Source organism: Oncorhynchus gorbuscha, linkage group LG07 (genome assembly GCF_021184085.1).
Source record: "Oncorhynchus gorbuscha isolate QuinsamMale2020 ecotype Even-year linkage group LG07, OgorEven_v1.0, whole genome shotgun sequence".
Taxonomy (NCBI): Eukaryota; Metazoa; Chordata; class Actinopteri; order Salmoniformes; family Salmonidae; genus Oncorhynchus; species Oncorhynchus gorbuscha.
The window spans coordinates 17,822,288-17,966,466 of record NC_060179.1 but is presented as its reverse complement, the minus strand read 5'-3'; the positions used below and the strand labels follow the sequence as shown (position 1 = coordinate 17,966,466).

General features: G+C 44.2%; 6 protein-coding genes across 14 annotated transcripts; 3 read left to right on the top strand and 3 right to left on the bottom strand.

The window, feature by feature from the left end:
* Positions 1–27,986: 27,986 nt before the first annotated feature.
* Positions 27,987–31,052, bottom strand: LOC124039140 (forkhead box protein H1-like). The gene is given in 5 exon segments (XM_046355025.1): positions 27,987–28,746; positions 28,748–28,901; positions 28,957–29,164; positions 29,798–29,902; positions 30,550–31,052. Coding segments are annotated over 5 exon segments (1,260 nt in total). The 5' UTR covers positions 30,775–31,052; the 3' UTR covers positions 27,987–28,178.
* Positions 31,053–48,655: 17,603 nt separating this feature from the next.
* On the top strand, positions 48,656–65,937 carry LOC124039581 (protein phosphatase 1 regulatory subunit 16A-like). Its single transcript, XM_046355701.1, has 10 exons — positions 48,656–49,745; positions 50,695–50,765; positions 52,305–52,450; positions 56,275–56,378; positions 56,597–56,721; positions 62,968–63,093; positions 63,407–63,482; positions 63,686–63,815; positions 63,974–64,136; positions 64,274–65,937. Exons 1-10 carry the CDS (start codon positions 49,493–49,495, stop codon positions 64,754–64,756), a joined length of 1,677 nt encoding a protein of 558 aa, XP_046211657.1. The 5' UTR covers positions 48,656–49,492; the 3' UTR covers positions 64,757–65,937.
* A 2,557-nt stretch (positions 65,938–68,494) lies between these two features.
* Positions 68,495–96,829, top strand: LOC124039577 (alanine aminotransferase 2-like). Of its 7 annotated transcripts, none has more exons than XM_046355693.1 (12): positions 83,369–83,578; positions 84,156–84,345; positions 93,650–93,739; positions 93,845–93,953; positions 94,050–94,183; positions 94,305–94,548; positions 94,652–94,731; positions 94,860–94,996; positions 95,167–95,341; positions 95,482–95,637; positions 95,780–95,892; positions 96,101–96,829. In XM_046355693.1, the coding sequence occupies exons 1-12, from the start codon at positions 83,556–83,558 to the stop codon at positions 96,147–96,149; spliced, it is 1,500 nt and encodes a 499-aa protein (XP_046211649.1). In that variant the 5' UTR covers positions 83,369–83,555; the 3' UTR covers positions 96,150–96,829. The 7 variants fall into 7 exon arrangements, with proteins under 7 accessions (XP_046211652.1, XP_046211645.1, XP_046211646.1 ...); XM_046355692.1 differs by having other exon boundaries at positions 83,375–83,578; positions 95,991–96,242; XM_046355696.1 differs by lacking the exon at positions 83,369–83,578 and adding an exon at positions 68,495–68,549 and having other exon boundaries at positions 95,482–95,892.
* Positions 96,830–96,977: 148 nt separating this feature from the next.
* LOC124039579 (ER membrane protein complex subunit 9-like) lies at positions 96,978–100,500 on the top strand. 2 transcript variants are annotated; one of them, XM_046355699.1, is made up of 6 exons: positions 96,978–97,355; positions 97,768–97,964; positions 98,134–98,210; positions 98,414–98,483; positions 98,584–98,678; positions 99,918–100,500. In XM_046355699.1, exons 2-6 carry the CDS (start codon positions 97,770–97,772, stop codon positions 100,096–100,098), a joined length of 618 nt encoding a protein of 205 aa, XP_046211655.1. In that variant the 5' UTR covers positions 96,978–97,355; positions 97,768–97,769; the 3' UTR covers positions 100,099–100,500. The 2 variants fall into 2 exon arrangements, with proteins under 2 accessions (XP_046211655.1, XP_046211656.1); XM_046355700.1 differs by having other exon boundaries at positions 97,724–97,964.
* On the bottom strand, positions 100,226–105,396 carry LOC124039578 (interferon regulatory factor 4-like). Of its 2 annotated transcripts, none has more exons than XM_046355697.1 (10): positions 105,295–105,396; positions 104,296–104,354; positions 103,993–104,115; positions 103,678–103,858; positions 103,173–103,315; positions 102,993–103,077; positions 102,779–102,832; positions 102,283–102,672; positions 102,063–102,166; positions 100,226–101,693 (listed from the first exon to the last, which is right to left on the bottom strand). In XM_046355697.1, exons 2-10 carry the CDS (start codon positions 104,350–104,352, stop codon positions 101,535–101,537), a joined length of 1,296 nt encoding a protein of 431 aa, XP_046211653.1. In that variant the 5' UTR covers positions 104,353–104,354; positions 105,295–105,396; the 3' UTR covers positions 100,226–101,534. The 2 variants fall into 2 exon arrangements, with proteins under 2 accessions (XP_046211653.1, XP_046211654.1); XM_046355698.1 differs by having other exon boundaries at positions 102,779–102,829.
* Positions 105,397–114,051: 8,655 nt separating this feature from the next.
* Positions 114,052–128,750, bottom strand: LOC124039576 (E3 ubiquitin-protein ligase RNF31-like). The gene is made up of 24 exons (XM_046355688.1): positions 128,555–128,750; positions 126,792–126,999; positions 126,547–126,693; positions 126,121–126,276; positions 125,942–126,010; positions 125,688–125,832; positions 125,401–125,538; positions 125,160–125,313; positions 124,912–125,057; positions 124,521–124,699; positions 124,145–124,390; positions 123,707–124,054; positions 123,338–123,523; positions 123,016–123,222; positions 122,694–122,867; positions 118,766–118,864; positions 118,583–118,672; positions 118,297–118,411; positions 117,969–118,081; positions 117,536–117,649; positions 117,272–117,320; positions 115,072–115,168; positions 114,704–114,869; positions 114,052–114,568 (listed from the first exon to the last, which is right to left on the bottom strand). Exons 2-24 carry the CDS (start codon positions 126,990–126,992, stop codon positions 114,521–114,523), a joined length of 3,387 nt encoding a protein of 1,128 aa, XP_046211644.1. The 5' UTR covers positions 126,993–126,999; positions 128,555–128,750; the 3' UTR covers positions 114,052–114,520.
* Positions 128,751–144,179: the final 15,429 nt, after the last annotated feature.

The window sequence follows — 144,179 nt, the reverse complement described above, 5'->3', positions numbered from 1 at the left end:
GTCTGCTCCTCTCTCTGTCCTGTGTTCTCCTCTCTCTGTCCTGTCTGCTCCTCTCTCTGTCTTGTGCTCTCCTCTCTCTGTCCTGTCTGCTCCTCTCTCTGTCCTGTGTTCTCCTCTCTCTGTCCTGTCTGCTCCTCTCTCTGTCCTGTGGTCTCCTCTCTCTGTCCTGTGTTCTCCTCTCTCTGTCCTGTCTGCTCCTCTCTCTGTCCTGTGCTCTCCTCTCTCTGTCCTGTCTGCTCCTCTCTCTGTCTTGTGCTCTCCTCTCTCTGTCTTGTGCTCTCCTCTCTCTGTCTTGTGCTCTCCTCTCTCTGTCTTGTGCTCTCCTCTCTCTGTCCTGTGCTCTCCTCTCTCTGTCCTGTCTGCTCCTCTCTCTGTCTTGTGCTCTCCTCTCTCTGTTCTGTCTGCTCCTCTCTCTGTCTTGTGCTCTCCTCTCTCTGTCTTGTGCTCTCCTCTCTCTGTCTTGTGCTCTCCTCTCTCTGTCCTGTCTGCTCCTCTCTCTGTCCTGTGTTCTCCTCTCTCTGTCCTGTCTGCTCCTCTCTCTGTCTTGTGCTCTCCTCTCTCTGTCCTGTCTGCTCCTCTCTCTGTCCTGTGTTCTCCCTCTCTGTCCTGTCTGCTCCTCTCTCTGTCCTGTGCTCTCCTCTCTCTGTCCTGTGTTCTCCTCTCTCTGTCCTGTCTGCTCCTCTCTCTGTCCTGTGCTCTCCTCTCTCTGTCCTGTCTGCTCCTCTCTCTGTCTTGTGCTCTCCTCTCTCTGTCTTGTGCTCTCCTCTCTCTGTCTTGTGCTCTCCTCTCTCTGTTCTGTCTGCTCCTCTCTCTGTCCTGTCTGCTCCTCTCTCTGTCTTGTGCTCTCCTCTCTCTGTTCTGTCTGCTCCTCTCTCTGTCTTGTGCTCTGCTCTCTCTGTCCTGTCTGCTCCTCTCTCTGTCCTGTGTTCTCCTCTCTCTGTCCTGTCTGCTCCTCTCTCTGTCTTGTGCTCTCCTCTCTCTGTTCTGTCTGCTCCTCTCTCTGTTCTGTCTGCTCCTCTCTCTGTTCTGTCTGCTCCTCTCTCTGTTCTGTCTGCTCCTCTCTCTGTTCTGTCTGCTCCTCTCTCTGTTCTGTCTGCTCCTCTCTCTGTTCTGTCTGCTCCTCTCTCTGTTCTGTCTGCTCCTCTCTCTGTCTTGTGCTCTCCTCTCTCTGTTCTGTCTGCTCCTCTCTCTGTCCTGTGCTCTCCTCTCTCTGTCCTGTCTGCTCCTCTCTCTCTGTTCTGTGCTCTCCTCTCTCTGTCTTGTGCTCTCCTCTCTCTGTCCTGTGCTCTCCTCTCTCTGTCCTGTTCTCTCCTCTCTCTGTCCTGTTCTCTCCTCTCTCTGTCCTGTGCTCTCCTCTCTCTGTCCTGTCTGCTCCTCTCTCTGTCCTGTGTTCTCCTCTCTCTGTCCTGTTCTCTCCTCTCTCTGTCCTGTGCTCTCCTCTCTCTGTCATGTGCTCTCCTCTCTCTGTCCTGTGCTCTCCTCTCTCTGTCCTGTTCGCTCCTCTCTCTGTCCTGTGTTCTCCTCTCTCTGTCCTGTTCTCTCCTCTCTCTGTCCTGTGCTCTCCTCTCTCTGTCCTGTGCTCTCCTCTCTCTGTCCTGTGTTCTCCTCTCTCTGTCCTGTGCTCTCCTCTCTCTGTCCTGTGTTCTCCTCTCTCTGTCCTGTTCTCTCCTCTCTCTGTCTTGTGCTCTCTCTCTCTGTCCTGTGCTCTCCTCTCTCTGTCCTGTGCTCTCCTTTCTCTGTCCTGTGCTCTCCTCTCTCTGTCCTGTTCTCTCCTCTCTCTGTCCTGTGCTCTCCTCTCTGTCCTGTGCTCTCCTCTCTGTCCTGTGCTCTCCTCTCTCTGTCCTGTCTGCTCCTCTCTCTGTCTTGTGCTCTCCTCTCTCTGTTCTGTCTGCTCCTTTCTCTGTCTTGTGCTCTCCTCTCTCTGTCTTGTGCTCTCCTCTCTCTGTCTTGTGCTCTCCTCTCTGTCCTGTCTGTTCCTCTCTCTGTCCTGTGTTCTCCTCTCTCTGTCCTGTCTGCTCCTCTCTCTGTCTTGTGCTCTCCTCTCTCTGTCCTGTCTGCTCCTCTCTCTGTCCTGTGTTCTCCTCTCTCTGTCCTGTCTGCTCCTCTCTGTCCTGTGGTCTCCTCTCTGTCCTGTGTTCTCCTCTCTCTGTCCTGTCTGCTCCTCTCTCTGTCCTGTGCTCTCCTCTCTCTGTCCTGTCTGCTCCTCTCTCTGTCTTGTGCTCTCCTCTCTGTCTTGTGCTCTCCTCTCTCTGTCTTGTGCTCTCCTCTCTCTGTCTTGTGCTCTCCTCTCTCTGTCCTGTGCTCTCCTCTCTCTGTCCTGTCTGCTCCTCTCTCTGTCTTGTGCTCTCCTCTCTCTGTTCTGTCTGCTCCTCTCTCTGTCTTGTGCTCTCCTCTCTCTGTCTTGTGCTCTCCTCTCTCTGTCCTGTCTGCTCCTCTCTCTGTCCTGTGTTCTCCTCTCTCTGTCCTGTCTGCTCCTCTCTCTGTCTTGTGCTCTCCTCTCTCTGTCCTGTCTGCTCCTCTCTCTGTCCTGTGTTCTCCTCTCTCTGTCCTGTCTGCTCCTCTCTCTGTCCTGTGCTCTCCTCTCTCTGTCCTGTGTTCTCCTCTCTCTGTCCTGTCTGCTCCTCTCTCTGTCCTGTGCTCTCCTCTCTCTGTCCTGTCCTCTCTGTCCTGTTCTCCTCTCTCTGTCCTGTGTTCTCTCCTCTGTCCTGTCTCTGTCTCTCCTGTGCTCTCTCTGTCCTGTGCTCTCCTCTCTCTGTCCTGTCTTGTTCTGTCTGCTCCTCTCTCTGTCCTGTGCTCTCCTCTCTCTGTCTTGTGCTCTCCTCTCTCTGTCTTGTGCTCTCCTCTCTCTGTCTTGTGCTCTCCTCTCTCTGTCCTGTGCTCTCTCTCTGTCCTGTCTGCTCCTCTCTCTGTCTTGTGCTCTCCTCTCTGTTCTGTCTGCTCCTCTCTCTGTCTTGTGCTCTCCTCTCTCTGTCTTGTGCTCTGTCTGTCCTGTCTGCTCCTCTGTCCTGTGTTCTCCTCTCTCTGTCCTGTCTGCTCCTCTCTCTGTCTTGTGCTCTCCTCTCTCTGTCCTGTCTGCTCCTCTCTGTCCTGTGTTCTCCTCTCTCTGTCCTGTCTGCTCCTCTCTCTGTCCTGTGCTCTCCTCTCTCTGTCCTGTGTTCTCCTCTCTGTCCTGTCTGCTCCTCTCTCTGTCCTGTGCTCTCCTCTCTCTGTCCTGTCTGCTCCTCTCTGTCTTGTGCTCTCCTCTCTCTGTCTTGTGCTCTCCTCTCTCTGTCTTGTGCTCTCCTCTCTCTGTTCTGTCTGCTCCTCTCTCTGTCCTGTCTGCTCCTCTCTCTGTCTTGTGCTCTCCTCTCTCTGTTCTGTCTGCTCCTCTCTCTGTCTTGTGCTCTGCTCTCTCTGTCCTGTCTGCTCCTCTCTCTGTCCTGTGTTCTCCTCTCTCTGTCCTGTCTGCTCCTCTCTCTGTCTTGTGCTCTCCTCTCTCTGTTCTGTCTGCTCCTCTCTCTGTTCTGTCTGCTCCTCTCTCTGTTCTGTCTGCTCCTCTCTCTGTTCTGTCTGCTCCTCTCTCTGTTCTGTCTGCTCCTCTCTCTGTTCTGTCTGCTCCTCTCTCTGTTCTGTCTGCTCCTCTCTCTGTTCTGTCTGCTCCTCTCTCTGTCTTGTGCTCTCCTCTCTCTGTTCTGTCTGCTCCTCTCTCTGTCCTGTGCTCTCCTCTCTCTGTCCTGTCTGCTCCTCTCTCTCTGTTCTGTGCTCTCCTCTCTCTGTCTTGTGCTCTCCTCTCTCTGTCCTGTGTTCTCCTCTCTCTGTCCTGTGCTCTCCTCTCTCTATCTTATGCTCTCCTCTCTCTGTCCTGTCTGCTCCTCTCTCTGTCTTGTGCTCTCCCCTCTCTGTCCTGTCTGCTCCTCTGTCCTGTTCTCTCCTCTCTCTGTCTTGTGCTCTCCTCTCTCTGTCTTGTGCTCTCCTCTCTCTGTTCTGTCTGCTCCTCTCTCTGTCCTGTTCTCTCCTCTCTCTGTCTTGTGCTCTCCTCTCTCTGTCCTGTCTGCTCCTCTCTCTGTCTTGTGCCCTCCTCTCTCTGTCCTGTCTGCTCCTCTCTCTGTTCTGTCTGCTCCTCTCTCTGTCCTGTCTGCTCCTCTCTCTGTTCTGTCTGCTCCTCTCTCTGTTCTGTCTGCTCCTCTCTCTGTCCTGTCTGCTCCTCTCTCTGTCCCGTCTGCTCCTCTCTCTCTGTCTGCTCCTCTCTCTGTTCTGTCTGCTCCTCTCTCTGTCCTGTCTGCTCCTCTCTCTGTCTTGTGCTCTCCTCTCTCTGTCCTGTCTGCTCCTCTCTCTGTTCTGTCTGCTCCTCTCTCTGTCCTGTGCTCTCCTCTCTCTGTCCTGTGCTCTCCTCTCTCTGTCCTGTACTCCCCTCCTCTCTCTGTCCTGTACTCCCCTCCTCTCTCTGTCCTGTACTCCCCTCCTCTCTCTGTCCTGTACTCCCCTCCTCTCTCTGTCCTGTACTCCCCTCCTCTCTCTGTTCTGTCTGCTCCTCTCTCTGTCCTGTACTCCCCTCCTCTCTCTGTTCTGTCTGCTCCTCTCTCTGTCCTGTACTCCCCTCCTCTCTCTGTCCTGTACTCCCCTCCTCTCTCTGTCCTGTACTCCCCTCCTCTCTCTGTTCTGTCTGCTCCTCTCTCTCTGTCCTGTACTCCCCTCCTCTCTCTGTCCTGTACTCCCCTCCTCTCTCTGTTCTGTCTGCTCCTCTCTCTGTCCTGTACTCCCCTCCTCTCTCTGTCCTGTACTCCCCTCCTCTCTCTGTCCTGTACTCCCTCCTCTCTCTGTTCTGTCTGCTCCTCTCTCTGTCCTGTACTCCCTCCTCTCTCTGTCCTGTACTCCCTCCTCTCTCTGTCCTGTACTCCCCTCCTCTCTCTGTTCTGTCTGCTCCTCTCTCTGTCCTGTACTCCCCTCCTCTCTCTGTCCTGTACTCCCCTCCTCTCTCTGTTCTGTCTGCTCCTCTCTCTGTCCTGTACTCCCCTCCTCTCTCTGTTCTGTCTGCTCCTCTCTCTGTCCTGTACTCCCCTCCTCTCTCTGTCCTGTACTCCCCTCCTCTCTCTGTTCTGTCTGCTCCTCTCTCTGTCCTGTACTCCCCTCTTCTCTCTCCTGTCGGATGTGTGTTCTCTTCATGTAGTCTGATAGAGGTCTCACTCCCATGGAGCGGTTCTGTGGGTCCCGGGCAGTGATGCCTGGTCCTGCCGCTGGCGTGATGGACTACGCCATCACCTCCTACAGCCAGACAGATAAGAAGCCTGTCATCGGGTTCGACATTGGGGGTTGAGGAGGAGATCAGCCACAATAGAGAGGAAGGAAACAGAAACAATTACAATTAAAGAGGAGCAGGGGGGAGGGGGCCAAATGTGGTCGATATAGCTTGGGGACAGGGAAAGGGATTAAGGGGTTGTTGACACGGAGAGAGAATTGTGAAGTAAAGGGGTCAAAAGGATCATAGGAGGCTACACACATCATAGCAGGAAGCATGCCCTTGATGACAAAAATACAAAGCATTTCACTAATACTGGGCTGATGGAGGAACTTGTGCTCTTTTAAACTCTTCGTGCCCCTAACAGATATGCTGTGCCCCATCTAGGCACCTCTACGGATGTGAGTTGCTACGCAGGGCAGTATGAGCACGTGTTTGAGGCCACCACACACCCTGCAGGCCCCTCAGCTAGACATCAACACAGTAGTGGCAGGCGGCAACTCTTCCTCAGGTCAGTCAGGACATCTGGGTCACACAGAGTATGGTTCAAACACTGCATAAATATGGACTTTCAACATATCTGTACAGTACCAGTCAAAAGATAGGAGTTTTCTCTATTTTTACTATTTTCTACATTGTAGAATAATAGTGAAGACATCAAAAGGATGGAAAAATACATATGGAATCATGTAGTAACCAAAAAAAGTGTTAAATAAATCCAAATATATTTTAGATTCTAGATCCTTCAAAGTAGCCACCCTTTGCCTTGATGACGTCTTTGCACACTTTTGGCATTCTCTCAACCAGCTTCACCTGGAATGCTTTCCAACATTCTTGAAGGAGTTCCCACATATGCTAAGCACTCTGCGGTCCAACTCATCCCAAACCATCTTAATTGGGTTGAGGTTGGGTGATTGTGTAGGCCAGGTCATCTGATGCCGAAATCCATTACTCTCCTTCTTGGTCAAATAGGCCTTACACAGCCTGCAGGTGTGTTGGGTCATTATCCTGTTGAAAAACAAATTATAGTCCCACTAAGCGCAAACCAGATGGGATGGTGATCGCTGCAGAATGCTGTGGTAGCCATGCTGGTTAAGTGTGCCTTGAATTCTAAATAAATCACTGACAGTGTCACCAGCAAAGCACCATCACACCTCCTCCTCCATGCTTCATGGTGGGTACCACACATGCGGAGATCATCCGTTCACCTACACTGCTTCTCACAAAGACACGGCGGTTGGAACCAAAAATCTCCAATTTGTACTCATCAGACCAAGGACAGATTTCCAAATCAAATCAAATTTATTTATATAGCCCTTCGTACATCAGCGGATATCTCAAAGTGCTGTACAGAAACCCAGCCTAAAACCCCAAACAGCAAGCAATGCAGGTGTAGAAGCACGGTGGCTAGGAAAAACTCCCTAAAAAGGCCAAAACCTAGGAAGAAACCGAGAGAGGAACCAGGCTATGTGGGGTGACCAGTCCTCTTCTGGCTGTGCCGGGTGGAGGTTATAACAGAACATGGCCAAGATGTTCAAATGTTCATAAATGACCAGCATGGTCAAATAATAATCATCACAGTAGTTGTCGAGGGTGCAGCAAGTCAGCACCTCAGGAGTAAATGTCAGTTGGCTTTTCATAGCTGATCATTAAGAGTATCTCTCCCACTCCTGCTGTCTCTAGAGAGTTGAAAACAGCAGGTCTGGGACAGGTAGCACGTCTGGTGAACAGGTCAGGATTCCACAGCCGCAGGCAGAACATTTGAGACACTGAAGAGATGAGGCTTCAGTAAAGACTTAAAGGTTGAGACCGAGTCTGCGTCTTTCATATGGGTAGGCAGACCATTCCATAAAAATGGAGCTCTATAGGGAGAAAGCCCTGCCTCCAGCTGTTTGCTTAGAAATTCTAGGGACAATTAGGAGGCCTGCGTCTTGTGACCGTAGCGTACGTGTAGGTATGTATGGCAGGACCCAATAAGAAAGATAGGTAGGAGCAAGCCCATGTAATGCTTTGTAGGTTTGCAGTAAAACCTTGAAATCAGCCCTTGCCTTAACAGGAAGCCAGTGTAGGGAGGCTAACACTGGAGTAATATGATCAAATGTTTTGGTTCTAGTCAGATTCTAGCATCCGTATTTAGCATTAACTGAAGTTTATTTAGTGCTTTATCCAGGTAGCCGGAAAGTAGAGCATTGCAGTAGTCTAACCTAGAAGTAACAAAAACATGGCTAAATTTTTCTGCATCATTTTTGGATAGAAAGTTTCTGATTTTTGCAATGTTACGTAGATAGAAAAAAGCTGCCCTTGAAACAGTCTTGATATGTTCATCAAAAGAGAGATCAGGGTCCAGAGTAACGCCGAAGTCCTTCACAGTTTTATTTGGGACGACTGTACAACCATTAAGATTAATTGTCAGATTCAGCAGAAGATCTCTATGTTTCTTGGGTCCTAGAACAAGCATCTCTGTTTTGTCCGAGTTTAAAAGTCGAAAGTTTGCAGCCATCCACTTCCTTATGTATGAAAAACAGGCTTCAAACGAGGGCAATTTTGTGGCTTCACCACGTTTCATTGAAATATACAGCTGTGTGTCATCCGCATAGCAGTGAAAGTTAACATTATGTTTTCGAATGACATCCCCAAGAGGTAAAATATATAGTGAAAACAATAGTGGTCCTAAAATGGAACCTTGAGGAACACCGAGGACAAACCATTCACAGAGACAAACGGATATCTTACTGACAGATAAGATCTAAACCAGGCCAGAACTTATCCGTGTAGACCAATTTGGGTTTCCAATCTCTCCAAAAGAATGTGGTGATTGATGGTATCAAAAGCAGCACTAAGGTCTAGGAGCACGAGGACAGATGCAGAGCCTAGGTCTGATGCCATTAAAATGTAATTTACCACCTTCACAAGTGCCGTCTCAGTGCTATGATTGAGTCTAAAACCAGACTGAAGCATTTTGTATACATTGTTTGTCTTCAGGAAGGCAGTGAGTTGCTGCGCAACAGCTTTTTCTTACATTTTTGAGAGGAATGGAAGATTCGATATAGGCCAATATTTTCTGGGTCAAGGTTTGGCTTTTTCAATAGATGTTTTATTACTGCCACGTTTAGTGAGTTTGGTACACATCCGGTGGATAGAGAGCCGTTTATTATGTCCAACATAGAAGAGCCAAGCACAGGAAGCAGCTCTTTCAGTAGTTTAGTTGGAATCGGATCCAGTATGCAGCTTGAAGGTTTAGAGGCCATGATTATTTTCATCATTGTGTCAAGAGATATAGTACTAAAACACTTGAGTCTCTCTCTTGATCCTAGGTCCTGGCAGAGTTGTGCAGACTCAGGACAACTGAGCTTTGGAGGAATATGCAGATTTAAAGAGGAGTCCGTAATTTGCTTTCTAATGATCATGATCTTTTCCTCAAAGATGTTCATGAATTTATTACTGCTGAAGTGAAAGCCATCCTCTCTTGGGGAATGCTGCTTTTTAGTTAGCTTTGCGACAGTATCAAAAATAAATTTTGAATTGTTCTTATTTTCCTCAATTAAATTTGAAAAATAGGATGATCGAGCAGCAGTGAGGGCTCTTCGATACTGCACGAAACGGCCTTTCCAAGCTAGATGGAAGACTTCCAGTTTGGTGTGGCGCCATTTCCGTTCCAATTTTCTGGAAGCTTGCTTCAGAGCTCAGGTATTTTCTGTATACCAGGGAGCTAGCTTCTTATGACAAATGTTTTTAGTTTTTAGGTCTAATATCCATTGTTTCTTGGCCCAAGCAAGTCTCTTCTTATTATAGGTGTTCTTAAATAGTGGTTTCTTTGCAGTAATACAACCATGAAGGCCTGATTCATGCAGTCTCCTCTGAACAGTTGATGTTGAGATGTGTCTGTCACTTGAAGATGGACTGTTGTTTCTCTTTGGTTATTTGAGCTGTTCTTGACGTAATATGGACTTGGTCTTTTACCAAATAGGGCTATCTTCTGTATTTATTACATTTTTTATTTAACTAGGCAAGTCAGTTAAGAATGATAGCCTACCCCGGCCAATCCCAGATCACACTGGGCCAATTGTGCACCGCCCAATCACGGCTGCATGTGATACAGCCTGGATTCAAACCAGGGACTGTAGTGACGCCTCTGGCACTGAGATGCAGTGCCTTAGACCGTTGCGCCACTCAGAAGCCCGTAAAAGTGTGTTCCCTGACCGGGAATTGAACCTGGGCCGGGGGGTGAGAGCACAGAATCCTAACCACTAGACCACCCCTACCTTGTCACAACACAACTGATTGGCTCAAACGCATTAAGAAGAAAATACATTCCACAAATGAACTTTTAAGAAGGCACACCTGTTATTGAAATTCATTCCAGGTGACTACCTCAGGAAGCTGGTTGAGAGAATGCTAAGAGTGTGCAAAGCTATCACCAAGGCAAAGGGTGCTACTACTACTAAGAATCTCAAATATAAAATATATTTTTATTTGTTTAACACTTTTTTGGTTACTACATGATTCCATATGTGTTGTTTCATAGTTTGGATGTCTTCACTATTATTCTACAATGTAGATAATAGTAAAAATAGAGAAAAATGAGAAGGTGTGTCCCAACTATTGACTGGTACTGTATGTTTACATAGACCGTACACAGTCTGTTGCTTTATTTATTTTTCTTTATTTAACTAGGCAAGTCAGTTAAGAACAAATTCTTATTTTCAATGACGGCCTAGGAAGAGTGGGTTTAACTGCCTGTTCAGGGGAAGAACGACAGATTTGTACCTTGTCAGCTCTGGGATTTGAACTTGCAACCTTCCGGTTATTATTCCAACGCTCTAACCGCTAGGCTACCCAGCCACTTGAAGGTCTTGGAAGTACAATGATTCAAATATATTTTCTTTCCTTTTGTAATTTATGCTCAGACTGTTCTTCTGTCGCTAAACCATTGACACACGGTTACTACCTATGACTCTAGTAGATAAACATTAGATGGCAATACATAACTGCCCCAGGCATGACTGTCTATGTGGTGGAAGTCACTCTAGTCCATCTACAGGGAGATGTGACATTATAGTCGTGACCCCACATACCTCCCCTCTCTGATCCCAGGTCTCTCTCTCTCTCTCTCTCTCTCTCTCTCTCTCTCTCTCTCTCTCTCTCTCTCTCTCTCTCTCTCTCTCTCATGCTCCCTTTCTTTCCACTCCTTTTCTCTGTGGAATAGAGCTGTTAGATAATTTCCCCCAATCCATTTCTTCTGCTCTCCTTCCCACTTCCTCACACACTCTTCCCCTTTAAACCCAGTGTTTTGTTTTCCTGTTATCATACACCCCATCACCCCCAGCTTTTACCCTTTGACTCTATCTACCCCTTTGTCCAGGATACAGATTTGTCTTTAATCCGTTCCGCTCAGTTAAATAAAAGTGTACGGACATTTACCATCTATACGGAACATGTTTTCCCCTACCCCATCTTTAGGTTGATTGGGTGGCGGAGGGGGAACTTTACATACGGCTCTGGTGGAGTAGTAACCTACAAAACCATTTTATGTTCTCCTGTATGGTATGACTCCTGCTACGGTTGGTATGGTATGACTCCTGCTACTGTTGGTATTGTATGACTCCTGCTACGGTTGGTATGGTATGACTCCTGCTACTGTTGGTATGGTATGACTCCTGCTACGGTTGGTATGGTATGACTCCTGCTACTGTTGGTATGGTATGACTCCTGCTACGGTTGGTATGGTATGACTCCTGTTACGGTTGGTATGGTATGACTCCTGTTACGGTTGGTATGGTATGACTCCTGCTACTGTTGGTATTGTATGACTCCTGCTACGGTTGGTATGGTATGACTCCTGCTACGGTTGGTATGGTATGACTCCTGCTACGGTTGGTATGGTATGACTCCTGCTACTGTTGGTATTGTATGACTCCTGCTACGGTTGGTATGGTATGACTCCTGCTACTGTTGGTATGGTATGACTCCTGCTACAGGTGGTATGGTATGACTCCTGCTATGGTTGGTATGGTATGACTCCTGCTACGGTTGGTATGGTATGACTCCTGCTACGGTTGGTATGGTATGACTCCTGCTACTGGTGGTATTGTATGACTCCTGCTACGGTTGGTATGGTATGACTCCTGCTACTGTTGGTATGGTATGACTCCTGCTACGGTTGGTATGGTATGACTCCTGCTACTGTTGGTATTGTATGACTCCTGCTACAGGTGGTATGGTATGACTCCTGTTACGGTTGGTATGGTATGACTCCTGTTACGGTTGGTATGGTATGACTCCTGCTACGGTTGGTATGGTATGACTCCTGCTACGGTTGGTATGGTATGACTCCTGCTACTGTTGGTATGGTATGACTCCTGTTACGGTTGGTATGGTATGACTCCTGCTACGGTTGGTATGGTATGACTCCTGCTACTGTTGGTATGGTATGACTCCTGCTACGGTTGGTATGGTATGACTCCTGCTACTGTTGGTATGGTATGACTCCTGTTACGGTTGGTATGGTATGACTCCTGCTACTGTTGGTATTGTATGACTCCTGCTACGGTTGGTATGGTATGACTCCTGCTACTGTTGGTATGGTATGACTCCTGCTATGATTGGTATGGTATGACTCCTGTTACGGTTGGTATGGTATGACTCCTGCTACTGTTGGTATGGTATGACTCCTGCTATGGTTGGTATGGTATGACTCCTGTTACGGTTGGTATGGTATGACTCCTGTTACGGTTGGTATGGTATGACTCCTGCTACTGTTGGTATGGTATGACTCCTGCTATGGTTGGTATGGTATGACTCCTGTTACGGTTGGTATGGTATGACTCCTGTTACGGTTGGTATGGTATGACTCCTGCTATGGTTGGTATGGTATGACTCCTGCTACTGTTGGTATAGTATGACTCCTGCTACGGTTGGTATGGTATGACTCCTGCTATGGTTGGTATGGTATGACTCCTGCTATGGTTGGTATGGTATGACTCCTGCTATGGTTGGTATGGTATGACTCCTGCTACGGTTGGTATGGTATGACTCCTGCTACGGTTGGTATGGTATGACTCCTGCTACGGTTGGTATGGTATGACTCCTGCTACGGTTGGTATAGTATGACTCCTGCTATGGTTGGTATGGTATGACTCCTGCTACGGGTGTATGGAAGTGTGTTCTTTATAGTGTTGCCTATATTATGAACCAGCCCTACACTTTTGCTTTGGTAGTACCACACAGAAGACATAAATATTTGAGTTGTAGACTGTGGTCTAAGGCCTGGTCTAATATACAGGTATTCTTGTCTGATGTCCATAGGTTGTTCTCTGACGCAACGGATGGCAACCTGGTTCTGGGCCGCCTGCTCCCTTCCTTCTTCCCCAGGATCTTTCATCCGGGAAAGGACGAGCCTCTGTCCAGCGATGACACCATGAAGCACTTCCACCAGCTCACCCACGAGATCAACCTTTTCCTTTCCACCAACCAATCCCAGAGCAGTGATAACGGGAGCGCCTATTCACACAACAGCAGGGTCATGGATGACAAATCAGAGATGAGCGTTGAGGAAGTTGCCATGGGTTTCGTCAGAGGGGCCAACGAGGCCATGTCGTCCAATCAGAGCATTGACACAGGTATTGAGGGGAGGGATTATTATCATGACACACAGCAAGACCCAGGAGGCAGATGGTTGGAGTTTAAGATGCTTAATAATCCAAAAAGGGTAGGTAAGAGAGTGGTCGTGGACAGGAAAAAGGTCAAAACCAGTTCAGACTCCACCCAGTCCAGGAGGTACAAAGTGGCAGACAGGCTCGAGGTCAAAACCAGTTCAGACTCCACCCAGTCCAGGAGGTACAGAGTGGCAGACAGGCTCGAGGTCAAAACCAGTTCAGACTCCACCCAGTCCAGGAGGTACAGAGTGGCAGACAGGCTCGAGGTCAAAACCAGTTCAGACTCCACCCAGTCCAGGAGGTACAGAGTGGCAGACAGGCTCGAGGTCAAAACCAGTTCAGACTCCACCCAGTCCAGGAGGTACAGAGTGGCAGACAGGCTCGAGGTCAAAACCAGTTCAGAAACCACCCAGTCCAGGAGATACAGAGTGGCAGACAGGCTCGAGGTCAAAACCAGTTCAGACTCCACCCAGTCCAGGAGGTACAGAGTGGCAGACAGGCTCGAGGTCAAAACCAGTTCAGACTCCACCCAGTCCAGGAGGTACAGAGTGACAGGCAGGCTCGAGGTCAAAACCAGTTCAGACTCCACCCAGTCCAGGAGGTACAGAGTGGCAGACAGGCTCGAGGTCAAGGCAGGCAGAATGGTCAGGCAGGCGGGTACAGAGTCCAGAAACAGGCAAGGGTCAAAACCGGGAGGATGAGAAAAAGGAGAATATCAAAGGCAGGAGTACGGGAAAAAACACTGGTTGACTTGGAACATACAAGATGAACTGGCACAGAGAGACAGGAAACACAGGGATAAATACACTGGGGAAAACAAGACAAACTGGTACAGAGAGACAGGAAACACAGGGATAAATACACTGGCACAGAGAGACAGGAAACACAGGGATAAATACACTGGCACAGAGAGACAGGAAACACAGGGATAAATACACTGGCACAGAGAGACAGGAAACACAGGGATAAATACACTGGCACAGAGAGACAGGAAACACAGGGATAAATACACTGGCACAGAGAGACAGGAAACACAGGGATAAATACACTGGCACAGAGAGACAGGAAACACAGGGATAAATACACTGGCACAGAGAGACAGGAAACACAGGGATAAATACACTGGCACAGAGAGACAGGAAACACAGGGATAAATACACTGGCAGAGAGACTGGAAACACAGGGATAAATACACTGGCACAGAGAGACAGGAAACACAGGAATAAATATACTGGCACAGAGACTGGAAATACGGGTATAAATACACTGGCAGAGAGACTGGAAATACGGGTATAAATACACTGGCAGAGAGACTGGAAATACGGGTATAAATACACTGGCACAGAGAGACAGGAAACACAGGGATAAATATACTGGCACAGAGAGACAGGAAACACAGGGATAAATACACTGGTACAGAGAGACAGGAAACACAGGGATAAATACACTGGCACAGAGAGACAGGAAACACAGGGATAAATACACTGGGGAAAACAAGAGACACCTGGAGGGAGTGTAGACGATAACAAGGACAGGTGAAACTGATCAGGGTGTGACACCAATTTCATTAGTCTTTTGAGGAAAATTCCCAGACGCTGCCCAAATGCTCTGTCTAAACGCAAATACCCCTCACATTTATATAAGCAAGAAAAAAGAATACTTTTTTTAAAGCATGTGTTGGCATGTTTTGGCAGACCAGGTGGGCAACACGCATGTGCCATCGCACAAGCTTTAGGAATGAGGACTGTCTTCATACACAAGTTAATCCTGTTGCCTGTGCACACATTTGTATGTCTGAGTACATGTGTGAGTTGAGTACACATGTGTTTGCAGGGGTGCAACTTCGGTTTTAGAAGTGGGGGGGATATAAAATATAAATGTTTTCATCCGGTTGGATAAACACTCCAAACATCCTACCCGACCTCTCGGGGTGGTCCACATGGTCCTAAAGCACACCGTTGCCTCGTTTTGTATTACATTCCAATGATACAACTGGGGGGGACAAAAATGCAATTTCAGAATGTGTGGGGGGGGGTAACAGTGAACGTTGTGCCCCTGTGTGTTTGTGTATCCCAGAGAGGGACATGTGGAGAAGGAGAAAGTAGGGGTGAGAGAAAGAGGGGCAAGGAGCTTGCGAGGCTGGCATGAAAATAGTAGGCTTGTGTTTGAACGCTGGTGACATTTGATTTGAGTCCAACCAGTCGTTGCTCATGTCCCATGAATTATACCAGTGGCCACTGGCCAAGATGAAAAGGTGCCTAGGATGTTGCTGCCGCCTTTCACTATATCATTTATGACAGTATCAACCGTTACTTTCTTCAGAAACACTAGTGCCTTAGTTTCATGTTGTGTGTCCATGTCAAATCAAATCAAATCAAATTGTATTTGTCACATACACATGGTTAGCAGATGTTAATGCGAGTGTAGCGAAATGCTTGTGCTTCTAGTTCCGACAACGCAGTAATAACCAACAAGTAATCTAGCTAACAATTCTAAAACTACTACCTTATAGACACAAGTGTAAGGGGATAAAGAATATGTACATAAAGATATATGAATGAGTGATGGTACAGAGCAGCATAGGCAAGATACAGTAGATGGTATTGAGTGCAGTATATGCATATGAGATGAGTATGTAAACAAAGTGGCACAGTTAAAGTGGCTAGTGATACATGTATTACATAAAGATGCAGTAGATGATATAGAGTACAGTATATACGTATACATATGAGATGAATAATGTAGGGTATGTAAACATTATATTAGGTAGCATTGTGTAAAGTGGCTAGTGATATATTTTACATCATTTCCCATCAATTCCCATTATTAAAGTGGCTGGAGTTGAGGCAGTGTGTTGGCAGCAGCCACTCAATGTTAGTGGTGGCTGTTTAACAGTCTGATGGCCTTGAGATAGAAGCTGTTTTTCAGTCTCTCGGTCCCAGCTTTGATGCACCTGTACTGACCTCGCCTTCTGGATGATAGCGGGGTGAACAGGCAGTGGCTCGGGTGGTTGTTGTCCTTGATGATTTTTATGGCCTTCCTGTGACATCGGGTGGTGTAGGTGTCCTGGAGGGCAGGTAGTTTGCCCCCGGTGATGCGTTGTGCAGACCTCACTACCGTCTGGAGAGCCTTACGGTTGTGGACAGAGCAGTTGCCGTACCAGGCGGTGATACAGCCCGACAGGATGCTCTCGATTGTGCATCTGTAGAAGTTTGTGAGTGCTTCTGGTGACAAGCCGAATTTCTTCAGCCTCCTGAGGTTGAAGAGGCACTGCTGCGCCTTCTTCACGATGCTGTCTGTGTGGGTGGACCAATTCAGTTTGTCTGTGATGTGTACGCTGAGGAACTTAAAACTTACTACCCTCTCCACTACTGTGTTGTGTGTGTTTAAGGGTTCTAAGTTGTGTATGTAAGGGTTCATCAGTATGCTGTGTGTAAGGGTTCTGGGTAATACTTCACTTGAAACCCAGTATCATAACACATTATTATTTACACCTGTTGTGACATACAGTATATTGCATTATCTTATGGCTGGTTATGACACCTACATAAGAGTGTCAAAACCCACATTTATTCAAATGTGTTTTTTCCTTGCCAAGAAGCTTCCTTTCATTTCAAAGTTTGTTTCTTAAGTTCTGTTGTAAGAAATTCTTAACATACATATTTTAAATAACTTGTAGAAAATGCACTTCATGACACTGTTATGAAGCATTATGACCAACCTCTGTCACTTTACTTGGACTAAGAAAATACACTTTATAATACTGTCAAGAAGCATTATGACCATCATCATAAGCCAGATAGGCCTGTCACGTACATGTCCTTATGTCAGTCATCAAAGAGGGTGTCCTGATCCTGAAATCTGCTCCTGCATTCATCCCAGTCATCAGACACAGAGCATTGGGGTAGGTGCATGTCTGACATCAATGTGTGCTCAATTACAATGATCATTTACAATTGGCTCATTCATACCCCTCCTCTCCCTTGTAACTATTCCCCAGGTTGTTGCTGCAAATGAGATTGTGTTCTCAGTCAACTTACCTGGTGAAATAACGGATAAATAAATAAATAAATATGGTACATTTCTGAAAATGTTATATAACAAATACATACTGTTGACAAGTAGGCTGTGGTGTAATGGAAGGTTTTGCCTTGTGTGTTTTTTGTGGGTTTTGACACTCTTATGTAGGTGTCATAACCAGCCTTCCGATGACATTGAGGAAGGCACCACATCAGTCACTGGATTTATCAACAAGTGTATTGAGGACGTCGTCCCCACAGTGACTGTACGTACATACCCCAACCAGAAGCCATGGATTACAGGCAACATTCACACTGAATTAAAGGGTAGAGCTGCCGCTTTCAAGGTGCAGGACTCTAACCCCGAAGCTTACAAGAAATCCCGCTATGCCCTGCGACGAACCATCAAACAGGCAAAGAGTCAGTACAGGGCTAAGATTGAATCGTACTACACCGGCTCCGACGCTCGTCGGATGTGGCAGGGCTTGCAAACTATTACAGACTACAAATGGAAGCACAGCCGCGAACTGCCCAGTGACACGAGCCTACAGACAAGCTACATCACTTCTATGCTCGCTTCGAGGCAAGCAACACTGAGGCATGCATGAGAGCATCAGCTGTTCCGGACGACTGTGTGATCACGCTCTCCATAGCCGACGTGAGTAAGACCTTTAAACAGGTCAACATACACAAGGCTGCGGGGCCAGACGGATTACCAGGACGTGTGCTCCGGGCATGTGCTGACCAACTGGCAGGTGTCTGCACTGACATTTTCAACATGTCCCTGATTGAGTCTGTAATACCAACAAGTTTCAAGCAGACCACCATAGTCCCTGTGCCCAAGAACACAAAGGCAACCTGCCTAAATGACTACAGACCCATAGCACTCACGTCTGTAGCCATGAAGTGCTTTGAAAGGCTGGTAATGGCTCACATCAACACCATTATCCCAGAAATCCTAGACCCACTCCAATTTGCATACTGCCCAAACAGGTCCACAGATGATGCAATCTCTATTGCACTCCACACTGCCCTTTCCCATCTGAACAAAAGGAAAACCTATGTGAGAATGCTATTCATTGACTACAGCTCAGCATTCAACACCATAGTACCCTCAAAGCTCATCACTAAGCTAAGAAACCTGGGACTAAACACCTCCCTCTGCAACTGGATCCTGGACTTCCTGATGGGCCGCCCCCAGGTGGTGAGGGTAGGTAGCAACACATCCGCCACGCTGATCCTCAACACTGGAGCTCCCCAGGGGTGCATGCTCAGTCCCCCCCTGTACTCCCTGTTCACCCACGACTGCATGGCCAGGCACAACTCCAACATCATCATTACGTTTGCTGACGACACAACAGCCTGATCACCGACAACGACGAGACAGCCTATAGGGAGGAAGTCAGAGACCTGGCTGGGTGGTACCAGAATAACAACCTATCCCTCAACGTAACCAAGAATAAGGAGATGATTGTGGACTACAGGAAAAGGAGCACCGAGCACGCCCCCATTCTCATCGACGGGGCTGTAGCGGAGCAGGTTGAGAGCTTCAAGTTCCTTGGTGTCCCCATCAACAACAAAGTAGAATGGTCCAAACACACCAAGACAGTCGTGAAGAGGGCACGACAAAGCCTATCCCCCCTCGGGAAACTAAAAAGATTTGGCATGGGTCCTGAGATCCTCAAAAGGTTCGACAGCTGCAACATCGAGAGCATCCTGACCGGTTGCATCACTGCCTGGTACGGCAATTGCTCGGCCTCTTTCCGCAAGGCACTTCAGAGGATAGTGCGTACGGCCCAGTACATCACTGGGGCAAAGCTGTCTGCCATCCAGGACCTCCACACCAGGCGGTGCCAGAGGAAGGCCCTAAAAATTGTCAAAGACCCCAGCCACCCCAGTCATAGACTGTTCTCTCTACTATCGCATGGCAAGGGGTACTGGAGTGCCAAGTCTAGGACAAAAAGGCTTCTCAACAGTTTTTTTACCCCCAAGCCATAAGACACCTGAACAGGTAACCAAATGGTTACCTGGACTATTTGCATTGTGTTACCAGTGCTCCAACACATTGGCTAACCGGGCTATCTGCATTATGTCCCACCATCCACCAATCCCTCTTTTTACACTACTGCTACTCTTTGTTCATCATATATGCATAGTCACTTTAACCAAACCAACATCTACATACTACCTCAACCGGTCTCTGTATATTCATCTAGTTTGCTACTCTTATTTTCAAATGTCTTTTTACTGTTGTTTTATTTCTTTACTTACCTACACAGAAACACACACACACACATACCTTTTTATCGCCCTATTGGTTAGAGCCTGTAAGCAAGCATTTCACTGTAAGGTCTACACCTGTTGTATTGGGCGCAAGTGACAAACTTTGATAAATGGATAAAGTATGGGACTGTTGGTGTGGTGTACGTGTTGTCCATCTGTATTCATCTAGTTTAACACACTGTCTGTGTTGTCCATCTCTATTCATCTAGTATAACACACTGTGTTGTCCATCTCTATTCATCTAGTTTAACACACTGTGTTGTCCATCTCTATTCATCTAGTTTAACACACTGTCTGTGTTGTCCATCTCTATTCATCTAGTTTAACACACTGTCTGTGTTGTCTATCTCTATTCATCTAGTTTAACACACTGTCTGTGTTGTCCATCTCTATTCATCTAGTGTAACACACTGTCTGTGTTGTCCATCTCTATTCATCTAGTTTAACACACTGTCTGTGTTGTCCATCTCTATTCATCTAGTTTAACACACTGTGTTGTCCATCTCTATTCATCTAGTTTAACACACTGTCTGTGTTGTCCATCTCTATTCATCTAGTGTAACACACTGTCTGTGTTGTCCATCTCTATTCATCTAGTGTAACACACTGTCTGTGTTGTACATCTCTATTCATCTAGTTTAACACACTGTCTGTGTTGTCCATCTCTATTCATCTAGTGTAACACACTGTCTGTGTTGTCCATCTCTATTCATCTAGTGTAACACACTGTCTGTGTTGTCCATCTCTATTCATCTAGTGTAATACACTGTCTGTGTTGTCCATCTCTATTCATCTAGTGTAACACACTGTCTGTGTTGTCCATCTCTATTCATCTAGTGTAACACACTGTCTGTGTTGTCCATCTCTATTCATCTAGTGTAACACACTGTCTGTGTTGTCCATCTCTATTCATCTAGTGTAATACACTGTCTGTGTTGTCCATCTCTATTCATCTAGTGTAACACACTGTCTGTGTTGTCCATCTCTATTCATCTAGTGTAACACACTGTCTGTGTTGTCCATCTCTATTCATCTAGTGTAACACACTGTCTGTGTTGTCCATCTCTATTCATCTAGTGTAACACACTGTCTGTGTTGTCCATCTCTATTCATCTAGTGTAATACACTGTCTGTGTTGTCCATCTCTATTCATCTAGTGTAATACACTGTCTGTGTTGTCCATCTCTATTCATCTAGTGTAACACACTGTCTGTGTTGTCCATCTCTATTCATCTAGTGTAATACACTGTCTGTGTTGTCCATCTCTATTCATCTAGTGTAACACACTGTCTGTGTTGTCCATCTCTATTCATCTAGTTTAACACACTGTCTGTGTTGTCCATCTCTATTCATCTAGTGTAACACACTGTCTGTGTTGTCCATCTCTATTCATCTAGTTTAACACACTGTGTTGTCCATCTCTATTCATCTAGTTTAACACACTGTCTGTGTTGTCCATCTCTATTCATCTAGTGTAACACACTGTCTGTGTTGTCCATCTCTATTCATCTAGTGTAACACACTGTCTGTGTTGTCCATCTCTATTCGTCTAGTTTAACACACTGTCTGTGTTGTCCATCTCTATTCATCTAGTGTAACACACTGTCTGTGTTGTCCATCTCTATTCATCTAGTGTAACACACTGTCTGTGTTGTCCATCTCTATTCATCTAGTTTAACACACTGTCTGTGTTGTCCATCTCTATTCATCTAGTGTAACACACTGTCTGTGTTGTCCATCTCTATTCATCTAGTGTAACACACTGTCTGTGTTGTCCATCTCTGTGGTCCTTCTGTAGCTCAGTTGGTAGAGCATGGCACTTGTAACGCCAGGGTAGTGGGTTCGATCCCCGGGACCACCCATACATAGAATGTATGCACACATGACTGTAAGTCGCTTTGGATAAAAGCGTCTGCTAAATGGCATATATTATTATTATTATATATTATTATTCATCTAGTTTAACACACTGTCTGTGTTGTCCATCTCTATTCATCTAGTTTAACACACTGTCTGTGTTGTCCATCTCTATTCATCTAGTGTAACACACTGTCTGTGTTGTCCATCTCTATTCATCTAGTGTAACACACTGTCTGTGTTGTCCATCTCTATTCATCTAGTTTAACAACACCAACCTCTGAGGCGTCTACCTCCACCACAAACGGTTCATCCGTAGTCGGTAGTATCAGGATGGGAGCAGAGAGGACGCGCTGCTTGAGTCCTTGGAAGGCCGTCTCAGCTTCTCTTCCCCACAAAAACCTTACATTGCCACCCTTGGTTAAAGCTGAGAGAGGGGCTGCCACCAAGCTGAAGTTCTTGATGAACTTGCGGTAAAAGTTAGTGAAGCACAGGAAACGCTGAATTTCCTTAACGGATTTGGGGGTGGGCCAATCCGCTACCGCCCCTACCTTCCTGGGGTCCATTTGGACTTGACCGGGTTCCACTACAAATCCCAGGAATTGTACTCGGGATGAATGGAATTCACATTTTTCCGGCTTAACGTACAGATGGCTGTCTAGGAGGCGTTTGAGTACTTGTCTGACATGCTTAGTGTGTTCTTGAAGAGAGCTCGAAAAGATGAGGATGTCATCCAAGTAAACAAACACAAATATGTTAAGCATATCCCTAAGCACATCGTTTATGAGCGCTTGGAACACCGCTGGGGCGTTGGTCAGGCCGAAGGGCATCACCAAGTATTCATAGTGACCAGTAGGCGTGTTGAAAGCGGTCTTCCACTCGTCACCAGGTCTGATCCGCACAAGATGGTATGCGTTCCGCAGGTCAAGCTTAGTGAAAACAACTGCTTCCTGGAGCAGCTCGAAGGCTGTGGCCATAAGGGGTAGCGGGTAACGGTTACGGACGGTTATGGCATTGAGTCCCCGGTAGTCGATGCAAGGAGTAATCCACCGTCTTTCTTGGCCACAAAGAAAAACCCTGCTCCCGCCGGGGAGGTGGATGGACGCATGAGGCCTGCTTCCAGAGCGTCCTTGATGTAGGTATCGATAGCAGCTCGTTCGGGTGGAGATAGGGAAAAGATCCGACCCCTGGGAGGGCAAGTGCCCGGAAACAGTTCGATGGGGCAATCATAAGGTCTATGGGGTGGTAGCATGGTGGCCCTCTGTTTGCTAAATACCAGTTTGAGGTCATGGTAACACTCGGGAACTCGGGTCAGGTCGATGGATTCTAAAGACTCGGGAGTAGAACTCGGGGAATTCGGGAAAATACAAGTAGCTTGGCACGTAGGACCCCACTGCTTGATAGTGCCCACAGACCAGTCGATGTGAGGGTTATGGCTGTAAAGCCAGGGGTATCCAAGGACGAGAGGGAACTCGGAACAGGAGATCAAATTAAAGTTCATCAATTCCTGGTGTTGTGAAACTGAAAGTCGCAAGGAGGTAGTGACATGAGTGACAAGTCCAGATCCCAAAGGGCTTCCATCCAATGTAGTAACCCTCATGGGGTCACTTAGAGGTTCAGAGGGAACGCCATTCTCCTTCGCCTAGACACCATCCATGAAGTTACCTGCGGCTCCAGAGTCTACCAAGGCTTGAAGGTGAAGCTTGTGGTTGTCCCTGGAAAGGGTGACTGGAATGAGCAGACGGGAGTTGGACGGATGGGAGGAGGTTATGTTTCCCGTTACAGTTCCCCCCGGTCTGTACGGGACAGAGCGTTTCCCTGGAGCCCGGGACACGTGGAACGGAAATGGCCCGGTTTGCCGCAATATAGACAGCGTCGCTCCCTCATCCGGCGGTCTCTCTCAGCCTGGGAGATGCGTCCAATCTGCATGGGTTCCGGTGGAGCCAGCGAGGATAAAGGTGGGGACTCGGAGCTGGGACTGATAGGGGCTAGAGGTCTACGGTTGAGTTCTCTCTCTCTCAGTCGCTGGTCAATGCGTGAGGCCAACTTGATCAGGGACTCGAGATTGTCCATCATGATTTTAACCCTGATGTAAAAGCAACAATATATGAAACAGATGTATGTGTCTACACGGGTGCTAAGTAAGAAGACTTGAAACATTACTCTCACTTCAGTTGTACCTTCTTCAAATCTGTCCAAGTCGAGGTGTATCCGACTTCGGATCTATGCAGTCAATAACTGACTTGGATTTGTTCTTGTGTATGTGTGTAACCTTAAGACCCCTCAAACTCAACTCTGGACCCTGAAGCCAGTTCCACTGTGTTTTTTCATTGTTCCCCTCTAATCAAGGACTGGTTGAGACCTAGGACACCAGGTGGTTGCAATTAATGATCAGGTAAAACAGAAAGCCAGCAGGCTCCGGACCTCGTAGTGTCAGAGTTGAATACCCCCGCATTATTATACAACTGTAGAATTGGAGAATACATTTATTCAATCTTCCAGTGAAAGCATTCTGTTCATTTATATACAGTACCAGTCAGAAGTTTGGACACACCTACTCATTCCAGGGTTTTTCTCTATTTTTTTACTATTTTCTACATTGTTGAATAATAGTGAAGACATCAAAACTATGAAATAACACAAATGGAATAATCATGTAGTAACCAAAAAAGTGTTAAACAAATCTAAATATATTTCAGATTCTTCAAAGTAGCCAACCCTTGCTATGATGACAGCTTTGCACACGCTTAGCCCTTGAATGAGGTGTGTCCAAACTTTTGACCGGTACTGTATATTAAAAAAAAAAAAACTATTTAAAACAGTAATATATTCCAGGGTTTCCCAAACTCGGTCCTGGGGCCTCCCCCTGGGTGCACATCTTTGTTTTTTGCCCGAGCACTACACAGCTGATTCAAATCATAAAAGCTTGATGAGGTAGTTATTTGAATCAAACGTGTAGTGCTAGGGCAAAAAACAAAATGTGCACCCAGGGGACAGACGCAGGACCGAGCTGAATAATTCAAGAGGTTTTACAGTTGAAGTCGGACATTTACATATCCCTTAGCCAAATACATTTAAACTCAGTTTTTCACCATTCCTGACATTTAATCCTAGTAATAATTCCCTGTCTTAGGTCAGTTAGGATCACCACTTCATTTTAAGAATGTGAAATGTCAGAATGATAGTAGAGAGAATGATTTATTTCAGCTTTTATTTATTTTATCACATTCCCAGTGGGCCAGAAGTTTACATACACTCAATTAGTATTTGGTAGCATTGCCTTTAAATTGTTTAACTTGGGTCAAACATTTTGGGTAGCCTTCCACAAGCTTCCCACAATACGTTGGGTGATTTTTGGCCCAGTCCTCCTGACAGAGCTGGTGTAACTGAGTCAGGTTTGTAGCCCTCCTTGCTCGCACACATGTTTTCAGTTCTGGCCAAAAATTCTCTATAGGATTGAGGTCAGGGCTTTGTGATGGCCACTCCAATACATTGACTTTGTTTTCCTTAAGCCATTTTGCCAAAACTTTGGAAGTATGCTTGGGGTCATTGTCCATTTGGAAGACCCATTTGCGACCAAGCTTTAACTTCCTGACTGATGTCTTGAGAAGTTGCTTCAATATAGCCACATCATTTTCCTCCCTCATGATGCCATCTATTTTGTGAAGTGCACCAGTCCCTCCTGCACCAAAGCACCCCCACAACATGAAGCCGACACCCCCCGTGCTTCAGGGTTGGGATGGTGTTCTTCAGCTTGCAAGCCTCCCCCCTTTCTCCTCCAAACATAACGATGGTCATTATGGCCAAACAGTTCTATTTTTGTTTCATCAGACCAGAGGACATTTCTCCAAAAAGTACGATCTTTGTCCCCATGTGCAGTTGCAAACCGTAGTCTGGCTTTTTTATGGTGGTTTTGGAGCAGTGGCTTCTTCCTTGCTGAGCGGCCTTTCAGGTTATATCAATATAGGACTCTTTTTTACTGTGGATATCGACACTTTTGTACCTGTTTCCTCCAGCATCTTCACAAGGTCATTTGCTGTTGTTCTGGGATTGATTTGCACTTTTCGCACCAAAGTACGTTCATCTCTAGGAGACAGAACGCGTCTCCTTCCTGAGTTGTATGACGGCTGCCTGGTCCCATGGTGTTTATACTTGCATACTATTGTTTGTACAGATGAACGTGGTCCCTTCAGGCATTTGGAAATTGCTCCCAAGGATGAACCAGACTTGTGGAGGTCTACAATTTTTTTCTGAGGTCTTTCCCATTTTCCCATGATGTCAAGCAAAGTTTGAGTTTGAAGGCGGGCCTTGAAATACATCCACAGGTACGCCTCCAATTGACTCAAATGTTGTCAATTGGCCTATCAGAAGCTTATAAAGCCATGACATCATTTTCTGGAATTTTCCATCATTTTCCTGTTTAAAGGTCACAGTCAATTTAGTGTATGAAAACATCTGACCCACTGGAAACAATTTTTGGAAAAATTATGACTTCAACCTAAGTGTATGTAAACTTCCGACTTCAACTGTAGCTGTGAGAGCACAGCCCTGACCACATAGACCCAGGGAAAGTAGTTCTCCTCATCCAAACACACACACACACTTCAAGCAAAATGTCTGACCCATCTATGTTTGCTGTTATTGCACTGCCACCCTGTGTTCAGAGCACCACATGCGGGTTTCTCAACCCTCTCCTCTGCCCCCCCATATGTTTCACATTTTAGTTAACCCAAAACTGGCACGCCTGATTCAATTAGTCAAAGGCTTTATGATTAGTTGAATCTTGTTCCAGTTTAGGGGTAAAACAAAAAGCTGAAATGTCTGGGGGGGGGGGGGCCTGCATCAACGACACCCAAATGTTACACAACTGAGTCATGAAGGGGCCATGAGCTATGGGAATGATTACAATGATTTTCCTCTCAGGCCTCAGTTACAACACCAACCACTGCATGGTGTCTAGGTTTACAGTATCCGTCATTCTAACTCAATTCAAACCTCTAAAATAATAAATCCCAAACCAGCCTCCAATTGAATTCCAGGGAGTTGCAGGGTGTTCTGGGAGAGATAAGGAGACCCAGCAGAAGGATTGGCATATGGGGCTGAGAGGCAGGAGGGTTTGGGCATGGAGCTGAGAGGCAGGAGGGTTGAGGCGTGGAGCTGAGAGGCAGGAGGGTTGGGAGTGTGGTGGAGCTGAGCGACAGGTGGGTTTGGTCATGGGGCTGAGAGACAGGAGGGTTGGAGTGTGGTAGGGCTGAGAGGCAGGAGGGTTGAGGTGTGGTGGGGCTGAGAGGCAGAAGGGTTTAGGTGTGGGTCTGAGAGGCAGGAGGATTGAGAGGGCCTCATCCCCACAGGGGGAGGAGAGTTTTCAGTGTCTATGATGATAGGGGAGAGGAGGGGGTGCAGGCCCAGGGCAGGCAGGCATGGAGAATAGATTGGGAGATAGTGAGCATTGATGTCCCAGCAGCAGGACGTTGGTAGAGTGATGTAAATCAGATGTTAAGGAGTGGCTTGGGACCTTACAGCACGGATCCAAGACAAGAAAATAAAAAATGTAAGGATCACAATTCCTGTGGTAAAAAATGTTAGTCACACCCAAAGAGATATCCTCAAACTCTGCCCCCTCCCAGTGAGCGGATATCGGCCTACTCATCAGGAAAGACGACTTGGAGACTCTACAAGTATTTCTTCAGTAATAGCCAGTATTGTACACTAATACAGGGATAACATCGATGACCATTTAGGGATGAAACTACATGACACCAATCTTTAGCGGTACCGGAACACTAAGTCTAGGACCAAAAGGCTCCTTAACAGCTTCTACCCCCAAGACATAAGACTGCTGAACAACTAATCAAATGGCCACCTGGACTATTTACATTGACTCACCCTTTATTTTTACACTGCTGCTACTCGCTGTTTAATATCTATGCATAGTCACTTTACAAATCTTGTAACTATCTTGTACATTGACTCTTTACCGGTAACCCCTGTATAGCCTCGTTATTGTTATGTACATTTCTTGTGTTACTTTTTGATTTTGTTTACATTAGCTTATTTTGTAAAAATGTATTAACTCTATTTCTTGAACTGCATTGTGGGTCAAGGGCTTGTAAGTAAGCATTTCACGGTAAGGTTCGGCTCATGTGACAAATAAAATTTGATTTAGACTAGAATAACAGCTACCATTAACAGTAACCCTTATGCAAATAAGCCGTTTAGAGCTGGCTGGGGGAATTCAAGCTTTTTGTCAGGCAGGCAGACAGTAAGATCACATTGTCTTGTGTTGTAACACTGGGACATCTCTATAGGACAAAGAATACAAGGCATTCGACACTGAACTTTAACTCTGAACAAATTATGCACAGCTTATCTCAAGTCAGGGACAAACACTCAATTTTGGTTCAACCATCTGAACAAACACACCTAACCTCACTGGAGTAAGAGGCAGTGATCCACTGGGCACCGATGAGACAAGATGACCAACACAGCACACGCACAAAGACAAAGAGCTCTCTCTTCACTTAGGTGAGGCTTAGAAAACCTCACTTCTCTGCAATATTGAACAGCGCCATGTCTTTTCCTATATGAATACTATCAAAGCCAACAGTTGAGTGAAAGAAAACATTTTATTTCATACCCTGTGAAGAAAAAGATGACTTTTCAATACTGGCTCCATGTTCAGTTTTACATCTTAAAATACTGATCAAGCTTTTCAAAAGACAACCATAAAAACCAAAGGGAAGAAAATACTTTTCCTCTAGAAAAGAAATCCACTGAAAAAACACATTCAATAGTCGAGGTAGGCAGCATTTAAGAGAGATTTCTTAAAAGGAAAAATTAATCACATTGACAATACAATCGTGCAAACGCGGGCAGTGCAACATCCCTGTATTAACTGATTTCATAAGAATGAGGTAGATATTAGTGGTTGTATATTTGAGGTAGATATTAGTGGTTGTATATTTGAGGTAGATATTAGTGGTTGTATATTTGAGGTAGATATTAGTGGTTGTACATTTGAATTTACAATTTGGTCTTCTGTAAACATTTAATAAATGTGGACACGAAGTTAAGTTTGTACGGATAGGTCATTCTTATCCCTGCATTGCACTTACAATATGTTCGGTGCTTGCTTGATTTGAGTCATAGTCAATAATGGGGATAACGTCTGAGAGGGGGTTCACTCTGCAGGGCATACTGACCAGCAGGCTGGTGAGACGACTGATTGGGTGGACCCAGCACATCAAACACACTCTTATTGGGCGGTACTGACTGGAGCATAGTGTCCAGGTCCATAATGAGGGGAGGGCGCCCGCTGGGTAAGAGGGGCCAGTAGGCATGACCTACAAAATGGCTGGATGTGACAGGAGACCCTCCGTAACCATACAGAGGCATGCCCAGAGGCATCAGAGGGCCTCCGTTAAAACGCATGCTGGGCGGGGCCACGGCATTGGGCGGTGTGTACTTGGCATATGAGGTGGGAAGCTCCCAGGGAGGGGGGCAGCCTCGGCGGGCAGTCTTGTGTGGAGGGGGTCTGCTGTCCTCGTACCCGTCTGATCCCGCCTCGCCCTCGGGCACCTGCTTCCCGCCTTGCGACACGCCCCTCCAGTCCTCATCGGAAGACGAGGCGGGGCTGACGGAGCTCGCTGAGGCGCTGCGGGCGGAGGAGGAGTAGCGAGCGCATGGAGGAGGGGAAGGACGAGAGTGGGGCTCCACCCCCCCAGCAGTCCCTGCCCCTGTCGGGTTCTCCTGCTTCGCTGGCCGGTCTCAGGCTGTGGAGGAGGGAGTCAATGGCAAAGGACGAGTCCAGCTTGGGCCGGTACAGGTCCTCCTGAGAGGGGGAGAGCTGTCTGGTGGGCATGGGGGATAGAGCGGTGAAAGAGGGGCCGGGAGGGGGGGTTGTGATGGGTCCTCGGGGTAGAACAATGATTGGTGGTGGGGGGGGCCGGGGGCTCTGCATCTGGCTTATGTTGGTGCCCATGCAGGATGTAAGGAGCAAGATCCTGGGCGAAGATGGTCTCATCCTGGCGTGACACAGCAGTGTTCTGCCTCTTGAGGAGCTCCAGCGGCACCCGGCTCACTTCCACGGCCCAGAAGTTCCCCTTCCCCTGGGGCTTCCCAGGATCCTTCAGTACCTACAGGGACCAGGAGTGACAGACAGCGGTGAGATCAAAAGTATAGTACAACCTGAAAACCAGTCAGACAGGATCTCCCCAGTTTCACATCTCATCATTTGCTAGAATGATTTGCTTCATCTAATGTTTCATAAAGCACTGCAGTGGCTTTCGATAGGCTACACAGGTAGTCTAGTGGTTAAGTGCATTGGGCCAGTAACCGAAAGGTCGCTGGTTCAAATGCCCGAGCCAACTAGGTGAAAAATCTGCCAATATGCCATTGAGCAAGGCACTCAACCCTAATGTTGGACTAGTAACCGGAAGGTTGCGAGTTCAAACCCCCGAGCTGACAAGGTACAAATCTGTTGTTCTGCCCCTGAACAGGCAGTTAAGTTAACCCACTGTTCCTAGGCCGTCATTGAAAATAAGAATTTGTTCTTAACTGACTTGCCTAGTTAAATAAAGGTCAAATACAAAAATTTAAAAAATTATTGTTCCTGTAAGTCGCTCTGGATAAGAGTGTCTGCTAAATGACTAACATGTAAATGTAATATGTATACTTGCTTATAGGTTGTTTGGATTCTAGAATCAAACATATAATTGAGCCCACTGATTGACATAACAATAATAAAGAAGACACTAAATCAGACACACCTTAACAAAGCAGTCATAGGAAGAGAGGTTGTGTCGCACTGAGTCCCGCCAGCCTTTGTAGTTCCCTTTGAAAAAAGGGAAAAGTGTACTGATCTCCTTTAGAATCTGGGGAGAGACAATAAGAAAGGAGTCAACTTGCATCAATGGGTGTCTGCATTAAACAGTCAAATTAGCAGACTATATTAAAGAGATACTGTATATGATTGAAAACATGATTGCAGCCTTTTCATAGGCCTATAATACAAAAGTAAGATGAACTGTCGGACTGATAGCCTACACAGAGAGCTATCATCGACTATGTTTCTTATCAACTCAGCCAACTCCAGCTGATACATCTCAGTGTCTGGTTTCACTGTATGCTGCTATCCTTAACAAAACAAACCCAGAAAAGCATGGCAGTCACTGAAGTGGGCCATGGGGTTACTAGCTTACTCTGTTTAGCGTCAAATGATTGTACTGTTCTGTCTGTTTAATGCAATCGAACGTCGTATACCTACCCCTACAAAGACCTTTAAAAAAAAAAAATTTGCGATAAGACAGAATCCCCGATTAGAACTTTTTAAATAATAAAGTATATCAACGTTCTTTGCTGAAACTTAAATAATACATGAAAATAACAATAATTAACAGCCAAAATGTACACACATAATCATGCGTAATTTGGCCTAAATTGACACAAATAACCTTGCGTAATTTGACCAAAATATACAATTTATTCTAAACTCGCATGTTCGCACACCAACTCACGTTACCTCAGACAACGTAAGCTTCTTCTCTGAAGAATTTTGGATGACCATGGCAATCATTGCGAGGTAGGAGTAGGGTGGTTTGGGGTAGCGCTGATAGTTTTTTTTCTTTCCATTTTTCGTCTGGTCCCAAGATTCCTCCGTGATCGGCCCATCTTTGTTGAGCTCGGGCGACGGCTGGTAGGATGACCCGGGCGGTCCGTGGTGGTTTGGCTGCATCGCTTTATCCATGGGCGCTGTGGCCCAGCTGAACTGGGCAGGGGCAAGCTTTTCCAGCCGTGGAGGCTGTTGGACTGGCACCTGGGTTGAGTAGGAAGGCCCGTGTTAGGCTGCAGAGCACCGCGCTGTGGCAATCAGAGGATGGATATGGAAGTCAAGTTGATGGTCGTGGTGGCCTCCCAGGCTAGGAGAGCGCAGGTAGGAGAGCGGGTGGTGCCAGCAGGCTCTGACCCCCCCAGTGCTTTGTCATGCTGATCATCCAGGGGGCTGCACTGTCGGGCAGGAGGGGGAGGGAGGGAGTCGGTTCGTAACCTCTGGCAGACTGTTGGCTCCAGGCCGCCTCTATTTAAAGAGCAAACAATTAACAGCTTCATGTAAATCCCGCTGCGTAATGGAGGAGAGAATGAAGCGCTATCTGCGGGCAGAAGGGGGGGGGGGGTATCTGTGTGTGCGAGAGAGTAAAAGAGTAAATCTGTAAATAACCCATCGGACAAGAGGCAATTTACCACAGCATTCCTTTTGGCAAAGGTGCCCCAAAACTTTTACGCAGCAGGTGCGCATGGGAGTGATGAAGACAGTTTGGCTGTGAAAACGTTGGTATTACATTTTTGCATCTGAGCTCCTAGTGTGCGGCTCTCTTTTATTTTCAAGTTTCTATTCCGCTAGCCAGCACCTCGTCTTAAAAGGTGTGCGTTTATTTTTCTTCTAGCGCATGGGAGTGAGCCACACAGATTATCCAAATTGTGTTGTGTTGTATATCAGTCCACTTGAATGTTCCTTTTGAATCATTACCCCCCCCCCGCCTTCCACAAGGTATTGGGGGTCATAACGAGAAACCCCCATCTAACTTTCTTAAATGTTGAGACTTGCTTACATTAAGCACAGATTGTGACCCATATAAAAGAGGTGGGAGACTCCAGAGATTTGAGAATGAAAGTAGAACGTTGGAGTGGGGGGAGGGAACGAGAGTGGCCCACAAGCAGAGAGGGGGGAAAAAACGAGGAATTTTGGGTGAGGCTTTCATTCAATCAACAATTTATGGCAAGCAATATACATAGCACAGCTAATATACAAACATTGAGGGATTAACACCCTCGGTCCACTAAACAGATACACTGAATGAAGATAGAGATCATGTCAATTCAAAATATTAGGCGTACTTCTCATTAATTGTGTTGCTGATTTGTTGTGCCATTGTGACAAATTGTCAACAAGTAGCCCAAAAAGTACTAGATCACATTAGGCTATAGTAACAGCACGGAAAAAATAGGCAGTCCTGTACACCATATTTATTACAAAACAATATATTATTGTAGCCTATTATAAAATATATATTTATTATCTAAATATATGGCTCTGCGTGTAATTATTAAAATATGGACGATTGCATATTTTGAAAATATATAAAACAGTAGGCAGACTAGCCTAATGGGCACTGGCAGTAGCCTGCATGTGTCAGTATAATTAAAATAGATGTTCTTATTCAAAAGTATATTAAAACTTCTGAGAGTACTCAAACGCAGGTACTGTGCAGGAGCGTACCAGTTGGGTGTAGGCTATTTGCGCACAGTAGGAAGTCCCTTGAGAATATGCAGTGCGAGTCCAACGTGAAAGAATAGTTTCGGGAATGCATGTCTCTTTTGTGAAAGTTAATGTAGTGCTAATGCCCAAGCCCTTACTTCAGCAAGACCGTGAAAACAAGTTGGATTAGCCAGATTTTCATTGGCAGACAGACTGTCTCGTTTCATGGATGGACTACTATTTAGCGCGAGAGGACATACAATCGACGATTCAACACCATCCATGATCGCCAAGTGGTGGGGATATCATCTCGTTCCGATTTATGCACAGGTTTAATTTAAATATAGGCAATGCAGAAGCTGTTAAAGGCCACATTATGATGAAGGCTATCTAACCAAGTGAAAGTTTCAATGAATTAACTGGGCCCATTGAGACAATTAAGCAGACCATTATGGGGAGAAAATGGCACTTTCTAATAAATACATTTCGAATAAATAAATACATGTATAATATATGAAAGTGTGAAATGAGTTTTAGCCTATTGTGTGTCTTATGTAGCCTAAGCCTGAAGTGTTTTTTTTTATGTCAACCATCATGTCGTCTATTTTACCGTGTAGAAATCGAAAGTCAAATGTTTCAAATTAGAGTGAAGATTATATGGAAAGGTTGTGCATTCATGCTGTCCTCACCTGGCTGGCACATGTTCTAATTGCTCCAATGTGATCTCTTGTTGTCTCTTGACAAACACAATTTTGAAAGTATTATGAAACTAAAATATCCTTGGTTTATTTGGTTCATTTGGTATTTATAGAATAATGATGTGATATAGTTACTAAAGAAGAACTAACATTTTATTCTCCGCTGTTCAGAAACTCGTTAGGACATTTGAGTAGAGACAATGTTCAGGCCAAAATAGATACTTTGGTATTGTGCCCTGATTACTGTTAAAATCAGAAAATGAAGGATAATAGTTGTGTCCAAAATGTTACTGCTCTCTAGTAGGCCTAAAAGTCAATAAATGTGCCGTATTTTTGCAGTTACACTGTGGTGCAATGGCAAGTATGAGGATCTCTACAAAATGACAGAAATTATACAGATATATAGTTTGTCCAAAATACTCAAGTTCACTTCATTGTGTATTTTAAGAGTTCACATCTGCAGTTTTTGTGAGGTTTGCTAACAAACATAGAAAGTTGCACACTATTCCTTATTCCAAAGACAGGTAGATTTGAATACATGCTGCAATCACTTCCAGGATATTGAAGAGACAAAATGTGTTTTGGTTGGATAGTGAAAACGGTGTGCCAATGAATAGAGTATCCTACAGGATTGGAATGGAGTGTACAGATGTCAGGACTAAAGAGAGCAGGTTTAGTCCTGCTGGGAGAGAGGAGTCTCTGTCTTTGTCCCCCTGAAGCTTTGAAATAAGGGACATATTCCATGTCTGAATCAACTGCAGACATTTTAAAGGGATTCTCAGTCAGGATGCACAATCCTCTGGTTTGGATAAGACAAAGACAAAGCTTTTGGTGTGAGAAGTAGAAATTGAGGGCATTGAAAGAATATGCCATTTAGCGGACGCTTTTATCCAAAGCGACTTACAGTCATGTGTGCATACATTCTACATATGGGTGGTCCCGGGAATCGAACCCACTACCCTGGTGTTACAAGCGCCATGCTCTACCAACTGAGCTACAGAAGGACCACAGCATGGATGATCCACATGAACAAAAACCATGCAATCCCAATATCCTATTTAAGTGATCTTGAATCAGTACACTTCATTAAATAATTGTCATCTTTCTTTTCCCGAGCTTCCTATTACTGATCATATCTAAACAATGATGCCTCAACAAGTACAGTAAAATATAATTTCCCCACCGATCACAGAACCATTTAGAAAACACAGGGATTGCATGATTATATAATTCCCAACGCATCAGTCATAGAGTGAAATACTACAAGAGAAGCTTCACATCTCCAGTGTCTAGTCCTCTGTAGAATGTTACTCCAGTGTTGACCGTGGAGGTCAGTAGTTCAGCAGATTGTCCCCGCCTGGGACTTTTCCCAGGATTCTCTATCAGTCCAACCTACCTTGAGCAGTCAATGGACACTTCACATAAGCAGAATAGGCCTACTACATTTTGATTAAGGCCCTACTACATTTACATTACATTTACATTTAAGTCATTTAGCAGACGCTCTTATCCAGAGCGACTTACCCTACTATATATCAAATAAGTTTAGGCTCAGGACCTACTACATTTAAAAAAAAGTTTTGATTCAGGTCAAATTTACTAGACCATGTTAACTAAATCTCATTAGATGAACATCAGACGATGTTTTGATTCTTATGCAACTATCTGACAACTATCAACTAAATCACTCCCTTCTCAGTTTTATTATCCTGTCCTTGCTATGTTCATTCTCTGATAGATACAACACCCTTCCTTTTTACAGCTGTAAAAGATAACATACTGTACCTACCCCCACATTACCTGCTCACAGACTCTGTCTTACGTCAAGAACATATCTGATCACTGATAGGGTAGGAGACTCTTCATATCACTGATAGGGTAGGAGACTCTTCATATCACTGATAGGGTAGGAGACTCTTCATATCACTGATAGGGTTCATATCACTGATAGGGTAGAGACTCTTCATATCACTGATAGGGTAGGAGAATCTTCATATCACTGATAGGGTAGGAGACTCTTCATATCACTGATAGGGTAGGAGACTCTTCATATCACTGATAGGGTAGGAGACTCTTCATATCACTGATAGGGTAGGAGACTCTTCATATCACTGATAGGGTAGGAGACTCTTCATATCACTGATAGGGTAGGAGACTCTTCATATCACTGATAGGGTAGGAGACTCTTCATATCACTGATAGGGTAGGAGACTCTTCATATCACTGATAGGGTAGGAGACTATATCACTGATAGGTAGGAGACTCTTCATATCACTGATAGGGTAGGAGACTCTTCATATCACTGATAGGGTAGGAGACTCTTCATATCACTGATAGGGTAGGAGACTCTTCATATCACTGATAGGGTAGGAGACTCTTCATATCACTGATAGGGTAGGAGACTCTTCATATCACTGATAGGGTAGGAGACTCTTCATATCACTGATAGGGTAGGAGACTCTTCATATCACTGATAGGGTAGGAGACTCTTCATATCACTGATAGGGTAGGAGACTCTTCATATCACTGATAGGGTAGGAGACTCTTCATATCACTGATAGGGTAGGAGACTCTTCATATCACTGATAGGGTAGGAGACTCTTCATATCACTGATAGACTCTTCATATCACTGATAGGGTAGGAGACTCTTCATATCACTGATAGGGTAGGAGACTCTTCATATCACTGATAGGGTAGGAGACTCTTCATATCACTGATAGGGTAGGAGACTCTTCATATCACTGATAGGGTAGGAGACTCTTCATATCACTGATAGGGTAGGAGACTCTTCATATCACTGATAGGGTAGGAGACTCTTCATATCACTGATAGGGTAGGAGACTCTTCATATCACTGATAGGGTAGGAGACTCTTCATATCACTGATAGGGTAGGAGACTCTTCATATCACTGATAGGGTAGAGACTCTTCATATCACTGATAGGGTAGATAGGGTAGGAGACTCTTCATATCACTGATAGGGTAGGAGACTCTTCATATCACTGATAGGGTAGGAGACTCTTCATATCACTGATAGGGTAGGAGACTCTTCATATCACTGATAGGGAGACTAGATAGACTCTTCATATCACTGATAGGGTAGGAGACTCTTCATATCACTGATAGGGTAGGAGACTCTTCATATCACTGATAGGGTAGGAGACTCTTCATATCACTGATAGGGTAGGAGACTCTTCATATCACTGATAGGGTAGGAGACTCTTCATATCACTGATAGGGTAGGAGACTCTTCATATCACTGATAGGGTAGGAGACTCTTCATATCACTGATAGGGTAGGAGACTCTTCATATCACTGATAGGGTAGGAGACTCTTCATATCACTGTATGGTATGTTTCAGGTTCTTTCCATATGATTTCAATCACATTTAGGTGATAGAGGAGCTCAAAATGGAGCCTTTTTGCATACACCACCCTACCATCACTTTAAAAAGATAAACTGTTTTTTTAAATTTTTTATATCTAACCTTTAACCTCTTATCTAAAAATGAGTGAACTCTGATTTGTTTCATGTCGCCTAGAAGGCCAGCATCCCGGAGTCACCTCTTCACTGTTGTTTTGCGGGTACTATTTAATGAAGCTGCCAGTTGAGGACTTGTGAGGAGTCTGTTTCTCAAACTAGAGAATCTAATTGTCCTCTTGCTCAGTTGTGCACTGGGCCTCCCACTCCTCTTTCTATTCTGATTAGAGCCAGTTTTTGCTGTTCTGTGAAGGGAGTAGTAGACAGCGTTGTACGAGATCTTCAGTTTCTTGGCAATTTCTCACATGGAATAGCCTTCATTTCTCCGAACAAGAGTAGATTGGCGAGTTTCAGAAGAAAGTTCTTTGTTTCTGGCCATTTTGAGCCTGTAATTGAACCCACAAATGCTGATGCTCCAGATACCCGACTAGTCTAAAGAAGGCCAGTTTTATTGCTTCTTTAAATAGAACAACAGTTTTCAGCTGTGTTAACATAATTGCAAAAGGGTTTTCTAATGATCAATTAGTCTTTTAAAATTATAAACTTGGATTAGCTAACACAATGTGCCATTGGAACACAGGAGTGATGGTTGCTGATAATGGGCCTCTGTACGCCTATGTAGATATTCCATTACAATAGTCATTTACAACATTAACAATGTCTACAATGTCTCAATTTGATGTTATTTTAATTGACAAAAAATGTGCCTTTCTTTCAAAAACAATGACATTTCTAAGTGAACCCAAACTTTTGAACGGTAGTGTGTGTTGTAACTTAGAGACCTTATTTTGCATCATCAAACGTGTTTGTGTTGTGCCCACCATTGGTGGAAAAACAGCATGCTCTTGAATATGTGTCATGTTTTGGCTGATACATGAACTAAAATGTCAATGAAAACAAATGTTGACTATCAAATGGTACCACAAAGATGGTTAGAGGTCCACACATCAGAGAATGTTGATGTGAGTTGGAATATCCATTGTCTTAAAATAAACTCTAAATATTATTTTCTTGATTTGAACATTTATGGATAGCCAGGGGCACACTCCAACACTCATACATAATTTACAAACGAAGCATTTGTGTTTAGTGAGTCCACCAGAACAGAGGCAGTAGGGATGACCAGGGATGTTCTCTTGATAAGTGTGTGATTTGGACACTTTTCCGGTACTCTTAAGCATATAAAATGTAACGAGTACTTTTGGGTGTCAGGGAAAGTGTATGGAGTAAAAGTACATTATTTTATTTAGAAATGTTAGTGAAGTAAAAGTAAAATTTGTCAAATATAAATAGTAAAGTACAGATACCCCCCAAAAATGACTTAAGTAGTACGTTAAAGTATTTTTACTTAAGTATTTTATACCTCTGCTGGTGGCCATCTTTATGTCAGTAATTGAAACTTAAAAATCGAATTAAATGTAAATGTGTGTACCAGCTAAATTGCAGTGGTCTTAATGGGTAGGTCCATTCTATTCAATATGTTTCTGTTATTGAAATGACACCCACCCTGTGTTCAAGAGAATACTGTGTCTCAACCAATGATTTAATAATAATAATAATATATGCCATTTAGCAGACGCTTTTATCCAAAGCGACTTACAGTCATGTGTGCATACATTCTACGTATGGGTGGTCCCGGGGATCGAACCCACTACCCTGGCGTTACAAGCGCCATGCTCTACCAACTGAGCTACAGAAGGACCACCGATTTATATATAATGGTTTATATACATCATTGTTCTCAACCGATGATGGGCACAACACAAGCACTTCAGACATGGTAAAATAGGGTCTAAGCTACAACATCTGAAAATGACAAAAAAAATCAGAGTTCACACTTTTTTGACAATTGACGTTGAAGATTAAATTACAATGTTGTGTTTTTTCTCTCAATAAATTATAAAATAGTTTGACAACCCTATTTCTAAGATTTCAAATTGTATTAAACTCAACCATTAAGACATGGATGTGTCGTGGTTGCCTGACGACAAAAGGAATTATTCTGCTGCTCTACAGTGCGTTCAGAAAGTCTTCAGACTCCTTGACCTCTTACCCATTTTGTTTTGTTACAGCCTTATTCAATGGATTAAATTGTTTTCCCCCCTCATCAATCTACACACAAACCTGTTTTTGCTTTGTCATTATGGGGTATTGTGTGTAGATTGATGAGGAAAATGTTTTATTTAATCCATTTTAGAATAAGACTGTAACAACAACATGTGGAAAAAGTCAAGGGGTCTGAATACTTTCTGAATGCACTGTATGTTCGCAACATACTTCATTGAGGAGTAGAAACTAACGGCCCTGGGCGTGGCGTAGCGTTTGGCCGGCGCAAGGAGTTTGAGTAGCCAGGCAAGTCTCATGTTAGTGTGGGGTATGCAAAATGGGTCGACTTTGAGCACCTATTTCTCCTGAATGTTTTGGCATTGTTTTGGCATTCGGTTCCAAAAACTAACTTTCTGACCTCTACCACGACCAAACATGTTTGGAAGGTTTCGTTCAAATCTAAAGGGGTGCAGTCAGAAAGTGATTGAATTCATACGAACCTTCAACAATTTATTATTTTGGTAGGCTATATTTTTACAGTGTATGTCATTGGGGGAAATGTTCTGCCCTTGATGACGTGTCCATATTTTTTTGTTAACATCCATAAGCAGATGCTCCAGGTGGGCTGCAGTATTTTTCAGACAGCTGTTATTTTGAATGAATTTTAGAGGAAAATGTCAGAAAATGTGAGACTAAGTTTACGTAGGATTTTGTTGCCAAATAGTTTGGTGAGAGTCATTATACATTACAGTTACGTAAACATTGCACTCGGTTTACAGCATTTACATTTCTAGAGTTTGCTCTGATCAATGTTTCCCTCTAGTGGGCACCTTTCGATGACAGCACAGTGGTTGTTATGGAAAAGCATTTCCCCGGAGGATCCGGGACAGAACAGCTGATCGGGTTCAATCGGGCTGAGAACACGGATACGAGTTTGTGCTGCTGTCAGACTGAATGAACTTCACAGGTAAGCAACACGTCTCGTTTTTAATCTCCAGTACATTTGAAGGTTGACATTTGAGTTACCCAAAGCAAACTTTTACCGGGGCTGAATGAGGACTGGTAAGTGAGCTGTGTAAACTAACGTTAGCAGGCTAGCGTGGATGCTACTGGGTTGCTAATTAATTGGCATTACAAAATGTTAAAGACTAACAGATTGCTGTCACGGATAGAGCGGGCATGTTGGATGTTAGAAGGTTATGATAAGCGATATTAGAAAAATAGTTGTTTATTGTCACACAACTTATTCAGCAGCTAGCTACAGAGTTATGTGACCGGAATATAATATAGTCTATTTTTGACTGAATTACTCGCATTCAGTGAAACCAGGCAGTAAGCATCCTAGTTGGTTCGCCTGTGTTACCTGGCTGTAGAGTGCTAGTAATCTGCTAACATCTACCCCGTGAAGCAGAATTTGCTTACTATTTAAGGCTTTTAATGTATTGGTCTGTCATCAGACACATCGGTTGAGAACAATGATGTATATAAACCATTATATAAAATCATTGTTTGAGACACGGCATTCTCTTGAAAACAGGGTAGCTGGCATTTCAATCATAGAAACTTAATTAATAGAATGGACCTATCCCTTAAGACCACTGCAATCGAGCATCTCCTGTTATTTTTGGTGGACAACTTCTTAGATGATTGTAGACTGTTGTTAACATGTTCAATTCATTAAACCGTATACTTGCATTTTTCAGTAGGTCATTTTTAAATAGCTCATGATTCAGTGTTGTGAATCAATATGGTGCAGAACTGCTGTTTTGCTTACTAGGTACCAGGTAAAGAAGCCTAGATCGATGCATACATGTAATACATTACTTTCGAATAGAAATGTAAGTCTTTATTCTGAGTTTAGCCACTTATGAGCTGTGTGGTGGAATTTGGCCATGCGTTCTTCTGCAAGTCTGACTTTATGAGTTGTATGTTAGTGTTTGTTTGTGTGTCCAGGGCCAACAGGATAGCAACCATAGAGTTTATGTTATAAGAATGCCGATGCTTTAAGATGCTAAGTGCCTTTCTCATTCATAAGGCGGCAGTCCCTTCACTAAGATGCGTGTTACATTTATTTGGTTACTTCCATTTGATTTGTTTTCATTAAGAATCTTTCTAGGAAAGAGAGGAAGCAAGTAGGTCACATTTCTTATTGTGCTTAGGGGTAACTTTTAGATAGAACTACGGCTGGCACAATTAATCGTATAACAGACAATTATGGACAATGACCGTGGATAATTTTTTTTGTCTTAATACATTAATTTTAGGAGAAGGGGGGTGGATCAACATTATATTCAAGTAGATATAATTTATCCAATAGCAGCTTTACATTTTTACATGAAGTTGGTCAAGTTCGTAGTCATTTTACGAGCAGAACAGCTTAATTAAAAAAAGTTCCAAGCAGTCAAAACCATTTGTTTTTTAGACCGGGGTGTCACCAAAGCGGTGTTGTATTAATTAGGTTTCTCCTAGCCATTTGTCAGAGATGCATTGCAAGCAACAACAACAAAAATGCCAACAAAAATAACATTTATGACAATAACCTTGGCTATTTGCATGACAATTAATCATTACCCCAAATTCCACAATGGTCACAGCCCTAGTTACAACTAGTACATTTATTTGAGTAGCACGCACACAATGCTGCTGCACTCACAACTGTATGCTATCTCAGATTCTGGAGATCTGAGAACACAATATCCTAGGCCACATTGTGACATGGCACAAACACTGGCTTATGTAAACTTCTGCTCTTGCTCAGTGGCTGACTCTTTTGAACGAGGGTAAGGTTCTTAAGGTCTTTTATCTGAGCAGCACAGTTTTCATACAGAAAGGAAAGAGACCCCTACTTAATCAAGTCTTATCCAACTATTGAATAAACAAGACTAGCTCCTATTTTCTCTGCCTTAATCATTGGGAACAATGTCCATTCTTCAAAGGAGCCAGACAGTATAGCCTTTACTAACCTGGCTGTCATTGATCCATCTCTAACTACTATGTAGCCTAATGATCTCTCTCTTCCTCAGCTTTGTCTTTTTAATTGCACATTAAACCAATTGCACATTGAAGCTGGAGATGGAAAAAAAGCCTTTAGGAATATTGAACAGGAGATTAGACCACTGGGCAGTGGTTCAAGTGGCAGGATCATTCCATAACAGCAACCATTGATTCAGCATTGTTAGCCTACATGAAAGCCACAAGCCATAGACACAGTGTACATGGGGTTGGTTCTTGCCTGGCTACCCAAACTCTTTTCTCCGGCAAAACGCTACGCCCAAATGCTACACCGTGCCCAATGATTCTGGATGAACCTCCCTGATGATTTCCAGAATGGAAGATTGGTCATAGAAACCGATGGGTTGGGCCAGAGCCAGAACACACGTGGGTATAGCAGGGTTTTGAGAATTCTTCATTGGCTTTGATACTCTGATTGGTTAAAGATGTTCTAATCGCTGATGGCTTTGTTTTGTACAACACCCCTCATTTTGACTTCACCACTAATGACTTCAATGATGGCAGTCTCGGAGTGAAGTATTTGAGAACGCTAGAGCAGCGGAAGAATTCAGTTTGAGTTGTCAGGCAAGGTTGGTTCTTTCTGTCCTCTGATGGAACAGAAATACAATTTAGGCCTAAATGTAGCCTACAGGTACGTTCAACTAGGCCTATCATTCTGACTGTAGCACTACCAACTTAGGCTATGTTTCCTTATTTCATCTTATCGCCTAAAACGCTGCTTTAATCAGATCTCAAACATATTTTGACATTGACTTTGTCTCACCAAAATACTTAGGCCTATTGGTTATGAAGTCATCCCTTTGTTTGCCCTATAACAGTCCTTCTGAAAACCTTCCTCTGTAGGCCTTAAACTGTAACTCATTTATGCACAAATGGGTTTTATGATTTGTAGGCAAATTAAGTCATTTGCTTTTTCACTTGGGGACTAAACCACACCAAACACATATGAATGTGTGAGTATTCATAGTGAGGGCCAGTCACTGAGTGATTTGTTCCACAGAACCACCGGCCCTCCCTGCCCACACTGAGTCAATGACTCATTGATGGTGGCTCTCCTGTAAACAGTTTCAAGCATTTACCGACCAAACTCAAAGTACACCGATGATACATGAAGAACGCAGGTGACCAAACTAGGCCGCCCAGAAGCCGATAACCTGGGTCGTTCCACCTCAAAAATCACAAGAAAGAGGATTTCAACACCCACCATCTCAGATTGTTATGAAATAGTTTCTGTTAGAAACCAATAAGATTAGCATTCCCGCAACATTATTTTGTTGAAATATAATTTGATATCAGAGAAATGCGTCATTGCATTTTGGTACACCAGAAGTACATTCATTTCCAATGGAGTGCTGTGTTTGCCTTGAAGCATTGCGTTGCAGAGGCAGTTGCAGTGCGTTCTGTGTGGTGTATGCTCAACCTGAAAAATAACATTACTATCCAGCTTTTAATATACTGAAGAAAAATATAAACGCAACATGCAACAATTTAAAAGATGTTACTAAGCTACATACACTTCATAGAAGGAAATAAGTCAATTTAAATAAAATCATTAGGCCAGAATCTATTGATTTCGCATGACTGGGCAGGGGCGCAGCCATGGGTGGACCTGGGAGGGCATAGGCCCAACCCACTTGGGAGCCAGGTCCACCCACTGGGGAGCCAGGTCCAGACAGTCAGAATGAGTTTTTACCCACAAAAGGGCTTTATTACAGACAAAAATACTCCTACCCCCCCACACACACACCATCTGGTATGCGGTTGTGAGGCCAGTTTGACGTACTGCCAAATTCTCTAAAAGGACGTTGTAGGTGGCTTATGGTGGAGAAATTAACATTAAATTCTCTTACATCTGCTCTGTTGGACATTCTTGCAGTCAGCATGCCAATTGCACACCTCCTCAACTTGAGACATCTGTGGCATTGTGTTGTTTGACAAAACTGCACATTTTAGTGGCCTTTTATTATCCTGGGCACAAGGTGCACCTGTGTAATGCTAATTCTTTTTAATCAGCTTCTTGATATGACGTGCCTGTCGGGTGGATGGATTATCTTGTCAAAGGAGAAATGCTCACTAACAGGGATGTAAACAAATTTGTACACAACATTTGAGAGAAATACGCTTTTTGTGTGTGTGGAACATTTATGGGACCTTTTAATTTCAGCTCATGAGAAAAGGGACCAACACTTTACATGTTGCGTTGATATATTTTTCCCTGTATACTGGGTATGGTGACGTTGTGAAAAGTTCAGTAGGCCTACCAAGTGGTATGCCCATAAAGAAATGTATGATAAACTGTAATCTGATTGCTGCCAGAGTACAGTAGGTTTTACTATCTATTGAAATATGCCCAGTTGCCTAAATGAACTGAGATAGAGGAGAGAGCATCCCTCCCAGTCTACCAGTAAATGATCCCTGATTTAATCTTCCCTCCTCTATCGACTGTATTAATAGCCACTCAGCCACCACACACTCTAAACACCAAGGTGTTTTTTTCTGCCAAATTCAGCATCCCACCAACTTTTTGCAGACTTTTCTATATATATGAAAGGTATTTATGGTTGACAAAGCCTCTACTTTTAATTCCACGAATCAAACTAGTCATGATTGCGGTAAAGTTTGGCTTAAAATGAACTGTAGCCGAGAGGCAGCATATGTACACATATGTTACTTCTATGTTAAATTGCCTACTTCAGTCATAACCCGACAACGGCTGTATGTATATGTGTGTGTATGTGTTTATATACATGCATACATGCATACATACATACATACATACATACATACATACATACATACATACATACATACATACATACATACATACATACATACATACATACATACATACATACATACATACATACATACATACATACATACATACATACATACATACATACATACATACATACATACATACATACATACTATCGTTCAAAAGTTTGGGGTCACTTAGAAATGACCTTGTTTTTTAAAGAAAAGCAAAAAATTTGGTCCATTAAACTAACATCAAATTGATCAGAAATACAGTGTATACATTGTTATTGTTGTAAATAACTATTGTAGCTGGAAATGGCTGATTTTTAGTGGAATATCTACATGGGTGTACAGAGGCCCATTATCAGCAACCATCACTCCTGTGTTCTAATGGCACTTTGTGTTAGCTAATCCAAGTTTATCATTTTAAAAGGCTAATTGATCATTAGAAAACACTTTTGCAATTTATGTTAGTACAGCTGAAAACTGTTTTGCTGAATTTAAAGAAGCAATAAAACTTGCCTTTTAGACTAGTTGAGTATCTGGAGCATCAGCATTTGTGGGCTCGATTACAGGCTCCAAATGGCTAGAAACAAAGAACTTTCTTCTGAAACTCGTCAGTCTGTTCTTGTTCTGAGAAATTAAGGCTACTCCATGTGAGAAATTGCCAAGAAACAGAAGATGTACGAGATACTCCCTTCACAGAACAGAGCCAAGTGTCAGTCAAAGTAAGATGACTCAAGAAATTACATTATTTTTGACGTTTTTACTAAAGAGATTTTTACATCAACAAAGATGTTTGGTGCAGTATTTGTCAATGAAAAAATGTGCGTGAAAACGAGTCGTCTCTCGTTGAATGACAACAAAGACTTTATTGAAGAATCGCTACTGTTGACCAATCACCGACGAAGGGGCGTAGACTTCAGCTCCGAACTTCGGCTTGCCTCCAGAATTTGTTTTGTGTGGCAGAACAGCCGAAAAAACCCTCACCAAAGTTCAAAACAAAAACGTATCAAAATGTTGTTGTAATATATGCACAAACTCTACCGAACTGTTTCAGGTGGGAAGCATGTGGATGCCTTTACAGGGCAGAGAGGTTCTCTGAGTTGAGGCACAGTGGCTGTTATTGTGCTAAACCTCGCTGTGGGCCACTGTGCCAGTCTGTGCTGGGCTAAAGTACACATACTGATCTGCTTCTGTTCCAGACTTACTCGCTTATCGACTGCCTGGCTGTGACTTGGTGTGCTTTATGTTTCGCATTTGAACTGCAACAGACGGGCAAGGATGTCCTTCCGGCCTAAAACTCACTTTGTGACTTGCTCTATAAAGGACGTCTTCCATCCGCCTCAACCTTGTGTACACAAAGGGTCATAAGTTGATCCATAGGCGCCAACATGTTTCCTGACCCCAGGCAGAGCCCTGAGTTCATATCGATGTTTGGTTATGTAGTTCAGCTATCACTTTCAAAATGCCCTTTGAGACACCAGGCACAAAATATTCACAGAAATATGAGCATGATCTCTTTTTTTATTGTTATCATAAGTTGAGATCTAGGTGTATTCTACTGGCTATTCAGGGTGAAAGGAGACCCTTTTTGTAGGTTTCATTGCCATTGTTCAAGTGTGATTTTAAATAGGTGAGGTATCATGGTCACTAATGGTCTTAAGATATAGTGGTGGTGTTTATATCCTTGGTGATTGACAGCATTACTGGGAGGACTGTCAGCCAAAGACAATGAGATTAGGCAGGAAGCGGAAGTTAGAGGTTTTGTGATTAAGCCATCTTTACGTACAAAGATGTAGCCTACTGCTACGACATCACATATCACTTCTGTCACACTCACGCTGAACACACTGCAACTGAACAGGCTCAACACAGGCATGCATAGAAAGCTATTATGTCCCTGAGTCCCATGGAGTTGTGTGTTCCAAGTGAGGTCGGCCAGTGATCTGTGATTCAGAGGACAAACGCATACAGACCAGTAGTTCTCTGTGTCTTCATCACTTCATCCCTTTTGTTACATTCTGATGAGAGAAGTACATTAAAATATAGGCCTAGCTATTGGTGGTGTTGAATAAGATGTCACGTGTTGATTTGTGCTCTTTTTATTTTAAACGTTATGATTTACCTGAAGTGTTTAGTTCTTCTGTGCTGATCCTAAAGGGATTGTGGGGATCTTCTTCCCAAATCTCCTTAAAGCTGGAATCCTTAATGCTGAAATTGTCACGTCCATTTGTGATATTACAACAACAAAGAAGTTACTGAAAACAACATTTTTTTCATTGTACTCTTGATAGCAGAGCACCATTTAAAAATAAATATATATATATTTTTTACCATAATGCGGCAGCAAAAACCGGTGGTGGGGCACCTACTGCAGATTCCATCTTTAAAGATGGAGTCTGGGATCTTAAGCACAACAAATTCGTAACATATTGTACAAATCGGATTTGTAACATGTCATACAAAATGGATGACGTAGTACACAATTTGATGATGTGGTACACAAAAAACGAGGACCCATTTTGGCTCGTGAGCACCACTTTCAACACTACTGGCTAAAATTATACAAAGTTCTAGAGCATCACTTTAAGAGTCTGTAAATAAGGATTATTCTCTTTCTGTGTTTACTGTAGTGGAAACCGGGCACCATCCCTCCGGTTTCTTATTGTGCACTGATTACAAGCTGTTCTGTGGAGTGTGAGCACACTAGACATCGACAGCCTGTGTGTCAGCAGCAGGTGTCTGTCTGTTTATGGCTGCTTGGTGTCTCTGTAGATAGGTCTTGTTTAGGAACAAAGTTCAGTTCTCTGTGATTGGGGATCAAGCAAGGTGTGGCCCTGGCCTCTATATTGCAGTAGTGCCTCATTATATTTTAATAGGAATACCGGTATACTCTGTGCCACTTTGTTAGTGTGTGCGGGTGTGTAGGATAAACATTCTGATTTGAATCCAAGGAAATCCTTACATTGTGGTCTGGGCACTGACAAAGGAAAGGTCATCCTAAATATAGTTTGAAGCCATAGTGACAGAAGTGTCCCTAAAGCAGGTCTATTCATTCAAGACTTGGGAATGACAATTATGAAAAGATTATGTTGTAGGCCAGTTGTTTTCCAACTCTTTCAGTGGGCCCCCCCCCAAGAATTAATCGCGACCCCCCCCCCCCATCCCGAATCTAATGGCAACCTTACAATTGGTACATTTTGATTTTTACATCAACAAATAAACTTACATTCATTACATGTTAATTTCTTATCAAAAATAAATCAATACATTTTTCTAATCATCTTTCTCATTAACGATTTGTATATTGTCTCATTAATTTGTTTTAAATGTTGGCGTTCCCGACATTGATTACCACTGATGTAGGCTGCAGTAAGGTCACAACACAGTGGTCTCTGTAGTTTCACCATAGGTATACTTGAATGTAGCCAAAAGTGCCATGTGTTTGTGATGCCATCTTTCCTGTCTATGTTACAAGATATTTGATGTCTTTTTCCAGTCCCAGACCTGGTCCCCTCTGTTAGGCCTCTGTGACTTGAGTGGTCTCCGTCTAAGCTGGGCCTGCCCGTAAGCAACTGCTCCCTCTATCTCCCTGAGTGCGTCTAGTTGACCTTCCTCTCAGTGACTCACAGGCCAGGCTAAATAATGGATGAGGTGCCTGGAAAGAGCGACTAGTGTGAGATGTTACATACCTGGATAAATGGGAAGGGAGGGACAGAGGGCTTGGTGACAGCCAGGAGGACCACTGCTAGCCTAACACTTAGCACCCAAACCATTGTCTAGTTACTAGTACTACAGCCTGACTAATTAACAACCTACAGAATCCCTTCCTGATCCCTTCTCTTACACTAACCAACCACAGAGCGTGCTGTGCTGAAGTTGAGGGGGCATACGCAGGGCAGGCAGGGTGTCAATCATTAATGAAAGGCGTCCCATCTCCGGTTTCCCTGGGATAGAGGAGTGGGAGTGAAGAGTGGAGGATAAGGAGTGTACAGCTTCCAGATAACAGGCTTAGGAGGGCAGGTTGTGTACATTACTGTAACAGGGCTCTCTCTCTCTCTGAATATCACACTCACACACACTCTCTCCCTCTGTCAGGTAGCCTGGCGGGTAAGAGCGTTGGGCCACTAAACGAAAGGTTGCTGAATCGAATCCCCAAGCTGACAAGGTAAAAATCATCTGTCGTTCTGCCCCTGAGCAAGGCAGTTAACCCACTGTTCCACCCGATGGCGTGCATGTTGATTATGGCAGCCCCCCCCCCCCAACTCTCTGATTCAGAGGGGTTGGGTTAAATGCGGAAGACACATTTTCAGTTGAATGCATTCAGTTGTTCAACTGACTAGGTATCCCCCTTTCTCTTTCTGTTTGCAAGTGTCAGGGGAGGGAGTAGAATGTTCTGTATTCTAAGAAGCACAATGGATTCTTGAGACGCTTTGATGCCTGACTCTTCCTGGTTCCCGAAGCACCACCTGCTGTGGCCTATTACAGGACTAGAAGTGATCCAATCCCCATGCATCCCCCACCTCTGACCAACCCCTGCCCTTACATTCTCTCATACTACTGCACTCTAAAAACAAGCTCTATGCAGTATTAGTCCAAATCTCTGTTTATATTTTATTATCACATTGAACAATGTGACCTGGTTCCTCTTAAGATGCTGAGTTTGTACTCTAAGTAACTACTTCATTTCAAGGTTTGCACCACAGCTCTCAGTATGGACTCCCACCCGGGGACTTGTGTGTTGGGTCCACTTCCCAGAGAGTGTAGGCCTAACCATCAATGGTTGCATTGCTGGCACTGACGGGGGTAGAGGCGAAGTAGTGTCACTGTTTCGGTCCCCCTCCCTCCAACCCAGAGGAATACAGGAAGGAACACAGGATTTAAGGACAGAGACGTGGTTCAGTAATCTGGATGGATCTGTTCCAGCAGGAGATGTTCCATAAAGATCTAGAGTAAGAACCAGTTGGTTCTCAGGTCTTGAATTTCCAAACATAGTCTTTAAAGCATATAGGCCCATGGAAGAGAAATTGATTCTCTGTTACTCACACAAAGAATACCGACTTGGACCTTTACACCTTGGAGATGTCTGCCACCTGACCTTCCAGCAGCTGTGATTCTTTTTGTGTTCACTTTCAACTGATAAAACCCAGAACCTGATCAGAACAGTGAAACGGGAGGTGTAGGAAGTCTGAGGTGGGCGGTGGTGTGGCATGGCGGAGCACGGCGAGCTGCTCGGTGAGATGGCCACGGTTGGGCGTCTGAGTGCCACGGAGCGCCTGAAGCACGCTCAGAAGCGGCGCGCCCAGCAGCTGAAGGGCTGGGCCCAGATGGACAAGGATATGGCCCGTGGCGGGGGCAAGGCCGGACAGAAAGTGGACAAGAACAAGGGGCGCACGCGCAGGGTGGTCTTCCCCAACAACATCACCCTGCTGGAGGCTGCAGCCCGCAATGACCTGGAGGAAGGTGAGTCAGTCAGCACATCACTATGGGCTGGTTTCCCGGACACAGATAAAGACTAGTCCTGGAATAAAAAACATGCTCAATGGAAAATCACTATTAAAAGTGTGTTTTTGACCTGGACTAGGCTTAGACTAATCCATGTCTGGGAAACCAGCCATAGAGGTTATCCCACTTTATAAACTGGGTGGGTCCAGCCCTGAATGCTGATTGGCTGAAAGCCGTGGTATATCAGACCGTATTCCACAGGTATGACAACATGTATTTCTACTGCTCTAATAACCATCTTATAATAGCAATAGGGCACCTCAGGGGTTTGTGGTATATGGCCAATATACCACGTCTAAGGTCTGTGTCCAGGCACTCTGCTTTGCGTCGTGATTAAGAACAGCCTTTAGCTGTGGTATATTGGCCATATAGCACACCTCCTAGGGCCTTAAATAACCCTCACTGTTGTTGTTATGGTTGCTGTTCTTACAAGTAGCCTCGCATGAATTACACAGTACAACTACTCTATAAACACAAGGGCAATTCCACAATAACAGTGATGCTGAGACTTTGATTTTTCACTTTAAAATGTATGTTAAACAAAAAACAATGATTGTTAACAAAATGACTGTTTGCTGTCATTCTGTTACCTAACTTTGCATCGGCACTGTTCCTCAAGTAAATGTGTTTTTGTAAAATGTTGAATGGAAATTGTTAAAAGTTGTACTTGTGTATAGGAAATGATTCATGCATATTTTTTGTGAGACGCGTCATACTTCTAAACTTGTCAGACCAGGCATTTGGTTTCAATGGTGCTATTGTTTCCACACATGATTATGGTTAATTATAGTGGTCACTCGTAACTAACTTTTGCCTGCATTACAAGAGCAGAGGCTATCTGAAGTTAGGATTCGTAGCATAGCTTAGTGAGTAACGTTCACGCTGTTGTGATTGTGTGTCTCTGCAGTCAGGGAGCTGCTGAACGGTGGAGTCAGTCCAGATCTGTACAATGAGGACGGACTCACTGCCCTGCACCAGGTACACACACACACACACACACACACACACACACACACACACACACACACACACACACACACACACACACACACACACACACACACACACACACACACACACACACACACACACACACACACACACACACACACACACACACACACACACACACACACACACACACACACACACACATACTCTTAAACACATACTCTCAAACATATACACACACACACCAGGTACAGACAGTTGTGACCACCCACAACCAACAGGTCAGCCTGTGTGTGCTTAAACACATACTGTCTCAAACATCACAGTTTATGTAAACACACATTGCTTCCAGGTACAGACAGTTGTGACCACCCACAACCAACAGGTCAGCCTGTGTGTGCATTGTTTTGTGTTGTCAGCTCCCAGAACTGTAAGTACTGTCTGTTGTGTCTATCTGTCTGTTTTGTCTAACTAACATCACAGTTTATGTAAACAATGTAGAGCGTTTTCACATTGCTTCCAGGGCTAGACATGTAACTGCTGCTCTGGACCAAGGCTCTTGCTTACATTCCTAGACCATTGGGGAGGATAAGTTTAGTTATGCTTCCCTTCATAGCACTGCTGTGTTGTTTGGAAAGTTCTACGAACACCACCAAGAAACAACACTGCTCTCTTTATCAAGTCAAAATGACACAGACCCTACATATACACATTAACACACCCTGTCAACACATGAGTGTTACTAGAGAGAACAGTGTTCTCTTTACAAGTCAAAATGACACAGACCCTACATATACACATTAACACACCCTGTCAACACATGAGTGTCACTAGAGAGAACAGTGTTCTCTTTACAAGTCAAAATGACACAGACCCTACATATACACATTAACACACCCTGTCAACACATGAGTGTCACTAGAGAGAACAGTGTTCTCTTTATAAGTCAAAATGACACAGACCCTACATATACACATTAACACACCCTGTCAACACATGAGTGTCACTAGAGAGAACAGTGTTCTCTTTACAAGTCAAAATGACACAGACCCTACATATACACATTAACACACCCTGTCAACACATGAGTGTCACTAGAGAGAACAGTGTTCTCTTTACAAGTCAAAATGACACAGACCCTACATATACACATTAACACACCCTGTCAACACATGAGTGTTACTAGAGAGAACAGTGTTCTCTTTACAAGTCAAAATGACACAGACCCTACATATACACATTAACACACCCTGTCAACACATGAGTGTCACTAGAGAGAACAGTGTTCTCTTTACAAGTCAAAATGACAGACCCTACATATACACATTAACACACCCTGTCAACACATGAGTGTCACTAGAGAGAACAGTGTTCTCTTTGTAAGTACTATCTATAATTATTTCTTCCCTTTGAAAAAAGTGAATGTGTTTTACTTAGTAAATGACTGGAGGACCGGGCCTATGCAAATTCAGCTTACACTGCAGTTGACTTACTGATGGTAGAACACTGTAGGTGAGCATGTATTCATTGGTTTGTCTGTCTGTCTGCCCCCCCCCTCCCTTGCAGTGCTGCATTGATGACTTTGTGGAGCTGGTACAGTGTCTGTTGGACGCTGGGGCCAGTGTGAACGCCTGTGACAGTGAGCTGTGGACGCCGCTCCACGCGGCTGCCACCTGTGGACACACAGCCCTGGTGCAGCTCCTGGTGCAGTCGTGAGTCACATTTAGAAACCCTTCAACGTGACACACTCTCTCGCTGTACTGCTGGTCACAGAAATGTACACACAGTTACAATGTACTACTTAGACTTGGAAAAATAAGTTTGAGTAACTAAGTATGAGTTTGGACACGGCCCTCTGGTTGAACTTCCCCAAAATCTATTCTTAGCCTTTCTTCATAGGCACTATCGTATCATATAAACATATGGTTACAATTCTAGGACATCATTTATTACAGTAAATTACCACTGTGTGTCAGTGAATATACTGTACTGCAGCTACATGTCTGCTAACCGTTAGCTGTCTTACCGGCTGCTATCTGAATAGACAATCGGACAATTTTATTTATTTTTATTATTATTATGTTTTCTTCTTGGGCCTCTATAACTATATCTATTGTTTTTATTTTTGTTGTTGTTGTGTGATTTGGATTAATCCCCTCTACCACACGGAACCCCACTAATCTACTGACGGAACACAAGAGGTGGCTAATAACAGACCTCCATCCTATGCTAGCTTGCTACCGATGTCCTGGCTAGTTGTCTAAATCGCCGTGACCCCCAAACAACCTCTCCACTCACTGGACCCTTTTGATCACTCGACTAAGCATGCCTCTCCTTAATGTCAATATGTCTTGTCCATTGCTGTTCTGGTTAGTGTTTATTGGCTTATTTCACTGTAGAGCCTCTAGTCCTGCTCACTATACCTTATCCAACCTATTAGTTCCACCACCCACACATGCAATGACATCTCCTGGTTTCAATGATGTTTCTAGAGACAATATCTCTCTCTTCATCACACAATACCTAGGTTTACCTCCACTGTATTCACATCCTACCATACCTTTGTCTGTACATTATACCTTGATGCTATTTTATCGCCCCCAGAAACCTCCTTTTACTCTCTGTTCTAGACGTTCTAGAGGACCAATTCTTATTGCTTTTAGCCGTACCCTTATTCTACTCCTCCTCTGTTCCTCTGGCGATGTAGAGGTGAATCCAGGCCCTGCAGTGCCTAGCTCCACTCCTATTCCCCAGGAGCTCTCTTTTGACGACTTCTGTAACCGTAATAGCCTTGGTTTCATGCATGTTAACATTAGAAGCCTCCACCCTAAGTTTGTTCTATTCACTGCTTTTAGCACACTCTGCCAACCCGGATGTTCTAGCTGTGTCTGAATCCTGGTTTAGGAAGACCACCAAAAATTCTGAAATTTTAATTCCAAAATACAACATTTTCACACAAGATAGAACTGCCAAAGGGGGCGGTGTTACAATCTACTGCAAAGATAGCCTGCAGAGTTCTGTCCTACTATCCAGGTCTGTACCCAAACAATTTGAACTTCTACTTTTAAAAATCCACCTCTCTAAAAACAAGTCTCTCACTGTTGCCTCCTGCTATAGACCACCCTCTGCCCCCAGCTGTGCTCTGGACACCATATGTGAACTGATTGCCCCCCATCTATCTTCAGAGCTTGTGCTGCTAGGCGACCTAAACTGGAACATGCTTAACACCCTAGCCATCCTACAATCTAAACTTGATGCCCTCAATCTCACACAAATTATCAATGAACCTACCAGGTACCTCCCCAAAGCCTTAAACATGGGCACCCTCATAGATATCATCCTAAGAACACCTCCTCCCAGCTGCCTGCTGCGCTGAAGATAGGAAACACTGTCACCACTGATAAATCCACCATAATTGAGAATTTCAATAAGCATTTTTCTACGGCTGGCCATGCTTTCCACCTGGCTACTCCTACCCCGGTCAACAGCACTGCACCCCCAACAGCAACTCGCCCAAGCCTTCCCCATTTCTCCTTCTCCCAAATCCATTCAGCTGATGTTCTGAAAGAGCTGCAAAATCTGGACCCCTACAAATCAGCCGGGCTAGACAATCTGGACCCTTTCTTTCTAAAGTTATCTGTCGAAATTGTTGCCACCCCTATTACTAGCCTGTTCAACCTCTCTTTCTTGTCGTCTGAGATTCCCAAAGATTGGAAAGCAGCTGCAGTCATCCCCCTCTTCAAAGGGGGGGACACTCTTCACCCAAACTGCGACAGACCTATATCTATCCTACCATGCCTTTCTAAGGTCTTCGAAAGCCAAGTCAACAAACAGATTACCGACCATTTAGAATCTCACCATACCTTCTCTGCTATGCAATCTGGTTTCAGAGCTAGTCATGGGTGCACCTCAGCCACGCTCAAGGTCCTAAATGATATCTTATCCGCCATCGATAAGAAACATTACTGTGCAGCCGTATTCATTGATCTGGCCAAGGCTTTCGACTCTGTCAATCACCACATCCTCATCGGCAGACTCGACAGCCTTGGTTTCTCAAATGATTGCCTCGCCTGGTTCACCAACTACTTCTCTGATAGAGTTCAGTGTGTCAAATCGGAGGGTCTGCTGTCCGGACCTCTGGCAGTCTCTATGGGGGTGCCACAGGGTTCAATTCTTGGACCGACTCTCTTCTCTGTATACATCAATGAGGTAGCTCTTGCTGCTGGTGAGTCTCTGATCCACCTCTACGCAGACGACACCATTCTGTATACTTCTGGCCCTTCTTTGGACACTGTGTTAACAACCCTTCAGGCAAGATTCAATGCCATACAACTCCTTCCGTGGCTTCCAATTGCTCTTAAATACAAGTAAAACTAAATGCATGCTCTTCAACCAATCGCTACCTGCACCTACCCGCCTGTCCAACATCACTACTCTGGACGGCTCTGACTTAGAATACGTGGACAACTACAAATACTTAGGTGTCTGGTTAGACTGTAAACTCTCCTTCCAGACCCATATCAAACATCTCCAATCCAAAGTTAAATCTAGAATTTGCTTCCTATTTCGCAACAAAGCATCCTTCACTCATGCTGCCAAACATACCCTTGTAAAACTGACCATCCTACCAATCCTCGACTTTGGCGATGTCATTTACAAAATAGCCTCCAATATCCTACTCAACAAATTGGATGCAGTCTATCACAGTGCAATCCGTTTTGTCACCAAAGCCCCATATACAACCCACCATTGCGACCTGTACGCTCTCGTTGGCTGGCCCTCGCTTCATACTCGTCGCCAAACCCACTGGCTCCATGTCATCTACAAGACCCTGCTCGGTAAAGTCCCCCCTTATCTCAGCTCGCTGGACACCATAGCATCTCCCACCTGTAGCACGCACTCCAGCAGGTATATCTCTCTAGTCACCCCCAAAACCAATTCTTTCTTTGGCCACCTCTCCTTCCAGTTCTCTGCTGCCAATGACTGGAACGAACTACAAACACTTATCTCCCTCACTAGCTTTAAACACCAACAGTCAGAGCAGCTCACAGATTACTGCACCTGTACATAGCCCACCTATAATTTAGCCCAAACAACTACCTCTTTCCCAACTGTAATTAATTAATTAACTAATTATGCTCCTTTACACCCCATTTTTATTTCTACTTTGCACATTCTTCCACTGCAAAACTACCATTCCAGTGTTTTACTTGCTATATTGTATTTACTTTGCCACCATGGCCTTTTTTGCCTTTACCTCCCTTCTCACCTCATTTGCTCACATTGTATATAGACTTGTTTATACTGTATTATTGACTGTATGTTTGTTTTACTCCATGTGTAACTCTGTGTCGTTTGGTCTGTCAAACTGCTTTGCTTTATCTTGGCCAGGTCGCAATTGTAAATGAGAACTTGTTCTCAACTTGCCTACCTGGTTAAATAAAGGTGAAATAAAAAAACATGTGACGTGATGCATATGCCACTGGTGTAATGAGTCCCTGTCTCCTGATGTAACGTTCTCCTTGTCTGTGTCCAGTGGTGCAGAGATGCTGGCGGTCAACGCTGATGGCAACATGCCCTATGACCTTTGTGAGGACGAGGCCACGCTGGAGCTGCTAGAGATGGTCATGGCAGAGCAGGGTCAGAACCCAACTCGACATTCTCTCCTTCTCCACAACCTTGTCCTCTATTTGCATTCCCAACTACTCCCAATCATTCTCATGCCATGACTACAGCCTTGAGCCTTCATCCTTAGCTACCTAGCCCTTCTCTTCCCAGTTGCGATCCCCACCATGACCCTTACTAAAAATCGGTCCTAGTCAAATGATCTTGTGTTGACTTCCTGTGTACCTGTGCAGGTATAACTCAGGACCGTATAAACCAGTGTCGTGGGGCTAAGGAGATGGAGATGCTGACGGACCTTCGAGCGCTGGTCCAGAGTGGTGCGGACCTGAACGCTCATGATGACAATGGGGCCACACTGGTGAGACATTGTAATCTGTTTGTTTTTTAAAATGTTTATCTTCCCCTCTAATCAGGGACTGATTTTAGACCTGGGACAACAGGTGGGTGCAATTAATTATCAGATAAAACCAGAAGTACTCTGGACCTTGTATGGTAGGATTTTGAATACCCCCTGTAAACCTTAAAATACACCTGAAAACACACTTGGCTGGGAATATCTGTTCAAATACATTACTGACAAACAGCAGTAAGGTTCATTACTGACAAACGGCACTAAGGTTGACATTACTGACAAACGGCACTAAGGTTGACATTACTGACAAACGGCACTAAGGTTGACATTACTGACAAACGGCACTAAGGTTGACATTACTGACAAACGGCACTAAGGTTGACATTACTGACAAACGGCACTAAGGTTGACATTACTGACAAACGGCACTAAGGTTGACATTACTGACAAACGGCACTAAGGTTGACATTACTGACAAACGGCACTAAGGTTGACATTACTGACAAACTGACAAACGGCACTAAGGTTGACATTACTGACAAACGGCACTAAGGTTGACATTACTGACAAACGGCACTAAGGTTGACATTACTGACAAACGGCACTAAGGTTGACATTACTGACAAACGGCACTAAGGTTGACATGACAAACATTACTGACAAACGGCACTAAGGTTGACATTACTGACAAACGGCACTAAGGTTGACATTACTGACAAACGGCACTAAGGTTGACATTACTGACAAACGGCACTAAGGTTGACATTACTGACAAACGGCACTAAGGTTGACATTACTGACAAACGGCACTAAGGTTGACATTACTGACAAAACGGCACTAAGGTTGACATTACTGACAAACGGCACTAAGGTTGACATTACTGACAAACGGCACTAAGGTTGACATTACTGACAAACGGCACTAAGGTTGACATTACTGACAAACGGCACTAAGGTTGACATTACTGACAAACGGCACTAAGGTTGACATTACTGACAAACGGCACTAAGGTTGACATTACTGACAAACGGCACTAAGGTTGACATTACTGACAAACGGCACTGAAGGTTGACATTACTGACAAACGGCACTAAGGTTGACATTACTGACAAACGGCACTAAGGTTGACATTACTGACAAACGGCACTAAGGTTGACATTACTGACAAACGGCACTAAGGTTGACATTACTGACAAACGGCACTAAGGTTGACATTACTGACAAACGGCACTAAGGTTGACATTACTGACAAACGGCACTAAGGTTGACATTACTGACAAACGGCACTAAGGTTGACATTACTGACAAACGGCACTAAGGTTGACATTACTGACAAACGGCACTAAGGTTGACATTACTGACAAAAGGTTGACGGCACTAAGGTTGACATTACTGACAAACGGCACTAAGGTTGACATTACTGACAAACGGCACTAAGGTTGACATTACTGACAAACGGCACTAAGGTTGACATTACTGACAAACGGCACTAAGGTTGACATTACTGACAAACGGCACTAAGGTTGACATTACTGACAAACGGCACTAAGGTTGACATTACTGACAAACGGCACTAAGGTTGACATTACTGACAAACGGCACTAAGGTTGACATTACTGACAAACGGCACTAAGGTTGACATTACTGACAAACGGCACTAAGGTTGACATTACTGACAAACGGCACTAAGGTTGACATTACTGACAAACGGCACTAAGGTTGACATTACTGACAAACGGCACTAAGGTTGACATTACTGACAAACGGCACTAAGGTTGACATTACTGACAAACGGCACTAAGGTTGACATTACTGACAAACGGCACTAAGGTTGACATTACTGACAAACGGCACTAAGGTTGACATTACTGACAAACGGCACTAAGGTTGTTGACATTACTGACAAACGGCACTAAGGTTGACATTACTGACAAACGGCACTAAGGTTGACATTACTGACAAACGGCACTAAGGTTGACATTACTGACAAACGGCACTAAGGTTGACATTACTGACAAACGGCACTAAGGTTGACATTACTGACAAACGGCACTAAGGTTGACATTACTGACAAACGGCACTAAGGTTGACATTACTGACAAACGGCACTAAGGTTGACATTACTGACAAGCGGCACTAAGGTTGACATTACTGACAAGCGGCACTAAGGTTGACATTACTGACAAGCGGCACTAAGGTTGACATTACTGACAAACGGCACTAAGGTTGACATTACTGACAAACGGCACTAAGGCACTAAGGTTGACATTACTGACAAGCGGCACTAAGGTTGACATTACTGACAAGCGGCACTAAGGTTGACATTACTGACAAGCGGCACTAAGGTTGACATTACTGACAAACGGCACTAAGGTTGACATTACTGACAAACGGCACTAAGGTTGACATTACTGACAAACGGCACTAAGGTTGACATTACTGACAAACGGCACTAAGGTTGACATTACTGACAAACGGCACTAAGGTTGACATTACTGACAAACGGCACTAAGGTTGACATTACTGACAAACGGCACTAAGGTTGACATTACTGACAGACGGCACTAAGGTTGACATTACTGACAGACGGCACTAAGGTTGACATTACTGACAGACGGCACTAAGGTTGACATTACTGACAGACGGCACTAAGGTTGACATTACTGACAGACGGCACTAAGGTTGACATTACTGACAGACGGCACTAAGGTTGACATTACTGACAGACGGCACTATTACTGACAGACGGCACTAAGGTTGACATTACTGACAGACGGCACTAAGGTTGACATTACTGACAGACGGCACTAAGGTTGACATTACTGACAGACGGCACTAAGGTTGACATTACTGACAGACGGCACTAAGGTTGACATTACTGACAGACGGCACTAAGGTTGACATTACTGACAGACGGCACTAAGGTTGACATTACTGACAGACGGCACATTACTGACAGGTTTGACATTACTGACAGACGGCACTAAGGTTGACATTACTGACAGACGGCACTAAGGTTGACATTACTGACAGACGGCACTAAGGTTGACATTACTGACAGACGGCACTAAGGTTGACATTACTGACATTACTGACAGACGGCACTAAGGTTGACATTACTGACAGACGGCACTAAGGTTGACATTACTGACAGACGGCACTAAGGTTGACATTACTGACAGACGGCACTAAGGTTGACATTACTGACAGACGGCACTAAGGTTGACATTACTGACAGACGGCACTAAGGTTGACATTACTGACAGACGGCACTAAGGTTGACATTACTGACAGACGGCACTAAGGTTGACATTACTGACAGACGGCACTAAGGTTGACATTACTGACAGACGGCACTAAGGTTGACATTACTGACAGACGGCACTAAGGTTGACATTACTGACAGACGGCACTAAGGTTGACATTACTGACAGACGGCACTAAGGTTGACATTACTGACAGACGGCACTAAGGTTGACATTACTGACAGACGGCACTAAGGTTGACATTACTGACAGACGGCACTAAGGTTGACATTACTGACAGACGGCACTAAGGTTGACATTACTGACATTACTGACAGACGGCACTAAGGTTGACATTACTGACAGACGGCACTAAGGTTGACATTACTGACAGACGGCACTAAGGTTGACATTACTGACAGACGGCACTAAGGTTGACATTACTGACAGACTAAGGTTGACACTGAAGGTTGACATTACTGACAGACGGCACTAAGGTTGACATTACTGACAGACGGCACTAAGGTTGACATTACTGACAGACGGCACTAAGGTTGACATTACTGACAGACGGCACTAAGGTTGACATTACTGACAGACGGCACTAAGGTTGACATTACTGACAGACGGCACTAAGGTTGACATTACTGACAGACGGCACTAAGGTTGACATTACTGACAGACGGCACTAAGGTTGACATTACTGACAGACGGCACTAAGGTTGACATTACTGACAGACGGCACTAAGGTTGACATTACTGACAGACGGCACTAAGGTTGACATTACTGACAGACGGCACTAAGGTTGACATTACTGACAGACGGCACTAAGGTTGACATTACTGACAGACGGCACTAAGGTTGACATTACTGACAGACGGCACTAAGGTTGACATTACTGACAGACGGCACTAAGGTTGACACTACAGGTTGACATTACTGACAGACGGCACTAAGGTTGACATTACTGACAGACGGCACTAAGGTTGACATTACTGACAGACGGCACTAAGGTTGACATTACTGACAGACGGCACTAAGGTTGACATTACTGACAGACGGCACTAAGGTTGACATTACTGACAGACGGCACTAAGGTTGACATTACTGACAGACGGCACTAAGGTTGACATTACTGACAGACGGCACTAAGGTTGACATTACTGACAGGTTGACATTACTGACAGACGGCACTAAGGTTGACATTACTGACAGACGGCACTAAGGTTGACATTACTGACAGACGGCACTAAGGTTGACATTACTGACAGACGGCACTAAGGTTGACATTACTGACAGACGGCACTAAGGTTGACATTACTGACAGACGGCACTAAGGTTGACATTACTGACAGACGGCACTAAGGTTGACATTACTGACAGACGGCACTAAGGTTGACATTACTGACAGACGGCACTAAGGTTGACATTACTGACAGACGGCACTAAGGTTGACATTACTGACAGACGGCACTAAGGTTGACATTACTGACAGACGGCACTAAGGTTGACATTACTGACAGACGGCACTAAGGTTGACATTACTGACAGACGGCACTAAGGTTGACATTACTGACAGACGGCACTAAGGTTGACATTACTGACAGACGGCACTAAGGTTGACATTACTGACAGACGGCACTAAGGTTGACATTACTGACAGACGGCACTAAGGTTGACATTACTGACAGACGGCACTAAGGTTGACATTACTGACAGACGGCACTAAGGTTGACATTACTGACAGACGGCACTAAGGTTGACATTACTGACAGACGGCACTAAGGTTGACATTACTGACAGACGGCACTAAGGTTGACATTACTGACAGACGGCACTAAGGTTGACATTACTGACAGACGGCACTAAGGTTGACATTACTGACAGACGGCACTAAGGTTGACATTACTGACAGACGGCACTAAGGTTGACATTACTGACAGACGGCACTAAGGTTGACATTACTGACAGACGGCACTAAGGTTGACATTACTGACAGACGGCACTAAGGTTGACATTACTGACAGACGGCACTAAGGTTGACATTACTGACAGACGGCACTAAGGTTGACATTACTGACAGACGGCACTAAGGTTGACATTACTGACAGACGGCACTAAGGTTGACATTACTGACAGACTAAGGTTGACATTACTGACAGACGGCACTAAGGTTGACATTACTGACAGACGGCACTAAGGTTGACATTACTGACAGACGGCACTAAGGTTGACATTACTGACAGACGGCACTAAGGTTGACATTACTGACAGACGGCACTAAGGTTGACATTACTGACAGACGGCACTAAGGTTGACATTACTGACAGACGGCACTAAGGTTGACATTACTGACAGACGGCACTAAGGTTGACATTACTGACAGACGGCACTAAGGTTGACATTACTGACAGACGGCACTAAGGTTGACATTACTGACAGACGGCACTAAGGTTGACATTACTGACAGACGGCACTAAGGTTGACATTACTGACAGACGGCACTAAGGTTGACATTACTGACAGACGGCACTAAGGTTGACATTACTGACAGACGGCACTAAGGTTGACATTACTGACAGACGGCACTAAGGTTGACATTACTGACAGACGGCACTAAGGTTGACATTACTGACAGACGGCACTAAGGTTGACATTACTGACAGACGGCACTAAGGTTGACATTACTGACAGACGGCACTAAGGTTGACATTACTGACAGACGGCACTAAGGTTGACATTACTGACAGACGGCACTAAGGTTGACATTACTGACAGACGGCACTAAGGTTGACATTACTGACAGACGGCACTAAGGTTGACATTACTGACAGACGGCACTAAGGTTGACATTACTGACAGACGGCACTAAGGTTGACATTACTGACAAACAGCACTAAGGTTTGAACTTCTAGTCTCATAATATAATCCATAGATTCACCTCACTACTGGTATAAAAGGTTGACCGTGTAACAATCTGTCCTCTTGTCTCAATTCACATCCAGCTGCACTTAGCGGCGGCTAACGGCTACCTGTTGGTAGGGGAGCTGTTGTTGGAGCACCAGGCCAAAGTGGAGGAGAAGGACACAGACGGCTGGACACCACTCCATGCCGCCTCCTGCTGGGGACAGGTCAGTATTGCCGCACTCAGAACAGTTTAGAAAGAAGCTACGTCCCCCTTTCTCAACTGTCATGCTATGGGCGGCAGGTAGCCTAGCGGTTAAGAGCATTGGGCCAGTAACCGAAAGGTCGCTGGTTTGAATCCCCGAGCTGACTAGGTGAAAAATATGTTGATGTGCCCTTGAGCAAGGCACTTAACCCTAATTGCTCCTGTTCAGGATAAGAGCGTCCTCTAAATGACTAAAATGTCAAATATGCCATGCTATGCTAAATGGCTGTATTGCCTGACAAACCTGAACATGCTGGTGTGTCTTGTTTCCCCAGGTCCAGCTGGTGGAGCTACTGGTGGCTCATGGGGCCAGTCTCAACACCAAGTCCGTTCTGGAAGAGACGCCACTGGGTAAGAACACAACTATCAACCCAATCAGAGACTGTGTAGATGTGAAGGGCAATGACAGAAAAGGATTGGACAGTATAGATTAACTTACTGTTGTCTTGGTAGATAATTGTTGTCCAGACACAGCATAAACGTGTTTCAGAGGGACTGAAATCCTGAATGGGGATGACATGTCCTGACCCTGTTGTGTTTTCTGTCCGTGGCAGATGTGTGTGCGGATGAGGAGGTGAGAGCCAAGCTGATGGAGCTGAAGCACAAACACGATGCCATCATGAAGAGTCGGGACCGACACAAGGGCACCTTGCAGAAACGAGCCTCCAGCACTGGCAGCAGAGGGTGAGGGGGGGGGGGGGCAAGAGAGAGGATTAGTTCAAGAATTGAGGGGATAGGATAATGGTTTTGTTTAGACACATGTAAAACCCTCAAGCTACGGTCACTCTCTCCAGCTTGTAGCTGTATCTACAGTATCTCTCTCTGTCGTCCCCTGTGAGCAGTAAGGTGGTGCGGCGTGTGAGCATCAATGAGCGTTCCAGCCTATACCGGCGGGAGCACCACAAGGAGGCCATGGTGTGGCAGGAGAGAGGCCGGCAAGCCGAGCCGCAGGACGACGACGAGGACAGACAGACTGACAACGAGCTCCACCAGCATGTTGCCATGGTGAGTGGTACTGTATTACTCCTGTCATAGCAACAACACCAGGACAAACTTCTATCATGTTCAGTTAACACTGAGAATAGATTATATGGTTGATAGGTGAATGTGTCATATTAACTCTCTTGCGCTGGCTCTCTCAGGCTGCAGGTGCCATGTCGAGGGGGGAGGATGACGAGGGAGGGGAGAGGAAGTTCAATCTGGGGAACGGTGGGATTCCCCTGGCCCTGTTGGCGTCAGTCCCAGGGGAGCAGTGGAGCGGAGGCCGGATGGACCGCAGCGCCTCTTACCAGCTGAGCCCTGCCTCGGGCACCGGGGAGGCAGGGGACAGCATGACCCGGGAGAAATCCCACCAGACACTAGCGGACCTGAAACGCCAGCGGGCCGCAGCCAAGCTCAACAAGTACCCAGCCCCACCCGCTCCAGAGGAGATGCCCCCTTCTCCCGCCCCTCTGCAGGATTTGACCCCGTCCAGAGCCGCCCAGGAGACACACAGCACAGAGGTGGCCTCCCCCAGCACTGTGTACTTCACCCCAGCCAGCGGGGACCCGCCCCTGCTCAAACTACAAGCCCCAGAGGAGGACACCTCCAACAACACCAAGGAGCCCTGCTGTGGACTCATGTAGGGACAAACACTTCCAAACACCCACTGCCTGACTGGAAATGAAAGTGGGTGATGTGTAGCAATCAAAAATGATTCCAAAACGCTACGGTGACTACCAGATATACTTTTAAGGATTCATTGCAGTTGGATTTATTCTAAGTTTATGATTTGGTTCCGTTAAGCGCCTACTTCCATCAATTACATGCCATTGAATTTTTGGTCTACTCTCCATTTTGGTCAAAGTGGTTATACATTCCATCTTCTTGCATCAATTTATTTTTAGCCATCCTTCCTGAAATGTCTAAAACAAGATTTATCTAATGGAGGGAATGTAAAACATTTTTCCAATATATGAGCACTTAACGTTCCTCTGATAAGGGTGTGGCCAGAGCCATAGATTTACATACATGGATATTGCTCTGCATATCTATGGACCTCGTATAGAGAGAGACCTTATGTGCCCACCTGGTGGCTTCTAAGAGAACTACAGATTCCAGTATTACTCCAATAGCACGGAGTACTTTTTTTTGTTTAATCCCTTCTTTCCATGTTTGTTTAAGGCAATTCAATCAAAATAGAGTGTTTTCTCATATCAAGAATATTATATATGAACTGGCCATCTAACTTAAGTGAATAAGATTTGCTCATTTAAAGCAGAAAGGGGCTAGAGAAGCGTGAATCAACCAAAGCTGATTATTTTACTTTATTTTTGTCAAGCTGAAAATCGGACCAATGAATGATAATTTTCTACTCATGATTGACTGAGCATGATTTGAGATATGCACAGTAAATGGATTTAAGAGAAGGAGAGATTAGGATCGAGAGTGATTGTTACAAAAGGGTACATAATAATGGCATTTGTTGGTGTTATTTGTTTTCTATACACACTCACACCAGTCTGTCTGTTGACAGGGTACAGAAGTGGGAGTGTTTGTAGATGATGGTTTCTCTTTCTTGTTGGTTTGAATTTGCATCAAATTGACACACGTGTAGACAAGTGCTATTTCCCTGCCTTTCTACTGATCAGCATTCAGCACTGTTCTCAAAATGGTTTTCTTTGTTCGTAAATCAACATACTGTTCCAGTGCACTAAGAACCTACATTTTCTACGGTGCAATTTGTAAACAAGGGTTTTGTTTTCTAAATGATTGTAAGAGATTGTCTAATATTCAAATGAATATAAATTGTGTTTTTGTCATGGTGTTTGTCCCACCTCAGGATAAAATGACTTCTTATAGGCATTTCTATTTAAACTATTTCTATGCTGTGAATAGGGATGTACACAGTGTACAAAACATTAGGAACACATGCTCTTTCCATGACTTGGACTGACCGGGTGAATCCAGGTAAAGGCTATGATCCATTATTGATGTCACTTGTTAAATCCACTTCAGTCAGTGTATATGAAGGGGAGGAGACAGGTAAAATAAGGCTTTTTAAGCCTTGAGACATGGCTTGTGTATGTGTGCTATTCAGAGGGTGAATGGGCAAGACGATATTTAAGTGCCTTTGAACAGGGTATGGTAGTAAGTGCCAGACGCACCGGTTAGTGTGTCAAGAACTGCAACGCTGCTGGGTTTCACGTTCAACAGTTTCCCTTGTGTATCAAGAATGGTCCACCACCCAAAGGACACAATTGTGGACCGCATTGGCGTCAACATGGGCCAGCATCTGTGTGGAACACTTTTGACACCCTTTAGAGTCCATGCCCTGACAAATTGAGGCTGTTCTGAGGGCAAAAGGGGGTGCAACTCAATATTAAAGGTATTCCTAATGTCTTGTACACTCTGTGGATATTAATGACATTTCATTTTTGTGTCAACACAATTTGGCAACCCATCCCTTACAGGATTATTTCACACACAAACTACTACTACTAATGATTCACAGTGATAGTTATTCCGGTGTTCCATACAGTGTGCACCTCAAAACGAATGAAAAGAAAATCAAAACATAAATAGTAGATATGGTTATCCAATCAATAATAACCCTAGGGCAGTGAAAAATGAAATATAATACTGAAAAATGTATTATATTTTTGTGTATGGAGTAGATTGACCTCAACCATTCCTTTACAACAAACCATTCCTGCCTCGAAACCAGTATCTTCTACATTGCTGCCTTAATGAAATGAAGGGGGTATCAGAACAACTGACAGACCATCTTGGTTAGCCTTGTCAATGTGATGGTTTGTCAACAGTAAGTGCCTACTGTAGGGTTAATAGTTTGCATTGCTTGCACAAAGTTCCACATAGACCATGTGGGATTCTGATTGATGTGAAGTATGGGACTAAATGCCTTTGACTCTCTCCTAAATGTACTATTGAAATGTCTCCATTTGGAACTCAGGCCTCAATTACACATTTACATTAGTTTGATTTAACGTAGAACATAATTTGTATGGTTGTTGCCTGTTTAAAAAGTCATGTTTTCACAGAGGGTGGTGCGACATGGGCTTAGGAGTACATGTGTGGACATGTCATTTATTTGTATATATTGGGAGTAAGATCGTGCTTGCTCTCCTAATAGATACACTATATATACATAGGTATGTGAACACCTCTTCTTTGTGCACACCTCTTCCGGTGTGCACAAAGCGAGGTCCATACAGAAATGGTTTGTCAAGATCGTTGTGGAAGAACTTGTCTGGCCTGCACAGAGCCCTGACCTCAACCCCATCGAACACCTTTGGGATGAATTGGAACGCCGACTGCGAGCCAGGCCTAATCGCCCAACCTCACAAAGGCTCTTGTGGCTGAATGGAAGCAAATCCCCGCAGTAATGTTCCAACATCTAGTGGGAAGCCTTTCCAGAAGAGTGGAGACTGTTAGAGCAGCAAAGGGGGGACCAACTCCATATTAATGCCCATGATTTTGGAATGAGATGTTCGACGAGCAGGTGTCCACATACTTCTGGTGCTGTAGTGTGTGTATGTGTAGCGTCCTACATCTGCTACATAACTGTACTTCAAGCCAGCAGTTGGACACTGAGGGAAGAAAACCATGCTGCTCAACATTTACACCAGTTTCCTTCTCTCTATTGTACATGGAAGTACCTGCACTGAGTATATGAATGGTTGAAATATTGAAGGTTCCTGGAGTTCATTGTCTTTCCTGTCCAGCTAATGAAGATGAACCATAAAAGGGTGGGATGGGGAATGTGGAAGGACTCAGACTGATCAAGGACCTACAGTAGCTTACCTGTCAATGTATTTCTGATACCTTCATTTTGATCACCTTAAAACAAATCTAGAGCCTTTGTATATATTTTACAATAAATACATTATGTCAAAATTGAGTGTGTGCCTTTCCTTGTATTTTATGTGCTTTCATGTTTATAGTACATATGGATACAGTAAACATTACCCCTTAGTGGTGGAATTGTACAGTGAATTGGCACATAAGATCTTCCATTCTTTACACCACCTAGGTGTAATTCTGATGTGAGCTCTCGTAGCTTTACACACACACAGCACAAATGCACACACACTACTGATCACGGACCAGGATGTCTTGCTCCCAGGCAGACTAAATAACTTTTTTGCCCGCTTTGAGGACAATACAGTGCCACTGACACGGCCTGCAACGAAAACATGCGGACTCTCCTTCACTGCAGCCGAGGTGAGTAAGACATTTAAACGTGTTAACCCTCGCAAGGCTGCAGGCCCAGACGGCATCCCCAGCCGCGCCCTCAGAGCATGCGCAGACCAGCTGGCCGGTGTGTTTACGGACATATTCAATCAATCCCTATACCAGTCTGCTGTCCCCACATGCTTCAAGAGGGCCACCATTGTTCCTGTTCCCAAGAAAGCTAAGGTAACTGAGCTAAACGACTACCGCCACGTAGCACTCACTTCCGTCATCATGAAGTGCATACCCTACATTATTCATCTCATATGCATACGTATATACTGTACTCTATATCATCTACTGCATCCTTACGTAACATATTCTTTATCCCCTTACACTGTATAAGACAGTAGTTTTGGAATTGTTAGTTAGATTACTTGTTGGTTATTACTGCATTGTCAGAACTAGAAGCACAAGCATTTCGCTACACTCGCATTAACATCTGCTAACCATGTGTATGTGACAAATAACATTTGATTTGATAAATAATCATTTGTTCTTAACTGACTTGCCTAGTTAAATAAAGGTTCAAAATAAATGTTACAGCCCAGTCATTTGGCCCAGCACATGCCTCTCAGGCATCCAGGCAAAACCCGTTTCTCCCCTCACCTTTGTTTATGTATTGATTGTCTCTGTGTTGTGAAGACATGGGTGGTGTGAGGCTGCGGGGCGATATTCTACCATATGCTGAAGGACAGATGTACCCTATAGTGCTGACCCCTAGTAATGGACACATTGCCTGCCCTTTAGTCTACCCCTGCCTCAACTACCTTCGCCTCTCTCTTTCAGTTTATGTGCTGACTGTGACACACACATATCTCCTGGGGATGTTTGTAGTGGAGAACCTGTTGGACTGTGTATTCTTAGTGTTTTCTTAGCACTATGTGTTCTCTCTCAGGTGCTTGTAAGGGCACAGATGACAGACTGGTAGGATTCCAGTTGAGGTAGTTTAATGACTGATTCACATAGAGCAGGAACGGCACAGCACAGTATATGGCTTGACACTTGTGTTCACTAAGAGTTTGTGTGGTTCTGAAAAGGGGGAAATTAAATACAATAGTAAATGGCAGGTATAAGCTTAGTACAACCCACAATTACATAAGCTATAAATAATATGGCTACGATAGGTTATCTGCTGCACAGGGCAATACAACCGAACAACATGGCTGTGACTTCACTAATGATTGATCAGAGGAGTGCAACTACACAGCACTACTGAGCAGCAACGTCATCCTCACACAACTGCATGAACTTGAATGTTTATAGCTACATCCACAAGGCTCATTACTAACAAAATACCCACAATCTATACAGTAGACTAGACACTGGTGGACATTATACTATACAATGAAATAATACATGTCTGAAATTAGATGACAGAAACAATAGGGTTAGCAAGCTTACAGGTAAACACACTAATTAGCACAACAAAGGAGTGCATTCCACATGAATAGTAAGAAATATGAACTCACAGGAGATGGCTGGAACTTATCACTTGGCTTGTGTACTTTCTCTAGTTACGTCCTTCTCCTCAATTAGAGATGGCCCAGCATGCTCTGCTCCACATCACCAGTGAGCAGAGCTACAGCTCTCCTACGATCAACTAATATTTACTCTCAATAGTCTTTTGTATAGCCACCCCAAATTTCGACGTCAATTTGGTTCTGAGAAAGGCTAAGGGTTCTTGAGTGTGGTTACGGCAGGAGTACTGTTGTTGTCTTCTCTGTCCGGGAGAGCTGAGAGGACTACCAGCCGGGCAACAGGACAGGTATATGTTCTGTCCTTGATCTTGACCTCGGCAAACCTCACATGACCATCTGCGCTTGAGTGAACTTTAATGACACGTCCGATTGGCCAGAGGGCCCTCAGAAGCTGGGTTCCACCAACATTACCACCATATCCCTTTTGAGGTCGTCAGGGATGGCATGCCACTTCTGGCGGGCTTGCAGGCTGGGTAGGTAGTGCCTGATGTAGCTGGACCACAAGTGATCCGTCAGGATCTGGCAGTGTCGATGTCTGCTGAGGAGCTCAGTCTCTGTGTACACCAGTTGTGGCAGGGATCCGTCTGGCCGCCCCATCAACAGGAGCGTGAGGCGCAGGCGTGCAGCTGGCAGGTCAGCCATCTTGGGGACAGCAGGTCTGGATTTACATCTGCGGCATTCTTTGCAGGTGTGTTGGAATCGACGGATGGCTTTCCGCCCGCAGAGGACTCAAAGGACGTGGCGGATCTCTGCAAACACTCTCTCAGGGCCTGGATGGCACAGATGGCTGTCGTGATCTTGGATAAGGAGTCTAGTGGATGGATGACCAGGATTGAGGACGATGGGATGAACTGTAGAATGTTCTAGATCTTCGGCACAACCTAGTCTACCACCAACTCGGATGAGCTCTCTGGACTTGTCAAGCTCAGGTGACAAACTAAATAGACGACTGCTGGAAGGGACAGGCTTACCATCTTTCAGGAGACAGAGCTCATCTGGTAAACTCTCCCGCTTGGCTCTCTTGAAGATGACAGTGCCCACTTTCTGGTAGTCTTCAACAGTAGGGTCACCACCCTGTCTTGGCTGTTGAAGTTACCGAGTCAATGTGCAGGGGTACAGGTTAGTCGACGTAATATGTGCAGTACCAGTCAAAAGTTTGGACACACCTACTCAAAAAGGGGTTTTCTTTATTTTTACTATTTTCTACATTGTGGAATAATAGTGAAGACATGAAATATGACTATGAAATAACACATGTGGAATCATATTGTAACCAAAAAATTGTTAAAGAAATCTAAATATATTTTAGATTCTTCAAAGTAGCCACCCTTTGCCTTGATGACAGCTTTGCACACTCTTGGCCTTCTCTCAACCAGCTTTACCTGGATTGCTTTTCCAACAGTCTTGAAGGAGTTCCCACATGTGCTGAGCACTTGTTGGCTGCTTTTCTTTCACTCTGTGATCCAACTCATCCCAAACCATCTCAACTGGGTTGAGCTCGGGTGATTGTGGAGGCCAGGTCATCTGATGCAGCACTCCATCACTCTCCTTCTTGGTTAAATAGCCCTTACAAAGTCTGGAGGTGTGTTGGGTCATTGTCCTGTTGAAAAACAAATTATAGTCCCACTCAGCTCAAACCAGATGGAATGGCGTGTCGCTGCAGAATGCTGTGGTAGCCATGTTGGTGTGCCTTGAATTCTAAAAACATCACAGACAGTGTCACCAGCAAAGCACTCCCAAACCATCACATCTCCTCCTCCATGCTTCACGGTGGGAACCACACATGTGGAGATCATCCGTTCACCTACTTTGCGTCTCACAAAGACACGGCGGTTAAAACCAAAAATCTCAAATTTGGACTCATCAGACCAAAGTCTAATGTCTAATGTCCATTGCTCGTGTTTCTTGGCCCAAGCAAGTCTCTTCTTCTTATTGGTGTCCTTTGGTAGTGGTTTCTTTGCAGCAATTTGACCATGAAGGCCAGATTCTCGCAGTCTCCTCTGAACAGTTGATGTTGAGATGTGTCTGTTACTTGAACGCTGTGAAGCATTTATTTGGGCTGCAATTTCTGAGGCTGGTAGCTCTAATGAACTTATCATCTGCAGTAACTCTGGGTCTTCCTTTCCTGTGGCGGTCCTCATGAGAACCAGTTTCATAGTAGTGCCTGATGGTTTTTGCGACTGCAATTGAAGAAACTTTCAAAGTTCTTGAAATGTTCTGTATTGACTGACCTTCATGTCAAAGTAATGATGGACTGTTTTTTGTCTTTGCTTATTTGAGCTGTTCTTGCCATAATATGGACTTGGTCTTTTACCAAATAGGGCCATCTTCTGTATACCATCCATCGGAAGGACAGAACGTCAGCATCGGGTAAACTCAAGGGGGATGGTGTGTGTCTTTGTTAACAACAGCTGGTGCACAATATCTAATATGAAGGAAGTTTCAAGGTTCTGCTCGCCTGAGTTAGAATACCTCATGATAAGCTGTTGATCATACTATTTATTTTTTGTAGCCATCTATTTACCACCACAAATTGATACTGGCACTAAGACCGCACTCAACAAGCTGTATAGGGCCATAAGCAAACAAGAAAATGCACATCCAGAGGCAGTGCTCCTAGTGGCCGGTAATTTTAATGCAGGAAAACTAAAAATCAGTTTGACCTCATTTCTACCGGCATGTCACCTGTGCAACTAGAGGTGAAAAAAACTCTAGATCACCTCCACACACAGAGATGCATACAAAGCTCTCCTTTACCCTCTATTTGGGTGAGGATGCTAAGCTACAGGACTGTTTCACTAGCACAAACTGGAATATGCTCCAGAACTCATCCAATGGCATTGAGGAGTTTACCAAATCAGTCACCGGCTTCATTAATTAACAACTTGTAAACTATAATGGATTACAAAGGGAAACCTAGTCGCGAGCTGCCCAGTGCTGCGAGCCTACCAGATATGCTAAATGCCTTCAATGCTCGCTTCGAGGCAACCAACATTGAACCATGCGTGAGAGCACCAGCTGTTCCGGACGACTGTGTGATCATGCTCTCCGTAGCCGATGTGAGTAAGACCTTTAAACAGCTTAACATTAACAAGGCCTCAGAGCCAGACGGATTGCCAAGACGCGTACTCAGAGCATGTGATGACCAGCTGGCAAGTGTCTTCACTGACATTTTCAACCTCTCCCTGACCCAGTCTGTTACACCTACATCTTTCAAGCAGACCACCATTGTCCCTGTGCCCATGAACACCAAGGGAACCTCTCTTAATGAAATCACCCTGTAGCACTCACATATGTAGCCATGAAATGCTTTGAAAGGCTGGACATGGCTCACATCAATACCATCATCCCAGACACCCTGGACCCACTGCAATTTGCATACTGTCCCAACATTACATTTACATTTACATTTAAGTCATTTAGCAGACGCTCTTATCCAGAGCGACTTACAAATTGGTGCATTCACCTTATGACATCCAGTGGAACAGTCACTTTACAATAGTGCATCTAAATCTTAAAGGGGGGGGGGTGAGAAGGATTACTTATCCTATCCTAGGTATTCCTTGAAGAGGTGGGGTTTCAGGTGTCTCCGGAAGGTGGTGATTGACTCCGCTGTCCTGGCGTCGTGAGGGAGTTTGTTCCACCATTGGGGGGGCCAGAGCAGCGAACAGTTTTGACTGGGCTGAGCGGGAACTGTACTTCCTCAGTGGTAGGGAGGCGAGCAGGCCAGAGGTGGATGAACGCAGTGCCCTTGTTTGGGTGTAGGGCCTGATCAGAGCCTGGAGGTACTGAGGTGCCGTTCCCCTCACAGCTCCGTAGGCAAGCACCATGGTCTTGTAGCGGATGCGAGCTTCAACTGGAAGCCAGTGGAGAGAGCGGAGGAGCGGGGTGACGTGAGAGAACTTGGGAAGGTTGAACACCAGACGGGCTGCGGCGTTCTGGATGAGTTGTAGGGGTTTAATGGCACAGGCAGGGAGCCCAGCCAACAGCGAGTTGCAGTAATCCAGATGGGAGATGACAAGTGCCTGGATTAGGACCTGCGCCGCTTCCTGTGTGAGGCAGGGTCGTACTCTGCGGATGTTGTAGAGCATGAACCTACAGGAACGGGCCATCGCCTTGATGTTAGTTGAGAACGACAGGGTGTTGTCCAGGATCACGCCAAGGTTCTTAGCGCTCTGGGAGGAGGACACAATGGAGTTGTCAACCGTGATGGCGAGATCATGGAACAGGCAGTCCTTCCCTGGGAGGAAGAGCAGCTCCGTCTTGCCGAGATTCAGCTTGAGGTGGTGATCCGTCATCCACACTGATATGTCTGCCAGACATGCAGAGATGCGATTCGCCACCTGGTCATCAGAAGGGGGAAAGGAGAAGATTAATTGTGTGTCGTCTGCATAGCAATGATAGGAGAGACCATGTGAGGTTATGACAGAGCCAAGTGACTTGGTGTATAGCGAGAATAGGAGAGGGCCTAGAACAGAGCCCTGGGGGACACCAGTGGTGAGAACGCGTGGTGAGGAGACAGATTCTCGCCACGCCACCTGGTAGGAGCGACCTGTCAGGTAGGACGCAATCCAAGCGTGGGCCGCGCCGGAGATGCCCAACTCGGAGAGGGTGGAGAGGAGGATCTGATGGTTCACAGAATCGAAGGCAGCCGATAGGTCTAGAAGGATGAGAGCAGAGGAGAGAGAGTTAGCTTTAGCGGTGCGGAGCGCCTCCGTGATACAGAGAAGAGCAGTCTCAGTTGAATGACTAGTCTTGAAACCTGACTGATTTGGATCAAGAAGGTCATTCTGAGAGAGATAGCGGGAGAGCTGGCCAAGGACAGCACGTTCAAGAGTTTTGGAGAGAAAAGAAAGAAGGGATACTGGTCTGTAGTTGTTGACATCGGAGGGATCGAGTGTAGGTTTTTTCAGAAGGGGTGCAACTCTCGCTCTCTTGAAGACGGAAGGGACGTAGCCAGCGGTCAGGGATGAGTTGATGAGCGAGGTGAGGTAAGGGAGAAGGTCTCCGTAAAAGGTCTGGAGAAGAGAGGAGGGGATAGGGTCAAGCGGGCAGGTTGTTGGGCGGCCGGCCGTCACAAGACGCGAGATTTCATCTGGAGAGAGAGGGGAGAAAGAGGTCAGAGCACAGGGTAGGGCAGTGTGAGCAGAACCAGCGGTGTCGTTTGACTTAGCAAACGAGGATCGGATGTCGTCGACCTTCTTTTCAAAATGGTTGACGAAGTCATCTGCAGAGAGGGAGGAGGGGGGGGAGGATTCAGGAGGGAGGAGAAGGTGGCAAAGAGCTTCCTAGGGTTAGAGGCAGAAGCTTGGAATTTAGAGTGGTAGAAAGTGGCTTTAGCAGCAGAGACAGAAGAGGAAAATGTAGAGAGGAGGGAGCGAAAGGATGCCAGGTCCGCAGGGAGGCGAGTTTTCCTCCATTTCCGCTCGGCTGCCCGGAGCCCTGTTCAACAGATCTACAGATGATGCAATCTCTATTGCACCCCACACTGCCCTTTCCCACTTGGACAAAAGGAACACCTACAGTACATGACAATGTTGTTCATTGACTACAGCTCAGAGTTCAACACCATAGTACCCTCTAAGTTCATCACTAAGCTAAGGATCCTGGGACTGAAAACCTCCCTCTGCAACTGGATCCTGGATTTCCTGACAGGACACCCCTAGATTGTGAGAGTAGGCAGCAACACATCCGCCATGCTGATCCTCAACACGGGGGCCCCTCAGGGGTGTGTGCTTAGTCCCCTCCTGTACTCCATGTTCACCCACGACTGCATGGCCAAGCACAACTCCAATACCATCATTAAATTTGCCGAGACACGATGTTGGTGGGCCTGATCACTGACGACGATGAGACAACCTATAATTTTTATTTTACCTTTATTTAACTAGGCAAGTCAGTTAAGAACAAATTCTTATTTTCAATGACGGCCTAGGAACAGTGGGTTAACTGCCTGTTCAGGGGCAGAAGGAGAAGGTCAGAGACCTGGCAGTGTGGTGCCAGGACAACAACCTCTCTCTCAACGTCAGCAAGACAAAGGAGCTGATCGTGGACTACAGGAAACGGAGGGCCCAGCCCGTCCCCATTCACATCGACAGGGCTGCAGTGAAGTGGGTAGAGAGCGTTAAGTTCTTTGGTTTCCACATCACTAAGGATCTATTATGGTCCAAACACACCAACACAGTCATGAAGAGGGCATGACAAGGCCTCTTCCCCCGCAGGAGACAAAACGATTTTGCATAGACCCTCAGATACTCAAAAAGTTCTACCGCTGCACCATTGAGAGCATATTGACTGGCTGCATCACCGCTTGCTATGGAAACTGCTTGGCATCCGACCACAAGATGCTACAGAGGGTAGTGCGGACGGCCCAGTACATCGTTGGGGCCGAGCTCCTTGCCATCCAGGACCTCTATACTAGTCGTGTCAGAGGAAGGCCCTAAAAATTGTCAAAGACTAGCCACCCAAGTCATAGACTGTTCTCTCTGCCACAGCACGGCAAGCAGTACCGATGCACCAAGTCTGGAACCAACAGGACCCTGAACAGCTTCTACCCCCAAGCAATAAAACTGCTAAATAGGTAGTTAACTAACTAACCAAATATCTAACCGGACTATATGCATTAACCCTTTTTTCACTAACTCTTTTAGACTCATCACATACACTGCTACTGTCTACTATCTGTCACTTTATTCCTAGTATATGTACGTATTTACCTCAATTACCTCGTACCCCTGCACATCGACTCGGTATTTGTACCACTTGTATATAGGCAAGTTATCATTACTCATTGTGTATTTATTACTACGTGTTTTACTTATTTCTCTATTTTCTTTCTCTGCATTGTTGGGAAGGGCCCATAAGTAAGCGTTTCAATGTTAAATCAAATACACATGGTTAGCAGATGTTAATGCGAGTGTAGCGAAATGCTTGTGCTTCTAGTTCCGACCATGCAGTAGTATCTAAGTGATATAACCTAACAATTTCACTAACAACCTAACTACTTATACACACAAGTGTAAAGGAATGAATACGAATATGTACATAAAAATACATGAATGAGTGATGTCCGAGCGGCATAGGCGGGATGCAGTAAATGGTATAGTGTACAGTATATACATATGAGATGAGTAATGTAGGGTATGAAAACATTATATAAAGTGGCATTGTTTAGTGGCTAGTGATACATTACATCAAGATGGCAAGATGCAGTAGATGGTATAGAGTACAGTATATACATATGAGATGAGTAATGTAGGGTATGTAAGCATTATATAAAGTGGCTAGTGATAAATTGATTACATCAATGTTGCTATTATTAAAGTGGCTAGAGTTGAGCCAGTATGTTGGCAGCAGCCACTCAATGTTAGTGATGGCTGTTTAACGTCTGAGATCCCCAAGGATTGGAAAGCTGCCGCAGTCATCCCCCTCTTCAAAGGGGGAGACACCCTGGACCCAAACTGTTACAGACCTATACCCATCCTGCCCTGCCTATCTAAGGTCTTCGAAAGCCAAGTCAACAAACAGGTCACTGACCATCTCGAATCCCACCGTACCTTCTCCGCTGTGCAATCTGGTTTCCGAGGCCGGTCACGGGTGCACCTCAGCCACACTCAAGGTACTAAACGATATCATAACCGCCATCGATAAAAGACAGTACTGTGCAGCCATCTTCATCGACCTTGCCAAGGCTTTCGACTCTGTCAATCACCATATTCTTATCGGCAGACTCAGTAGCCTCGGTTTTTCAGATGACTGCCTTGCCTGGTTAACCAATTACTTTGCAGACAGAGTTCAGTGTGTCAAATCGGAGGGCATGCTGTCCGGTCCTCTGGCAGTCTCTATGGGGGTGCCACAGGGTTCAATTCTCGGGCCGACTCTTTTATCTGTATATATCAATGATGTTGCTCTTGCTGCGGGCGATTCCCTGATCCACCTCTACGCAGACGACACCATTCTATATACTTTCGGCCCGTCATTGGACACTGTGCTATCTAACCTCCAAACGAGCTTCAATGCCATACAACACTCCTTCCGTGGCCTCCAACTGCTCTTAAACGCTAGTAAAACCAAATGCATGCTTGTCAACCGATCGCTGCCTGCACCCGCATGCCTGACTAGCATCACCACCCTGGATGGTTCCGACCTTGAATATGTGGACATCTATAAGTACCTAGGTGTCTGGCTAGACTGAAAACTCTCCTTCCAGACTCATATCAAACATCTCCAATCGAAAATCAAATCAAGAGTCGGCTTTCTATTCCGCAACAAAGCCTCCTTCACTCACGCCGCCAAGCTTACCCTAGTAAAACTGACTATCCTACCGATCCTCGACTTCGGCGATGTCATCTACAAAATTGCTTCCAACACTCTACTCAGCAAACTGGATGCAGTTTATCACAGTGCCATCCGTTTTGTCACTAAAGCACCTTATACCACCCACCACTGCGACTTGTATGCTCTAGTCGGCTGGCCCTCGCTACATATTCGTCGCCAGACCCACTGGCTCCAGGTCATCTACAAGTCCATGCTAGGTAAAGCTCCGCCTTATCTCAGTTCACTGGTCACGATGGCAACACCCATCCGTAGCACGCGCTCCAGCAGGTGTATCACACTGATCATCCATAAAGCCAACACCTCATTTGGCCGCCTTTCGTTCCAGTACTCTGCTGCCTGTGACTGGAACGAATTGCAAAAATCGCTGAAGTTGGAGACTTTTATCTCCCTCACCAACTTCAAACATCAGCTATCTGAGCAGCTAACCGATCGCTGCAGCTGTACATAGTCTATTGGTAAATAGCCCACCCATGTTCACCTACCTCACCCACACTGTTTTTATTTATTTACTTTTCTGCTCTTTTGCACACCAATATCTCTACCGGTACATGACCATCTGATCATTTATCACTCCAGTGTTAATCTGCAAAATTGTAATTATTCGCCTACCTCTTCATGCCTTTTGCACACATTGTATATAGACTCCCCTTTTTTTCTACTGTGTTATTGACTTGTTAATTGTTTACTCCATGTGTAACTCTGTGTTGTCTGTTCACACTGCTATGCTTTATCTTGGCCAGGTGGCAGTTGCAAATGAGAACTTGTTCTCAACTAGCCTACCTGGTTAAATAAAGGTGAAATAAAATAAATAAAAAAAAACAGTGATGGCCTTGAGATAGAAGCTGTTTTTCAGTCTCTTTGATGCACCTATACTAGAGGTCGACCGATTAAACGGAACCGACCGATTTCAAGTTTTCATAACAATCGGAAATCGGTATTTTTGGGCGCCAATTTTGCCTTTTTTTATTTTTACACCTTTATTTAATCTTTATGTAACTAGGCAAGTCAGTTAAGAACACATTCTTACTTTCAATGACAGCCTAGGAACGAGGCAGAAAGACAGATTTTTACCTTGTCAGCTCGGGGGATCCAATCTTGCAACCTTACAGTTAACTAGTCCAACACTCTAACCACCTGCCTCACGAGGAGCCCGCCTGTTACGCGAATGCAGTAAGCCAAGGTAAGTTGCTAGCTAGCATTAAACGTAATCTTGTAAAAAACTATCAATAAACGACTGTCGTTGCACCAATGTGTACTTAACCATAAACATCAATGCCTTTCTTAAAATCAAAACACAAGTATATATTTTGAAACCTGCATATTTAGCTAAAATAAATCCAGGTTAGCAGGCGATATTAACCGGGTGAAATTGTTTCACTTCTCTTGCGTTCATTGCAGGCAGAGTCAGGGTATATGCAACAGTTTGGGCCGCCTGGCTCTTTGCGAACTAATTTGCCAGAATTTTACGTAATACGACATAACATTGAAGGTTGTGCAATGTAACAGGAATATTTAGACTCATGGATGCCACCCGTTAGATAAAATACGGAACGGAATAAACGTTTTGTTTTCGAGGTGATTGTTTCCGGAGTTGACCTAAGGCTAGTATTTCTGTGTGTTTATTATAGTTAAGTCTATGATTTTATATTTGATAGAGCAGTCTGACTGAGGGGTGGTAGGCAGCAGCAGGCTTGTAATAGTCAAAGGTACAGTGGGGCAAAAAAGTATTTAGTCAGCCACCAATTGTGCAAGTTCTCCCACTTAAAAAGACGAGAGAGGCCTGTAATTTTCATCATAGGTACACATCAACTATGACAGACAAAATTAGGAAAAAAATCCAGAAAATCACATTATAGGATTTTTATTGAATTTATTTGCAAATTATGGTGGAAAATAAGTATTTGGTCACCTACAAACAAGCAAGACTTCTGGCCCTCACAGACCTGTAACTTCTTCTTTAAGAGGCTCCTCTGTCCTCCACTCATTACCTGTATTAATGGCACCTGTTTGAACTTGTTATCAGTATAAAAGACACCTGTCCACAACCTCAAACAGTCACACTCCAAACACCACTATGGCCAAGACCAAAGAGCTGTCAAAGGACACCAGAAACAAAATTGTAGACCTGCACCAGGCTGGGAAGACTGAATCTGCAATAGGTAAGCACAACCTCAAACAGTCACACTCCAAACTCCACTATGGCCAAGACCAAAAACGCCTCGGCGTTTTGATACCAGTGTAAATCTCACTAGGATAAGGTAACGTTTGTCCAAAAAAAATCATAAATCCACTTTACAATTAAAAAAAAATCTTTGCTTATATTTAGCCAATATTGATCAGAGTTACCTTGTCCTATGGATATCTACACAGTTATAAAATTGGCAAGCTGGTGTAAGCCTACAGGAAACACAGACCTTATTTTAAGTGAATCTGAAAATATCCTATGGAAAAAATGAATGAAGGAACCGCTTTTCAGATTTTGCTACAAGGTGTCATGGGAATTATGACTCGCACTTTGGTAGTCAATTCTTACCATGTCCGTTAAATTAAAATAGGATTTCCTACATATAGAAATTACAGTTTTTGTTTTCAACATTCATCACAGGTAACTTAAACTCTATTTTTATTCAAACAGTTGAGAGTATTTGTCTCCTAAGCAGACTCTCCAGTATCATTGTCACTTCAGAGCTGTGTGTGTGTTTTACAGATGGCAGAGAAAAGCAGAGCACCAGTGTGGGACTATTACAGGGAATTGGCACCAGGGAAAGCAAGGTGTCTTATTTGTGATAAAGATGTAAGCATGGGGTCAGCAACGGCTAAATCAAAACATACCACCAACCTGTGGAATCACCTTAAGAACACCCATCCAAAAGCCCATATGTATTATATTAAGTTAAAATAAAAGTGTTCATTGTTCATTCAGTATTGTTGCAATTGTCATTATTACAAAAATGTGTGTATATATATATACATTTTGTTTTTAAATCGGCCGATTTCATCGGTATCGGCTTTTTTTTGTCCTCCAATAATCAGTATCGGCGTTGAAAAATCATAATCGGTCGACCTCTAACCTGTACTGACCTTGCCTTCTGGATGATAGTGGAGTGAACAGGCAGTGGCTAGGGTGGTTGTTGTCCTTGATTATTTTTTAGGCCTTCCTGTGACATCGGGTGGTGTATGTGTCCTGGAGGGCAGGTAGTTTGCACCCGGTGATGCATTGTGCAGACCTCACTACCCTCTGGAGAGCCTTACGGTTATGGGCGGAGCAGTTGCCGTACCAGGTGGTGATACAGCCCGACAGGATGCTCTCGATTGTGCATCGATTGTCCATTTCAGTCTGTCCGTGATGTGTACGCCGAGGAACTTAAAACTTTCCACCTTCTCCACTACTGTCACGTCAATGTAGATAGGGGGCTGCTCCACCCCACTCCAGGTGTTGCCCATCTTCCCCATTATCCAGTGTATTTATAACTGTGTTTTCTGTCTGTCTGTGCCAGTTCGTCTTGTTTGTTCAAGTCAACCAGTGTTCTGTGGCTCGGCTCCTGCTTGCCTGTCTTGACCCCGCCTGCCTGACCACTCTGCCTGGCACTAAGCCTGCCTGCTGACCGGTTCCTCTGCCACCCTCTGGATTACCAATCTCTGCCTTACCCTGAGCCTCCCTGCCCTCCGGTACTGTTGCCCCACCTCGGGTTTTCTGAACCCTGCCTGCCTTGACCTGTCTATTGCCTGCCCCTGTTTGGAACATCAAACTATTGTTTATCCGACGTGGTCTGCATCTGGGTCTTCCCTTCATACCTGATAGTTAGTCCACACCTTGATTTGATTTTCTCTCCTATGTCCTGGGTGTCAGGATAAAGCTAAACTAATGTAGCAAGGCGTAAAAGAAATGCCTGACCGGGGTCGCCACATCCAGTTTACAGGGGAAAAGTAAGCTAGGTTGAAAATACTGTATCCCTAAGAACCGGATGTTTCTGGATTCTTCCAATGGGGTACAGGTAGAGACAAAACGGCCTCACAGACACACAGGGATATGCAGAGAGAACCATTGTGCTTCCACTGACTCGTGCAGGGGTGGGCAAACTTTTTGGCTCGAGGGCTACATTGTGATTTTGACATACTTTCGATCTAGTTTTAGACGTTTAAGTGTGGCAAGGGCCGTGGCTTTTGTGGCGCGATGGGTAACGATGCTTCGAGGGTGGCTGTTGTTGATGTGTGCCCAGGTAGGGGCGAGGAGAGGGGGAACATTGTATTGCTGACATATGTGACATGGATAATTGCAAACTTGTGCATTGGAGTAATTTAGGACATGGGGGGAGTTATTTAGGTTAGGATGTTGACATTCAAGGGAATGGTTTGATAATTACATGTGTGCCGGGGTGTGTGTGAGAGTGTTGTTGTGGTAGCAACCTCTGGAGTTGGGCCATGACCTCAGGGTGGGGGTGCAGCATGTGTACATTTGTTCAGGCAATAAGAGTAACACCACACCCCTCGGTGGGAAGAGGGCCCAGTTAAGAGCACACAGAGTGCTGTGCCAGTGCCACAGACTAATTTGTAGCCCTTTCAGGTTCTGTGCAATTCAAGAAAGCAATGTAAAGAGCTCAGGCAAAAAATGTATTTCAACACTCCATGGCAATAATATTAAACCGTCAATGAAATGGTTAATGTTTTTAAACTTTGACCATTGAAAACCTACATGGAGATAATTATAGATAATAATAAAACAACATATTTTGGGTCACAAGTGTTCTTTAAATCCACCCCAGCTATCTCTTAATTGTCTAGACTGGCCTATTTAAGTAAGTAACTACACTCTTAGAAAAAAGGGTGCCAACGGTTTCTTCGGCTGTCCTCATAGGAGAACCCTTTGGGTTCCATGTAGAGCACAGCCCATATTTTTTAAATATATTTTGTAATATATTTTTTGGTGCACGGCCCATATGTTATAGCTGTCTAGTGCCCGCCTGCATATTCGATGAATTTCAATTTAGCCACCGAGAAAAATTATAACGCCGATAATAATTGTCATCATTCATTCATCTCTTAGTGCCATTGAGAATTACACTGAGCGCATCCGTTACTGTCATGCGTGCACCATTACTACAGAGAAAACGGATTGTTTCTAGTCCAAACTGTTCCAAATCTATGATACATATTACCGATGCAATGTTTTTTCTTCTTATCTCACATAGGCAGGACAGCATTTTACATTCACGAACTATGGCACACAGGCCGTTCTAAAACTGCTCACAAGCCGCTAACCGATAACCTAGTTCAGTCGTGTTACAGCATTAGCGAGCTATCTAGCAACCTGAACGTTGTCGTATTTGTGGGAACTTTACCAGTAGTAGGCCAACATTTGGTGTCACCGAAAGAAATGAAAAGTGAGAGCTTATTCAGGTGATGTGCTTTTAAAGTTGCTAGGATCCATATCTCAAAAATTAAATCACTTTTTCTGGTGCTACTAAACTTGCATAAATGTTTTCGTGCTCCTAAATTGATCAAGTTAAGAGAACATGATGTACAAAAAAATGACAGACTGGCCTGGGGGGTTTAGATACCAGAAGTCTAAAGGAGGCGTGACAACCTTATAAAACCATCGACTATTATTTGTAAGAGAGGTTGTCACTTTAGCGGAATAGAGAAAGAGCTGGAACTGACAGGAACTATCTAGTGACCGCTTAAACGCGCGTTTTGGGTGGTTCTGGTAAGCTCTGATAACAAAACAGTTTTATATCCAGCTTAGGTCATTGAACGAAAGAAAGCAAGACAATTAGGGAAACAATTATTTCACGCTGAATGGTTGGTGGGCTTTTTGCCTTCGCATTGTGCACTGTATTCTGCTGCAACAGTAGGCCTAATGTTGTCTTTGGCTAGTACCTACCCGTACTGTAAATTCTGGTGTGGTGCTGCTGTGCATTGGTTGTTTCACACTTAACTTCCCAACCACTCTTCCTTGTTTCTCTAAATTCCACAGACCAGTTCTTGGACTATCAGCGGAACATTTTTGTGAGCTCCAGAAACCGAACATGACTGAAAATGGACTTGGGCACCGGGAGAGGGTGCTTAACGTGGACACCATGAACCCGAACGTAAAGCGGATTGAGTATGCTGTCCGTGGTCCAATTCTGCAACGTGCAGTGCAGATTGAAAAAGAGCTTAAAGAGGTACATTTTCATGTCTACTATTGGATAGAGGTTTGCAATAATCGGTCCTGCTGGTGGGCAAACAAAGCTTTTGAGCAAGGGGTTGACTTTTTCCTTGAGAGAATACAGCTCAGGTGACATGGAGCAAATTACCAGATGTATTCGGGCAATGGGAAGTTGCCCATTAAACTAATGTAGCAGGTGTAAAAACATACCAATTAGCTATAAGAAGGTGATGAAAAGTGGAATCCCTCCCACTAATTTAGCAAAGTGCCTCACTTCATCCTGGTCTCAGAGCATTTCGTATTATGTACTTACACTGAAACACTCACTTTTAGTGTAACGTTTTGTATTGTATGTATTCATTTGTGGATGTTCATTCATTTCGTATGATATTGTACAAATTGCAATTAGTAACATACACATACATATGTTACGGATTTGCAAAATGTACTATATAGGGAAAGGGGGATACCTAGTCAGTTGTACAACTGAATGCCTTCAACTGAAATGTGTCTTCCGTATTTAACCCAACCCATCTGAATCAGAGGTGCGGGTGTAACGGATGTGAAACGGCTAGTTAGCGGTGGTGCGCTCTAAATAGCGTTTCAATCGGTGACGTCACTTGCTCTGAGACCTTGAAGTAGTGGTTCCCCTTTCTCTGCAAGGGCCACAGCTTTTGTGGAGCGATGGGTAACGATGCTTCGTGGGTGACTGTTGATGATGTGTGCAGAGGGTCCCTGGTTCACGCCCGGGTATGGGCGAGGGGACTGTCTAAAGTTATACTGTTACATTAATGCTGTTGACCCAGATCACTGGTTGCTGCGGAAAAGGAGGAGGTCAAAAGGGGGGTGAGTGTGAAACGGCTAGCTAGTAAGCGGTGGTGCGCGCTAAATAGCGTCTCAATCGGTGACGTCACTTGCTCTGAGACCTTGAAGTAGTGGTTCCCCTTTCTCTGCAAGGGCCGCGGCTTTTGTGGAGCGATGGGTAACGATGATTCGTGGGTGACTGTTGATGATGTGTGCAGAGGGTCCCTGGTTCGAGCCCGGGGACGGACTAAAGTTATACTGTTACACGGGGGGCTGACTTAATTGACATCAACGTCTTCAGCGCCCAGGGAACAGTGGGTTCACTTTGCTCAAGGGCAGAAAGACAGACTTTTACCTTATCAGCTTGGGGATTCGATCCAGCAACCTTTCAGTTACTGGCCCAACACTCTAACCACTAGGCTGGTAGCTAGGTTACAGTGGCTAGGTGGCTAATGGAAACTAATGTTAGCTAGCTAGCCAGAATTAACATATCATACGTTTTGCAAATTCGTAACATACTGACTGTTTTGTAATAGGTGTGTGTGTCACGAATGGAATGTCTCAGATTTACATAAAGAATAATACAACATGCTTTGAGCCCAGGTTGAACTAAGATGTTTATCTATTTGAATGGCTAAAATATTCAGTGTTGAGGCCAGGGAGCTATTAGGCTACTTGTCAATTAGGCTACTCTAATTTTTTACTTTTAAAAATATTTTTAAAAATTTTATTTTTGCATTTTCCAATTAAGAACATTCAAAACAAAAGTGAAAAGATATTAGACAACGATAGGACAAAGTGACAGTAACAGACGAAAGTAACAAAATTAAATTAAAATTATAGTTATATAAACAAACATACAATAAAAAAAATAACGAGACATTGGATCACCTGCCGTAGGCTACATAATATACATTACGTGTGAAACATTATGTGAGGATTATATATAGATTCAATCAATGAGATGTGGGGGGAGATTCTCCATATAGTCAATAAAAGGTTGCCAAATTCTGTAAAATGTCTAACTTATTCCTCAAGCAGTAAGTGATTTTCTCCAAAGGGATACAACTATTAACTTCCGAAAGCCACATTGCAACTGGCAGGGAGGAATCCAATTTCCATTTCAAGGCAATACATTTCTTGGCAATCGCTAGCAATATTTCTGTTAGCTTTATAGTATGGCTTTGCCTAAGATTGGTGTTAGTAAAGTTACCCAGAAGACAGACCTCCGGGTCTAAAGGGAATGCAACCCCGTGAATTGAGGATATGGTATCGCATACCCCCTGCCAGAAACCGTGTAGTTTTGAACACTGCCAAGTGGAATGGAGGAATGTTCCTTCATCTGAGCCACATCTAAAACATAGGGAGGAGATATCTGGGTTGAACCTGTGCAGTCTAGATGGGGTGATATAGAGCTGATGGAGGAAAATAAACTGGATCAGTCTGTATCTGGAGTTCAATGTGGATGTAACCCCATCCCTGCATAGGTCACTCCATAGATCCTCATCAAGATCAATACCCAGATCTCTCTCCCATCTAAGTCTGGGTTTATCTAGCCCAGGCAGTGTTAGTCCTGACATAAGAGCATTGTAAACACGGTAAATGGTCTTGAACAGTGGTTGGTCTGCGTGGCAGAGTTGTTCAATAGGTGACATCTTAGGTAGGTTCCATTGTCCCTTGAGTCACCCTAATAAAGTTTCGTAGTTGTAGGTAGCTAAAGAAGTCCCTGTTAGGCAAGTGGTATTTCTGTTTCAGCTGATCAAAAGACATAAGAACTCCCTCCTCGTAACAATGTTCCAGAAGAGTGATCCCCTTATCAGACCATGGTCTAAAGTTACTATTCTGGATAAACATAGGGATCAATCTATTGTTCCATAAAGGGGTTTTAGGGGAAAGGAATCCCCCTCGTCCGAACAGCTCATGCAGTTTGCACCATGCCAGGACAGAATGTATGATTAAAGGGTTGTCTGTGATGGTTTTTATAGATTTTCTGTCCCATTTGTAAAACAAATCTGCCCCAGTGTCATCATTTACCTCAAGCTTTTCAATGTTCAACCATGAGGGAGAGGGACCATTGTCAAACCTCTGAGCCAGAAACCTAGACTGTGCAGCCCAGTAGTACATTCTAAAATTGGGGAGGTTTAAGCCCCCTTGACTGTAATCAAGGGTCAGTTTATCCAGCTCGGTTTGTCAATGTCTGCTCAGCTCCGCAGCATCACGTGTCTCCCTCATTTTTTACTTTACATGGCCAGTATTTAATAGAGGACAATTCTAGCCAATTTTGAGCGCTTGAGACTGTTTTAGAACCAGATAATACAGCAGTGGTTTTATCTACTGCACACCTGTGTCAATTGCGTGTCGGCCATTTGCGGTTATAGCCTACACGAGTCCCGGTGGAAAGTTATTTTTGCACATGACAATAATACCTGCTAATGGTTAACTCATGTTCCAAGGCTAACCCAGCTAACTAGCTACTAGCTATTTAGTCATTGTTAGCCACTGCTACCATTTAGCTCTGACTTAAGCCACTTTAGCCCGGATAATACCTACCAGTCTGCACAGTGCGATATCAAATTAATTTGTATAGCCCTTCCTACATCAGCTGATATCTCAAAGTGCTGTACAGAAACCCAGCCTAAAACTCCAAACAGTAAGTAATGCAGGTGTAGAAGCACGGTGGCTAGGAAAAACTCCCTAGAAAGGCCAAAACCTAGGAAGAAACCTAGAGAGGAACCAGGCTATGTGGGGGTGGCCAGTCCTCTTCTGGCTGTGCCGGGTGGAGATTATAACAGAACATGGCCAAGATGTTCAAATGTTCATAAATGACCAGCATGGTCAAATGATAATCACAGACAGAACAGTTGAAACTGGAGCAGCAGCACGGCCAGGTGGACTGGGGACAGCAAGGAGTCATGTCAGGTAGTTCTGAGGCATGGTCCTAGGGCTCAGGTCCTCCGAGAGAGAATTAGAGAGAGCATACTTAAATTCACACAGGACACCGGATAGGACAGGAGAAGTACTCCAGATATAACAAACTCACCCTAGCCCCCCAACACAAACTAGTGCAGCATAAATACTGGAGACTGAGACAGGAGGGGTCAGGAGACACTGTGGCCCCATCCGATGACACCCCAGGACAGGGCCAAACAGGAAGGATATAACCCCACCCACTTTGCCAAAGCACAGCCCCCACACCACTAGAGGGATATCTTCAACCACCAACTTACCGTCCTGAGACAAGGCCGAGTATAGCCCACAAAGATCTCTGCCACGGCACAACCCAAGGGGAGGCGCCAACCCAGACAGGAAGATCACATCAGTGACTCAACCCACTTAAGTAAGTGATGCACCCCTCCTAGGGACGGTATGAAAGAGCCCTAGTAAGCCAGTGACTCAGCCCCTGTAATAGGGTTAGAGGCAGAGACAGCAAGGGCGGTTCGTTGCTCCAGAGCCTTTCCGTTCACCTTCACACTCCTGGGCCAGACTACACTCAATCATATGACCCACTGAAGAGATGAGTCTTCAGTAAAGACTTAGAGGTTGAGACCGAGTTTGTGTTTCTCACATGGGTAGGCAGACCATTCCATAAAAATGAAGCTCTATAGGAGAAAGCCCTGCCTCCAGCTGTTTGCTTAGAAATTCTAGGGACAAGGAGGCCTGCGTCTTGTGACCGTAGCGTACGTGTAGGTATGTACGGTAGGAGCAAGCCCATGTAATGTTTTGTAGGTTAGCAGTAAAACCTTGAAATCAGCCCTTGCCTTGACAGGAAGCCAATGTAGGGAGGCTAGCACTGGAGTAATATGATCAATTTTTTTTGGTTCTAGGCAGTGCTAAATACGGCTGCTGGAATCCTAACTGAAGTTTATTTAGTGCTTTATCCGGGTCGCCGGAAAGTAGAGCATTGCAGTAGTCTAACCTAGAAGTGACAAAAGCATTGATTAAATTTTCTGCATCATTTTTGGGCAGAAAGTTTCTGATTTTTGCAATGTTACGTAGATGGAAAAAGGCTGTTCTTGAAACAGTCTTGATATGTTCTTCAAAAGAGAGATCAGGGTTCAGAGTAACGCAGAGGTCCTTCACAGTTTTATTTGAGATGACGATATCAGCCCTAAGCTTATCAGACTGCTTTTCTACCCCCCGCTACATCACCGGATTCCTGCCACAAGCTCTGGACCATTACACCGGATCTTCGCAACTAGCTAGTTGCTACCGAGTGGCTATTGTGGCTAACGCCCTTGTCCAGAAGCATGCACCAGTTATCCTCAAGCTAGACTTGAGCAAGGCCCATATCCCGGCTAGCAAATGAAGTACCCCAACTACCTCTCTTACCAATTGGCCTGGACCCTTTGTCGACACGGAGCCCCGCCGATCCATCACTACTGGTTTGCTGACATAATTTGGCCGATGTGCTCTCAACCGGCCTCTGCGTCGTGGATATTGGTGATGATCCATCTGCTAGCCCCGGCCCGCTAGCTTCCTGAATGCCGGGTCTTCCGCTCGCCTAGCGTAGTAATCGACTACCGAACTGCTCCCTGTTTCATCTATTACTGCTCATTGCTCAACTAGCCTACCTGGTTAAATAAAGGTAAAACAAAAAAACAGAGTTAGCCAATTCAATATTCTGTAGTTAGGATGGTAATCTAGTTAGTCTGTTGTAGGCTATATTGTTATTTTAACTGCTGCGCAATGTCTCTCGCTCCTCTGGCAATGGCTCACTGGCAAAAACGCAGGTGATGCACACACCATTACTTTTACAGGATGTTTATTGCTGACCAGAAATGAGCTATAACTGGGCAAATAACTCGGTCTAGTCCTGCGTAAGTAACCTTCTCTTATATTATGTTTGGTTCCATATCATACTAATTTGAGTTGCACAGATTTATGTTTACAATGCTATGTCTAGTCTATGAGACCAGGCTGCACACTTATACAACCCTGCGTGCTAAATAAGTTGTGACACAGGCAATGTCAGACTCACAGTCAACCTATTTACTATAAGGTTTTAAAGCGTTGCATGCACAGACACGGTCAAATAGTGTAGCGCTGCATAATGATGGTGAGCTCTGGGCGGCAGGTAGCCTAGCGGTTAAGAACGTTGGGCCAGTAACCAGAAGGTATTTCATTCCTTGTTTGAATCCCCGAGCTGAATAGTTGAAAAATCTGTCTGTGCTCTCCAGCAAGGCACTTAACCCTACAAGTCGCTCTGGGTAAGTGTGCCTGCAAAATGACTTGCATGTAAACATTTGAGATTGGTGACGCTGATCTATGATAAGTGCTATGCTTTCCTTAGGAGAAAATCCAAACACAGGCAAAGGATTAGTCTTTGTGAGGGGCTGTGATGTTCTCCTGGGCTGCACTGAATCTAATGCCCACTTGCTCTTTTGGATACGCTGCGTTGTTCTCTCAAGGCAGTAGTCTCCTAAAGGATTTTTACAACTAGTGGCGTCACATACGAATACAATGCAATCAACTGGAGGAGTGGAGATGTCACGCCCTCTTATGGCTTGAGGTCGGGATAAGAACCAAATGTTTCAGAGTTGACATTGGATTGGTTTAGAGTAGATATTGGGTACGTTCGACATCCCTGTCTTTGAATTGGCTCTCTCCCTTGGGCTGGTCTGAATCTGTGTAGAGCAGAGTCATAGAGATCCTATTAAATTGCTTAGACTGAACAAAAATATACACTTTACATGTAAAGTGTTGGTCCCATGTTTCATGAGCTGAAATAAAATAACCCAGAATTTTTCCATAAGCACAAAAAGCGTTTGAAAGTTGTTTACATCTGTTAGTGAACATTTTTCCTTTGCCAAGATAATCCATCCACCTGACAGGTGTTGCATATCAAGAAGCTGATTAAACAGCATGATCATTACATTACCTTGTGCTGGGGACAATATAAAGGCATTTTAAAATTAGTTGTCACACAATGCCACATATCTCAAGTTTTGATGGAGCATTCAATTGACATGCTGACTGCAGGAATGCCCACCAGAGCTGTTGCCAGATAATTGAATGTTAATTTCTCTACCATAAGCCACCTCAAACAGTTTTAGAGAAATTGGCAGTTTATTTAACTGGCCTCACAACTGCCGACCACGTGTAACCACGGCAGCCCAGGACCTCCATATCCGGCTTCTTCACCTGCAGGATCGTCTGAGACCAGCCACCCGGGCAGCTGATGAAACTGAGGGGTATTTCTCTGTAAAAAAGCCCATTTGTGGGGAGAAACAAATTCTGATTGGCTGGGCCTGTCTCCCCAGTGGGTAGGCCCGGATCCCATATGGGTGGTCCTACCCATGGCTGCGCCCCTGCCAAGTCCTGTGAAATCCATAGATAAGGGCTGAATTTCAATTGACTGATTTCCTTATTATGAACTAACTCAGTAAAATTGTTGCATGTTGTGCTTTTAAACTATTTTCAGTTTGTCACTCCTAATTCTATGAGCAAAGTTCACTGGGCTTTGTGCCACATCTTAACAGCTGAATACTGTATGTATTATGTCATGTTTTGTGTGGACTCAATACTGCAGCCTAGGTGTAAATGACTGACCAGTCTGAAGTATTGGCACCCTGAACGCTCTTTTCATGATGGTGACTCAAACGAGTCTGGGCACCAGTCTTAAAAATAAAAATAATAAAAATAGGAAACGTTCCACTTCTGACTGGAATGTGATGGCTTAACAGACGGCAGTCAGGCTAGATTTAAACAGGCTCCTGTGTGAATAATAAGTGCTATTTGATTACCCTTACACAACACTTACCATGTGTCCCAAATCACATTGGCTAGCGTAAATGACACTGGCTGAAGCAGCGACCACAAATGTCATTTATTCTGATTTTAATTATGGGAATAACAAGTGTTAGGACTCTACGACGGCAGTCAAACTAAGGGCTGTATCCACAAAGCTTCTGAAAGTTATTTCACGTGAGGCCCATTTCACATGATAGGCCTGTGCCTAAATACTTATAACGAGGCTAATAAATAAGCACGTATTTCTATCGATTTGTTATTTCAAGTTATCCCTTTTGGGGGATAAATTCGTCATGCCTTGAAGTTGGGCAATTGAAGGCATCAAAGGCTTATGTTAATGTAGAACCCAATGTAATGACACTTCAAATGTTGTATGCAACATTATCGGCAAGTGACTTGATGCCCACAGTGTCAAAGCAATTTAGTTGTGAAACGGGAGCGACGAGTGTGTTGACATAACGGTAATTGTCCATTGCGCTTTTAATAACATCAGAATTTATAAAAAATGAATGCCTGCTCTTAATTATTGGCCAATATGTAGGCAAAGTGATTTTATGTCAGGCAAATTATATCTCACGATTTACCATCGCAACATTTGATTGTACGGTCACATTCACTCCCACTGAGTGAATGTGAAGGTTTCCACGTCATTTCAATAAAATGACTTGACGTCGTGACTCGATTGTCTGAAGCGTGCTATAGTGTTCACCGGTGTTGTCCATGCCTTATCGCGATTAGTTGTTCCCCGTAATTTGCAACCATGCAATGAGCGTCATTGTATTTCCTTTGCAATACCTGTTGTGTTTTACTAGCTGAGAAACATTTGAGTTGGTTTTACTCCTGGCTCACTTTTTTTCTGGGCAGTGTCTCTTTTTAACAGGATTCCTAGGATCTTTTCTGACATGCGTTGTGGATACAGGTCCTGACCTGTATGGTAATTACACTGAAGAAAAATATGTTGGTCCCAAGTTTTATGAGCTGAAATGTTCCATATGCAAAAGAAAAGCATACATTTAATTTACATCTCTGTTAGTGAGCATTTCTCCTTTGCCAAGATGGTCCATCCACCTGACAGGCGTGGCATATCAAGAAGCTGATTAAACAGCATGATCATTACACAGGTGTACCTTGTGCTCGGGACAAAAGGCCACTTTAAAATGTGTGGTTTTGTCACAACACAATGCCACAGATGTCTCAAGTTTTGAGGGAGCATGTAATTGACATGGTGACTGCAGGAATGTCCACCAGAGCTGTTGCCAGATATTTTAATGGTCATTTCCTTACCATAAGCCACCTACGTCATTTTAGAGAATTTGTCAGAACGTCCAACCGGCCTCACAATCACAGACCACATGTAACCACGTCACCCATGGCTGCTCCCCTGCCCAGTCATTTGAAATCCGTAGATTAGGGCCTAATGAATTTATTTTAAATCAACTGATGTCCTTATGAACTTTAACTCAGTAAAATCATTATATTTTTGTTCATTTATAGAATGAGGTGAATCAGTTGAGATCAATTTCAAGTCTCATAGCAAAGGGTCTGAATACTTATGGAAATAATGTTTAATTAAAAAAAATACTTTTGCAAACAATTCTAAACCTGTTTTTCCCTTTGTCATTGTGGGTAGATTGATGCAACGAAACAATGTAATATATTTTAGAGTAAGGCTGTAATGTGGAAAAAGTCAAGGGGTCTGAATACTTTCTGAATGCACTGTGGATAACCATATCTGTGTATTAACTGTAACTCTGTTTTGTTTGCAGGGAGTTAAGAAGCCCTTCACTGAGGTCATTAAAGCCAACATCGGTGATGCACATGCCATGGGCCAGAAACCAATCACATTCTTCAGACAGGTCTGTTAATTGTTCTAAACCTGTGGTACATTTTTATATCCAAGTGTCCCATTATTACAGATGACTATTTACAAAATATGACTTGATCTGCTTTGTTCCTGTCAGGTTATAGCGCTGTGCGTGTACCCGGATCTCCTAGAAGACGACAAGTTTCCAGAGGACGCTAAAAACCGAGCACGGCGCATCCTTCAGGCCTGTGGAGGGGGTAGTTTAGGTGAAACACCGCTAGTTCTACTGTAGGCAGGCAGTGTGTACATGCTGAATGACAAACATTGGATAAATATCCACTGAACTTGTATTTTTACTCCAGGTGCATACAGTGCTAGTTCAGGCATTGAGGTCATACGACAAGATGTTGCTAAATACATTGAGAAGCGGGACAGTGGAATTCCCAGTAACCCTGACGACATCTACCTCTCTACTGGGGCCAGTGATGCTATAGTGGTAAGAATGACGACGACAACCTTTATTTTAATTTCCGGTCAATGGCAATTCGATCTACAGTACATGACTCTCCCCTTTCAGTCCTTTCTACCTCCCTCATATCTCCCCCTCTGTCCTGTAGACCATGCTGAAGTTGTTGACGTCAGGCGAGGGGAAGACCCGTACAGGGGTGATGATCTCCATCCCTCAGTACCCCCTCTACTCTGGTGCTCTGGCTGTGCTGGCGGCTGTCCAGATCAGCTACTACCTGGATGAGGACAAGTGCTGGAGCCTGGACGTTGGTGAGCTGAGGAGGGCTGTGAAGGCAGCTAGGGAGCACTGTAACCCCCGCGCCCTCTGCATTATCAACCCTGGCAACCCCACAGGTATGTGGAAAAGTTTCCGTTCCAAAACATTAGTGATCTGTGAGTCCTTTTTAATTTATACCCAATCTCTGTTCTGATTAGTGTACTCCCTTCACTGTGATAGGTGAAGTCCAGAACAGGCAGTGCATTGAAGATGTGATCCGATTCGCTGCTGAGGAGCACCTTTTCCTGATGGCTGATGAGGTCATTTGTATTATTATTAATCTCTTGTTTCTGGTTTGACCTGGTTTGACCTTTCTCCCCCTTCTCTAAGGTGTTTCTTCTAGACTAGTTACTCAATATGTATGACTCCCTCCCTCTTTTCCTGATAGGTTTACCAGGATAATGTGTACATGGAGGGTTGCCAGTTCCACTCCTTTAAGAAGGTTCTATTTGAGATGGGATCTGAGTACTCCAGTGTTGTGGAGCTGGCCTCCTTCCATTCCATCTCCAAATGCTACATGGGAGAGTAAGTCTTTAGCTACACACCCATACATTCTCAGATGGTGACTGACTGCACTACTTGGCTCTTTATAAAACTTACCTTTGATACGTTGGCTGTGAATGAAGTGTTCTCCAATTTTCTGCAAGGGATAAGTTAATGTACCATGTTGATGTTTGTCACTGACTGTCCTGCAGGTGTGGTTTCAGGGGAGGATACATGGAGGTGATTAACATGGACCCTGAGGTGAAGTTGCAGCTGACTAAGCTGGTGTCTGTGCAGCTGTGCCCCTCCATCCCTGGGCAGGTCCTACTGGACCTGGTAGTCAACCCCCCCCAGCCTGACGAACCTTCCTACGCCACCTTCATCAAGGTCAGCATACACATGATGTGGCTGTTCAGTTAGGATAAATGTTCCATGAAGGTTATTACAGTGTAACAAGTGCTGTTTATTTTATTTGTATGTAAAATAAAATATACCAACTTGTTGGTATTAACCTGACCTGTTTACAGGAGCGTACTGCCAACCTACATATCCTGTCTGAGAAGGCCAAGATGACAGAGCAAGTCCTCAACACAGTCCCAGGGATCCACTGTAACCCTGTCCAGGGAGCCATGTACACCTTCCCCCGCCTCACACTGCCAGAGAAAGCCATCAACGCGGCCAAGGTCTCTCTTCCTCGCTCTCTAACCCCCCCTCTTTACTTGTATTTAAATGATCTGCCTGTTTCTGATGCGCTTCTCAGTTGTTTTCTTCCAATGTTGTTCAACCCATATGCCCCCTGCACGCTCTGTGTCGCTGTGTGTATAGGAACAGGAACAGGCTCCAGACATGTTCTACTGTATGAAACTGCTGGAGGAGATGGGCATCTGTCTGGTCCCAGGGAGTGGCTTCGGACAGAGGGATGGAACCTACCACTTCAGGTTAGACCTGTTCACTGCTACTGTACAGTGTCAATGCCAGTGTTTAGTGATGGTAGGTAGGATGGATGATAACACCGAAAAATTCATTCTTTCTGTAGGATGACCATCTTGCCTGCAACTGAAAAGCTGAAGATCGTTTTAGAAAAGATCAGGGAGTTTCATACGCGGTTCACAGAGGAGTTCTCATAACCCTAAACTCCTCCCCCAGATGCAGTCTGTTTCAGAAACTCACCCATCCTCTTCAGAAAATGGATTGAATAGCCAACAAAGGGTGCCAGTGAGTTACCAAGTGTCATTGTGTGGCTGGAACTGGAACAGTCACCACAACACGCCTTGTGTTGGAATATCTCCCCTCTAATGCTCGAGTTGACATTGCAAGGGAAGCACTGTTAAAAAAACGGAACTATTCAACATGGTGCCTGCTATTCTGTTTTAGCTTATTGTTTTTAATTGTGTCAGATAGCATCTGCACAGTGGCTGGAGAGAACAGGCTCATAGTAATGGCTGGAACAGAATGTATGGAACGGTATCAAACACATGGTTTCCATTATTATGAGCTGTTCTCCCCTCACCAGCCTCCTTTGCAATATGTGTGTATTTATGTGATGACTGAAAACCGATATCAGCTCATGACTTTTTTTTTTCTTCCAGTTAAGAGTTTGCTTGTCCTGCCAAGTATTTTACAGGTCATACAGCAACACTGGTCCAAACTAGTCCAAATATCAGTAAATGGTTGGTGGAGGTGTGCTTCTTTTGCACGGCAGGAGTGCAATGGATATTGCGTTGAAACGGGTGCTGGGTTGAAAATAGTATTTTCCAATGAACAGTTGACTGTAGCTACAGGTGTATGTGTGTGTATATATATATATATATTTTATGACTAATGTTGATTGTATCTAGAATTGTCTAAATAAAATAAATGTATTTGTCTACTGTATTGGTAGTTGAAAGACAGATTTGTCAACTGAATTTACTTTTACAAAGAGAGACTATTTACTGCATTCTCTGACAATATTTATGTTAATGTCACTGACTATAGGAGTTGAAAAGACGGCACAAACAGATCTGGCTATACTACATATCATATTTTGTAAGTGTGTCAAAAAAACATGAATGCATGATTGGGTTACAAGGTATGTCAAACTCTGTCCACCAGGAGGAGACACCGTCACTACTTGAAGAACGGATCCACTTCCAAATGATTGGCATACTGAGACGCCAATAGAACTTTAGACAGTCGCTATTGTTACCAACCCAAATGCAGATGTACTGTTGGTAGGCGGGCACGGAACAGGAAATGGTCTTAATGAATGGTGCAGTTTCAGCTCCACAGTGCAAACGTTTGTAAATGATCAATATTCAGTTATATATGTATTAACACGCACTATTAGATGAGTTTCAAACAAGACGTTTGTTTTACTGGACTTCTGAAATTTCATCCCAGCAAATAATATCCATTGACGGTAAGCCTAGCTTGCTACTAACTGTTAGCTAGCTAATGTAACGTTAACTCGTGATGAACGCCTATATAGCCTATCAAATAATTGTTTTTTTTCAATATCTACACTATAGACTTTCCCAGTTTATATTTTAATAAAAGGACAGTAACTACTATTGGCCATAACTATCTACGTAGGCAGGCCCTTCGACCATAAGATGTGTGCTAACCAGCTGGCTACCATTTCAGCTAGCTACTATAGCTGTTACACCTATTTATTACCATCTCAGCTTTCATGACTTCTGCCATCAAAATGCTCAAATCCAGCTAACAATAGTGTTTTGTTATAGTGACATGGAATAACTACAATAACGTATTCCTCACTAAATGCAGTTTGCTGCATTTTCTCTGGTCTGTGCACCCTTTTCTGTCCACAGCAATGGGGGAGGTTGAGCTGTCCTGTCTGGCCTATGTGAAGATGTACCTGCACGGCTGTTTGTTTCCACGGTGTAGTGTCAATGGGCTGCTGTTGTCGTCCAGTCCAGCAGGTGGTGCTGTGTGTGTGACGGACTGTGTTCCCCTGCTCCACTCTCACTTACCTTTGGCTCCCATCACCCAGCTGGGTCTCACACAGGTAACCATTTAATATCCTGAGTGGTCTTCACTGTCAAACACGTGTCTGAAATGACCAATACAGTTAGCCTAACTACTCGTCCTTACCTGGCAGTGGTGCATGTACATTGTGGTTGTCTTTTGACTTAATGTATTTGTTATGTTGTAATGTATCATACCTTTTGCTTCAGGTGGATGTATGGTGTGCACAGACACAGCAAAGGATTGTAGGATACTACCAAGCCAACGCTTGTGTGTCAGACAACAGGTGTGTCCCATAGTGGTCCAGCTTCACCTCTGTAGATGTTATTTTCTCTATTTGGTCGTTTGTATAGCCTGCTTATCACATGCTGTCATGCACTGCTGTCATTGTAAAATACGAATTTGTTCTTAGCTGACTTGCTTAGTTAAATAAAAATATCACCTGTGTTAAACACTAACCATTCCTTCTCTCTCTCCTTCGCTGGGCAGCCCTACGCCATGTGCATTGAAGATTGCAGATAAGATTGCCGAGCAGTGTAACAATGCAGTTTTGTTAATGGTAAGTATCCACGAAAATGTAGTCTAAATTCCTGTGTGTGTACATGGTCACAATGCAGATTTTTGGTAAATCTACTTCTCTGATCTATGTGGCTTTTCAGATTGATGGTGGAAAGATGTCACCTGACTACAGGGTGCCTCCCATAGTGATGTATGAGCGGAAAGACACCCGCTGGACCCTCAAAGACAAACATACGTAAGAGCTGGACATCTCTGCTATCCTTCTTTCAAGATACTGTAGTTAACTACAGTTTGCTTTTCTGTTAATAGCACACCTTTTATCAACTGCATATGACTACATACATTGCACCTGAGTGAGCATGGAACTAAATTCCAAAAGTCTGTAGCTAGGTTTCCATCTAAATGGTGACAGATTTTCATGCGAATATTCTAAGATCTGCATAAAAACAATGTGTATTTTCCCACCAGAAATGTTTCCATCAAATTGACTCGTTGCAGATAAAAGGCTGTGTGTGATGACCTAGTGCACATAAAAACAACTTGTGGTTAAATTCCCATGTACCGAAATAATAAAAAGTACAAGTTAAATGGGTTTATCACATTTTCAACTCTTCTGATGGTTTTGTCACAAAATGTTGCGTTATAATGAATGTGTCCACTCTGGTCTTAGTACGTGTGCTCTAGCCAACAGCTGGCAGATAGTGCGGGTATAGCCTATGTAACAGTATAACTTTTTAATCCGGGCTCGAACCAGGGACCCTCTTGCACACACAGACAACTGACACCCATGAAAGCAGTTACCCATCGCTCCACAAAAGCCGTGGCCCTTGCAAAGTAAGGGGAACCACTACTTCAAGGTCTCAGTGCAAAGTAAGGGGAACCACTACTTCAAGGTCTCAGTGCAAGTGACGTCACCGATTGAAACGCTATTAGTGCGCACCACCGCTAACTAGCTAGCCATTTCACATCGGTTACACCTACATGAGAGTATTAAGGACAAAAGAGAGATTATCTTTGTGAAATGGCAGCCAAGCATGTCACCAGAATTAGACCCTCAATATTTATTGGAAAGGAGCATAAAGCTCATCACTGCACTTTCACCACCTTGTAAAGTATATCATAACTTATTTCATCTGTTGCCTAATAAATTGCATACTTTCCCAAGTCGTAGTGGGAGGACAACATAACATATCGCCTGACTCCAAGTTTACTTCGATATGGTTATCAATGTACATAAGCGTTTTGTCATTTACACAATTTTAGACAAAAAGATCCCACCTTGTCTAGCATGTTTTGCCAACATTTGGAAAGTGCACCGCCAAATGTAATGTTTCCATCAGGCCTGTCGGGACATTTTTCATCTGTCATGTACTTACTTCACTTGCATAAAAAGGTTGGATGGAAACATGGTTAGTGTTAGTACCTGAAGAGGGAAGTACAGGTTCATTTAAAGCTACCTTTGTTTTTCTTCCAGGATAATGCTGCGGCAGTGGGAGGAGACTCGGGAAATAGCCAATCAGCTGCTGGACTCTGGAGATCACTCATTATTAGTGGATTTTGACAGCCATTTGGACGACATCACTAGGGACTGGACAAATCAGAAACTCAATGCCAAAATAGCAGAGCTTGCCTCACCAGCCAATGGTAATGTCTGAAATAAGTTTGTGGTTTAATTTGTTACTTTGAAAAAGTTTGAATTATTTGTCTTAAACCTACTGATACTACAAATTAAGAATATTTTTATTAACATCTAACAGTCAAATAAGCGCACATCATCCAAGATAATATGAAATACATTTAATGCGGTCAGACAGAACATTGAATAAAAGACGAGCATAAATAACAAATATTTACAGTTTGACAAATCTGTGCAGTCTTCCGGTCTCTCAGTCAGTGTGCCTTGTCAAACCCAGTAGCCATGTTGTTAACCCACTTACAACTGACAAAGCTGTGCTCATAGTTCACTGACTGCTAATGGCATCACATTATGTGCATCCTGTCCCACTGCTTTCAGTGTGTAACCTTATATACATTTATTAAACTACATCTACAAACTACTTCAAGTGTTCATGTGCTATGTTCATATAAATATCAATTCACATTAATTTCTACAATACTAACAGATTAAAAAGTCTGACGAGGCCAGCCATCACCTTGTGCACTTAAAGGCTTAAGTAGATCTTATGTATAAATATACTTGATTTGTGCAATAGAGCAAGATCGAACAGATTGCCAGTTCAAAGGTGCAGAAAACAACCTTTCAGACATGGTCCCTAGTACAGTCTCCACACCTGCTTTATACTGTGGCTTGTGTAATTTACTAATTGGGTAAACCTGTAAAGTGACCTGCCATGCAAAACTGGGCCAATCTCATTAACACTAACTTCCTACGGTTGGGACTAGTAGTAAGTGCTGAGTTATGGAGAGAAGATCAACAAATGCAAAACAAACTCACTTGCTCTTGAATACATACTTGCAAACACATTTAAAAGAGTCCAATGTCTCTAGTGAAGGAGCCTGCTTCAAAGTCTAAGAATATTAATGTCCTCTATAGAAATGTGCGTTACCACTTTCAGAAACAAATGGAAGACAAGTTAGTTTCCCGCCTCATAACGGTTGGCATGGTGAAGATCAAATCACTGACCTTCAGCCAGTGTTTCTCTCATATGCTACTTAAAACAACTTGGTCAACAGGTACACCTATGTAAGCAACATTTGGACGGAGAGGTGTCTGACGCAGTACCAGTCAGACTTCAAAGACTGCAACAAGGAGTAGAAGTATCTGACTCCATATAAAAGTGAGTTTGGAACATCAGTATAACATCACAAGTTGGTAAAGGGCAATACTGAGGGCAAAACCAAAGTGACATCTTCCACTCCATGTAGTGAAGTCGCTCTGGATAAGAGCGTCTGCTAAATGACTTAAATGTAAATGTAGTGCATCATGTGTATACCTTAGTATCAGATCAGAGTGCTTCATTTAAAAAAAGACTAGTCAATTATACAAGATGTCCTGTAATTGGATGCTAAAGGCCACTTTTACGTGCTATCCAGCCCCCATTTGAAGTTGACATTTTAAAATGTTTAGGGTTTAAGGTAGGGACGTCCCAAGGATCTCGGATAGCAATGAACCTGATACCAGGTTGATGGTGACCTCTCCTGATTCGCTGGTTATGTTGCGGAAGTAGGTCATTGACTCCCGGAAATCTTCAGCTTCCTTGACCTGCTGCTGAGCCCAGGGTAGGGTTATCTGGAGGAGAGGGGGTGGGTGGTTCAATCCCTCTTATTTCACAGGGAAAAATAAGGTGTACCAATGCCGTACTTTCATAAACTTTAGGGATCTATTCAATCTGTAAAGCTGTTAACAGATTCCCCGATTAAAAATATATATATATATATTTTAAAGGTAATTTCAGATTGAGCACACATGCAGTCTTCGCTAAAGCAGAAACATTGCCTTTAAATTTCAATCACGCTTTAAAGCTGAACTTCTGTGATGCAGATTGAATAGACTAGTATTAACATTCTACGGTATGCATTTGCTACACCTTTTTGTTTACATTTGAACAGGTTTAACAGTTATTTTATGATTAGGTGGGAACGGCTTAGTCAGCTGTACCTGTGTGACGATGAGTTTGCTGGATGGGTCCTCTTTGTCACTGAAATACAAGGTGAAGCCACACTGAGGAGGGTCTCCCCCGTGGCTGCTGAAGTGGTCTAGCTCTAAGGAAACAGTCAGTAAATACACACTGACTGCTGAAATACTCAAATCTATTAAGGGGACAAAAAAGAAGTGGGGTGATCCTCACCGAGAGACTGAACAGCCCCATGTCACTCACCCATTCTGAAAGCCTCTCTATCGAAGAGCCGCACGGGCTCCACAGCATGGTTCATCTTGTGCGGTCCCGCCGTGGCTGAATGTGGCCCTGTCCAGAACACCTGGCCCTGGCAGTAGCGCTTAGCATAGACCCCTGTTCTCATGGAGGTCAGGATCACCCCTTTCTCCATGAAGGGCAGCAGGGTGGAGAGGGCCTGGAACTGGGGCCCGATGCTGGAGGTCAAGGTGGAAGGGGGGTCAGGCAGGGGGATGCGGGGGAACCCAGCAACCATCAGGGTGGGGGGAACGGGCGAAGAGGGCAGATAGGCGATCCGGACATCGCTGCCCATGACCCCACGTTTAAGCACCTCCTCTCCCATGTACTTCACTAAGACATGGAAAGAGTCCCGGGCTGGGGGAGAGAATGAGATTGAATGAGAGACAGCAGACTGCATTTTCAGTGTATGTGATGAAAAACAGTTCTGATATACTCTGTCTAGCATTTACTGTAGCATTACCTCCAGGGGGAGGGACAGTCTCGATCGTGAAGTTCACCTGGATCTCATTGACTGCTAGAGGAAGACAACAGAATGTCAAGAGCATGTCAATCAACCACATGCTATTGGAACTCCACAGACTGAAGAGACAGTGGCTGAGAGATCCAGCATCAACTAACATCAAGATTCAGTGTCTGACAGACATGACATTGCGTTAGTAAGACATAAGACTTACTCCCAGCACTCTTCACCATGACCGAGGGCTGATCAACCTGGTCTAGCTGGATTGTAAGAACACTTTCCTCAATCTCCTGAACAGACTGATAAATAGAAACATCAAACATGTCGGTGAGAGACTGACATAACTAATAGATGCATCCAAAAGTTTCTATTAAAAAAAAAATGCCAGACCTACCATGGTGATTGGTAGGGAGGTGGTAACCTCTTTCATCTGCTTGACCTTCACCACCTCTTCCTCCGCCTCGATGTCTGAATCGCGGCTCCTTCTCTTCCTCCCCCCTGCTCTGGCTTGGACCTTCATGTCAACACTCCCCAATGCTGTGAAGAGAAAAGGGACCATAGGTCACGGATTTGTTTACTGCCCTGCTTTGAAGTCTCCATAGCTACAAACTATATGGAGTTATTGTTGTGCTAATTTGCACGGTTGACTCTGGTATGACTATGAACCTTTGGACTGACTGAGGGAACTAGAGTATTGAAGTTGGCAAATGTCAATCTTCTCAACCTTGAGTGACATTTAAAGAATGTAAGCGGCTACACCCAGTTTCTATTGCCAGATCGTAGGTATGATGTTGTTATAGATGTCTACACAAAGGATCAAAAGATAATGGCTGGATCATCTTAGCAGAGGGGTAGAAATAAACATAGTTTAACAAACTAACAGCGTGTGTGCTGGTCACCTTGTTCGTTGATGGGTACGAGGCGGTAGACTTTGTATGGTTCGGAGATTTCCAGCTGTGACCTCTCAGGTTCCTCTCTGAACTCCGGGCTCTTATTGAGAGCAACTCGCAGCCGCGTCTTCCAGGAGGCAGGGTCCGCATGACACCCCTCAGACAACTTCCCCTTAAACACTGCCCACGCCTGTCGAGGAGTAGAAAGAGGAAGGCATTTAGATGCAGGAAGTAATATCTACTACTGTGTTTTTAATAGATAATACATGACGAGCCTACTGTAAAATGTCAACGAACTAGTCATAAAATTGTTAGTGTCAGGACCTTGAAGATGGCACCATCCACTTCGCTGCGGAATTCTTGTTTCCCGGCATGTTTCCATGGTATACGAAACATGGTCTTGTCGTCGTCGTCCCATATCAGGCCAGGGTACTTCCCACTGCTGACCTGCACCAATACATTCAACAGGATGTGGTGAGTGTTGCTTGGGAAACACTCGAACCCATTTCCCAGACAGTACATTGACTCTACCTATCACTATGACATAGCAGCTGAAACACTCACTGTAGTCAGCTGTTACAATTAACACACATTTGACTATTGAGCCCATCCTCCACAAACACTCACCTGTTCTACCATCCAAGCGCGTAGTCTGCGCGTGGAGCGAATTTTCCCAGATGCCATAGCTGTGAAGAGGCAGTATAACTTCATTTGAGTCTAGTTTGGCAATACACATTTTTGTGTCTGATAAAAACGATACACTATACAATGGAAAATAAATCAACCAAACAGAATACACGAAGAGTGCTAGCTGTGAGGAGTGTGGTAGTGCATAAATAACAAGTTATTTTCAGCTGTTTGAAGATGGTGTACAAAACAGGAAGTAAAAAGATGAGCTAGCCGTAAGCATAGAAGTAGCGCACAAAGAATGGATATACAGCTTCAGACTTGCTTTCAATGAAAATGACATCCATAACTCACATTTCTATATGAATTTGGTCGGGTCGCTCACATTGTTACTTACTGGACTTTTAAATAATTTATTATTGGTGAGTAAATATAATGCCAAAGATGGTTTGACTGTGATTACACTTAGAGACGATACTATAGTGTAACGACCCTGGGTTTATGAACGCGGAAATCAGCTCTGCCCGCAGGAGCATTCTTTTGCGGCACAGTCGATAGCGCGCCGGATCTCGGGCTCGATACCTGCTCCCTGCTGTTTCATTACAATATATTTAATTGTATATTCATGATAAAGCATGAAATAACTACATTTTATAAATGCAGAAGACGCTGATAAGCGCGACTTACAGTAGTGAGTGCATACATTTGTTTTTGTTCGTACGGGTGCCCCGTGGGAATCGAACCCACAATTCGGGCTTTGCAAGCGCTATGCTCGACCAACTGAGCCACATGCGACCGAATCACGTTGATCATGATCCTAAAGTAATTACTTTTTATTCTGCATCGGTTGGTATGAAAAATATATCAAACTATTCGTCTCCATCTAAAGATAGCGAACTAAATAAATCAAGATTGCTCATGAAGCGAAACCTACATCTTTTCCACAGATTTGAATGATTGTCAATAATGTATGTTATTGGGTGACCTGGTTTCGCTTACCTTAGGTTGCGTTTCCTCCGTTTCCTAACTACAGTTGAGCGCACCCCCGCATAGCACTTTGACTGGAAATACAGAAGTTGTTTACTTGCCTCGCACAGAGCAGAGGGGGACGTTCCTTTTCCCAGAAATCACGTGACTTTACAGAACTAACTTAGGTACTGTTGTGACGCCAGGGGGCAACATATCGCTTAAAATATGACCTATGCTCAGAAAGTCGTCTCCCCAGGCAGAGCCTCCCACAATTAACACCCAAATGCATAAAAAAACACCAGACACCCCTCAGCCCTCAAATGAAGTGGACACTTCAAATCAAATTTTATTGGACACATACACATGGTCAGCAGATGTTAATGTGAGTGTAGCAATGCTTGTGCTTCTAGATTCTAACAATTCCACAACTACCAAATACACACACACACATCTAAAGGGATGGAATAAGAATATGTACATATAAATAAGGATGAGCGATGACCGAGCGGGATAGGCAAGATGCAATAGATGGTATAAAATACAGTATATAAACTAAGCAAAAAAATAAATGTCCTCTCACGTGTTTATTTTCAGCAAACTTAAGATGTGTAAAAATGTGTATGAACATACAAGATTCAGCAACTGAGACATAAACTGAACAGGTTCCAAAGACATGTGATGAACAGAAGTGGAATCATGTGTTCCGGAACAAGGGGGGTTTCAAAATCAAAAGTAACAGTCAGTATCTGGTGTGGCCACTAGCTGCATCAAGTACTGCAGTGCATCTCCTCATGGACTGTACCAGATTTGCCAGTTCTTGCTGTGAGATGTTACCCCACTCTTCTACCAAGGCACCTGCATGTTCCCGGACATTTCTGGGGGGAATGGCCCTAGCCCTCACCTTCCGATCCAACAGGTCCCAGACGTGCTCAATGGGATTGAGATCCGGGCTCTTTGCTGGCCATGGCAGAACACAGACATTCCTCTCTTGCAGGAAATCACGCACAGAACGAGCAGTATGGCTGGTGGCATTGTCATGCTGGAAGGACATGTCAGGATGAGCCTACAGGAAGGGTGCCACATGAGGGGGGAGTATGTTTTCCCTGTAACACACAGCATTGAGATTGCCTGCAATGACAACAAGCTCAGTCCGATGATGCTGTCACACAACACCCCAGACCATGATGGACCCTCCACCTTCAAATCAATCCCCCTCCAGAGTATAGGCCTCAGTGTAACGCTACTTTCTTCGACAATAAACGCATATCCGACCATCACCCCTGGTGAGACAAAACCGCGACTCGTCAGTGAAGAGCACTTTTTTCCCCGTCCTGTCTGGTCCAGCGACGGTTGGTTTGTGCCCATAGTCGACGTTGTTGCCAGTGACGTCTGGTGAGGACCTGCTTTACAACAGGCCTACAAGCCCTCAGTCCAGCCTTTCTCAGCCTATTGCGAACAGTCTGAGCTTGTGGCAGGGTCTACAGTCAATCACGGACTACAAGATGAAATCCAGCCCAGTCACGGACCAGGATGTCTTGCTCCCAGGCAGACTAAATAACTTTTTTGCCCGCTTTGAGGACAATACAGTGCCACTGACACGGCCTGCAACGGAAACATGCGGTCTCTCCTTCACTGCAGCCGAGGTGAGTAAGACATTTAAACGTGTTAACCCTCGCAAGGCTGCAGGCCCAGACGGCATCCCCAGCCGCACCCTCAGAGCATGCGCAGACCAGCTGGCCGGTGTGTTTACAGACATATTCAATCTCTCCCTATACCAGTCTGCTGTCCCCATATGCTTCAAGATGGCCACAATTGTTCTTGTATCCAAGAAGGCAACGGTAACTAAGTGACTATCGCCCCGTAGCACTCACTTCCGTCATCATGAAGTGCTTTGAGAGACTAGTCAAGGACCATATCACCTCCACCCTACCTGACACCCTAGACCCACTCCAATTTGCTTACCGCCCAAATAGGTCCACAGACGATGCAATCTCAACCACACTGCACACTGCCCTAACCCACCTGGACAAGAGGAATACCTATGTGAGAATGCTGTTCATCGACTACAGCTCGGCATTCAACATCATAGTACCCTCCAAGCTCGTCATAAAGCTCGAGACCCTGGGTCTCGACCCCGCCCTGTGCAACTGGGTACTGGACTTCCTGACGGGCCGCCCCCAGGTGGTGAGGGTAGGCAACATCTCCTCCCCGCTGATCCTCAACACGGGGGCCCCACAAGGGTGCGTTCTGAGCCCTCTCCTGTACTCCCTGTTCACCCACGACTGCGGGGCCACGCACGCCTCCAACTCAATCATCAAGTTTGTGGACGACACAACAGTGGTAGGCTTGATTACCAACAACGACGAGACGGCCTACAGGGAGGAGGTGAGGGCCCTCGGAGTGTGGTGTCAGGAAAATAACCTCACACTCAACGTCAACAAAACTAAGGAGATGATTGTGGACTTCAGGAAACAGCAGAGGGAACACCCCCCTATCCACATCGATGGAACAGTAGTGGAGAGGGTAGCTAGTTTTAAGTTCCTCGGCATACACATCACAGACAAACTGAATTGGTCCACTCACACTGACAGCGTCGTGAAGAAGGCGCAGCAGCGCCTACTCAACCTCAGGAGGCTGAAGAAATTCGGCTTGTCACCAAAAGCACTCACAAACTTCTACAGATGCACAATCGAGAGCATCCTGGCGGGCTGTATCACCGCCTGGTACGGCAACTGCTCCGCCCTCAACCGTAAGGCTCTCCAGAGGGTAGTGAGGACTGCACAACGCATCACCGGGGACAAACTACCTGCCCTCCAGGACACCTACACCACCCGTTGTTACAGGAAGGCCATAAAGATCATCAAGGACATCAACCACCCGAACCACTGCCTGTTCACCCCGCTATCATCCAGAAGGCGAGGTCAGTACAGGTGCATCAAAGCTGGGACCGAGAGACTGAAAAACAGCTTCTATCTCAAGGCCATCAGACTGTTAAACAGCCACCACTAACATTGAGTGGCTGCTGCCAACACACTGTCATTGACACTGACCCAACTCCAGCCATTTTAATAATTGGAATTGATGGGAAATGATGTAAATATATCACTAGCCACTTTAAACAATGCTACCTTATATAATGTTACTTACCCTACATTATTCATCTCGTATGCATATGTATATACTGTACTCTACATCATCGACTGCATCCTTATGTAACACATGTATCACTAGCCACTTTAACTATGCCACTTAGTTTACTTTGTCTACACACTCATCTCATATGTATATACTGTACTCGATACCATCTACTGTATGCTGCTCTGTACCATCACTCATTCATATATCCTTATGTACATGTTCCTTATCCCCTTACACTGTGTATAAGACAGTAGTTTTGGAATTGTTAGTTAGATTACTTGTTGGTTATCACTGCATTGTCGGAACTAGAAGCACAAGCATTTCGCTACACTCGCATTTAACATCTGCTAACCATGTGTATGTGACAAATAAAATTTGATTTGATCTGATGGCTGGATTGTGCGTTCCTGGTGTAACTCGGGCAGTTGTTGCCATTCTGTACCTGTCCAGCAGGTGTGATGTTCGGATGTACCGATCCTGTGCAGGTGTTGCACGTGCTCTGGTAATACGAGAACAATCAGCTGTCCCTCCTGTTTCCCTGTAGCGCTGTCTTAGGCGTCTCACAGTATGGACATTGCAATTTATTGCCCTGGCCACATCTGCAGTCCTCATGGCTCCTTGCAGCATGCCCAAGGCACGTTCACACAGATGAGCAGGGACCCTGGGCATCTTTCTTTTGGTGTTTTTCAGAGCCAGTAGAAAGGCCAGTAGAAAGGCCTCTAGTGTCCTAAGTTTTCATAAATGTGACCTTAATTGCCTACCGTCTGTAAGTTGTTAGTGTCTTAACGACCGTTCCACAGATGCATGTTCATTAAATGTTTATGGTTCGTTGAACAAGCATGGGAAAGTTATTTTGATTTTTATGAATTATCTTTGAAAGACAGGGTCCTGAAAAGGGGACTTTTCTTTTTTTGCTGAGTTTACATGTGAGATGAGTAAACATTATTGAAGTGGCCAATGATTTCGAGTTTATGTACAGTCATGGCCAAAAGTATTGAGAATGACACAAATATTAATTTTCAGTCTGCTCCCTCAATTTGTATGATGGCAATTTGCATGTACGCCAGAATGTTATGAAGTGATCAGATGAATTGCAATTAATTGCAAAGTCCCTCTTTGCCATGCAAATGAACTGAATCCCCCCCAAAACATGTCCACTGCATTTCAGCCCTGCCACAAAAGGACCAGCTGACATGTCAGTGATTCTCTCGTTAACACAGGTGTGAGTGTTGACGAGGACAAGGCTGGAGATCACTCTGTCATGCTGATGGACTGAGTTTGAATAACAGACTGGATGCTTCAAAAAGGAGGGTGGTGCTTGTAATCATTGTTCTTCCTCTGTCAACCATGGTTGCCTGCAAGGAAACACGTGCCGTCATCATTGCTTTGCACAAAAAGGGCTTCACAGGCAAGGATATTGCTGCCAGTAACCTAAATCAACCATTTATCGGATCATCAAGAACTTCAAGGAGAGCGGTTAAATTGTTGTGAACTTGCTTCAGGGCGCCCAAGAAAGTCCAGAAACCTCCGGGACCGTCTCCTAAAGTTGATTCATCTGCGGGATCCGGGTACCACCAGTACAGAGCTTGCTCAGGAATGGCATCAGGCAGGTGGAAGTGCATCTGCACGCACAGTGAGGCAAAGACTTTTGGAGGATGGCCTGGTGTCAAGAAGGGCAGCAAAGAAGCCACTTCTCTCCAGGAAAAACATCAGGTACAAACTGATATTCTGCAAAAGGTACAGGGATTGGACTATTGAGGACTGGGGTAAAGTAAATTTCTGTAATGAATCCCCTTTCTGATTGTTTGGGGAATTCTCAACTTTTGGCCACGACTGTAGGCAGCAGCCTCTCTGTGTTAGTGATGGCGGTTTAACAGTCTGATGGCCTTGCAATAGAAGCTGTTTTTCAGTCTGGAGAGCCTTGCGGATGTGGGCGGTGCAGTTGCTGTACCAGGCGGTGATACAGACCGACAGGATTCTCTCAATTGTGCTTCTGTAAAAGTTTGAAGGTTTTAGGTGTCAAGCCAAATTTCTTCAGCTTCCAGAGGTTGAAGAGGTTGAAGAGGCGCTGTTGCGCCTTCCCCACACTGTCTGTGTGGGTGGACCATTTCAGTTTGTCCGTAATGTGTATGCCGAGGAACTTAACCTCCACTGCTGTCCCGTCGATATAGATAGGGGGTGCTCACTCTGCTGTTTCCTGAAGTCCTCGATCATCTCCTTTGTTTTGTTGATGTTGAGTGAGAGGTTGTTTTCCTGACGCCACACTCTTGAGTGCCCTCACCTCCTCCCTGTAGGCTGTCTCGTCGTTGTTGGTAATCAAGCCCACTACTGTTGTGTCATCTGCAAACTTGATGATTGAGTTGGAGGCGTGCAAGGCAAAGCAGTCATGAGTGAACAGGGAGTACAAGAGGGGGCTGAGCATGCATCCTTGTGGGACCCCAGTGTTGAGGATCAGCGAAGTGGAGATGTTGTTTTCTACCTTCATCACCTGGGGGCGGCCAGTCAAAGTCCAGGACCCAATTGCACAGAGCGGGGTTGAGCTTGGAGGGTACTAATGAACAGCATTCTTACGTAGGTATTCCTCTTGTCCAGATGGGATTGTGCAGTGCGATGGCATCGTCTGTGGACCTATTGGGGCGGTATGCAAAATGAAGTGGGTCTAGGGTGGCAGATAAGGTAGAGGTGATATGATCCTTGACTAGTCTCTCAAAGCACTTCATGATGACAGAAGTGAGTGCTATGGGGCGATAGTCACTTAGTTACCGTTGCCTTCTTGGGTACAAGAACAATTGTGGCCATCTTGAAGAATATGGGGACAGCAGACTGGTATAGGGAGAGATTGTTCGTAAACACACCAGCCAGCTGGTCTGCTCATGCTCTGAGGACGTGGCTAGGGATGCTGTTTGGGCCGGCAGCCCTGCGAGGGTTAACACGTTTAAATGTCTTACTCACGTCGGCCACAGAGAAGGCGAGTGGGGGCCCGCAGTCCTTGGTAGCGGGCCGCGTCGGTGGCACTATTATCCTCAAAGTGGGCAAAGAAGGTGTTTAGTTTGTCTGGAAGCAAGATGTAAGTGTCCGTGACTTGGCTGGTTTTCTTTTGGTAGTCCGTGATTGCCTGTAGACACTGACACATATGTCTCGTATCTGAGCACAAGCATTTCGCTACACTCGCATTAACATCTGCTAACCATGTGTATGTGACAAATAAAATTTGATTTTGAGCCGTTGTATTGAAACTCCACTTTGTCCTTATACCGACATTTCGCTTGTTTGATTGCCTTGTGGAGTGAATAACTACACTGTTTATATTCTGCCATATTCCCAGTCATCTTTCCATGGTAAATGCGGTGGTTCTATCCACGGTTTCTAGTTAGGGTAGGTTCTAATGACATATCATGAGGTAGAGCGGTGGGCATTAATGTGGGGATTCAGGTTCTCTGTAGAGAATGAAGGTGGGAGATTTTATTTAACCTTTATTTAACTAGGCAAGTCAGTTAAGAACAAATTATTATTTACAATGACTGGCTACCCCGGCCAAACCCTATTTGACACTAGACTGACCTGAGCAGAACACATTGAGAGAGTGGTGGGAAAGTGTAAGAAGTTGCTAAATGTAATGTGCTGTCTGACGGAGAAGGAGTGAGCATTCCTCATTGAGGACCAAGTACAGAGGCTTGTAAATGTATTAACCCCCTTGGCATTTTTCCTATTTTGTTGCCTTACAACCTGGAATTAAAATAGATTTGAGGGTTTGTATCATTTGCTTTACACAACATACCTACCACTTTGAAGATGTAAAATATATATTTTTTTGTGAAACAAACAAGAAATATGACAAAAACAACTTGAGCGTGCATAACTATTCATCCCCCCAAAGTCAATACTTTGTAGAGCCACCTTTTGCAGCAATTACAGCTGCAAGTATCTTGGGGTATGCCTCTATAAGCTTGGCACATCTAGTCACTGGGATTTTATGCCCATTCTTAAAGGCAAAACTGCTCCAGCTCCTTCAAGTTGGATGGGTTCTGCTGGTGTACAGCAATCGTTAAGTCATACCACAGATTCTCAATTGGATTGAGGTCTGGGCTTTGACTAGGCCATTCCAAGACATGTAAATGTTTCCCCTTAAACCACTTGAGTGTTGCTTTAGCATTATGCTTAGTGTCATTGTCCTGCTGGAAGGTGAACCTCCGTCCCAGTCTCAAATCTCTGGAAGACTGAAACAGGTTTCCCTCAAGAATTTCCCTGTATTTAGCACCATCCATCATTCTTTCAATTCTGACCAGTTTCCCAGTCCCTGCCGATGGAAAAACATCCCCACGGCATAATGCTGCCACCACCATGCTTCACTGTGGGGATAGTGTTCTCGGGGTGATGAGAGGTGTTGGGTTTGAGCCATAGTGTTTTCCTTGATGCCCGAAAAGCTCAATTTTAGTCTCATCTAACCAGAGTACCTTCTTCCATATGTTTGGGGAGTCTCCCACATGCCTTTTGGAGAACACAAAACGTGTTTGCTTATTTTTTTCTTTAAGCAATGGCTTTTTTCTGGCCACTTATCCGTAAAGCCCAGTTCTGTGGAGTGTACGGCTGAAACTGGTCCTATGGACCGATACTCCAATCTCTGCTGTGGAGCTTTGCAGCTCCATATATATATATATACATACATACATACATACATACATACATACATACATACATACATACATACATACATACATACATACATACATACATACATACATACATACATACAGTGGGGCAAAAAAGTATTTAGTCAGCCACCGATTGTGCAAGTTCTCACACTTAAAAAGATGAGGCCTGTAATTTTCATCATAGGTACACTTCAACTATGACAGACAAAATGAGAAGAAAAAAAATCCAGAAAATCACATTGTAGGATTTGTAATGAATTTATTTGCAAATTATGGTGGAAAATAAGTATTTGGTCAATAACAAGTTTATCTCAATATTTTGTTATATACCCTTTGTTGGCAAGTAGGGGTGTTGCATAGGCTTGGCTGCCTGAGGCGGTTCTCAATCAGAGTCAGGTGATTCGCGTTGTCTCTGATTGGGAACCGTATTTAGGTAGTTTGTGTATCTCTTTGTATTTCGTGGGTGTTTGTTCCTGTCACTGTGTAGTGTTCACCAGATAGGCTGTAATAGGTTTCACGTTCCGTTTGTTGTTTTGTATTTTGTATATTACGTTATTTTCATATCGTCATTTCATTCATTAAAGAACATGAGTAACAACCACGCTGCATTTCGGTCCGACTCTCTTTCGAGTAGTACAGTGGCACAATTTCTAAATTATTTACAATTGTTTTTACTTACACTTATTTTGACAACTAACATCAATATGAGAGTAAAGTTTTGTCTGACTTTTCTTAGCTGATGTTCAATCATCACAAATTTAATTATGGGGTGTTTCAGGCCTTCGGAGATAACAGAATTGCACACTCGATCACAAACGAGGGCTGAGGGTCTTACATTGTAAACTTCCCTTGCTTGGCTAATTGTTTGGACTGACGGCAAACATGGCTGCGGGGATTCCCCCAAGGGCAATAGGTGAGGGTAAGTGGACTTTACGTGTTTGGAACGCACCCCCAGAGACAGCAATTGAGAATAGAAAAATTAGATCTGTCATAAGTAATTTTCAAATCAATAAAATACTTTATTGCATGAGTAGCCTATTTATTACATAGTATACCCTGCATTTACACTTTGAAAATATCTCACAATATAGACTGTCATGTTTAAGTTGACAAACACCTGATTATTATTATTATTTCTTATTGTTTAGTGACATATTGAAAATATATTTTATATCTTTAATAAAAAATAAACAAGAAAGTCAGTTGTTGATTAGCCTGTCTTTGCAACTGTATCCTTACAGAGAGGCATTTTGATACTGGTAACTGTAGATGTCATAAATCTAATGAAGCATGTGAAGAACAAAACATGTTAAACTTCAATGAGATGTAATATAGCAGGTTGGTTGGTTGGTTGGTAATGCTATGTGGTGGGAGGTTTGAAACTTGACTCCTTCACTTCATGCTGTTTGCAAATAGGATACCTGTACTTTCCTTAGAATGATTTAAAATATTTTATTAACCAGTTTTCATCTCATCCGGGGAACCCTTTCTCCAAGTGGAACTTCCATCAGTTTCTGTAAAGAAAGAGTTGTATACACTTTCACACAATCTGAACCACAACAAAAACACGACATCAAAATGAAGATTGAAACTATTTAGTGCAAACTTCCAGCGAGGCCACAAGCCTAACTGAGTGATGGATGACTGACCTTCAGCAGTCGATCCTGGTACACCCGGTCGTCCTCCCCCTCCCCTTGTTGCTCCTCCACCTGGTACCTCCTGCAGGCAACTGTCACCTCTTGTTGGTCATAGACAAGAGCGGGATCCAGGGTGTGTCCGTTAATGAGACTAACCAGGTACTCTCTGTAGTGTTTACTGCAATGGCCACACAGAGACAGACATAGTGAGAACAATGGCCACAAACGGAGACAAAGCAAGAACAGCCTAACAGCCAAAAAGGTTTAAAAGTGAATATCATGAACTTCTCATGGCATGTCTTCAATACAATTAAACCCACAGGATATGTGTGTGGTAGTGCACAAATAACAAACAATTAGGTATTTTGTGTGTGACTCACTCGCAGAGTCCAGCTTCTCCTGGCTGAGTTTGGACTCCACAGGGTGAGTCAATCTGCTGACCTCCCTCATCCTTCTGCTCCATCACTCCACATGCGTCTGAGTCACAGAAAGATAAATTGAAAGTATGGGCAGAAAGAGAAAAAAAAGACTAAAGTTCTCACATACAATGCATTCTGAAAGTATTCAGACCCCTTGACTTTATCCACATTTTGTTACGTTACAACCTTATTCTAAAATGGATCAAATAAAACATTTTCCTCATCAATCTACACATAATACCCCATTATGGCAAAGCAAAAACAGGATTTTAGCCATTTTTGCACATTTATAAAAAATAAAAAACAGAAACCTTATTTACAATAAGTATTCAGACCCTTTGCTATGATACTCAAAATTGAGCTCAGGTGAATCCTGTTTCCATCGATCATCCTTGAAATGTTTCTACAACTTAATTAGACACACCTGTGGTAAATTCAATTGATTGGACATGACTTAGAAAAGCACACACCTGTCTATATAAAGGTCCCACAGTTGACAGTGCATGTCAGAGCAAAAACCAAGCCATGAGGTTGAAGGAATTGTACGTAAAGCTCCGAGAACAAGATAGTGTCAAGTCACAGATCTGGGGAAGGGTACCAAAACATTTATGCAGCATTGAAGGTCCCTAAGAATACAATGGCCTCCATCGTTCTTAAATGGAGGAAGTTTGGAACCACCAAGACTCTTCCTAGAGCTGGCTGCCCTGCCAAACTGAGCAATCAGGGGAGAAGGCCAGATGGAAGCCACTCCTCAGTAAAAGGCACATGACAGCCTGGTTGGAGTTTGCCAAAAGGACTCTCAGACCATGAGAAATAAGATTCTCTGGTCGGATGAAACTAAGATTGAACTGTTTGGCCTGAATGCCAAGCGTCACATCTGGAAGAAACCTGGCACCATCCCTACGGTGAAGCATGGTGGAGGCAGCATCATGCTGTGGGGATGTTTTTCAGTGGCAGGGACTTGGAGACTAGTCAGGATCAAGGGAAAGATGTACGGAGTACAGAGGTTTCTTTGATAAAAAACCTGCTCCAGGGCGCTCAGGTCCTTAGACTGGGGCAAAGGTTTACCTTCCAACAGGATAACAACCATAAGCACATAGCCAAGAAAACGCAGGAGTTGCTTCGGGACAAGTCTTTGAATGTCCTTGAGTGGCCCAGCTAGAGGCCGGACTTGAACCCGTTCTAACATCTCTGGAGAGACCTGAAAATAGCTGTGCAGCGATGCTCCCCATCCAACCTGACAGAGCTTGAAAGGATCTGCAGAGAAGAATGTGAGAAACTCTCCAAATACAAGTGTGCCAAGCTTGTATGGGGCCAAAGTGTCTCCTGACCCCTCCTGTCTCAGCCTCCAGTATTTATGCTGCAGTAGTTTGTGTCAGGGGGCTAGGTTCAGTTTTTTATATCTGGAGTACTTCTCCTGTCCTATTTGGTGTCCTGTGTGAATCTTAAGTGTGCGTTCTCTAATTCTCTCCTTCTTTCTTTCTCTCTCTCGGAGGACCTGAGCCCTAGGACCATGCCCCAGGACTACCTGACATGATGACTCCTTGCTGTCCCCAGTCCACCTGACTGTGCTGCTGCTCCAGTTTCAACTGTTCTGCCTTATTATTATTTGACCATGCTGGTCATTTATGAACATTTGAACATCTTGGCCATGTTCTGTTATAATCTCCACCTGGCACAGCCAGAAGAGGACTGGCCACCCCACATAGCCTGGTTCCTCTCTAGGTTTCTTCCTAGGTTTTGGCCTTTTCTAGGGAGTTTTTCCCAGCCACCGTGCTTCTACACCTGCATTGCTTGCTGTTTTGGGGTTTTAGGCTGGGTTTCTGTACAGCACTTTGAGATATCAGCTGATGTACGAAGGGCTATATAAATACATTTGATTTGATTTGTAGCATCATACTTGAGGCTGTAATCATTGCCAAAGGTGCTTCAACAAAGTACTGAGTAAAGGTTCTGAATGCTTATGTAAATGTGATATTTACATTTTTAATGAATTTGCAAAATAAATCTGATTATGGGGCATTGTGTGTAGATTGATGAGGGGAAAAAAAATAGATTTTAGAATAAGGCTGTAATGTAACAAAATGTGGAAAAGGGGTCAAGGGGTCTGAATACTTTCTGAATGCACTGTAAGTGAGGATAAACAGGAGGTCACTCTCACCAGTCTGAGTCCCATTAGGGGGGTCTGTGTTGAACACAACAGCATTCCTCTGTGGACAAAATACAAACACCTCACCTCAGAAACATAACATTGAAATGACAGCCCTGTAAAGTTCCCAGAACATTTCCCATGTAACGTTCACAGAACATTCAGTCTGTTACGTTACCCGAACATTCCCTTTGTCATATTCCCAGAACATCCCGTCTGTAAAGTTCCCCAAACATTTCCCCTGTAACGTTCCCAGAACATTTCTTGTCTCTGTACCTGCAGCAGGGCCTGTAGTCTGACAGGCTCCCAGTCCCTGAGGTAGAAGAGACAGTCTCGTGGGTGATGAGCATGGAGACCTGTGATTTTACACTGGATTGTCTTACACGCCGTCTGACAGAGAGAAGTGGAGGGAGGGAAAGGGGTGAGAAAGAGAGAAAGGAAACAGACATGAGGATGGAGAATGAGAAAGCCCTGACAGAAAGAGAGATCCTTCCCTCTTACTGAATCCATTTAGTAAGACATTCTGTACGAGATCAGTGGTTCCTAACAAGGGGGTACTTGAGAAGATTCATGAGACCATAGGCCTACTGGTAAAATGCACAGGGGTACTTGAAAGGTACTCCGGGCAGAGCACAATTCAGTTGGTGGTACAGTAACCAAAAAAGGATGGGAACCACTGTCCTAGATAATATCCCTGTGCGTGACTTACAGTGTGGAAGGGATTGTTACAGCCGCTGCAGAACTGATATCTGCATTGGGAGCAGCTGAAGTGCATGCAGCCCCCTTTGGTCAAGGCATACTGGAACCTGCAGTGAGGACAGGCTATGGAGAGAGATGAGAAGGACCACATCATGGTGTTATAATAATGATGATGGTGGTGAGATGGCATTGTGTGATCTAGGATCAGGTCCTGTCTGTCCATATAATCTTATTTATTTTAATCTAAAAGGGAAATCTGATCCTAGATCAGCACCTACTCTAAAACTCTTTGTGAATATGGGCCAATAACTGCAGGCTGTTTAGGCTGACTGACTCACTGATGCCGTTGTCCCGCAGGAACCCGGCCAGCCCCTGTTTCTGGTAGTCAGGGTCGTTCTCTCTCTTCCACAACTGGAACTGCTCACAGGATACATCCTGGTGCTGAGCTTCCCACTGACACAGAGAGAGAGGGGGGGGGGCGAGAGAACGTGAGAGAGATGGGGAGAAGGAGAAAGAAAGATGGAGAGAGAGACAGGCATCATTATTTAGGTTCCACATACATGTAGCTATGAAATGACACAATAGATGGCAGGCAAGGCAGCAACATGCATCTTTTGTACTTACAGGCTTTTTGCATTGGTTGCAAAAGCTCTTCATACACGTGGGACAGGTGACTTTGAACTGGTTTCCATCATAGATAAACCCAAAGGTGCACTGAGGAGGGAGGAGAAGAGAGGGGTGGGTGGGTGAAAAGTTCAGTAGAGAAGAAACTTTATATGTGATGGAGATGGTTAGAAACACACTCACGTGACAACACCACAGGAACATGGGGTCCTTCATCAGAGCATGTTCCGTCAGCTTCTTGTGGAAGAGCTCGTACACCTCACGATCCAGACAGTCTCGCAGCTAAACACACAACATCAATAACTATGTAATAACCATATACTTGCACAAGCTTTAGCAACACATGATCTCCCCATTTCCATCTGCCTATATCCCTAACAGGGTTGCAAAATTCCAGAAATGTCAAACAGGGATTTTTTTTGTCTTAAATTGATACTTTGGGATTTTGACAATGAGGCCATCTATCTACTTCCCCAGAGTCAGATGAACTTGTGGATACCACTTGTATGTCTCTGTGTCCAGTATAAAGGAAGAAGAAGTCGTTTCAAGAGCCAATGCCAACTAGCATTAGCACAATGGCTGGAAGTCTATGGATATATACAGTTGAAGTCGGAAGTTTACATACACTCCACAAATGTCTTGTTAGCAAACTATAGTTTTGGCAAGTCAGTTAGGACATCTACTTTGTGCATGACCCAAGTCATTTTTCCAACAATTGTTTACAGACAGATAATTTCACTTAAAATTCACTGCATCACAATTCCAGTGGGTCACAAGTTTACATACACTAAGTTGACTGTGCCTTTAAACAGATTGGAAAATTCCAGAAAATTATTCCATGGCTAGCTGCTGATAGGCTAACTGACAACATTTGAGCCAATTGGAGGTGTACCTGTGGATGTATTTCAAAGCCTACCTTCAAACTCAGTGTCTCTTTGCTTGACATCATTGGAAAATCAAAAGAAATCAGCCAAGACCTCACAAAAAAAATTGTAGACCCCCACATGTCTGGTTCATCCTTGGGAGCAATTCCCAAACGCCTGAAGGTACCACGTTCATCTGTACAAACAATAGTACGCAAGTATAAACACCATGGGACCACGCAGCCGTCATACCGCTCAGGAAGGAGACGCGTTCTGTCTCCTAGAGATGAACGTACTTTGGTGTGAAATGTGCAAATCAATCCCAGAACAACAGCAAAGGACCTTGTGAAGACGCTGGAGGAAACGGGTACAAAAGTATCTATATCCACAGTAAAACGAGTCCTATATCGACATAACCTGTAAGGCCGCTCAGCAAGGAAGACGCCACTGCTCTAAAACCACCATAAAAAAGCCAGACTATGGTTTGCAACTGCACATGGGGACAAAGATTGTACTTTTTGGAGAAATGTCCTCTGTTCTGATGAAACAAAAATAGAACTGTTTGGCCATAATAACCATTGTTTGGAGGAAAAAGGGGGAGGCTTGCAAGCCAAAGAACACCATCCCAACCTTGAAGCACGGGAGTGGCAGCATCGTGTTGTGGGGGTGCTTTGCTGCAGGAGGGACTGGTGCACTTCACAAAATAGATGGCATCATGAGGAAGGAAAATTACGTGGATATATTGAAGCAACATCTCAAGACATCAGTCAGAAAGTTAAAGCTTGGTCGCAAATGGGTCTTCCAAATGGACAATGGCCCCAAGCATACTTCCAAAGTTGTGGCAAAAAGGCTTAAGGACAACAAAGTCAAGGTATTGGACTGGCCATCCCAAAGCCCTGTCCTCAATTCCATAGAACATTTGTAGGCAGAACTGAAAAAGCGTGTGTGAGCAAGGAGGCCAACAAACCTGACTCAGTTACACCAGCTCTGTCAGGAGGAATGGGCCAAAATTCACCCAACTTATTGTGGGAGGCTTGTGGAAGGCTACCTGAAACGTTTGACCCAAATTAAACAAATTAAATTCAATGCTACCAAATACTAATTGAGTGTATGTAAACTTCTGACCCACTGGGAATGTGATGAAAGAAATAAAAGCTTAAATAAATAATTCTCACTACTATTATTCTGACATTTCACATTCTTAAAATAAAGTGGTGATCCTAACTCACCTAAAACAGGGTTCCTTACTAGGATTAAATGTCAGGAATTGTGAAAAACTCAGTTTAAATGTATTTGGCTAAGGTGTATGTAAACTTCAGACTTCAACTGTACTAGCATGCTTGCAGATTCCCATAGACTTCCAGTGCATTGTCGAGCGAAACTACCTCCAACTTCGTTCATACTGGACACAGTATCCACAAATTCATCTGACTATGTGGAAGTAGATAAAGGGCATCAAGTATCCCTTTAATATGTTGCTGTCTAGTACTGTTTTCTTTGCTAGCTAGGGCCATCCGCTTTAGGTGCTGCCTCTCCCCAGTAGCCTACTTGGTGTGTGAACTGCTCACTGCTCATAACTAGCAGATGATTGTTGACACATCAACCAGGATGAAGGGGCAGGGCAATTTGTGACTGTTGTTTTGGTCATCATTCAGCGGCAGTGTCGTCAGCAAAACTATTTTGTAGTTTTGGCAACTATGTGTTTTCTATCCCAGTTTGCTCCTCTCCCTGTAGGTTTTACAGACTCTCCCCATCCCTTGGCTGCAGCCCTTCTAATTTAGTGTACCCTGCGCACACAACCCATGAGGTATTCCTGGTTTCCGGCAGCGTTTGAAACTGCTGATCTGCGGTAAAGATCACCAGGTTAATCTCAGCCTATGCTGCCCTTTATTCAGTCCCTAGACTTTTTGGCCCTGATGGAAACATCACCACAGTGAACACTGCTACTCCAGCTGCTCTCTCTTCATCTGACTATGTTTTCTCTCATAGCCTGACAGAATCTGGTTGTTGCAATGGTGGCACAAGGCTACTCATTCATCCTAAATAGAGATTTTCTCTTTTCTCCCTCTCTCACTTGTCCATCTCCTTATTTGAATTATATGCTGTCACTGTCACTTGTCCACTCAAGTGTAAGATTATTGTCATCTACTGTATTGCCCACAAGGTTCCCTTCCTTACCTCTTTTGACCTCACCCTTTCCCAATCCCCCCCCCTCATGTGGCAGGCAATACACTTGACCTCATCTATACTAGAGGCTGTTTTCCGACTAATCTCACGGCAGTCCTCCTCTCTGCATGCCGAGCAAATATCTCAGCTTGGATGTCGGCCCGCTACCTCAAGCTCAACCTCGACAAAATGGAGCTGCTCTTCCTCCCGGGGAAGGCCTGCCCGCTCTAAGGCCTCTCCATCACGGTTGACAACTCCACAGGGTACCCTTCCGGAGTGCAAAAAACCTTGGCTTGACCCTGGACAACACCCTGTTGTTCTCTGCAAACACCAACGCTGTGACTCGCTCCTGCAGGTTCGTGCTCTACAACATCTGTAGAGTACAACCCTACCTCACACAGGAAACGATGCAGGTCCTAATCCAGGCACTTGTCATCTCTCGTCTGGACTACTGCAACTCGGTGGCTGGGCTCCCCGTTGGTGCCATCAGGCCCCTGCAATTTCTCCAGAACGATGCAGCCCGCTTTGTGTTCAACCTTCCCAAATTTTCCCATGTCACCCCGCTCCTCCGCCCACGCCACTGTCTTCCAGTCAAAGCTCGAGTCCACTACAATACCATGGTGCTTATCTATGGAACAGCACCTTCCTACCTTCAGGCTCTGTTCAAACCCTACACCCCAACCCAAGTACTCTGATCAGCCCAGTCCAAGCTCTTCTCTCTCCTGGCACCCCAATGGTAGAACCAGCTTCATAAATCCCTGCCCATCTTCACAAAACATCTGAAAACCCTACCTCTCAAAGAGTATGTTAAATAATCCCACTGCACCACTTTTCCCCCAACAAAAAAACAAAACAACTAACACTCACACTTAACTTTTCCCCCCTACTAGCACTGACTTTGCTGATAGCTACTTTATTGAGGGAAAATGTACTTACTATGCCTGTGATGTGGTTGTCCCACCTCGCTATCTTAAGAAGAGTGCACTACTGTAATAAGAGTGTCTGCTAAATGTAAAAATGTCAAATGTAGAAAATAACCTTCCTCCCTTGTATCTCTAAATCTTTCTTTCTATAGTATGTACCTGGATGTCCAGGGTGGAGAAGTAGCTGTCCAGGTGCTCGGGGTCGTTGATGTCTGGTCCTGCGCACACGGGACACACCATGTCTCTGATGTGTTTGTCTCTCACAGCGATGGTGAAGTGCTGCGTGAAACAGTCGTGGCACACCGAGCACTGACACGAGGTCAGGGACTGCATCTGAGAGGTACAGAGAATTCATACAGGATAAAAAGGAACAATTTAAAGTCCATAGGAGTATTGACTGACAAGGCAATACAGATACAGGGAGGAGGTAATAAGAGCTCATCATCCACCCCAAGGCAAAGACAGAGCCCTAGCAGCCCACCTTGCTGTGGGGGAAGATGCTGAGGCAGCAGGGACACTCCTTGTTGAGGAGGCGGCGGAGGAACTCTCTGTCCTGGGACTCCTTGACGGCCTGGATGACGTCCTCCAGGGAGTACTGGGCATCAGGCTCCTGGAGTAGAGACAGGGCCAGCTCACAGCGCCCCCAACTGGGCAGCTCGTACAATGCCAGCAGGCGCCTGCACATCCGCTTAGGTAACACAATGTAGGTTCATGGTGATTAACAATCAGGTTATTTGTTTTGTGTGTGTGGTCTTGAAAAATGCAGTTCATTGAGTACTGCTGGCTCTCGTGTACACACACACCTGTTTGTCGGGGCTCTTTGCATCGATAGGGGCCACTGGCTGGTCGCTCCAGATGCGCTGGTGGAAGGGCTCCAGGAGGGGCCGCTGCAGCACGGACAGAGCCCCCTGCACCTCTCCTCCACTCAGACGCAGAGCCTCCTCACACTGGGACGCCTCCCGGAAACCCAGAGAACGCAGCTCGCGCATCTACACACACCAGAGACAGACGCAGTTGGACTGGATACTGCAGTGGATGTACTTTGCATATAGGCTTAAACAGACAAACTCAGTAAACTCTAAGATCTTGGTTTACTTGAGTTGATATCAAAAGTATTTAGTCATATCTGTCTAGAATGACCATTTGGGTCAGGTGACATGTCTGGTTCTCACCTTGACCTCTCTGTCTCTGAGCAGCTGACGGACTGCTTTCTCAGTGTCGCCTCCTGCTGCCAGCCATGCCTGCTTGGCCTCAACCCTGGACAGCCGCACCCCCTCACCCAGCAGCACACTGGGACTCTGCTGCTCTGTCGAACCTCCATCCGGCTCGGTGTTATCTTGCGGCCCAGAAACCCCTGCTTTGTAGTTCTGCAAAGCAGACGAAGCCGCCATGGCACAGATCTCATCCAGTAGGTGGGGCAGCTCTGATTTCAGCCAATCACAGGGGTTGACGTTGCTGCCTCCGGAAACGCAAAGGGCTGCGTAGACCTCCTCTGGGCCCACTCCATTTTTCTCTCCCTCCTGAGGAAGAACATTAGGTTAAAAGTTAGAAAATATAGTAGCAGTTAATCTGGTTTTAATTCACATTGCGTCCATTTGTACTCCACCTACTCGTATTTGATGGACAAGTTTCAGCCCTTCATCCCTCATCAGGTTCTGTCTCTTGATGTCGATGTTCACCCTGGGAGGGATCTGGGGATGGAGTTGGGGCGTAGAAGGTGAGGCTAAGTCTTTGATCGGAGACTGCAGGGGGAGGGACTTGAGGCTGGTGCCTGCAGGATCTTTACACGGCAAGTTGCACATCTCACAAACCACTACAGGCTGAGAGTTCACATAGGTGCAGAACTGACACATCCACTAAAGAGCGAGAGAGACAGCATGGGAGGGGGGGGAGTGAAAGATTAAAAACAGAAAAGATACGCTGGAATGATTATGTCTCAGAGCATTCCAATTGTAGAGAGTATTTAAACCACTGGGGGGGTCAAACCTCTGTTTCGTTATCTGACGTGGGTCCTTGCATGGAGAGTACTGGAGTACTGGGGAGTACTGGAGTACTGGGGAGTATTGGCGTGATAGAGGGACGGGTGGCCAGACGGGGGCGCTCACACACCTCACACAGTATACTGCTGCCCTGGTTCACGACAGTACAGCTCTTACACTGCCATTCTACGAGAGAGGTCAGATAGACTAGATAAACAGATAACCTGGTATTGATCTAGCTCAGTTTCTAGCTATGTCTGTATAATTACATTACTGATGTATTACCAATGCTATGGAGGCACAGATGACGTGAACACCTCAAACAGGATAGGATAGGTGACTGACATGTTGTCACATGAAAACTATTCATCAGTTGACCCGTGTATATGGAATGTGACCTGCGCTGGATGGCGGTTGCCCAGGGTCCTCCTGAACTATAAGGGAAGCGAGGGCAAGTCGGGGTCGTTCACAGGTCACACACAGCACGGCCTTCACCTCGTTGACTGTAGTGCACTGAGCACACTCCCACAAGGAAATAGAGTGGCTGAAAAAGAGAAGAAATGCGAGTGAGAAGAAGAAGTGATTTGGTGTGAGTGAGTACGTACACGCGCATGGAGTAAAATATTAACCCTTCCTAAATTCTAACCTTAAAGCTCTTTTTGGTTTGGCAACCACTGTCCTGTTGTGACCCCCGCGGTCAGGGTGAGAATGGTACAGTCTGTCACACTCCAGACACAGCCTCTGAGAACAGGTGGAGCAATGGGCAGAGACTTGGGACACACCACAGAGGATACAGGTCTCTACGGGGGGGGGGGGTGATCAGTGTTACTTTACATATTGATAGGATGGAATATTCAAAGAAATCTAAGCAATGACCCATATCTTACCCTGTATTCTATCTCTCCTGTGATTGGCTCTGGACGGGTGGTGGTGGTAGAGGAGGTCACATGACTGACAGAAAGGAAGAGAACCACAGGCCGGGCAGAGGAGTGAGGGAGTGGCACCGCACAAATCACACATCCCATCTTTGAGAGAAAGAGAGAGAGAAAGAAAGAAGAAATAATGGGTTTGTCATCCGCTGACAGTACAACACATTGGCCAGATGACATAAATGCTGGTAGGCAGAAAGCAAGGTGACAGGTAGACTGGTACAAGGAATGACTGCTTGTCTCACCAGTAGGAGTGGTGGGGACATGTCTTAGTCCAGGACTGGTAGCATGTTTGGGTAGAGGAGATAGCGGCTGAAGGTCTTTCCCCGTATCCCCGTTCTCCTCTCCTAGTGGAATGACCACCACATCAGACATCATCTCTGGTTCATCCTGATGAGAGACAAATAGCCATTAGTCAGCATGACAACACTAAAACCAGAACGAGGTAGAGGTAGAAACAGACAAAACCGATGAACCACCAACTGTATGTTACACAGACCTGGGTTATCTTCTGTAGATTAGGGGATGGGAGGATATTGCTGTACATTTCTGGGTGAGCATGTGTACCCTGACAGGCAAAACACAACACATTACCTCATAACAGAGCAAACATGGAAACATGTCTTTGTGGTCATATTCAAATTGAGAATGACACAAATGTAAAAATAGATTTCACACCTTGATGAGCATGTCCATTTCCATGCGCAGGATCATGACCTCAATGGTCACCGCAGCAACCTTCTCAACGTCTGGATGTGTGACATCATCAGGGAAGCTGAGCCCGTCTGGCTGCTGATTGGTGTAACCGTAAAGAAATAGGACAGACTTGCCACCCTGTAGAAAAGAAAGCAGCCCATTGACTCAAATGAGTGAAAAAGTCAACTCAAATGCTTTTAATATCAGTGGGTCTGTGACTTACTAAGGCACTCTAAACATCTCTTATTGATCCACTCCCTTTTTCAACCATCTGACAATTCATAGTGAAATCAATGGATGAGATGACCTTCAGACTCTGTAATCTGTACTACGCATAAGGAAGTCAATCATTATACTGTAAGAATAGGGTTCCTGACAGGGTTTAGAGAGGCCTGTCTGTCTCTTCACCTTGATTTCGTCCACGGTGGTCCTGAAAACGGGGTTGTTGTGTTTGACACTCCGCCAGTACCTGGGCCTACTGGGGCTGGTCAGATTACAGCCATACTTCTCCAGGATACTCAAGGCTTTAATTAGCCGACCCAAAGACTCTAGGACCTGTGGACAGGGAGAAAGAGAGCATCGCTATGTGAAGACGGTAAGGAGGCACATAATGTGAAACAAGGAATACAGTTGAATGTCAAAACATGCCTCACCTCTTGCCTTCTGTGCCCCGTGATGTTCTCTGTCACCATGGTCTGTGCTGTGATGTGGTGAAACTTGTCAGACAGGGACAGGGGGATGTTAGCCATGACCTGGACATCATCCTTTACCACCTGGGCAGAGCCTGAAGAGGATAGGAGGGACTCAGCTCTCCTCCGCACCTCCTCAAATGGGACAGACTGGGTACTCATCATTCAGACTCTGGGGGAGAGAGAGATAAATAAGGACAGTATGGTAAACTCTGGGCTGGGATTGTTGGCTGATATACAGTACATTCGGAAAGTATTCAGACCCCTTGACTTTTCCCACATTTTGTTACATTACAGCCTTATTCTAAAATGGATTAAATAATAAATATTCCTCATCAATCTACACACAATACCCCATAATGACAAAGCAAAAACATTTTTTTCTAAATGTTTGCAAATTTATAAAAATCAAAAACAGAAATACCTTATTTACATAAGTATTCAGACTCATTATGAGACTCGAAATTGTTTCCACAACATGATTGGAGTCCACCTGTGATTCAATCGATTGGACATGATTTGAAAAAAGCACACCTGTCTATATAAAGTTCCACAGTTGACAGCGCAGTCAGAGCAAAAACCAAGCCATGAGGTTGAAGGAATTGTCCGTAGAGCTCCGAGACAGGATAGTGTTGAGGCACAGATCTGGGGAAGGGTAACAAAAAAATTCTGCAGCATTGAAGATCTCCAAGAACACAGTGGCGTCCATCATTCTTAAATGGAAAAAGTTTGGAACCACCAAGACTCTTCCTAGAGCTGGCCGCCCAGCCAACTGAGCAATCGGGGGAGAAGGGCCTTGGTTAGGGAAGTGACCAATAACCTGATGGTCACTCTGACAGAGCTCTACAGAGTTTCCTGCCATCCAGGACCTCTATACCAGGCGGTGTCTCCAAGCTTCCTGCCATCCAGGACCTCTATACCAGGCGGTGTCAGAGGAAGGCCATAAAAATCGTCAAAGACTCCAGCCACCATAGTCATAGACTGTTCTCTCTGCTACTGCACGGCAAGCAGTACCGAAGTGCAAAGTCTAGATTCAAGAGGCTTCTAAACACTTCTACCCCCAAGCCATAAGATCGACTAACCGGTACCCCTGCACAATGACTCTGTACCGGTACCCCCTGTATATAGCCTCGCTATTGTTATTTTACAGCTGCTCTTTAATTATTTGTGACTTTTATTTCTTATTTTTTGTAGGTATTTTTCTTAAAACAGCATTGTTGGTAAGTATTTGGCGCATGTGACAAATACATTTGGATTTGATTTGTTTATGAGTTTGTTTTTTGTTTTTACATTTGCAAAAATGTCAAAACTTTTTTTTGCTTTGTCATTATGGGGTATTGTGTGTAGATTGATGAGGGGGAAAACAATTTAATCCATTTTAGGCTGTAGTGTAACAAAATGTGGAAAAAGTCAAAGGGTCTGAATACGTTCCGAATGCACTGTAGGTAGACCTAGTACTGTCTTCAATGTAGCTAGCTTGCTTTTTGAGTGTACTCTCTCTACTGTGAAGATTGAAGTATATTGAAGTTAGCTATTATTATCTCAGAATGACACAGTGACACTAGATAGCTGTAAACTTTACAGTTAGTACATGTACTGAAATTCAAGTGGAAAATGTAGTTGGCCGGTAAGTGTTAATCTGACCATGCGTCAGCTAATTTATTACTAAATGACTGGCTAGCAAGTTGAAATCGAAAGTGTATAATAACAGCCAGATCAGTGCTTACTTTAATCTTCAAGGTTTCCAGATGTATTTTATGATCCAGGTCCTTATGAATCCAATAGACTTAAATATCAAGGCAAAATGTAGCTACATTTCCAGAGTCACGTCGGTCTTCTGAACCATTTCTTCAAAAGCATAAAGTCAAAACAACAGTAAAGTAGAAATGTAGTTGACGCGGAAGTTATCGAGAGGGGCGGCACAGGAGACAAAATCTTTGGGGGTAGTATGTAGGTTAAACCTCGAGGTACACTACCCTCTAGTGGTCATATATATAATATCAGTTACTGTAATGCACTGACTTGAGTTCACAACATTGTTATTACATTGTTATAAATCAATCACTCAGTCCATGTTTTGGACACTTCGTTTTCTTTACGACAGTCAAATTTACCTTTGAAGTCCACAAACTGCCGTTCAAGTATTCTTCTTGGAACTGAACACAAAACACTATCTTACTGTTTTTCTCTCCAGGCTGTATCTATCACAACCGGCAGTGATTGGGAGTCCCATAGGGCGGCACACAATTGGCCCAGCGTCATCCAGGTTTGGCCGGTGTGGGCAGTCATTGTAAATAATAATTTGTTGTAAACTGACCTCCCTAGTTAAATAAAGGTTAAATAATACAACATTTAAAAAAATATTTCTTAGAAACATTACTTTTCATGGTTGGACTGCTTTCAATAATTATCTTAAAGACCAGTTCAACTCTTCTGTGTGTAAGCTTTTATTTATTAACATATATGCAGTGCTTGAGCTCCTGTTCCTCTTATAGAATATTAGTTCAAATGTATTGTGGAGCTACTGCGCCTAAATGTAAACACTACCGACACCCAACATGAGTATTGGAACCAATTTCAGTCCAAGTCAAGCACGGTCTATATCAGGGCTCTCCAACTCTGTTCCTGGAGATCTACCCTCCTGTAGATTTTCACTCCAACCCCAGTTGTAAACTAACCTAATTAATCTTATCAACCAACCCTGGTCTATATGCCCAATTTACAATGTCCAAATATTATACTATCTTTGTTCTACCACCAAAGGAAGCAACTGCTATTTGAGTAAATGTAGTGCCTTCTCATTATGACATGGCAAGAAGAACTCATGAGTGTCATTGAAGTTAATGCAATGACAATGATAATATCAACCATAGGGTAGTGGTCAGTATCAGGACTTGAACAACAAAAGGACTCTGCAACCTTTTCTTCAGGTGAGGGCCTGTATGTGAGAAGGGATATGATTCTCAATTTGACTACATTCACTGATATCTAACCCAGGCCTGTACTAACATATTAGGGTCTGAAGAGCATCCACAGGGCACTGGTGACAGATTGAGATTTATACGAATGCCAATGCAGGTCAATTGCCGAATCCAGGCAGTTCATTGCCCATGACTTTGCACTCTAGTTAGCATCTAGAGTATGAATCATGTATTGGTGCTGCTGGTGACTTGCTATTGCCAGAAAGTGCCATTAGTGGCACTGAAGATGTGATGCCCCTTATACCATTCACACTCGATACATTTTGGGCCAAGCACAACAGACCTCCATCACGCATCACTTAGATTGGCCCCGGATCTGGAACCCGATACCCATTTGTCAGACTAATCACGCCTTCAGATCAGGACGAACATGTGGGTTGCTAAAGGAATGACCCACCGTAACATACAGAAGTTCTCGGGGAGGACTCTGAAAGGTTGAGGATATGTAATACTTTAGAAACATCAACTTCATAAAGACTGGCAGAAAAAGCTAAACTCAAGATTTCAATTATATCCAAGTGCCTTTGAAAGGATAGCAACACCACATTTTCGACTCAAAGAGGCTGCAGCTTTATAACATACACTACCATTCAAAGGTTTAGGGTCACTTAGAGATGTCCTTGTTTTTGAAAGAAAAGCTCATTTTTCGTCCATTAAAATAACATCGAATTGATCAGAAATACAGTGTAGACATTGGTAATGTTGTAAATGACTATTGTAACTGGAAACTGCAGATTTTTTATAGAATATCTACATAGGCTTATATCGGCCCATTATCAGCAACCATCACTCCTGTGTTCCAATGGCACATTGTGTTAGCTAATCTAGTTAGTTTTTCATTTAAAAAAACTTAGATTAGCCTCACAAGTCCTCAACAGGCAACTTCATTAAATAGTATCCGCAAAACACCAGTCTCAACGTCAACAATGACGAGACGACTCCAGGATGCTGGCCTTCTAAGCAGAGTTATAAAGAAAAAGCCATGTCTCAGACTGGCCAAAATAAAAGATTAAGATGAGTAAAAGCACACAGACACCGGACAGAGGAACTCTGCCTAGAAGGCCAGCATCCTGGAGTCTTCTCTTCACTGTTGACGTTGAGACTGGTGTTTTACGGGTACTATTTGATGAAGCTGCCAGTTGAGAACTTGTGAGGCGTCTGTTTCTCAAACTAGATAATCTAATGTACTTGTCCTCTTGCTCAGTTGTGCACCGGGCCTCCCACTCCTCTTTGTATTCTGGTTAGAGCCAGTTCTGTGAAGGGAGTAGTACACAGCGCTGTACCATATCTTCAGTTTCTTGGCAATTTCTCACATGGAATAGCCTTCATTTCTCAGAACAAGAATAGACTGACGAGTTTCAGGAGAAAGTGCTTTGTTTCTGGCCATTTAGAGCCTGCATTCGAAATGCTGATGCTCCAGATACTCAACTAGTCTAAAGAAGGCCAGTTGTATAGCTTCTTTAAGCAGGACAACAGTTTTCAGCTGTGCTAACATAATTGCAAAATGTTTTCTAATGATCAATTAGCCTTTTAAAATTATAAACTTGGATTAGCTAACACAAAGTGCCATTGGAACACAGGAGTGAAGGTTGCTGATAATGGGCCTCTGCACACCTATGTAGATATTCCATTTAAAAAACTGATGTTTCAAGCTACAATAGTAATTTACAACATTAACACTGTCTACACTGTATTTCTGATAAATTTGATGTTATTTTAAATGGACAAAAAATCTGCTTTTCTTTCAAAAACAAGGACATTTCTAAGTGACCCCAAACTTTTCAGCGGTAGTGTACATTGGAAATATAAAATGGTTGTGTGTTCCACCTGCAGTGTAATACAATATCTGTGGTAAGTTCCAATCCTGTTGTCGTGGAAAATTAGATCCAAAGATTAAGAGACTATTTAATGTTACAATAGAAACATCTTTAATACAAGCAGCTGCATGGGAGATCCACCTCTGATTTCACAGGGAAGAACTCAGAGTAAATGTTACATGTCTCTTCTATAGTGGGAGGTAATAATACAATCATATTGTTACACAACCGTGATGTTATACAAGCAACAGTTCCAGAACACAATGGCCTTCTGTTAGGGCACAGACATAACACGAGTCTATGCAAGGCATAACGTCACAGTCCAACACAGAACATATCAAGTGAGAAGTTACATCAGCTCACCCCAAATTCTGTCACCACAATTCCCCCTTTTGATGCCATGAAAACCATAGGCATCACCATACATTACATATCTGAGCTGTTGTCAGACTGAATTGAAAATACTCTGGTTTCTGGGAAATTGGCATTTTACCCAGAAAGGGGAGGTCTGAATGGAACTCCTAAAAGGTCATTTAATCATAACAATCCGGGGAAAAGGGGGGTTCATAGGGATGGGGTCATTTCGATGGCAGAAGGCACTATCATCTCCAATAGGGCAAAATGGATCCCCAATAAAGGGCGAACCAGTGGTGAGATCTGTCAGGTCATAAAAGTTTACTTCTGATGGGGAGGAGATACTGCTGTTTCACACGATCTCCTCACCAAGGTCATCAGGCATGAGAACAGACCACTAAGTCCTCACCAAGGCCATCAGGCATGAGAACAGGCAGAATGATAGCACAAGGACTCCAACCACGGCTAGGAAACCAGGCTTGTCTTCACCCATGCAAATAGATCCCAACCCCACTCGTTATCTTGCTTGTTTACAGTAGCTACCACCTGGCTGATAGTGGCAACAGACTCAGCAAACCCAATGGTGGAGTTCGAAATGTAAGTACAACATTTAGCCCCCCCCCCCCCTACATAGGCTTACAAAGGCCCATTATCAGCAACCATCACACCTGTGTTCCAATGGCACGTTGTGTTAGGTGATTTAGTTAGTTTTTCATTTAAAAAAACTTAGATTAGCCTCACAAGTCCTCAACAGGCAACTTCATTAAATAGTATCCGCAAAACACCAGTCTCAACGTCAACAGTGAAGAGACGACTCCAGGATGCTGGCCTTCTAGGCAGAGTTCCTAGAAGTACTATTTGATGAAGCTGCCAGTTGAGGACTTGTGAGGCGTCTGTTTCTCAAACTAGACAATCCCCCTTTAATTTACTATTCATATTTTTGACTACTTTTACTTCACTACATTCCTAAAGAAAATTGTACTTCTTACTAATTTTCCCTGACACCCAAAAGTACTCGTTACATTTTGAATGCTTAGCAGGACAGGAAAATGGTTTAATTCACACACTTATCAAGAGAACATCCCTGGTCATCCCTACTGCCTCTGATCTGGCGAACTCAGTAAGCACATGCTTAATTTCTAAATGATGTCTGAGAGTTGGAGTGTGCCCCTGGCTATCCATAAATAACTAAAAACTAGAAAATGTGTCTGTCTGCTTTGCTTAATATAAGGAATTCAAAACTGATTTATATTTTTAATTTGACTTTTGATACTTATTAAGTACATTTTTAGCAATTACATACTTTTACATAGTACTTTACTCAATTAGTATTTTATTGGGTGACTTTCCCTTTTACTTGAGTCATTTTCTATTAACGTATCTTTACTTTTACTCAAGTATGACAATTGGGTACTTTTTCCACCACTGCTAGTTTGTAAGACCATGGTACGTGTAGCTACGAGTTCAGAAGTTAAAGCTTCCAAAGCAGTGGCGGTAGCATTCCCCACTCTTTCTACTTCATTGGCTAGTTCTCGAATGGAATCAAGCACACTGTGTTTGGTGTAGTGTGGTATAGCTACCATTGCAGGATGAATCATTCTCAGAATGGTGGTAGAAGTTCTAAACATGTTGCTCTTGATAACATCACACCAACCCTGGGCGAGCTAACCTCAACCACATCTATTTTTTGTACTCATCATCCCAATGTCAGCGTAGACAGACCTCTTCCCTCACACATCCCACTCACTAACCTCATATTAAGTTTCTAAATCACACACAATATGAGACCGTGGGACTGTGGTTGTGGTTAACAGCCATGAAGAGCAACCGTGAGGTGCCTTTGAGTTCAACATTGGACACTTTTTTTAAACTACCTTCAGTCTTTTATGCTGCCCTTTCATATTTTTAGCACCAGTAACAGACACACTGGTTTCTATTAACAGATGTCTTCTTCACTACACACACACACACTAATTGTGTGTGTGCAGATGGAAGGCTGTGGATGGCAGATGTTCTTTTTCTGTCAAATGCAGCTCTGTCGTCTTTCCCCATAGGCGTTGGTGTTATGTAGGCCTATCCCTACATCTCTATATCCAGTATCAGGGTGGGACCTCTTCACTAACCATAGAGTGCATCTCTGGATCTAGTCTAGTGTGTTTCCCATCAACTCTGATGTCCCTAATGTCTAGAGAATATTCTAGGCCCTCAAAAGGGCATCTAAATTCAGCTGCTTAGCTAGGCCAACTGTGGGCATGATGGATGTTTCCCGGCCTTGTCATCTTGCCCCATCAGAATGGTCTGTGCTACCTGGAACTTTCCTGCCAAGGAAGTCATCTCCATCTGCTTCTCCTCCTCCATCCTGTAGTGAAGTAGACGGAGAAGAGCAAGAAGAGTGTTCCAATCAGCGCTGGTCCCATGTCACTAGTCGTGGAAACCGAAAGCAGCGATATGCTGCTAAGCGGACAGGAGTGACTGCAGGAGGTTTGGAGCAGATTGACATAAGGAACAGCTCTGCTGCACTGGTGCCTGATCTACCTGCGCTTTCATTGCTGGGACTGCCTGTGTCTGTGACGGCGGTGCTAACTCCCAACTATGCTTCGTCGTCAAGTTTCGGCTCCATTCCCCCTCTCTGGGCGTACTCTATGCTGCTTCTCGTGGACCTGTGGCAGGTTCAGCAAATTGTGTGAGGGGTAGGAATGGGTAGATTTCTCTATTCCCTTCTCCAGGCATTGTATTGGGAAGTTCAATGGTGAGAAATGTCTCAGTCCCTGGAGCAAAAAAAATGTTGTGCTCTCCAGGAGCACGAGTACAGGACATCAATAAGCTGCTCCCAAACATTTTGAACCTGCACCAGGACATCAATAAGCTGCTCCCAAACATTTTAAACCTGCATCAGGACATCAATAAGCTGCTCCCAAACATTTTGAACCTGCACCAGGACATCAATAAGCTGCTCCCAAACATTTTAAACCTGCATCAGGACATCAATAAGCTGCTCCCAAACATTTTAAACCTGCATCAGGACATCAATAAGCTGCTCCCAAACATTTTAAACCTGCATCAGGACATCAATAAGCTGCTCCCAAACATTTTGAACCTGCATCAGGACATCAATAAGCTGCTCCCAAACATTTTAAACCTGCATCAGGACATCAATAAGCTGCTCCCAAACATTTTAAACCTGCATCAGGACATCATTAAGCTGCTCCCAAACATTTTAAACCTGCATCAGGACGTCAATAAGCTGCTCCCAAACATTTTAAACCAGCTTCAGGAAATTGAGTTTATCATAGTTAATGTGCTATTCAATGACATTACGTGGCACAGCTCAGAACAGCTGAAGATGGATTTTAAAGAACTGACTGGGTCACTACCCGACACCAACAAACGCCCTATAATATCTGTCCATCTGCCCTCCCTACATCGTGGCATTGAACGTTTCAGCAGACGTTTAGCCCTCCTTAACTGGCTTCGAGACTATTGCAGCTCTGTGAGTGTAACATTTATTGACAATGTTGATACCTTCTGGAAACAAAGCTCATATTATAAGGAGGATGGAATCCACAACATTATAAGTCTGTGTTTTTTTCCCCACCTGGACAAAAGGAAAACCTATGTGAGAATGCTGTTCATTGACTACAGCTCAGCGTTCAACACCATAGTTACCACAAAGCTAAGGACCCTGGGACTAAACGCCTCCCTCTGCAACTGGATCCTGGACTTCCCGACGAGCCGCCCCCAGCTGGTAAGGGTAGCCAACAACACATCTGCCACGCTGATCCTCAACACTGGGGCCCCTCAGGGGTGCGTGCTAAGTCTTCTCCTGTACTCCTTGTTCACCCACGACTGTGTGGCCAAGCACGACTCCAACACCATGATTAAGTTTGCTGACGAAACAACAGTGATCGCCGACATGATGAGACAGCCTATAGGAAGGAGGTCAGAGACCTGGCAGTGAGGTGCCAGGACAACAACCTCTCCCACAATGTGAGCAAGACAAAGGAGCTGATCGTGGACTATAGGAAAAGGAAGGCTGAACAGGACCCAATTAACATCAACGGGGCTGAAGTGGAGCGAGTCGAGAGTTTCAAGTTCCTTGGTGTCCTCCTCACCAACGCACTATCATGGCCTAAACACACCAGAGTTGTGAAGAATGCATGACAAAACCTTTTCCCCCTCAGGAGACTGAACAGATTTGGCATGGGTCCCCAGATCCTCCAAAAGTCCTACAGCTGCACCATCGAGAGCATCCTAACTGGTTGCAAAACCGCCTGGTATGGCAACTGCTCGACATCTGACCGTAAGGCGCTACAGAAGGTAGTGCATATGGCACAGTACATCACTAGGGCCAAGCTTTCTGACATCCAGGACCTATATACTAGGCAGTGTCAGAGGAAGGCCCAAACAATTGTCAAAGACTCCAGTCACCCAAGTCATAGACTGTTCTCTTTGCTACCACATGGCAAGCGGAACCGGAGGGTCAAGTCTAGGACCAAAAGGCTCCCCCGCTTTGTTTTTACACTGCTGCTCCTCGCTGTTCATTATCTATGCATAGTCACTTTCCAAATGACCTTGATTAATCTGTACCCCTGCACATTGACATGGTACCCCCTGTTATTGTTATGTCGTTTTCTTGTGTAAGTTTTTTAAATTAGTTTTTTTTTTACCTTAGTTTATTTAGTAAATCTTTTCTTAACTCTATTTCTTGAACTGCATTGTTGGTTAAAAGCTTGTAAGTGAGCATTTCACGGTAAGGTCTACACTTGTTGTATTCGATGCATGTGACAAATAACATTTGATTTGAGACGATGACTTATCAATGACCCAGCTCATTTAATCCCTACCATTGTGTCGCTGAGTCGTCATAATGCTTCAACAAATGTATATTATCCCAGGGGCGCTGGAAGACACAATGTAAGTAACCTGGTCCTTCTGTAGCTCAGTTGGTAGAGCATGGCGCTTGTAACGCCAGGGTAGTGGGTTCGATCCCCGGGACCACCCATACGTAGAATGTATGCACACATGACTGTAAGTCGCTTTGGATAAAAGCGTCTGCTAAATGGCATATATTACAATATTACAATATTTAACCTAATTTCTGTCCCTCTTACTGCCCTGAATGCCTCTGCTGATCCTACAGCTATTGAATTCAGCAATCATGTACCTATGAACCTGAGTTACAGTGCTTTCTGAAAGTATTCAGACCCCTTGACTTTTTCCCCATTTTGTTATGTTACAGCCTTATTCTCAAATAGTTTTTCCCCTCATCAATCTACACAAAATATTGCATAATGACAAAGCACATTTTTTATTTATTTTTTAAATGTTGCTAATTTATTACAAATAAAAAACAGAAACATCACATTTACATAAGTACTCAGACCCCTTATTCAGTACTTTGTTGAAGTACCTTTGGCAGCAATTACAGCCTTGAGTCTTTTTGGATATAACTCTACAAGCTTGGCACACCTGTATTTGGAGAGTTTCTCCCATTCTTCTCTGTAGATCACCTCAAGCTATGTCAGGTTGGATGGGGAGCATCGCTGCACATCTATTTTCAGGTCTCTCCAGAGATATTAGATTGGGTCCAAGTCTGGGCTCTGGCCACTCAAGAACATTCAGAGACTTGTCCCGAAGCCACTCCTGCATTGTCTTGGCTGTGTGCTTCGGTCGTTGTCCTGTTGGAAGGTGAACCTTCACTCTGGAGCAGGTTTTCATCAAGGATCTCTCTGTATTTTGCGACGTTCATCTTTGCCTTGATCCGGACTAGTCTCCCAGTCCCTGCCACTGAAAGACACCCACACAGCATGATGCAGCCACCACCATGCTTCACCGTAGAGATGGTACCAGGTTTTCTCCAGATGTGACGCTTGGCATTCAGGCCAAAGAGTTCAATCTTGGTTTCATCAGACCAGAGAATCTTGTTGCTCATAGTCTGAGAGTCTTTAGGTGCCCTTTGGAAAACCCTGAGTGGGCTGTCATGTGCCTTTTACTGAGGAGTGGCTTCCGTTTGGCCACTCTACCATAAAGGCCTGATTGGTGGAGTGCTGCAGAGATGGTTGTCCTTCTAGAAGGTTCTCCCATCGCCACAGAGGAACTCTGGAGCTCTGTCAGAGTGACCATCGAGTTCTCCCTGACCAAGGCCCTTCTCCCCCGATTGCTCATTTGGTCGGGCATCCAAATTTAGGAAGAGTCTTGGGGGTTCCAAACTTCTTCCATTTAAGAGTGATGGAGGCCACTGTGTTCTTGGGGACCTTCAATGCTGCAGACATTTTTTGTTACCCTTCCACAGATCTGTGCCTCGACACAATCATATCTCAGAGCTCAGTGGACAATTCCTTCAACCTCATGGCTTGATTTTTGCTCTGACATGCACTGTCAACTGTGGGACCTTATATATACAGGTGTGTGCTTTTCCAAATCATGTCCAATCAAGTTGTAGAAACATCTGAAGGATTATCAATAGAAATACGATGCACCTGAGCTCCATCTCAAGTCTCATAGCAAAGGGTCTGAATATTTACATAAATACATTTAGTCTGTTTTTGCAAAAAAAACAAATTAAAACATTTTTGCTTTGTCATTATGGGGTATTATGTGTAGATTGCTGAGTGTTTTTATTTATGTAATCAATTGTAAAACAAATTTTGGGGAAAAGGTGAAGGGGTCTAAATACTTTCAGAAGGCACTGTACACTGTTAGCACTGAGGCGGTGTGCTCTAGCAGAATGTCCACTGTGTTCAGCTCACCCTGCACTATCACAAATAACCTGAGCATGTCTACCTCAGCCAAGCTTCCCAGTAAAGCAATAAAAACCATCAAGCATCCCAGAAAGTGCTAAAAAATAGCCCACATTAACATATGTAGCTTGAGAAACAAGGTTCATGAAATCAATAATTTACTCGTAACAGGTGGCATTCATATTCTGACAATCTATAAAACTCACTTAGATAATGCAAATACATTGTTATAAGATCTACAGAAGAGACAGAAATTCCAAAGGTGGAGGTGTGGCCAGTTATATAAACAACCATATTCCTGTAAAGCTTAGAGAGGATCTCATGTTAAATACTATTGAAGTAATATGGCTACAGGTTCATCTTCCTCACCTAAAGCCAATTCTAGTGGGAAGCTGCTATAGGCCACCAAGTGCTATCAGTCAGTATCTGGATAATGTGTGAAATGCTTTATAATGTATTTGATATCAACAGAGAGGTATATTTTCTGGGTGATTTAAATATTGACTGGCTTTCATCAGGCTGCCCACTCAAGAGAAAACATCAAACTGTAACTAGTGCCTGCAACCTGATTCAGTTTATCAGTCAACCTACCAGGGTAGTTACGAACAGCACAGGAATGAAATCATCAACCTGTATTGATCACAGATCACTAATGCTGCAGAGATTTCCTTGAAAGCAGTATCCAAATCCATTGGATGAAGTAATCACAATATAGTAGAAATATCTAGGAAAATGAAAGTTCCAAATGCTGGGCTTAATATAGAAGTCATACAATAAGTTTTGTAGTGATTCCTATGTAAATAATATTTATTGGTCTGTGGTGTGAAACAACCAGATGCTGCACTTGACACATTTATGAAATTGCTTATCCCAGGTACAAATAAGCATGCACCCATTAAGAAAAGGACTGTTAAAATGGTTAAATCCCCATGGATTGATGAGGGGTGGCAGGTAGCCTAGTGGTTAGAGCGTTGGGCTTGTAACCGAAAGGTTGCAAGATCAAATCCCTGAGCTGACAAGGTAAAAATATGTAATTCTACCCCTGAGCAAGGTAGTTAACCCACTGTTCCTAGGCCGTCATTGAAAATAATAATTTGTTCTTAACTGACTTGCCTAGTAAAGTTGTATGGTTAAGAGGAATGAGGTAAAATAAATGACAAATAGGTCTGGCTGCGCAAACATACTACAAATTGAGAAATCATGTGAAGAAGAAGCTATGCTTGTGAAACAAATAAAAATGACATGAAGGATAGTAAAACGTTTGGTCACCTTAAATGAAATTTTGACCAAAAGGCGAACTCTGCTCTATCATTCATTGAATCAGATGGCTCATTCATCACAAAACCCACCGACATTGACAACTACTTCAATGATTTTTTCATTGGCAAGATTAGCACACTTAGGCATGACATGCCAGCAACAAACGCTGACTCTACACATCCAAGTATATCTGACCAAATTATGAAAGGCAAGCATTGTAATTCTGAATTCCGTAAAGTGAGTGTGGAAGAGGTGAAATAATTATTGTTGTCTATCAACAATGACAAGCCACCGGGGTCTGTCAACTTGGATGGAAAATGACTGAGGATAATAGCGGACGATATTGCCACTCTTATTTGCAATATCTACAATTTAAGCCTACTAGAAAGTGTGCCCTCAGGCCTGGAGGAAAGCAAAAGTCATTCCCCTACCTAAGAATAGTAAAGCCCCCTTTACTGGCTCAAATAGCTAACCAATCAGCCTGTTACCAACCCTTAGTAAACTTTGAGAAAAAATGTGTGTTTCACCAGATACAATGCTATTTTACATTAAATAACAACAGACTATCAGCATGCATATAGGAAAGGACATTCAACAAGCACAGCACTTACACAAATGACTGATAATTGGCTGAGAGAAATTGATGACAAAAATATTGTGGGGGCTATTTTGTTAGACTTCAGTGTGGCTTTTGACATTATAGATCATAGTCTGCTGCTGGAAAAACATGTGTTATGGCGTTATACCCCCTGCTATATTGTGGAGAGAGGGTGTTCTTTAATGGAAGCCTATCCAAAATAATCCAGGTAGAATCTGCAATTCCCCAGGGCAGCTGTCTAGGCCCGTTACTTTTTAAAATCTTTACGAACAACACGCCACAGGCGTTGAGTAAAGCCAGCATGTCTATGTATGCGGATGACTCAACACTTCACGTCAGCTACTATAGCAACTGAAATGACTGAAACACTTAAGAGCTGCAGTTAGTTTCAGAATGAGTGGCAAGGAATAAGTTAGTCCTAAATATAAAATAAAACTAAAATCATTCACTAAACTCTAAACCTCAACTAAATCTTGTCATGAGTAATGTGGAAATGGAGCAAGTTGAGGTGACTAAACTGCTTGGAGTAACTCTGGATTGTAAACTGTCATGGTCAAAACATATTGATACAACAGTAGCCAAGATGGGGAGGAGTCTACCCATAATAAAGCTCAGCTCTGCCTTCTTAACAGCATTATCAACAAGGCAGGGCCTACAGGCCCTAGTCTTGCCGCACCTGGAGTGCTGTTCAGTCATGTGGTTAGGTGCCACAAAGAGGGATTTAGGAAAATTGCAATTGGCTCAGTATATTGGATTACGTTGCATTTAGGCGTGACTTGCTTCTAGGGCTCCCGAGATACACAGCGGTCAAAGGCACTGCATCTCAGTGCAAGAGACTTCACTACAGTCCCTGGTTTGAATCCAGGCTGTATCACATCTGGTTGTGATTGGGAGTCCCATAGGGTGGTGCACAATTGGCCCAGCGTCGTCCAAGTTTGGCCGGGGTAGGCCGTCATTTTAAATAAGAATTTGTTCTTAACTGACTTGACTAGTTAAATAAAGGTTAAATAAATAAAAAAACTCCTCCTTCAATAATGACCGAGACAGATGTTTTTCTGGCCCCCTCTCTAGATCCACACACACACACACACACACACACACACACACACACACACACACACACACACACACACACACACACACACACACACACACACACACACACACACACACACACACACACACACACACACACACACACACACACACACACACAAAACCCTCCCCCTAAAAGGTCAAAGGTTGTAGATGTGCACTCACAGTCCAGCTCAGATGTCATCTCTGACCTAGCAGAGCAACAGGGGGGTTGGACATAAAGAACTGCAGTCACCCCCAGAGCATGGCAGAGTCGGTCTGACCAGATGTTCACTACAGAGCATAGCAGAGTCAGTCTGACCAGAGGCCCCCTACAGCGCATGCCCACAGCCCCAGGCCAACAGAGATTTATCAAAGAACTCATTCACACCCTCGCTTCCACTCACAACATACTGTTTGCCTGAGAGAGAAAACACTCATTTACTGGCCCCCAGTGCCAGCAGTGACATTTTTAACCGTACCAGATAGTATAGACTCGGGCTCTGTGAGAGCCAGAGCGAGTGGGTCCTCCACCTATTCCACAAACCACAGGTAGAGCTTAACTGTATGCCGGAACACTGTGTTCGTATGTTTCAAAAGTCACAGCTCAGTTTTATTGCCAGTCTGCTTAGTCCACCAAGCAATGCAGTCTTCATATACGCAACATATTTTAGTCCTCCCACAAACCCAGCACATGACATATACACACTAATATGTAATGCTGGAGTTTTATGAATATGGTACTGTACAGTATGTGTGGCTGTCAAGGTACTCAAAACCTTCAATGGGGGTTTTATGTTATTTTAAAAATGGCTATGGGTATGTCAACGACCCTCTGCATTGACCATATTGGCCTACTAAATGGTTTTTGATTTTGATTTGATTTGATTTACTAAATGGGCCTGTGAAATTCACCAATGGAGGACGATTTCACGTGTGTGTTTTTGATGGACATCAGCATAATAAACATCAATCTGCCTTTTATATCTGTCCAAACTAACATTTAGATTCAGTGCTTTTGGCAGGATAAAATTATAAAACTCTGTTTCTCATGAATGTGCTTTTTCTCTCTGAATGTGGCAGACAGATTTTGTTCAAATAGACCGCTGGCAGATTGACTATTAAATGCAGATGAAATGCAGAGAGCGCTTCACATTGGTATCAGATGGACTGACTTTCCAATTATGAATGATTGTATGAAAAACAATTAAATTTCACAACAAGCACACCATTGATCACATGATAATTGGTTCCAGTTTGGGACCCTGAATACTTGAAGATGGCAGGGGCACCATCTCCAAACGGTCTCTTGTGGGATCACTTTATTTCCAGCTGTGTAGTGGAAGTAGATTTTTAGTTGTATCCAAATATAACTGAGAAATACAATAGGAGAATTTACTAGCACACTAAAATGTATATATACAGACACCAACTTCTGCCACCCATGCACTCACAAAATAATTATTACAGTAGGAAAATGCCTCTGGTAGAGAGCCCATACAGATGTGGGATCTTAATTTGAGCCAGTTTGCTACACCAGGAAAATAATCCGGCAACAGAAAATGTGAATTATTATGAGGATTATAGTTATTTGTTATTTTTTTTAGGGATTGATATATTTTTTGTAAGGGAGAATCGAAGTGTGACATTTCAAAATGGAAATTACAAACTTCAGAAGCCTTTTTAAACCTCAAATACACAACAAGTTTTTAATTTCTTGAATTGCAGGAAAAATTATCCCACAACAGAGAGATCAATTTTAGATTATACATCTGTACTTGTTCTACCTGCACAAAGGTTCTCTCCTGCTCTCTCATTCAGTTCACTGTCTGGGCGGGAACCATTCCTGTCCGTGTCTGTTTTGGGGGAATAATATGTTGTACTGGTGTAAAACAGGTGGCGCAGTGTTTACATAGGAGGGAAGCATGCAAAATATGTGCTGCTGCCATGCAATCACAAAGGGAAAAGCCTGGCGGTTGATTTAGATGTTTAATCACAACGCTGGGTGATAAGTAGAGGATCAAACGAAGGCACGCCAAGCCTGGAATAACAGGGAGAGCCACCTAGCCTACACAGCGATACACACAGTGATAGATTACTGGAGGAAACAGGCCAAAGGAGTAGCAGCAGGTTGGGATAGATGCCCCAGTCATCAGGTCAGACAGAACTTTATCAATATACTGTTCCTTCACTGGGTTGTCTGAAGATTTGATCGGTAGCTGTGAATTTGTGGTAGAATTGAATGCACAAGTATCTAAACTCAGCAAAAAAAGAAATGTCCTCTCACTGTCAACTGCGTTTATTTTCAGCAAACTTAACATGTGTAAATATTTGTATGAACATAACAAGATTCAACAACTGAGACATAAACTGAACAAGTTCCACAGACATGTGATTAACATAAATTGAATAATGTGTCCCTGAACAAAGGGAGGGGGGTCAAAATCAAAAGTAACAGTCAGTATCTGGTGTGGCCACCAGCTGCATTATGTCCTGCAGTGCATCTTCTCCTCATGGACTGCACCAGA

Bases quoted from the DNA above. Each gene is read 5' to 3' on its own strand.
- LOC124039579 (XM_046355699.1), top strand. From the start codon at position 97,770: ATGGGGGAGGTTGAGCTGTCCTGTCTGGCCTATGTGAAGATGTACCTG. The intron at 98,211-98,413 runs GTGTGTCCCATA...TTCGCTGGGCAG, and splicing joins GCTTGTGTGTCAGACAACAG to CCCTACGCCATGTGCATTGA. The intron at 98,679-99,917 runs GTAAGAGCTGGA...TTTTTCTTCCAG, and splicing joins ACCCTCAAAGACAAACATAC to GATAATGCTGCGGCAGTGGG.
- LOC124039581 (XM_046355701.1), top strand. From the start codon at position 49,493: ATGGCGGAGCACGGCGAGCTGCTCGGTGAGATGGCCACGGTTGGGCGT. The intron at 56,379-56,596 runs GTCAGAACCCAA...GTACCTGTGCAG, and splicing joins GATGGTCATGGCAGAGCAGG to GTATAACTCAGGACCGTATA. The intron at 64,137-64,273 runs GTGAGTGGTACT...TGGCTCTCTCAG, and splicing joins TCCACCAGCATGTTGCCATG to GCTGCAGGTGCCATGTCGAG.
- LOC124039576 (XM_046355688.1), bottom strand. From the start codon at position 126,992: ATGATGAGTACCCAGTCTGTCCCATTTGAGGAGGTGCGGAGGAGAGCT. The intron at 118,412-118,582 runs GTAAGTACAAAA...TCTCTGTGTCAG, and splicing joins GCAACCAATGCAAAAAGCCT to TGGGAAGCTCAGCACCAGGA. The intron at 118,082-118,296 runs GTGAGTCAGTCA...CTCTCTCCATAG, and splicing joins CCTGCGGGACAACGGCATCA to CCTGTCCTCACTGCAGGTTC.
- LOC124039577 (XM_046355689.1), top strand. From the start codon at position 83,556: ATGAAAAGTGAGAGCTTATTCAG. The intron at 83,579-84,155 runs GTGATGTGCTTT...TAAATTCCACAG, and splicing joins AAAAGTGAGAGCTTATTCAG to ACCAGTTCTTGGACTATCAG. The intron at 95,342-95,481 runs GTCAGCATACAC...ACCTGTTTACAG, and splicing joins CCTACGCCACCTTCATCAAG to GAGCGTACTGCCAACCTACA.
- LOC124039578 (XM_046355697.1), bottom strand. From the start codon at position 104,352: ATGGCATCTGGGAAAATTCGCTCCACGCGCAGACTACGCGCTTGGATG. The intron at 104,116-104,295 runs GTGAGTGTTTGT...GTATTGGTGCAG, and splicing joins GCGCTTGGATGGTAGAACAG to GTCAGCAGTGGGAAGTACCC. The intron at 101,694-102,062 runs GTACAGCTGACT...CCTCTCCTCCAG, and splicing joins GCAAACTCATCGTCACACAG to ATAACCCTACCCTGGGCTCA.